Source organism: Centruroides vittatus, unplaced genomic scaffold, assembly GCF_030686945.1.
Source record: "Centruroides vittatus isolate TY-2023 unplaced genomic scaffold, ASM3068694v2 contig_487, whole genome shotgun sequence".
Lineage (NCBI taxonomy): Eukaryota > Metazoa > Arthropoda > Arachnida > Scorpiones > Buthidae > Centruroides > Centruroides vittatus.
The window spans coordinates 505,370-607,986 of NW_027122275.1; the positions used below are offsets into that span (position 1 = coordinate 505,370).

The 102,617-nt window shown below is 32.5% G+C and overlaps 3 protein-coding genes across 4 annotated transcripts; 2 read left to right on the forward strand and 1 right to left on the reverse strand.

Moving 5' to 3' along the window:
- The first annotated feature begins 1,730 nt into the window (after positions 1-1,730).
- On the forward strand, positions 1,731-56,222 carry LOC136978076 (histone-lysine N-methyltransferase, H3 lysine-79 specific-like). Its single transcript, XM_067273731.1, has 15 exons — positions 1,731-1,842; positions 2,815-2,961; positions 5,182-5,277; positions 5,528-5,778; positions 11,293-11,344; positions 11,432-11,507; positions 17,690-17,776; positions 21,330-21,416; positions 27,399-27,485; positions 35,953-36,200; positions 36,801-36,965; positions 43,151-43,229; positions 43,876-44,042; positions 45,997-46,142; positions 55,849-56,222. Exons 2-15 carry the CDS (start codon positions 2,825-2,827, stop codon positions 56,007-56,009), a joined length of 1,839 nt encoding a protein of 612 aa, XP_067129832.1. The 5' UTR covers positions 1,731-1,842; positions 2,815-2,824; the 3' UTR covers positions 56,010-56,222.
- An 11,593-nt stretch (positions 56,223-67,815) lies between these two features.
- On the forward strand, positions 67,816-78,608 carry LOC136978046 (coiled-coil domain-containing protein 169-like). 2 transcript variants are annotated; one of them, XM_067273690.1, is made up of 7 exons: positions 67,816-67,929; positions 68,773-68,858; positions 71,447-71,560; positions 71,634-71,680; positions 71,758-71,856; positions 71,946-72,097; positions 78,349-78,608. In XM_067273690.1, exons 1-7 carry the CDS (start codon positions 67,826-67,828, stop codon positions 78,509-78,511), a joined length of 765 nt encoding a protein of 254 aa, XP_067129791.1. In that variant the 5' UTR covers positions 67,816-67,825; the 3' UTR covers positions 78,512-78,608. The 2 variants fall into 2 exon arrangements, with proteins under 2 accessions (XP_067129791.1, XP_067129792.1); XM_067273691.1 differs by having other exon boundaries at positions 71,643-71,680.
- A 10,025-nt stretch (positions 78,609-88,633) lies between these two features.
- Positions 88,634-100,429, reverse strand: ND-B14.5B (NADH dehydrogenase (ubiquinone) B14.5 B subunit). Its single transcript, XM_067273692.1, has 3 exons — positions 100,221-100,429; positions 94,393-94,536; positions 88,634-88,830 (listed from the first exon to the last, which is right to left on the reverse strand). Exons 1-3 carry the CDS (start codon positions 100,336-100,338, stop codon positions 88,781-88,783), a joined length of 312 nt encoding a protein of 103 aa, XP_067129793.1. The 5' UTR covers positions 100,339-100,429; the 3' UTR covers positions 88,634-88,780.
- Positions 100,430-102,617: the final 2,188 nt, after the last annotated feature.

Sequence of the window (102,617 nt, forward strand, 5' to 3'; positions counted from 1 at the left end):
GCTATACGACGAGGCATACTATCCATGAAGCGAATAAAGGTTGCCTGAAGTATCCCCTGCCAAGCTGCGTCCATTGCGGCACGCATGTCGTCTACGATATGTGGCGGTATTCCTTGATGCATCTCACGTCGGACGAAGTCCCAGGGCCGGATTTATCAATCCAGGGGCCCTGGGCACAAATTCGGTGGGGGTCCCCCCTTTAAGAGTAGGCAAATTTGATAATTTAGAAAATTTACACAAAATACTGTACTTTCAATTAGATTTGAACTAGGAAGTTGTAAATTTCATTTAAAAATAAGGTTATTGTAAACATACATATATTTTATTGTGTAAAACTAATTATTTTAATTTAACTGAAAAATACCTATGTGAAATTTTTTCTCGAAATTTTCCGATGTTTCATAGGTTTTTTCCCGGGTTTGGTTTTCTCTGCCTGCTGCCCTCATGATTAGGCCACACTACGCTGTCGCGGTAATAGAAAAAAAATTATGTTTAAACAATTTTTTTCAGTTTTGTGGGGCCCCTATTTTGTGGGGGCCCTGGGCACAGGCTCCAAATGCCCTTATGTAAATCCGGCCCTGCGAAGTCCCACGGATGTTCGATGGAAGAGAGACCCAGAGAAGCTGCCAATCAGAAAAGGATTTGAATTCCGTTCAGACTGGTGAAAGTTCACCATGCGAGGTGCAGTCGGGCATTGTCTTGCTGGAATACCATGTCGGGTAGGGTTTCTCATTTCCCGGTCTTTTGCTTGTCCCGGAATTTCGGGGATAAAATGAACTGTTTTCCGGGATATAATTAATTATTTTTAAAATATAAAAAAATATTTTGAAATCGAATGATATAATTATTTTTTATTTTTAAAAATTAGGTTGAGTTTGGTCAACCTAACGATACAGTGATAGGCTCTTCTCAGTTGAGAATTCTTGGATACCTTCAGCCATAGCTTCTTCCACACTTCGTTCGTGCATTTATCAGTTAATTCTTGCCAAGAGAAACCGATATTTCCTATGGCATCCATGATGTTATATTTTTTCCAAAATTGCACTAAACAAACATACAGTAGATTTAAAGAAAGTACATCTTTTTGCCACCTTTTGCTGATTGGCTTATGTTCGCAACTAATCGTATTATATACGAATCAATGTGGTGCCGCGATAATTTAAATCAGCGTACATTTTGAGCTTTTTTTAGGCTTCGAGCAGACCGCGTTATATCGAATCAGCGTTAAGCGAGGCAGCGTTAAGCGGGGTATTACTGTATTTCAATCTGCTGCTTGTAGCCCAATCTTACAATCTCGAAACCTAGCCATATTTTATGAGAAGAGGGAAAAAAGGATAGTCCATGGGTAACACCCGAAAATGTGATACTGTAAAAGCAAAGCCATATTGACCATATTAGTTTTTCTCCGTCTTACGAACTAAGGGGATTTCGAATTAACGAGGATTTCCTGTATATGTAGTTTAGTAATAATATTATTGAAAATTATTATTCTTAATATTATTTTATTATCATTAATAAATAAAAATTTTATAATGAATATTCATATTCACAAATAAAATTTGAGGATGGAAACCATTATTAAATTCTTAGCTAAAAAAAATAAATAGCAACTTTTAATTATAATCGATATTACGTAATTTCCTTTAATTAATTACGTAATATTAATTATATAATATTGATGATATATTCTTATATCAGAAATATTTTTGATTGGCAGTGTGATAAATGTTCGCGGGAATTAATGATGGCGCTTAATATAAATGATGTTATTTGCGCACGGTAATAGCTTATACCCGTCTGTGATATTAGGAGAATTAGATATTTTTCAGAATTATCACTTATGTAAGTTATTATTGGAGTTAGGAGTCGTACAGAAGGTGGAATGATGTATTGTTTTGTATAATTTTGCTTTTCTTTAACTGTCGCAATGGTTCTGTTCCATAATGTAAACAAAAATACATATTCTTTTGTTGAATTTTACGTTTACTTACTTAAAAATACATATATCGTTGAATCTATACTGATATCCAAAATTTAAACTTATTACAATATTTGTGTTAATTAATACACACTTAAACTTTTAGGGCTTATCACACTGACTAAGTTGACGAGAGGAGTTTATTAATTATATACACCCATTTATATAAATACATTAACTTTATGTACAAAATTACCAGTCTAAAATGCATTATGGGATTTATAATGGCTTCTCTTCAATTAGACAATTTAATAATTTAAACATTAGGTGTACCAGTGGCGTAGCAAACATAACTGGTGCCCGGGGCACGACACTTTATTGGCGCCCCCTCCCCCTCCAGAAACACATATAGTTTGTCTTGGAGACCATTTGGGTGCCTCTCTGCAAGTGGCACGCGGTTCATGATACACCCCTGCACCCCCTCACTACACCACTGAGGTGTACAGTCTGTAACAAAAGTATAAACACATATGGGTTTTTTAACTCGGTGAGATGTGTTTTCTTCTGAAAAAGAAGACGAAAGAAGTGGAATACTGACATCTGCTATTAAAGATCTTTTGAAAAAGTGAAATGGTGTCAGAACAACGATCTTAGAATGACATCCAAACCAGGTTGAAGTTAATAGGCTTAACTGATCACACACTGTACCGGTAATATATATACATGTAGGTAAAACCACTTATATATATATGAGTGATTTTATCAATACAGTAGTAAAATAAATGCATGAGCTCATTGATTTTATCCAGTGTATGCCATTATCATTTTGTTTTTTAGTTAAAATAATAGTTAATGAAATTTTATATAAAATATTAATAAATTTTGAATATTTTTAGAGGCATCTAAATGGAACAAGAAATATTAAATATTATTGGTCCGTCTAAAGCAGCAATGAAATGTATAGAAGAATACGACAATGAGTGGAAAGCTAATTTCAGATGGCTCGAAGAACTTTTGGAAGAGGTTAAATCAACTCAAACTAAGTAATTAATTAATTTATAAAAATAGTTTATAAAAGGAATAATCTACATAAGTATCTTTGTGCAAAATTGATAAATTTAGATCATTTGTTTTTACATTGTAGATTCCAAGATTCTCTGCTCTTTCATATATTGATCTCAGAACAGTTTCCTCAATATGTCTTTGCTGTTCTTTTCTTGTTTGTATGTCTTCCATTTTATGATTTATCCTTTACATTTCTAATGATAAGGAGTGTCTTCTCTCATCATAAGTGTGTTTATTTTGGTAGAAAATCATAAATCAAATAAAAATATTTAAACTATCTGTCATATTTATTGGTCATTTACAAATAAATTAAAAAATTACAAACTATTTTATAAGTCTTTCCTATAAATTCTGATAAATATTTTTGAGATTACTGTATTCTCATCTTTGGATCAAAAACTGAATTGAAATCTTCAAATTTATTTGATAGCAATCAAACAAAACAATCAATACAATGAGATTTTTGAATGTTTTAGAATTCATGGCATTTTGTCAATTCTGTTAAATCTAATTTTTGAACTATATGAGTTATATTTCTGTTTCTTTATGTAATTAAATATATTTTACATTTGAGTGATCATATCCAAGGAACTAGCATAGCTTCCTACATCCTTATGTAAAATAGACAAGCGTTCACATGACCCAATATATTTGTTTGTAATGGACCCAAATGTTTATAATATAAAATTTTTTTTTTAAATCCTTGTAAACGAGTCACTGTATATTACATAACAAAATAAAATTATGCATTATCAATAAATTCTACCTGTGAAATATAACATTGAGTCATTTGTACAGTATTAAAAGTAGTTCGGGCCAGTTTTGATTTGTAAGAAATAACTTACTTCAATTTCAGTTTTTATTATTGAAATTTAACTATAAAAAATGTAAGATTGGCAATTGTAAATAAAACAGATTGTTTCAAAATTATTTGAGAGCCTGTTTTACTTCAAAAATATTTCATGTTTTTTTGTAAACTTAATGAACCTTTTCTTCAAATGTACTTTTCAGATTGTAAGATTTTGTCAATTTTATTTTGTATATACACACAAAAATAATAAATTTTTAAAAATGATTTATTATGCCAAAATTCATCCGTTATTTATTTTTTATAATTTATTGTTATGTATGATTTAAAAAAAACCTAAAAGTTTGGGTAAACAATGAAATATTTTCAAACCATTATAACTTAAATGGTTTTATGACTATGACCTTACACAAAATAACCTATTTTGATGTTCGAAATAGAAAAGAGAAATTAATTTCATATACACACATTCTATAATGTTAACTTTTATTACTAAATGACTAATAATTATAAGAAAAACAGTTAAAAAATTTTCAGTACTTAACAGATGCAGCTATTGTTTCTAGTTCTTAGAGAATACAGAATATTTTAGTAATACAAGTATTTCTGTGGAAGGTAGTATCATTTGCAATCCATTAAAATTTTAATGTGATCCATAGTTTGAGAAATGCCGAACTAGACTATTAGTCACTACGAGGAGAAGAGCTGGACATTCTAGGTGTGTCACTGATGTTTGTTTATAGTTTAGTTGTTACACAGGTCAAGATGAATGTTTTGTTGAATCCTCAATATTAATAAAGTATAAAATGAATGATTATTACAAATTTCTATCTGTGTTTGTTGAAAATGTCATCAGAAATAAATCAGATAAAGAATGAAATTAGGTAATTAAAGCATTAAATTGAAAGTTTTAAATATTTTAAAGTTATTTTAAGACATGGAAGCTTTTGCCTGCTGCAGAGATGAAAGGGAGAAAAAGTATTGGCAGTGAGGACCAGCTTATTAGAAACAAGACATCTTAAACTGAGAATACTTCTATACATTGTATTATATTGATCAAATGTTTGCATTAAGGATGAAAAGGTAGTTCAGTGGAAATTTAGAGTCATCAGTGTACCTAAAGAGCAGTAAACTTGATCAAAGCAACAGTTTATAAAGTTTATAAGAAACATTTGAATCTTATTTTTATAATTTTGTTTCAGAATAATACTCAGTATTATAATATCCTGATGATATTTTAAATTCCCTAATATTTTAGTTAACATTAATCATGTTTTTATTGAAATGATTTAATTAATAGTATTCATTTTTAATGTAATTTCTTAGTTTTTTAAACATTTTTTGATGCTTAAAAATATATGAATAATTATATACCGTATATTTTATGTAGTCCAAAACAATTGTTCACAACAACGAAAAAGAGAAAACGAAAAAATTCATCATTGTTAACAAGGAAAATAAAAAAGAATTCATCCTCAAGTTCAAGGTCGGAAATTTTTAGAATAACTTATGAATGAAATATATATTTTTTTCTTTATCTTAATTTATGAATGATCTCAAGAACCATAAGGTTTTAATTAATTTACAAATCTTATAGGCATTCTGAATATGTTAAATTAATTCAGTTGACATGATTGAATTAATTCAATTGTGTCAAATGAAATATTCCATCAAATATTTGAAATATTAAAAATTTCATTGTAAATTCAAAACTTAATTATTTTCTTAATTTTTAGTATTAAACACTCATTACCAAAATGTTCTAAAGGAAGTAAAACAGATGATGTTTCAGTAGTAAGGAAATCTAAAAGAATTGCATCAAAAACGGAAATTATTCAAACAGAAACTGAATGTGTTTGTCCAAGTAATGTGTTAAATAAGGAAAATCAAATTTTGGAAGAGAATGAAAATTATAATGAAAGTAATACGTCAATGAATATCTTAGAAAAAGATAAAGATTTAGATCATGAAGGTAACCAAACATCAAGTTAGTATCTATTTCTATCACCAGATATTTAAAACTTTATCAGTTGTAAAATTGATAGCTATAAATATCTGATGATAGAATCAAATAAATTCAACAAAGTGTAATTGAAAATAATAAATATTTAATTAAAAAAATTACAAATATTATTCTTATTAAATATTTATTATGTTTTGTTTTTAAAACAAAATGGAGATCGAAAAAAGCATGTGTCTTGTATGTTCAACCTGTGTTAAGCGTATATTTTGTCTGTGATGAGTGAGTAAAGATGATTGATTTTGATGAATTTTGTCTTACATTTTTGCTAAATATCCAATTAAAACTTTTTCAGTTAGAAATTAAATGGTTTGTTTGTTAACTTTAAATTGAAAACAACCAACTTATTTTTTGTTAAAAGTATTATTTGATTATGAAAATATATAATTTATTATTGAAATCTGTCTGACATCAATAACAAATTCTGTCTTCAATATTCTTACTTAGTTTTTTTTTTCCTCCTACTAGTTTACTATTGAGGGTTCTTCTTTTGATGTCTAATCAGTATTTCATAATTTTATTAACTAACCTTTCCCTGATTCCTACATATTCTATTTGTTGACTGTTTTTCGTATTAATAGTTCAACTTCTGTATACATTGTTTTCAGTTAAAATGGAATTTTTCTCCTTATAATCATGCAAAATTAGAAAATTGAAGAGGTTTCTTTTAAATAATTCAAGGATATTGTTACTGATAGGTAGAAGCAGAGTTGTGGCACTACGATGGTTGAGTTAGGTATTGGGATAATATTTTGATAGACTTACTGAAGTTGCTGTTTATGTTTTAACTCCAAAAAATTAAGAATTAAAAAAAGAACAAACACAAATGATATCTTTAAGTGAAATTATGAATCATGTTGCAGAAAGAAAATGATGTTAAGCAAAGGACAAAGAGAGTATGAATGGAAAGTGTTGGAGAAAATAATGGCAAGATAACTTTAGTACAGTAATACCTCGGTTTTCATTGACTTTGGTTAGCGTCGATTTTTCTCGTGAAAAATTTGTCTCGGTTTTCGTCAATTGCCTTGGATTTTGTCAGTGTGCTCAAAAGACCTTGCTGCTAATTTTGCGAAAACAAAGGCAACCCATGCATTTTCTGGCTCAGTGTGGCATTATTTCTTGTTGTGTGAACATTACCCTACAACAGCCCACCATTGGCCAACGGTTCTGTTCCCTGAATACTGGGAGTTTGGTCCTGTGTTTGTGTTTTGCCAGGACAGGCTGGCACATGAAGTTTTCCAGGTTTTCTCCACATCTGTAATGTCTGAATAGGGGCCAGTTACTCTTAAAGACATTATTTCCCACGATACGACCATCATAAATGCATACAACTACTATTACATAACAATTACATCACACCATGGGGCGATATAGGCTATGCGCTCATGTCCAACTAGCTTCTACAAGACAAGACATTACCCCGTGCGTCTAGCCAAACAATTCCATTGCTTTCCTTCAGATTAGTCTTTTATATTAATTTCTTATTGCTTTTAGTATTTAACACTATACTAATTATCTATAAAATGTGTTTTTGGTATGTATTTTGGAGTATCTAGAATGAATTAATTGGATTTACATTGATTCATATGGAAATAATTGCCTCAGTTTTCGTTGGTTTCGGATTTTGCCGATTGTTTTAGGATGGATTATCAATGAAAACCAAGATATCACTGTATCATTACTTTGTTTACAAATCAGCAATTTAACTTAGAACTGAGTTACAGATAATTAAATTTTTCTCAACCTCAAAACTGTTTGAATTAATGCTTTTATAAGATAAGGTTATTCATTAATCACAAGTTTAAGCTTAGTTGAAAGAATCTGCAATTTCAATAAATAAAAAATAAAATTTTCAAGAAATTTGATAATTGTAAAAAAAGTGAATCAAATCATCCACATACAAGAAAAGTAAAATTTAATAAGACTTTATTTTCTGCTTAAAGATTTATGAAATTTGTAGACCAATGTGCCATTGAAATTGAATCATGTATTTATGTAAAACCTGGAATAAATGCAAGGAGGAACACAACATAATCATACAAACAACTTAACACAATGATATTTCAGGAAAAACCATTTTTACAGAAAATTAATGTTAACAAATGACTATATACATAATGTAAATCTACTATCAGATATAATTGTACTATACAGTACATGAATAAATTTATACATTTAATGAACTATTAATGATCCTTGGCTATGGTAATCTTAATTTTTGCCAGTTATTGACTGCAACATGGATGCTTATACAAAGAAACTGCTATTTTTTTGCTTGCAGCACTAAAAGTGTCGTAGCAATTTTTAATTAGATGATACTTAACTTTAAACTGTAAATTCCCACTGTTGTCCATCTGTCTGTCTTTCCTTAATCTCGAGAACAGTGTTAGATAGATCAGTGATTCTCAAAGTGGGGGTCGTGACCCCCAAGGGGGTCGTGAAAAATATTTGGGGGGTCGCTGAAAAATTGATGCCAGATCAATTTTTTCAAATATTTTATAAATTTACTATGGATTCATGTTTAGAAATAATAGAAATAAAAAATATATAAAATAATTTTTACTTAAATAAATTGCACATATAAATAATAAAAATAATATAAATATTTAAATACGAGCCTAACCCCCTCCCTCCGGGATGTTTTTTGACACATACTTATTCTTCGGGGGTCCTTTGAAATTTTTAAGTGCAGAAGGGGGGTCGCGGTCCAAAAAGTTTGAGAAACACTGAGACAGATGAAAGTGAGACCAGATATGGAAAGCTTAGAGGCAGGAGGCCCAGATTAACTAGATACAAACTTTCAGTTTACATCAGAAGTTGTGTTATTTCAGTTAAAAATTTTTTCCTTGAAAGGAGTTAGATAAATGACTGTCACAGCTCTATTGCTAACAGGAAAAATATGATGTACAGGGGCAAGCCACTACTAATTTGAGGTGGAGAACATATATTTTAAATGAAATAAATTAAAAGTTGTAGTCTGGCATTGTAACGATGTCACAATAAAATAATTGCTCATTTATTTAGGATACGTTGCAAATTTAGCAGCCTTGAAAGACAGTATCACACTTCATGTAAGAAGAATCACAGTTCAATTATAGTTAGCCATTGAGCACACTGTTCATTTCATTCAGATTGGGAATCCTATTGAGCAGTATTCCTTGCATTACTAAGATTTCTATTGAATGAATGTTTTGTACAAATAAAATGTTTATTAGTTTTGCCAAAAGTTCCATGTGGTGAGTTTTGGTACTATTTTTTATTTTTTTTACAGAAATATCTTTCACTGATCTGAAATTTCACCATACTATATTTGGTTACATTTAGACTACTAAATATCTCTCTAAACAGTGTTGATTATGATTTCCTGGTATAATAAATACCTTATAGCCAAACAATTGCTGGATTATATTGTGCTATATTACTACTATTGTTAATAATTAAATACTAAGCAATTTGACACTAGAGGTAGGCATTAGATGCCATCTCTTGCTAAATTTAATAATTATAATTAAATTAATATTTTAATAATTAATTTAGAAGGTTCTGGAAGAAAAGAATTGGACCAAAGTGAGACTATTGGGTTTTAGTTGTTGATATTAAAAATACTTTATGTAATAGAAATATTAGTGATTGTTAAGTCATACATTCACATATACATAACATAACATACACACAATAAACACACAAATATAGTAATAAAAAACAAACTGCTAAAGTTCTGGATACCAAAAATATTTAATTAATCAGAAATGTTCTTGACCTTAGGTTAATCTCAGCTAATGGAATAGAATTGTTTCAAATTTAAAAATTATAAATTTGAATTCAGAAAAATAAAAATAAATACATATACAGTACAAGCAATTATTTATTGTGACATTGTCATAAATGTCAGACTGCAACTTTTACTTTTCCAGCTGTTATAACAGAGGGAAAGTATGGCAATTTGGCAAAAAATGATCTTGCAGATTTTTATATTTTTGGAACTTAGGACACCTTGAAACATCAAGAAATGCAAAAAAATTCAGGGGTACTTTCTATATGTATTGATGTTAGGGTGTGTGTGGGAGGGGCACAATTTTATTCACCCTGTTTGAAGCTTAATAATACCTGTACTTTTTGTTGAAAATTTATGAAATTTTGCAGGGTGATTTGTTTATTAGGGGGATTGATGCTACTGAATTTTGGTGGTTAAAGGAGGTGGGGAGATAATGGGGATCGTGTGTATCTCCAATAGGGTCAGACTTAATGACAATTTTACTCATTATTAGCATTGACAATTTTTTATAAAATTCGTCCCTACTCTGAAAATTAAGCTTTTTGCTGTTTTATAATAGTTAAAAATATAAAAAGTTTTTAAAATGAAATATCATAACAGATGACGCCACCAAAATTTTAAATGTTGCTGGGAAAATTGAGCAACTTGTTGCTGGTTTCTTTTATTTTTTTTATTTTTAACTCTTTCTGCCTGTGGGCACTAAGAGGGCCTCTTGTTTAGCAAGCCCATTATGGGTTTGGCCAGGCCCACAATGGGACAGCCGAGTGGTGAGGGACAGGGCCCAACATATCTAAACGGACTCCCCTTCCAAAAAATTCCTGAGATTTATTGACCCATCCAGATTCTCTTGTTGCTGGTTTATTAATCATATTTTAAATTTATTTAATTTAAATTATATGCTTTCCACCTCAAATTAAATACTTTTCCTGCTAGCAATAGAATCATGCCAATCATCTATCTAACTCCGTTTAGCAGAAAATTTTTTACTTGAAATAGCATGACTTCTGGTGCAAACTGAAAGTTCGTATGTAGTTAATTGAGGCTTCCTGCTCCTAAGATTTTCATATCTGGTCTCAACTTTCATCTGTCTGACTGTTCTTGGGATTAAGGAAGGACAGACAATAGACAAAAGCGGGAATTTATAGGTCTACAGTATTTTCAATTTGCAGCCCAATAAATAAAATAAATAAGCATTTAAATGTAACAATAATATATGAAAAAAATGTATACACACAAATATCTATAATAATGCTACATTAGATTGACTGACTGACTCATTCACTTACTTGTTGACATGAAATGTTTGAGTAGAACCAGACTTTTTACCTAAAAGCAAAGTCATATAGTTGAAAGATGATGTCAAGTATATTATCAGAAAAATCTGAAATCTCATGAAAGTAAAGTTATTTTAGATCCTATGAGATGTCAAAGTTCAATCCTCAACTCTTCAAAGAACAGCTTGGCATCCAAGTGGTTGATTAAGCACTATTTGCCCATTTTGGAAAATGTTTATCATAATTTTCTTTTGTGTAAACTACTGATGATTAAATATTCTTATTATTTATGGTAATTTAAATGATATATATATATATATATATATAATATAATATAATAATTGCATATATTTTATTTATTTCATTAATTCCCATATACTTTAAAAGTTTAAGCTTTTCAAGAAAGAGTAACGTAATCTTTATTTCTTGTAGATAATGATAATTCTGATGTAAAGAATAATGTTTGCTTGGAAAAAGATGAAAGGTAGCTGAAAATAATTTAAAATTTTATTGCATTTATATTCATTTGTGGTTTAAATATTATTAATAAAAATTTATTAAATGAAAATAGTGAATTTAGATTAAATATTACAAGTTCAGAGGCTACAAACAGTCTTGCAGAAGTAACACTTGAACAGAAAACTAAGGTAAAACAATTTTCTGTATAAAATAATTATTTATAGAATTTAATGTAATAACAAAGAAAATACTTTAGTATAGCTAGTAAATTAATAGAGCAAAAATAATTTAAAACGTAGTAATATAATATTTCATATTAATTTAGTTACTAAAGTAATAAAGAAGAATCCTTTCATTTTTTAATAATAATAAATTAAATATGTTGCATATTTCTGTGATATATGAAAATAATTAATTAATTATTAATATCTTTATTCACAAAAAGGGGATTATCCCTGTTGCAGGGGGTTGTACAAAATTGACTTATAAATTTTCGTATTATTATAACATTAATTAGGTTATTAATATTTAACCGTTTTTATACATTGGTTTTATATTGTTTCGTTATTAACATAAATAAAAACAGTTATTTTAACAAACACAGTAATATAATTATACAATAATGGTAAAGTTATACAATGTTGATATATTTAGACATACTGACATAGATTTACAACATTTTTGTAATCTTAATGAAATAATTATACAGAGAATAGAGATCGTTTTTATTTAGGTTATTTAGAGAATTTCTATAATCTTGGGATGAATCACTTTGGAGTATTCGAGGAATGTTGAAAGAGTTACGTACATTAGAGAGGTTTTGACATTTCTGAAGTAAGTGTTCAATTGAGAAGTTATCGAATTTGCACCATGGGCAATGATTGTTTGACAGGTCAATATAGATATTATTGATATAAAGGGAATATTTATTTAGACGTAATTGTGAAATTAGCCTTTTCACATTGAAGTTAGTTGATCTTATCATATAAGGTTGTACAGAAGGTATTTGTAAAATTTTTAAGTACCAGGGATGATAGGTATTGTGATTTAGACTATTTTGATCCATATTTATAGATTGAGCGATAGCTGATTCCATTAACATAGTATATCCAAATTTCCAGTCCTGAATATTATCTTTGAATAAAAGGTCTGATACTCCAAAAGAATTTAGTATTTTATTAAGTTTAGTTTGCCAGAGTTGTATTGTAGTTGATTTTTTACTGCCTTTGATTATTTTGTGGTGCAGAAAGGTAATATTACTGTCGGATTTGAATTTTAAACAATAGTAGAATTTAATGATACGTTTTAAGAATAATGGATAAGAGCAAATACCGTTAGTTTCGTGGTGAATTGCGTAGCCTGGGACTGTTCTTTCTAAGTGAAGAAGTTTGCAGAGAAAGTAGATGTGAAATTTTTCTAATTTATATATATAATCGAGACCCCATATTGGGGATGCATAATATATGATTGGGTTAATGATTGCGTTATACAATTTCATATGAATAGATAAATCAGAGGTTTTTAAGTTAGAATATAAGTTTAGCAGATTATCTATAGCAAGTTTTACTTTATTGTTCAAATACGAAATATGTGCTTTGAATGTATGATTCCAATCGAATATAACACCTAGGAAATTGACTTCATTTACCATTTGCAGAGGTTGTTTGTCTAGATATATCGTTGTTTCTTTTTTGGAGATTTTACTATTCTTACGGAATATAACGACTTTCGTTTTGGTAGGGTTGATTGTTAGTTGGATTGAGTTGAGGTAAGAATTTAGGTGATTAATTTTTCTTTGTAGTGATATTTTTGTCGGAGCGAAGATTGCAAGGTCATCAGCAAATAATACATAATGAAAGGTCCTGTCACCAAGTTCTATTCCATCTGAGCAATTCTGAAATATGTGATCAACTTCAAGTAAATAAAAATTGAATAGGTATGGCGAAAGAGGGTCACCTTGGAGTATTCCACGTGTTAATATTAGCGATGGTGAGACTGCTTTGCCCTGTTTAATTTTTGCGTTATAGGTTGAGAATAGCTTAGATATTGTGTTTGCAAATTGATTACCTGCTCCGTTAATTTTTAATTTATATACCAATAGCGGCACAAAAACAGAGTCGAATGCTTTTTGGATGTCAATGAATGCAACATATATTTTTCTTTGCTTTTTTCTCAGATGAAGTTGTATTATGGATGATAGTAAGAAAATAGCAGATTCTGTTCCTTTGTTTTTGAAGAAGGCGTATTGAAATTTTGCTTCGAGGTCAGTTATTTTAGTCCAGTATTGGAATTTTGTAGCTAATAAAGATGTAAAACATTTTCTTAATGTTGACAGTAATGCTATTGGTCTATAATTAGTTGGAGAAGTTTTATCACCTTTTTTATGTATCATTGATAAAATTACTGAATTCCAGGAGTCCGGGTAGTTAGTTGTTTTGTACATAGAATTGAAAAGTTGTAGCAGTTTCACTCTTGCTTGATTTGACAATGTTTTTAGGAACTTAGTTGGAATATGATCATTTCCTGGTGATGTATTAATGCGAGTTTTATTTATGATTTCATCAAGTTCCTTGAGTGTAAATTTAGAATTAAGACATTCGTTGTTGGAGTTGTAGTTAAACATTAAGTTAGGTATAATTTGGGTAACAGGAAGGCGTTGATAAAATTTTTTCCAGGCTTCAAAACTTATCATTGAGTTATTGTCACATAAGTCAAATTTAAATCGAAATTTTTGTATTATTGTCCAGAAAGTTTTGCTATCATTGCTACTTTTTAGTAGTGTTGTTTCAAGTTTAGAAAGATAATTTTTCTTTTTTGCTTTAATTAGGTTGTTATAGGTTTGCTTGAGCTTTCTGTAGTTATTGAAATTTAAAGTATTTGAGTTTTCACGGAATGTTTTTAAACTTGTTTGCTTCATTTTTTTCATCTTGTAGCAATCTTTGTCAAACCATGGTTTTTTAAATTTGTTCTGAATGATTCTTTTATCGTTTTTAATTTGAATATAATCGTTCATTATTTGAATTATTTGGTTATATATTATATCAGAATTCAAATTTGTTATTTCTGGAATATTGTTGAATCTATTTTCGATTTCATTGGAGTATTTCGACATTTTGTAGTAGATTCTCGTTTGTTTATTGCACTCCTTAGTTGATGAATTTTCTGAGGATAGTAGAAATTTTGATATGGTTGGAAAGTGGTCTGATGTGTCTTGCGTAGTTATGGCGAAATCTAGACAACAATCTAACATGTATTCAGAGCATATTGTTAGGTCTATGGTGGATTTGCCGTTATATTCAATACAAGTAAATTCGGCTGGATAATCAGGTTTGAGACGTCCATTTAAAATGTACAGTTTATGGTCTTTTATTATTTTTATTAAGTTTATTCCTAGTTTATTAGTAGTATTATCTTTGGATCGTCTGATATTTTGTATTTGATAATTAGGACCATTATAATATGAATCTGTCATTTCAGCGATTCTTGCATTAAAATCTCCCAGTAAAAGGATATATGGAGTTATATGTTGCCAATTTTCGATTATTTTAAATATTTCATTGAGTTTTGTCAGACAGTTGGGTGGAATATAGGTGATCATTACTATTATTTGTCGGTAATCTTTGTTGCCTAATATTGGTTTATTCATTGAAAGTAGGAGCAATATATAGTTGTCAGACTTTTTGATTTGTTGTATTTTACAGAGATGTTTTTTTAATAAGATACACAATCCACCACTTGGACGACCAGGGCCAGAAGGTTTACGTGCTGGGACTGTAATTGTTGTAAAGTTATTGAAAAAAGTAGAATTATAGAACAGATCCAGTATAATCCATGTTTCAGTTATACCAATTATATCAGGGTCATATTTTAATTGGAGAAGATTTAGTGATGTTGTTTTACTCTTTAAGCCTTTTTTATTAAATTTTTTATTAAAGAAAAGTATCCACATAAACAAGTTTTCCCGTATCGATATTAAAAGTTATTCTATCTCTGTTTATTTGTAGAATATCGTTACGTAGTTTGACTGAATGATTTTGTTTTCTTAATTCGAAATATATCGGTAATAAGTTTTTTCTTCTTTTACGTGAGTCCTTAGTAAGGTCTGATGCGATCTGGATGTTTCCCCAGTTTTCCAATAATTTTTGTTGTTTCTTTGATATGAAGGAATTAAAAATCTGATCACGGGTCTGTTTATTACTAAGTGATATTCTGATAACAGAATTCGTTGATTTGGTTAATTGAGTTATATCAAGAATATCTTCCTGGAGTACATTGTGCAGGTTTAATGAAGAGTTAATAAATTTAAGAATTTCTGATTTGGAGATACTATTTGACGTGGGATAATTATATACAGTCAAACCTGTTTTTATGCGGTGGATAGGGACCGCATAAAAAAAAACGCATTAAAAAAATCGCACAAAACTTCACGAGTGGCTATAAAAAATAGTTTTTGCAACAGAATTAAAAAAATATTTTTTTTTATGCGGTCAATAGGGACCACATAAAAAAAGTCTCACATAGAAAATAACTCAAAACCGTACGAAATAGAATTTATTGACAACAGATGTCAGCACTTGACTGCATCGTCTCGTCTATCGTCTGTTTTACATATTTTTGTCCAGGTGCTGTTTTTTTGACTTAAAAAATAAATTATTTCATTTTTCGCATATTCATGCAATAATATTACTATAATAAGTTCATTTGTGCTATAATAAGTTTATTTAGCTATAATAAGTCAATGTGAGACATGACGAATCACACGAGACTAGTCGCCAACTATACCGCACAAATAAAAAATCGCACAAAAAAAACCGCACAAATTAAAAATTTGCATTAAAAAAATCGCACAAAAAAGACCGCATAAAAACAGGTTTGACTGTATTATTATTATTATTATTATAGTGATGGTCGTTGATCAGGGTGTCCATTTTATACTGTATCAGTTCCTTTCCTGATTTTAGGTTGTCAATTTGTAGTTTTAGATTTTCAATTTGACTATCCATTCTTTGGAATTGTATTTTATTCTCCCGTATAGTTTCATGGATTAGATTCAAATCTTCTTTTATAGATTCCATTTGGGTAGATAGTTTATTATTAGAAGTATTAATAAGTTCCGAAATTTTGTACCATAGATCTGTTGTTAGAGTGTCATTCGAATTTGTCAAAGATGATGGATGAATTATATTGGACTCACCTGGTGAATTCTGTAATCTTTGTGAAGTAATATCCATATGTTGGTTGTTGATTTCTAAGGATAGCTCTTGTGATTCTTTATCCATTAATAGATTAAAATCTGTTATAAGTTTGGAGTTAGATGCACCTGGTTGAGACTTTCTACTTTTCGGTTTGGTTCTGTTAAGCGGAGGTCTACCTCGTTTAGCTGGTGAACGCTGCATATTAATTAATTATTAATATTTTTTCGAGAATGATGATTTCTATACAGTTTTAGTAATTTTGGGTTAATAAGATTAGAGAAAAGCAGTAGTTTCTTAACACTTGTTGAACCACGAAGCAAAAGTCACCAACAGCTCCCACTGTCGAGCCACGCCCCCCGATATATGAAAATAATTAAACTGTAGGAATTCGGTAAACTATCATAATGTTTTTAAAATACATGTTTATGATAATATGGAAGATTTGGCATGATGGAAACTCATGCTTTTCATCAAATCATAAATGTTTTTTTTTTTTTTATAAAATATTAGTATATTAAATTCTTCTAATCAAGGATGTGATAAAGAGCCAATTTTATAATTTTTTATTAAGCGATGTTAAATAACAAAGGAAACCTTATTAAGAAACTTTTGTGAGGTCTGAATTACATAATAGTAATTCAGTAATAGTTGATTGATTTAAAGAAATGCATTATTGAAGAGTAATTGTTTGTTTTATTTCAAAATAATAGTCCCAGAAAATTGGAATATTATAACCTAGAGCAATACATAGAGAAAGCAGTAACAAAAACTGCAATATATTTACATTCTAACTGGCATATTATGTAAATATGATGTTTCTTGTTGACTGAGAAAATTACAAAAATATTGTTGTTAACTATATTTTATAACTAATTAAAACTGAATTGTAATGCATGTTTTTAATTACATTTAGATTTTATTTAATTTTATTTTAAAATTATCATTCTTATTTTCTGTATCAATAAAATTTTTGGTTTCATACCAAATGGAGAAGAAATTTAAGAAGTATTTGATATAGAAGCTGATTTTGAGTCCTTTAATTATTTCATTTCTTTTCATTAAAATTTATATATACTTTATTGAATCCTTTATTGTGTAATTTCTTTTATATTTTTAAATTATTGTTATTTATTTATTGTATTTCAATGTAATTTAACAATTTTTTTAAATTTTAGGAATTATCAGAATCAAGCAATGTTACAAATTTATCAAATAAAATAAGTGTTACCCCAAAAAGTTTTACATCTATCTCTACAGAGAAAGTGAGTACTATAATGAAATAAAATAAAAATACATGAAATTTGGCATAACAAAACATTAAATTTTAAAGCTATACAACAACCAAAGCCAAATATTATCGGGCTAGAAATGGCTATAATACTAATAATTTAATAGACAATTTGGCATTAGAGTTAGGCGTTAGGCACCATCTCTTGATAAATTTAATAATTATAAATTAATTAAATAATTTAAATAATAATTTTAGAATTGCTGGAAGAAAAGAATCGGCCCAAAGTGGGACTCGAACCCGCAACTCCTGCTTACCATGCAGATGCATTGCCAACTACGCTACCTGGACCTTTGGTCCGATCTCCTCTTCCAGCATATATAAGCTAACGATATAACTATCGACAGTTATTACAATGCCAGCTGGGGATGCATTCAGCACCCATGACGTGCAACTCCCAAGGCACTCAACTGGCCATCGCAAACCCCTTGGCATATTAATATATGCCAAGGGGTTTGCGATGGCCGGTTGAGTGCCAGCGGTATTATAGCCATTTCTAGCCCGATAATATTCGGCTTTGGTTGTTGTATAGCTTTAAAATGTATTGGGTGTAGTAAGGATGTTTGTTTATATTAAATTTTTTTTAATACTTAGACTTAAATACACTGTATTTTATTATTTTAACTATATTGTTTGTATTGTGATATTCATGTTCTCATTTAAATAATGGCAGTTTTCATAACTCAAATTTTTATTAACTTTACAAGTTTTCTTTGTCCCTTCCACCTATCAAGAGTCTCTTGCATATTGAATACTCATAAATTGGGATTACACTATAACGAAGCTACATTGAATAATTTGAATTTTGCAAAGGCAATCTCAGGGATTCTTCTTGTGACCAGAGGGTCGGCACCTCTTTGATGCCACGTCAGGATGACATCACTGTGTCCCATTTGACACAGAAGCCGTGATGAGAATTGGTTTTGTTAGAAATTAGTCACATGTTTAAGTGATCAGATTCTGGATGGAGGACTGTGAGACAGCACAACAAAAGTAATGCACTCAAAGACTATTTTTAACAAACAGATAACTGTTTATTTAAAAAGAAAAAAGGTTACATGATATATACATCATAATATATCGAAATAACTGACTGACATACCGTAGGTGGTCGTGAGAGAGAGAGTTTACATGATATTGCACATAGATGTAAATACCTGAAGTTGATTGATCTGCTGGTAAACCAGAAGCAGGAGAGGGTTCGATCAATCTCTTTTGATGGTGAAACATGGGTGAAGGTTGGCACTTTAGAGGTGTTCAGGATGAGGTATTCGATGTGGTAATTTTCCTTGTCCTGGGAGTAGAGATGAAATATAGGATTTCCCAGTAGTCGGTGTCAAAGTTAATCCAATTATGTGCACTTAAGAAGTTCATTGGTGACGAAATTAATCCAGATAGACAACACCGCATGAACTCGATGGGTTAAGGAGCTGGCGATGACTGACCCATTGGGCCGTCAATTCTTATATTAAAATTGGTAGCATACAATCAGGAGGTTTTTAACCTCCTGGTTGTATGCTACCAATACTAATGATGGTTGTATCCTACTGATTGTGGGAAAGCATTGCTTTTGTAGTCAAGAATATGTAAAATGAGATGTTCTCAGATAGTAGTTGACAATTATCAAAATATATATGACAAAATCGTGTTATATTTTGGTTGAAGTCCGGGTTCTCACATTCTTAATTAATATTATTAATTAAATAAAATTGTATTTTAGTCTTGATTATATACAAATGATTATAAGTTTTTTATATACTTAATCTGTTACAAGTGATTGTCATTAATATGTCACTCTCAGTGATTCTATTTTATTTTTAAAAATAAAAGAAAAGGTTGGTGATTATTCATAAATTCAAAACCTAAGACTCAAACCAAATTGTACTATGAAAAACAAAATATATTCTTTATTTGAGCTGCTTCTACATGCAGCCTTACAACTAAAAACTTTGATCTTAACTGCTTACCTTCAAAACTAAAAGAAAAAAAAAATCATCTTTGTAGGAGCAAACTTAAATTTTGTGTGCTTCAATAAAGTTTATTTAATATAGGTTTAGAACTAAAATTCTTTAAACACAAGAACAAACATTTAACATTTAAAAATACAAATCTATTATATTGATTTTTTTTTTTTATCTAGAAAGTTTCTAAACTAACATTTTCTTTTTCTCATTTAAGATTCATATTTATGTAATTGACAAAATCTCATATTTTTTCTTATTAATTAAGTTGATAAAAATTATTTACTTAGAAATTTATTTATTCTGAAGTTTCTGAAGCCAGAGACATTAAAAACATCTTATCCTAGTCCAGATCTTATCACAACCCTATTTTATAAAATATTAAAACCAGTGGCTGCAGTATTTCTCTCAAGATTATTTACTATATTTGCTCCACATAGCTTTGTTTCAAAACAATGGTATTCCTATACTATAATAGTCATTCCAAAAAAACAATAAAAACTTTCCACTCTATCACTCTGTCACCTTCCATGCTAAAGAACTATTAAATTTATATTTACTGCAAGATTTATTACCCAATCACATCTAAACTCTTACCTATCCAGCACTGTAGTCTCTGTCACTATTCGACCTACCAACCTTCTTGGAATTCTATCTATAATTATTGACAACTTTGAAAAAAGCAATCCATTTATATTGTTTATATTGATATTAGGCAAGCTTTTGATTCTGTCCTTCCTAATATCCTTCTTTCTACACTCCTTGGCCATTTCTATTTAGACCCTGTTGTTTACTCTTGGTTAAATAATTACTTCTTATCCTGTACATACAAAATTAAATTAGGTGATTTATGAATTTTCCAATTTTGCTTCAACTTGCAATTTTGCAATGTTCGACAAGATTTGATTTTAACTGGAATTATTTTATTTCAGTATGTATTAATAATATTTTAGGTCAACTTAAATCAATGACAATTACTTATGCCAATGATATCAAATTAGTTAATTATGATCCTGATACACTTCAGTCTAATCTGCAACTTCTAACAACTTTTCTTGCTAAAGCCAATTTAAAAATCAATCCACACAGAAAACCATCATCATGAGTTACTTTTTATTATTTATTACCTCTCAATCTAAATTCACTATTAACACACGCAATATCGAATACATTTCTTCAGTCATAATTTGGGATAACACTCATGTTTAAAAGCTTGGTTTTTTTTTTGATTTGAAAGAAAGAATTAAATATTTCAACTGGCTTTTATACTTCAAATATTTTAATGTTTTTATACAATCTAATTGGTTCCGCTTAAGAGTATCACTAAGAAATTTACTGTAGTCCTTACATAACTTTTCCTATGTATTAATGATAAATAAATAAATAAATAATTAGTATAGAAATTTTTAAAATAAAATAATGTAAAATATAATTCTGTGTAATGTATACTTTCTTTCAAAATTGCATTTTGTATTCACTTATAGTATTTAACAAAATATATCATATACATTTTTTTGTAATAGTATACTGAATTTTAACTTTAATAATTAACATTTTAAATTCTAGGAATGCTCATCAGAATCATGTAATGCAGCTAGTGTATCAAGTGCAATATGTACTACACCTGTGATATCTACTACATCTACAGAAAATGTAAGTGGATAATGTAAATTCAAATTATTAATTTCAATTTGAATTTTGTTAACTGTATACTGATATAAATTTTTATTTTTTGAGAAATATTTAACATTTTTTTAAATGTAAGAGAAATATTTTTTTACTAATGAAATGCAATGTGAAATGCAGCTGAAATTAGAAACAAAATGAAAATATAATGACCGAATTTATGCAAGGGTTGTATTTCAGAATGCAGAAACACTAAAGAATATGATAATATGCTTTTGAGAGTTATCTCTACTGGAACATACCATTACACAATAAATAAAAATAAGCATAAAAGTAATAAATAAATAAATAAATATATATATATATATAAACTATAAACACATTTTAAAGTAATGCTTTTTATCCAGATAAATGATAAATGTACTAAAATGTAAAAAATAAATTTTCTTCAGCTTTCACAGTATTTTTGGTGATAGAATATTTCTAAACAGAACAGCTTTTATTTTTGGTTGCATAATATCAAAAATACTGTGAAAGCTGAAGAAAATACACTGGACGACAAAAAAAATAACGCACCATGAAGGACTCGTTGGATTTGAATAAAAATTGTATGTTGCATCATCATAGCTAGATATGTAAATGATTAGCTTTTGGGATCAGGTTCTTGTGTTGTATTGCCACCAGAGGGTAGAAAAGTGCTTCCTCTGTCTGGTATAAAGGTGCACGCTGTGACGACTTGTGCATATGTCCTGCGCTTGTGTTGATGGTTGTGACTTTGTTGAGTGACAGACATGCCTCTATGACACATTCGACGGCCTTACACTCAGTTGAGTGAGTTTGAGAGAGGTCACATCGTTGGATTGAGAGGAGGAGAATGGTCATATCGCCGGATTGGCTGCCATCTGAACCATTCTGATGGAACTGTTATGGATGTGTTATGAGCAGTGGGGATGTAGGGGAATGCATGAATGGCAAACAGGCTCCGGATGCTATCGACAGACCACCAGGCGGGAGGATCATTTCATTGTACGTCAAGCACGGATAGCGCCTACAGCTTCGTCGTCTACCATTCATGCAGCAGTGGCACCTGCGTTACAAAACCGTGTATCCAGCTGCACCATTTCCAGGCGCTTAGTAGAAGGCGGATTGGTCTCCCGACGGCCAGTATGTGTTCTACCATTAACAGCCGCCCACCAACGCCTCCATCTGCAGTGCTGTCTTGAACGACAATCATGGACAGCTACCGACTGGCAGCATATTGTCTTCAGCGACGAATCCCGCTTTTGTTTGGGGGCTCACGATGGCTGTGTGAGGGTATGGTGGCCCGCTGGTCAAGGCGTCAACCCAGCCTATACTGTGGAGCGGCACACGAGCCCAACCCCTGGTGTTATGGTGTGGGGAGCCATAACATACGACAGTAGGACACCTCTAGTTGTCATGCGTACTACCCTCACAGCCCAACGATATGTGCAATACAACCTCTGGCCACATGTGTTGCCCCTCATGGCAGGGCTTCCGACAGGCATATTCCAGCAGAATAATGCCCAGCCACACACTGCAGCGGTCTCCCAAGCATGCCTACATAACATTGCCACACTTCCTTGGCCTGCACGGTCTCCAGATTTATCATTAATCGAACATGTGTGGGACTACCTGGGACACCAGCTGTGACAGCCACGGGATCTGACGCATCTTGAGTCCCAGTTGCATCACGTGTGGACAGATATGCCACAGAACATTATATGGAACCTTTATGCCTCCATGCTGAGGCGTATCACAGCTTATATCCGCACTAGAGGCGGCCCAATGGGATATTAGTGCCTGCACTGTATTGAACATTACTGCACAATAAAGTATGTTTTTGCTTTATGGTTGCAATCATATACCTGTCTAGCTATGACAATGTCACATACCGATTTTTGTTCAAATCCAACAAGTCCTTCCTGGTGCATTATTTTTTTTGTCGTCCAGTGTATACTTTTTACTTTTTAGTACATTTATCTGAATAAAAAGCATTACTTTTAAAATGTTTTTATATATATTTTTTATTTTCTACTTTTTAGTTATACTATATGAGTACACTGAACTATCAAAATTCTTCTTAGTTTAGCATTTAATTTTACGTATATTCTCTGTCAGATTGGTTTTGATTAAAACAAGCTTTAAGTTGGTTAGATTAGGTTAGGTTACAAAATTTGACATAGTGAGTGATTAGTCCTTTCTATTACTTTGGTAATAGTATGCTACCTTTAACATGACAGCTTATTTGGCCTGCAAAATTGCTGATAAGGTGGTTAGTAAAAGTAGTAAAGACTGATATCTTTTATGTATATATTTTATATTTTCTTAAAGATTAAAGGTGTACTTTAGCTATTTGGCAGGATAACTATATTCTTTGTCTTCATATCTGTTCTCACGTATAGGACAGCAAATAATGGTCATGTGTTGTAGCACCATCTGTTATCAGATTTTATTTACAAATTTTAATTATTTGCTAATGTTTAGCTAATTGTTAAAAATGTTGCAACATTTGGCTATGTCTTTGACTACTCTAATATTATTTTTGTTGGTGTGCGTGTTTTAGCTGGCAGCACTGGCGCGACCATGAGAGGGTACTTAAGGACACGCCAGTATTTGAATGAAGCTTTTTTTCCCATCATGAGTGGCGAGTTTTGCTTGTTTTGTGTGGTGTTTTTCTGAGGACTGTGTTGTGCTGAATCGGAATGTTTTTGGTACTAGATTAACTTCTGAAATATAATTTTTTAAAAATATTTTTCAATATATTTATTTTGTTTGTGCAAAATAAAGAAATAATTTTTAATGAAACAATAGCCACAGTTATTATTATAAAAATTTTTGTTAGGCTTAACATCAATGAAAATTCAACGTGAAGCAACACGCAACAGAGAAAAATTTCAACGAGGGATAGGTTAATATATTTTTTCATACATGATCAGTTATCCAAACAACCCCAATCCTGAATTGTTTTGGATAATCGATGCTCTACTGCATGGATGCACAGACTTATGAAGACTAGGGGCCACTCGGGCAAATCATGAACTGATGGCGGGCCGGCCGCCAGAAGTATAGGTAATTAAAGACAATAAAGAATTGATAATAATTTATTAAAATTCAAAAAGAATTTATTAATTTGAAGCGTGGCACTGCATAGTGCTTACAATCTTTTTTATATTTGGCTCAAATTTACTTGTAGCAACACGTAAAACTGCTTCCAAACTTTCATTTGCAAGGCGGTTTCGATTTTTTGTTTTATTATTATTTAGTATTGAAAAAGTTTGTTCACATATATAGGTAGAACCAAATAAGCTGGCACATTTCAGAGCGTTTATGCGCAACTTTTCGTACATATTTTTATCAATGCAGCGGTAAAAGTTCAGCAAGTCTCCTTCGTTGAATTTGTTGCGTAAATCTTGATCGTTTTGAATGTCGATAATTTCTAACTGCATTGACTCTGGCGCATTTTCAACTGAAATCGTGAAAGGATTGCTGAATATGTCCAACAGAGGTTTCACTTTTTTAAAATCCGAAAATCTGTCTTGAAAAGATTGAATCAAAATATCTAGCTTTTCTACATAACTGAAATTAATCGCAGTTTTGTTGAATTTTTCAGCCATTTTCTTATAATTCGGAAAATGATTGTAATTTCCAGAATTCAATTGTGATCTGAAAAGTGTCAGCTTGCATTGAAAGGATGATACATGAGCGTAGAGCTGGGATATCAGTTGATTTTTGCCTTGAAGCCGTGTGTTCAAGACATTCAAATGATTTGTAATGTCAACTAAAAAAGCCAAATCACACAACCAATCAGGATTTTTAAGTTCCGGGACATCCCTTTGCTTTTCCGCCAGAAATATTCCAATTTCTTCTATTAAATTTAGAAATCGTTCCAGTGTCAATCCACGGCTTAGCCACCTTACTTCTGTATAATACAGTAAATCTCCGTATTCGCTTTCGATGTCATCAAGGAATTGTTTGAATTGTCTGTGATTGAGTCCTCGTGATTTTATGAAATTTACAGTCGAAACTACCACTTTCATGACTTTCATGACATTTTGAAATTCAATTTTTTTAGAACAGAGGGTTTCTTGGTGTATAATGCAGTGAAACTGCATGAGATCTTCAGCGTTTATGTTTTTTCCTTGCAGATGCTTTTTCAGCAAAGTAACTAGCCCGGAATTGACACCAATCATCGAAGGAGCACCGTCAGTCGCAACTCCCGATAATTTTGATAAGTCCAAATCAGTTTTTGAACACTCATCCAAAAGTACATTGAGTATATCAACTCCTTTGGTTTGACCTTTCAATGAACACATTCCGAATAACTCTTCTAAGACTTCAAAATCTTGAGTAACACCTCGTATGAATATGAGAAGTTGAGCTGTGGAACTAATATCAGTGGATTCGTCGAGTGCTAATGAAAAAAATTCAATGATCTTAGTTTTTTCAATTAATTGTTCCGCAATATTACCTGACAAAGACATAATTCGTCTTTGGATAGTCATACGATTCAGTTGAATTTTCTCAAACTTTTTTGCTGCTTCTGGACACATTTTCTTAGCGGCAATTTCTATGCATTCTTTTACAAAATCGCCATCATTGAAGGGGCGACTTCGCTTTGCTATCATTCGAGAAATTTCATAACTAACTTCTGTAGCTGTTTCTGAATCTTGAATGGGTTTTGTAAACATAGCTTGCTGACCAATAATCTCCCGTTTTAAAGACAACATTTTTTGCTTTCTTAATTCGCCTGTAAACTTGGTAAAAGAAGGATGCTGCGTTTCATAATGCCTTTTTACATTATATTCCTTTGCAATCGCAACAGAATTCTTGCAAATTAAACAAACGACTTTGTTATGCGACCATACAAAAAAGTATTTCTCAGTCCAAATTTCTTGAAACTGCCGATTTTCATCTTTAACCTTACGTTTTTTACTAGGTCCTGGCTTCTCCATGTTGCGTTCTAATCCTGGCTAGGATTAACACAGCACCTAAAAACAATTACAGTACCTACTTAAATTACCCATTCTTTTTTAAATTATCAAAAATAATTGATTAAATTCCTCAGAAATTTTAAGATTTTTATACAGATTTTATATCTGAAATAATGACGTAATTATTACAGTTAGAGAAATTCTGATAAAAATAGTAATTTCTTTGTTTTATTTTAATATTTGGCCAACATTAAAGCTAAATTTGATTAAAATTGATTAAATAGGTAGGGAAACACTTATTAATAACAGAGTTTTACTTACGATTTCACAACACAATTATACACGGCACTTGACGGGTTAACAGGAAATCTACGTTGAATGTGGATCAAAATATATGACACCGGCTAGTCGAGTTAAAATCTACACTAGAACTATTGCCTCCCCAAAACACTATTAAACTGCACTTATTCTCCTACGCTTCGTGTATCTACTCGTACCTACGCGAGCAATCGGGAATTCGGGACTATTGCTATCTCGCTTGCTCACACCGCGCTAGAAAATTCTTGATTTCTCTACTATTTTGAACTTTATATAAAGTTTTTAGATTTTTTTGGTTTTATTCTGGAATAGAATTAAATATTCTTCGAATGTACGAGAGTATTATTTTTGCTGTCGACGGGCCACCAGTATTCGACCGGCGGGCCGCGGTCTGTGCATCCATGCTCTACTGTAATGCCAAATGATATGCCATATTATCAAGCTATAATAAGACAAATTTAATAATTAGACGTAAATTAATTTGAGTAGAGATAGGTAGTTAAAAGAAAGCTAAATACAATTTTTTCAATCATTTATATTTTGTAATTCATATTTGTTTTAAATTAATATTTATTAATAGTGAAGTATGAAATATATTATTAATTATCAACTGGATTTTTCATAGTTTCAAGAGTTAGAGCTAAGTGATTTTAAATACAGGTTCACTTAATATATGTTTTGTTAATTAATAAAGAAAGTGTGAAATAAATGAATAAAATTACTGTTTTTTATATTTTAGAAAATTTCAACAGATTCAAATGATAAAAGTTTATCAATAGGAATAAATGCTACTCCAACTACTTCTGTTACAATTTGTGCAAAGAAAGTGAGTAATATAAAATTAATCCATGAATTATATTTAAAATTAACATATATAAGGAATTTTTTGAAGACCTTAATTATATTCTAGATTAGGGGTCGGCAGTGTGGCGTCTATTGTGCATTTCAGACGTGTTCTTCAGAACAATAGTCACACAAGTGCAAATATATATACTTATAATTTTACTTAATTTGATTTTGTGTTATGTTATGTATGTACTTTTAATTTTCATTTTTTTTAATTATTACATGATGCACGTAGAATCTTTAATCTTTATTTTATATTCATAAGTATATGTATGTATACATATTTCAAAACAATTATTTTGTTTATTTATCACAACATTGTGATTTATTTCAAAAATTAAATTATTCACCCTTGATGGTTTTTAAAATTTTTATTGCACCCTTTGCAATAAAAAGTTGCTGACTGCTGTTCTAGACTTAAATTTTTGTAATGTAACTGAGATCTTCATAAATTCCTTAAATTTGATATTGTAAAGGATTTGTATTCATTCTAATACTGTTAATTCCATTATTTAATATGAAACCAGATATGATTAGCAAGGAAAATCTTTTAGCCCATACACAATAAATGACATTTCAAAAATTACTGGATGTATTCATTTCCAAGAAAATGAAAATGAGATTCATTTTTGTGTCTGGCACATCCAAGTGTCAAAAATGGTCTCAAAATACACAACACCTATACAGATATAGGAGTACCTCACCCTACCTAATCAGCCTCCTCATTGGCGAAGTAGTAATAAGTGCATGTATTTTTAGTCTCTACCTCTGGTGGTTCAAATCTAATTAATAGATAAGTGTATATACCTATAAATTTTTTAAATATTCAATGACCTGTTTCTTGTGTGCATTGATGCATTTATAACCAATTGTGGCAGTTTTTGGTAGAAATTTTCTAACAGAAATGTTAGTCACTGAAACTATGGGATTCTCATTAATATTCAGTTTAATTTTATGTAATTGTTGCATTGACAGTTTGACTTTCATTAGTAAGTCAAGATGAAGTAGGTCTTATTATCATCGTTATGAAATTATTTTTAAAGATTATTATATCATTGTAATCATTATCAATATTTTGCAGTTTAGCAGATTCACATAAAACTAAAACTATACTAACTCTATTTATTTATTATTATATTATACAAGAACTTTCAAATAGATTAAATTTTAGTATAGTAAAAAATGTCCACCAAACACAAACTCCAGTTTTGAAAATGCAAATTTAATGAAAAACAAACGTTTTTGATTGTCTTAAGCAACCATCTTCAGGTTACAGAAATATTCTAAATAAGAACATAAATTTGGAACAGACAAATTTAAAAAATTGGGATGATGTCTAATTGGTTAAAATTAAAAAAGTTAAAAACTGACTTCAAATAATGAAGCCCATGCTTTTGGAAGTGTGTTATTAACCTTAAAATTGATTGATGATCTCTTCCTGTAAGCCTTGTAAATTTCTATTTTCTCCAAATGTTTGAGTTGGTTTAATTGGCCCATGCAATGTAAAAGTTTGGCTCTGTCAAGATCACTTGAACTTGTTGATCCATTGCAAATACGTCAAATGCTGCACTGTTGTGAGCTTTTTTCAATGATGCTAAATGCTGCTTTAAACACTGGTTGAGTGAGCAGGTTGTGGCTATAACATTCCTATTGCATTTAGACACAATCCAATAGTATACTTTATAGAAATATTATTGACTCTTGCTATTCCTTTGTAAGTTTGTTTTAGTTGTTTGATGTATCCTACTGACTTAAAAATACCATCAATCTTTACAATTTTGGAGGTCAACAAGAAGTATTTTTTGGTAAGTCCCTTGATAATAGATGAAGGATAGCTATGTTTTAAAACAACTTCTTTGTTGTAATTTAGTTTGACTATTCTGTCCTTACTGTTAGAGATATGTATATATAACTGTGGCATATCAGGTTGATTAGCTCTAAGATCGTGGCAGGTATTGTATTTGCCAGGGTTATTTAAGGTTTTGAACATGAAATTGGGTAGTTCATAGAAGCACAGTTCTATCTTAGTTGAAGGATACATGGATTGAAAATGGCAGATTGTGATGTATGTTGTTTGATATATAATGTTCCATTGTTTAGCTTTACTTGTTGTAACCAGTTGACCATATGTTCTGAATTTTTGACAACCCTATGATAGTTATCCACACTGTCATTGAGTATTTTTTTAATCCAGATAATGGGAGACATGGACTTATCCACAACTGGAGTTTGCTACTTTGTTTGTGCACCTTAGCAAAAGCAAAAATCCTAAGAACAATCAGAGCTGGCTTGTATGAATTAGTCATGTGTAAGTTGCTTCCGATGGAGTATTCATAAACATTATGACCCTGTTATGAAGTTTTGCAGACAGTCAGCCAGTACTTCTGTGCACTCCGTTACCTGGATGTATTCTAAAATCCCTTGTGTGTAAGTTGTTTTCTACATGATGACTAAGTTTTTAGTCTTATCAGCTCTTGTTACAACAATGTCGTCGTCAGCCAACCATCTCTTGATGTACTTGATGGCTTTCCAAAATGAGAGATGTTGTAGTGCATGATCAAGCTTGTTTTTCATTTAAAATAATCTTTGATGGTGTCATTCTTGCTTTGAATGAGATTTTCCATATCCAGTATGAAATGTTGAGGTTTGTAGAACTGCAGAGGGAATATTAAAGACTGTACTTCATAATCTGTTGTTGATGACTACATCAACAACTGAATATGAAAGGAGATTCTATCCCAATATACAACAATACTTTGCTGAGCTACTTTTGAGTGTTACTTTTTTGCATTTTGGTTAGCCATCTGATCTTTCTTGCATATTTTCTTTGAAGTCAGGAAAATATTGTGTCAGTGAGTTTTATTACACCTGTGTTAATATAGCTCAGTAATGCTGGACTTTGTTAATGGAGACCATCCTCCAGATGGATTAGATCATTTACGAGGAAGTACCTTTGTTTTCTGGCTAGTCAAATAAATGACTTTTAACATATTCTTTTAATTAGATTAGCTTCACACAGGGATTAGCTTCACACATTCATTGGGAATGCAAATTCCAAGAATCAGATATATCCCATTAGAATGGCACTGTAGTAATAAGTCCAATTTACTTAACATCTGACAAATTCAAATTACAAATTTTCTGTATTCTTTGACTAGTGTAGTCATGTAATTGAATAAAGAATACACCTAGAATATAGCTTGAAAAAATTACTGTGTATTTTTCTTCTGATATTGATATCTTAGAAAATATCTTTCAGTAGCTAAATTTGAAATTTTCACTTTTATTGATGATGATAAAAATATGATACAATTGATGATAACAGACTTCTTAGCAAAAAGAAAATTTTGTAATAACTAGCACATGAATAACTATTTTAAAATAAGGTTTTTTTTTCTTTATCTTTTTCGGCAAAGAAGTAGATAAAGGAAGGAAAAAATTTTGGTGTAATGTAATAAGATGCTATTTCTCAACTCATAGTCTACAGATCACAGGGGTTCACAAATGTATTGCTGAGATCCTTTCACCTTTTAGAAGAAAAAAGAAGCATAGTATATAGCATGGGTGGCAAATCTATGGCACGTGTGGCTAAAGTGGTACGTAAGGAGAAATCATCTGGCATGCAACATATCATATGATTTTGATTTGTTATCTGCCTTTTTCTTTTTCAATCATCCTTTCGGTTTATCATCCTGATCAACTTTTTTTCAGTCAACTTTTTTACATTAATTTAATTAACGCATATTCATTTAATTTATTTAAATATCTTTATTTGAAGTCTAAAACTTTGGCACACACAAACATCTTTAAAGCTAGTTTGCTTACTATATGGCACATGGGCTCAAAAAGTTTTTGCTATCCCTGGTATATAGTATGGAATAAAAAAATGCTTCTCATAATTACCTTTATTAAAACTCTCTTATTAAATTTAAAAATTTTAATTTAGTTTAAATTATTTAAAATTTTTAAAACACAAAGACATTGTTTTAAGAAACACGTAAAATATATATATATATATATATTTTTTTTTTTTTTTTTTTTTTTCATTGGGTAATCATCATTTCCCCTTTCGGGGATCAGTAACACCCTTGTACCGCTACTCGCACCACAAGGGAGACATTTTCTTAATTCGAACTTCAATTTAACACATAAAGCCATAAAACATACATAAAAAGAGTTATTTACATATAATACATAGGCATCCTGCCTCTACAAAATTGCAACTCTTGTCGCCAGGGGAGCAACTCGCTCCCTCATTCACGACAGTACTCTCCGCGTGAAGGTTCTCACCTCTTGGATCATGTCTTTGGTCCGGATTATCATGTATAAGTCCAAGTTAGTGGCATTAATGGTCTCTTTAGCAAGGAGCTGTAACTGTAGTCTTTCTCTCTCATACTTTGTACATTCTTGTATAACGTGCTCAAGGCTGTGGTCACCTTTACCGCATTCACAAGATATTTCTTGTTGCTTGCCGATCTTTCTCAAATATTCTTTTGTGTTACAGTGGTTTGATAATAGCTGTGTAATGGTATAATCCTGTGGAAGCCATCTTAATTCGTTTATTCTCTCTTCAATATTTGGGAGCAGCCAGAATGTATGCCGTCCCTTCTCGCTATAACTCCACTCCTCTTGCCATTCATCAATTGATTCCTGCCGTAGCAGTCTTTTAATATATGACATTGGGATTTTATCGTAGGAGACATCAGTAAGTAGAGTGGCTTCTTTGGCGAGAGCATCTGCTCTCTCATTCCCTTCAATTCCAATATGGGCTTTTACCCATCTCACTTTGATTTTAAGATCGTGTTCCTCTATGATACTCTTGACTTCCATGGCCATTATGTTTTTATCAGTGAATTGCCGCAGTGTGCAGATTGCAGCTTGACTATCTGTGTTTATTATCACTGGGCCAGAAACACTGGTGGAGAGAATCCATTTTATGGATTGGAAAAGGGCGAACAGTTCTGCTTGATACACAGAGCATCTATCGTTTAACCTATATTGAGCTTGATGAATTTCCTCTTTATCTTTTATTACAATGAACGATGCTCCCACAGTGTTCTCAACCTTAGACCCATCAGTGTAAATTTCTATTTCATCTCTATCCTCTTCTTCCGCAAGTTTAATAGCTTTGCGATTATAGAGTTTAGGTAACATGGCGGCCGTAGGCTGCCTCTCGTAATCCCTCTCATGATATATCTGGTCACTTATGCTTATTGGGTGTCCTCTTCTACACTTATAACTTTTAGCTTTTTCCCGAAGAACTAAGTCTATTGGTGTTGTCCCGGCAATCACCATCAAAGCTTCCGTGGAGGTAGTGCGGAATGCTTTAGTCATTCTTAATAGTGCAACCCTCTGTGCACTCCTTAGCTTTCTTTTGATGGTTCCTTTTTCAGCGGCTTCATACCAAGCACCCGCTGCATAAGTTATCTTTGGTATAAATGCCCCATTATAGATTGTTGCAATAGCTTCACTCTTTAGTCCCCATTTCACTTTGGCCACTCTTGCTAGAGCGTTAAATAGGCTTGTACAGATTGTCCGTACGTAAGTAGCATGTGGCAACCATGTTAAACGGTGATCCAACACCACTCCCAAGTATTTCATTTCTTTTTCCACTTTTATGTTATGTCCTTCCATCTTTATTATTGGTGGTCTCTTATATAGGTCGGGAGTTCTTCCTCTTGTGAATATGATCGCTCTTGTCTTTTGGGGGTTAAAGTAGAGCTTGAGTTCTTTACCCCTCTTTGTTATTAGATTTAGAACTTTGTCACCAGTGTTTTCTATTTCTCTTCTTGAGTTTGAGCCGTATATTATTATTGTATCATCAGCGTACGCTAACTCAGTAATGCCTTCTCCTTTGTTCGTTTTCAAGTAACTGTCGTACACTATATTCCAGAATAGAGGTCCCGAGTTAGACCCCTGAGGGCAGCCTCTGCTGAGTATCTTATGTATATTTGAGCCATTAGCATTATAGATGACTTTTCTATCGCTTAAGTAGTCATTGACTACTTCATAGATGTTCATGGGACAGCTTGCTTTTCTCAGCGTCTTTAGGATAAGGGGCCACCACGCATGGTCAAAGGCCCCTTGTATGTCCAAACTTATACTGCAACAATACTTATTCTTGTCTAATGTACTTTTTATAGCATTGATGGCCTTGCAGATGACGTCCTCCGTTGACCTATTCGGAAGGAAACCGTGCTGCTTTGGACTGAGGAAATTTATGTCCTCGAGATGTTGAGTTATCCTCTGGCTGATGAGGAAGTCCAAGACTTTTCCCATCACTGGTAGCAGGCTAAGGGGCCTGTAACTTTTGACCAGGCTCTTTTCTGCTTGGTCGCTCTTTGGTATGATGACCAACTTGGCTATCTTCCAGATTTTAGGAAAGATTCCAAACTTGAGGCATAAGTTGTATATTTTGCTGAGGTAACTGGGGTTGATATTCCAAATTTTGTGCATTATTTCTGCCACCACACCATCATGTCCAGGTGCACGTAAAATATATATAAAAAATATTAATTAATTTAACTTTTGGAAGATCCTCTAAAGCAGGGGTCCCCAACTCTATGCCCGTGGGCACCATAGCACCCGCCGATCGTTTTACGTGTGCCCACCGCTGTGCAACCATGATAAAAATAAAAATATTTCAGTTTTCAATAAAATGCTATGTAAAAGTTTTTTCGTTTTTAATGATTAACCACTCAAAAGTAGAAATGGCATCCAACACAGATAAAAGCACAAAGCGAAATGTGACCAATCTCTTTTTCCCCTCGCACCAAATTTTCACCAACCAAATTTCCCATACCTGAAATGAAATAAACTGGTCCGTTCTGAATATCATAAAATCAAAGTACAGATCATGACTTACAGATGAACACCTTGACAATTGCTTACGAGCAGGAATATCATCATACTCTCCTAATTACAAAGCAATAGCCAATGAAATGCAATGCCAAAAATCACATTTACTTTCAAATTTATATTTTTTATAAAGAATTTTTATACTTTGTAGATTTTGTATGCATTGGTTAGTAATTACTTGTTTTGTAAAAATTATTGTTAATAGTCTTGTGTATGTTTTATTACATTTTTAGAATTAAATGTTTTCTGTACATTATGTGTATGTATTATTAACTATGTCCAAATATAAATTCACCTTGAAAAAATAAATGGTGCCCGCCGTCTGGCCGGTATTCTAGAATGTGCTCTTAGGTACAAAAAGGTTGGGGACCCCTGCTCTAAATTATTCTTTCATTGAGAGGGTCAACTGGAAGATGAAGTATGAGAAATGCTGAAATAAGTTGTATGAACCCAAACAGTTGGTTATACCAGAACCTAATCAATATTGATAATCATGTCTATCTTTCAAATCATATAACATTTTTTACTTCCTTTTTTTTTCGTCTTTTCATATATCTTTCTAACACTATACTTACTATTCCATTTCTTCTCAAAGTATGTCCCATTCATATTTTTTTTCTTCTTTGTCTTTTCCTATTAGTAATCTTCACTTTCTTTTTTGACCTTACTCAACATTTGCTTATTGATAATTTTTTCACTCCATATCATTTTTTATATCCTTTATCATATTCATCTATAACAGTGGTTCTTAACTAGGAGTCCATGGACTCCCCAGAGGATCTGTAGAAAATTTTCAGGTGTCCGTGGGCTTGGAAGCATAAAAATCAACTTATTATCTTAATTTTGTGTTATTGTGTGAAATTGTTAACTATTGTGTTACAAAAGAAGCATATATATTGCTATATCATATACTTTTTATTTTAATAAATGTATTTCTATGTAACTGGTTTATTTTGTAATTTTATTTTATGCATTTAAAAACATTATTGAAATGTCTTTTCAGCTGTCTTGCATGCTGGTTCTAAGCTTATTTATTTTCATGTAGTTAAAACTATTTTGAAACAAGCAAAGGCTGTTTAAATATTGAATGTAAAGTTGGTCATTTATATAGCTGAAAGCCTTTGTCTGTTCAAATTTAATTTTAAAAACATTATTTCAAGAAAGGGTCCGTGACGTCCACCCGAGTGGAAAAGGTGTCCATGGAACAAAAATGGTTAAAACCTCTGATCTATATATAAGATGCCTCAGTCTTACTTTTCTCTCTCTCTCAAAGTATATCTACAATCCATATTAAGAATACTCTTCAAACATAGTATTTTACTATCCTTTTTTTCAGATCTAAGTAAATTTGGATCTATTATTATTATTATTATACAAATAAGAAACATTGAATAAAACTTTTTATTTTATAATGTATTTATATAAATAAATTTTTCTTAAGCATTTGTTATTGATTCATTTTATAAATTTTGAACAATTCTTCATTTATAGATCCTTATTTTAAACTTTGATGAATGAAAATTTATTTATTTAAATAAAAATTTCTATATTTAATTTTTATCATACTAAACTTTCAAATCTTTTTTTAGAAGCGTAGTAATCATTTTGGTTATTTATCTAAACACTCAAGTGGTTATTTAAAAAGGACACCTCAGCCAGGTTTATTGTGTGCAAGTCAGAAAAGTTTGATTGCTCGAGTTAAAAGTATAAAACAAATGACTCCCAAAATTAGAGACAGAAGTGCTGAAGAAGAACACAAAAAAAGACAAAAGCGAGAAGAGGAAGTCATTCAAAAAAAATATAATTTACTCAATATGAAAAGTGAAGAGCAAAAAAGGTTCATATATTTATTAATGAATAATAATGGGTGATCAAACAAAAAGTTACTTGCAAGGAGTAGACGTAGAAATGCTAGGAGTTGATGATGCTTTACCTGACTCATTGATTTGGTCATAGTAATGGTAAATTAATAGTAAATATTTTGATTTATTTACTTACTTAGAGTTTTCAAATGTTGTCCTTTAAGTAATATTCCTCCCAAGTTTTCAAGTATCCTTCAAACTGTAGTAAATAATTTAAGTATTTTTGGGATGCATAGCAGCTCACAGCCAGCTTTTGGTATCACCAAGTCTATTTCTCTCAAGTAAATTTTACATTTGGCCACCCTGTATAATGTGAAATTTAATTAAAAGAGCAAGCTTTTAGAGCATATAATTACATATTTATTTGAAGTTAGATATAATTAATGTTGTTCTCTTAATATCATTCTAAAATTTTTATATAGTTTTTAAAACAAAGAATATTTGAATTATTTTAGTGTTTTCATTACTATTTAAATAGATTTTTGGTTTATTTATGTAAGAGTTGACATTTTGTTTAAAATTTATTGTTAAATCTTTATAAATAACATTTATTTTTTTAAAATGTAAATATTTAGGAAGAGAGAAGAAAGAATGCGCAGAGCTATTGAAATGCGCCAAAAATTAGAACAAGAAAAAGAATTAAAACGTACTTTAGAAATGACAAAAGAAGAAAGATCTGCCAAGAACGAAACTGAACTCAAACAAAGACAAAGAGAGATTATTAAAAGGAAACAATTGGTGTAAGTATATATATATATATAAAATAGTACCATCTGTGTAAAAGCATCTGCAACTTCCATTTTGCACTGGATGAGATTGGTCTCTCTATCTCTCTACTTTGAACCTAACCTCCATGTATACTGTTTACTAACCCCTATGTCTGTTCATTACTATTTTTAATGCACACTTATTTCCTGAGTGTACTTTATCTTATTTTTCTATTTTATATTATTTTGTTTTATTGTGTTTATTTATTATCTTGTCATTTGTTTACAATGTTTTTATTATAAAATAAACAACCATTCAAAACTTCAGCAAAAATTCTTTAATCTTAAGAACGTTTTCAAACGCATTAAGCGTCCATCTTCAGTTACTTCTTTAAATCAAATATGAAATTCGAACAAATATTACGAAAATTAACGATACGATTACAATAAATAAAATAAAATAAAATAAAATAAACAGGATTATCGTAATTTACAAAATTATGCCAATATTTCATAAACAAAAAATAAAATAAAATAAAAATAAAATGAAAAACAAAAAATAAAAAAAATAAATAAATAAAAAAATAACAAAAAACGACATGAGGTTTAAATCAATTGCGGATTATCGCAGTATTTTACGATTACTCTCATCTGTCATTAAAGACTTCTATGGGCTAGAAAGTCCAACAACATAAAACAAGACCAACATCAGCTCTAGGATTATTGTACAGTAGAGCGTCGTTAATTGGAACGTTGGTAATTGAAATGGCCGGAAATTGGAACGATTTTCAGTCGGACTGTGTCGTGCTGAATCGAACGTTTTTGATACTAGATTTACTTCTAAAGTATAATTTTCATGTTTTTTATATTCTTCAATATATTTATTTTGTTTGTACAAAATAAAGAAATAATTTTTAACGATACGATAGTCTCGATTATTATTATAAAATTTTCGTTAGGCTTAAAATCGACGAAAATTCAACGCGAAGCGACACGCAACGGAGAAAATTCAACTGGAAGCGACACGCAACGGAGAAAAATTTGAACATCGGACAGGTTAATATATTTTTTCGTACAAAGTCGGAAATTGGAACAAATGACTAATTGGAACAACCCCAGTCCCCAATTGACGCCAATTTTCGATGCTCTACTGTACTTCTATAATTAGTCCAAATCATCGCACAAAGATTTCCAAGCCGTGGAAAGCCCATCAGCGTCCCTATAATTAATGCATTCTGTACTTCTCTGCGCTCTGTGGATTTCCAATTTTTCAAAAAACTTTATTGCGTGTTTTGGTCTTGTAGACCTGATGATAGAGGCTTGGTCCCAAAAGACCGTGATGCCCTGCTGCTTAGCATAATTGGCGAGGACCGTACTATCAACCGATTTTTCCACCGACCGCTTGTGTTCATTAATCCTCTTTTTTAAATTCCTCAATGTTGCCCTATGTAGAGAAGCGCTGGGGGTGGTGCAATACGCCTTGGTAATTTGAAGAAGAGCTCTACGTTGGGCAGTGATAAATTTCCTTTTTATATGGGATTTGGTGATGTCATGCCCCCAGCTTCCACATGCATATGTAGTGATCGGCAGGAAAATCTGATTATATATTGCGTCAAGGGCTTCGGCTGCCAGGCCCCAACACTTCCTTGCCATGCCTGCCAGAGCATTGAAGATCTTCCCGGTGCGATCTGTAATATACTGGGTATGGGTATTCCATAATAAGCGAAAGTCCAAGACAACTCCCAAGTACTTAATAGTTTTCTTTATGCGAACAGAATGATCGCCCATCTTGACAGTTGGCACTCTTCGGTACAGATTGGGCTGCCTTGGTTTATTAAATACGATGCCACAGGTCTTGGCAGCATTAAATGTTAGTTTATTCTTAGTTCCCCAATCGAGGACTTGTTCCAATATGTGGTTTCCATTGCGCTCTAGTTCTGCCCGAGAACGTCCACCCAGCAGCACCAGGACATCATCCGCGTAGGCCACCATGTCATGTTGCCCAAAATTTTGGTTGAGGAAATCATCAAATACAACGTTCCATAGCAAAGGGCCACACACAGAGCCCTGCGGGCAGCCACGGACCACGCTCCGGCATACGTTATGTCCTCCATAGTTAAGAATGGCGGAGCGGTTAGTGAGGTAGTCAGTAATAATTCGGTAAAGATTAGCAGGGCAATCCTTGGCTCTAAGGCGGTAAAGAATAGAGGGCCACCAGGCACTGTCGAAAGCCTTTGCAATGTCCAGGCTGATGGCCATCACATACTTGTAGCTACTTAGGAGGTTGTTAATGCTGCTGATGACGCCTTCAATAGCATCTGCGGTCGAGCGCTGTGGCCTAAAACCAAACTGGTTACTGTGCAGAAAGTTGCTACGGGCCATTTCAAGCTTGGGGAGCACTGTTCCGTCTTCCAGGCAGAGCTTCTTGCCATTAGAAAAGCCATCGACTGGTCAAATGATAACTACACTACTAAGGAAATCACTATTATTACAGACAGCGTTTCTGCAGTGGCACTCCTTCAGGCCAAGACTTATCATCCCATTGCCACTGGCATTCACGAAACTGTTATCCACTCTCCCAACCATTTTCACATCAGCTGGACCAGAGCTCACCAGGGCACCCACGGTAATGAGAGGGCGGATGCCATTGCTAAACAAGCTTCCACTGACCACTCCCTGCCCTTCTCTTACAATAAAATTAACATCAGGGCCATCAAGGGCATCCTTTGGCAGGATCTCCTTGCCTCCTGGCAGGACGAATGGAATCATAACGACTCCATCACCTTTAACTTTATTCCAAAAATAAAGGAATTCCTGACTCTTAAGTGGTACACTCCCAACCACTATCTTTCTCAGTTTCTGACCAACCATGGTAGGTTCTTTACCTACCTGGCTAGGTTTAAAGGAACAACTAACCCTTCTTGCACCATCTGTGGAACCTCTGATGGCAGCACCCACTACACCCTGCAGTGCCCGCTTCTGGAGTTGGAACGACTCCACCTCAAGACGACCATCGAGACCCACAACGACAACTGGCCCCCTCAACATCTGGACAGTCTTCTTAAATATAAAGACACCTATAGTGCCTTTTTCCACCTTATTTCTGTGTATTTTAAAAGAACATCGGTACGTGCCTACTGAATTATTGGCAACGGTTAGCGGCGACTCTCATTCTACTCCTCAGCATGTTCTTCTGGCCTCTGCTTGTGTATTGCACAATTCATTGTAGATTTTGTAAATATTTGTAAATATTGCAGTTTATTTCTCTTTATTATTATTATTTTTTTTCATATGTATCTGTATTGTTTTTTTTAATTGTATTTTATTCCATTTTTTTATTATTATTATGTTGGGTTAAGTGAGATATACTCGGTTAACACCGGTGGCTGTGTACTATGCCGGACCAAAGTCAAGGCATAGTAACCAAAACAGAAATTAAAGAAGTGTATCAGTGTGTGTGTCTGTATTCAGGAATTTTCTCACAATATGACATGTATTCAATATAGTGGCCTTCTGTAGTGTGATGTATATGTTTCTATTCAATTGTAATGTGCCCAGGCTTTTGTGTAGTGTGTGTGGTATGACACCTGTAGAGGAGAGAACAACAGGTACAATAAGCACCCTATCCATCCTCCACAGATGCCTTATTTCCTGGGCGAGTTCTGTGTACTTGCTAATTTTTTCAGTGCATACGTTTTGTATATTGTGAGTGTTTGGAATGAATATGTCTATAATGTATGTGATTTTATTGTGTTTGTCAATGAGTGTGATGTCTGGTCTGTTGTGGTAAATTGTTTTATCTGTGATTATGGCTCTGTTGTAGTACATTTTGTGCGTGTTGTTTTCCAATACTGTCTGTGGAATGTATTTTTAGTATGGTTTGTGGATGTCTACTAATTTGTGTTTCTTTGCAAGCTCTTGGTGTATTATATTTGCTACTTGATTATGTCTGTGTAAATAATGTGTCTGTGCCAAGAGCTTGCAACCAGAAGTGATGTGTTGTATAGTTTCTGGCATGATGTGACATTTTCTGCATGTTATTATTATTATTATTATATAGTAATTATAATATCTAATAATTTTAATAAAATTTCAATTTATAATGAACTTTATTTAAACAATTGCAATAATAAAAAAATAAATAAAAACTGTTTATATTAATTATAAGTTTAAAATCTTATTATTTTATTACAAAATTTCCTGCCAGCTATAAAATTTTTTGCAGACTGGCAAGAAATTTCCGTGTACCCGAGGTTGAAGAACACTGATCCAGACAGCCCGCTCCTTCCCCTGACTTTATCCTTTTGCTACTTTGAGATAAAAATAACAATGGCGGGCTAAAATAACAAAACTCTTTATATGGTTTTTATTTTAATGTATGTCTTTATTACTTTTTGCCTGAGCATAAGTGGGCATATCTGCCAGTTATTACTAATTTTTAATCAGTTGAATATGTTAATTTTCAAATTGACACATTCTAAAAAGAATTCTACTAGACTAATATAATGTTTATATGATATCTTTTATATAACCTTTTAATTTTTTATATATTAATCTTTCTCTCTTGAATTTCTAAATTATTTTATGAAGGAATAGTTAAATAAGTTATAAGTAGTTATTATTAATAAATAGTTCTGTATTTGTGACTTGCAATATTTTTGAAACTTAAAAAGTTAATCATAAACACTATCTTCAGAGGAAAAAATTCAAATATTTATCCATGATAATTAATTATAAATAAGAAAATTTTTGACTTCTACTCTATGCTGAAGATTTTACTAGTAACTCTAACACTATCTAAATAGAATTTATCAAAAACAAAATCATATATTTTGAATACAGGTTCAACTTTTTTACTGCTAAACATTTTCAGAAATTTGCTTTTTCTGTCTTCAGAAAACATTTATTTTCCAATTAAAAGATCAACATTAATATTTAAATTGTTGCTAATGCAATTTAAACATTTGCATCTCTGAGTTTTTGAGTTGTTTGTTATATATTATTAGTGATTAATTCTGATATTTGATAGTATTTTAATTAAGAATTAAAAATATAATTGTCTTTTGATATTAGTATATTTCCAATCATTTAAAATACACAAGATTTAAAATTATATTTACAAGTACTTACAACAATAATATAAAATAATATTTCTCAGGCAAAGAAGAAATGAAAGAAGAAAATATGAATTTGTATTTTCTTAATGTAAATACTTACAAATTGAATTAATTTAAAAAATATAATTATATCACTCGGAGACAGTTATAGTTTTAACTATTAGTTATGACAGTATGTTATTTTTATGTTATGTTTAGCAATACGTATAAAAATAAAATGCTGTCAAACATTATCTTCAAAATGAACAAAGTTAAATCTATACTGATCCAGATTATAACACTAATAATGTATACCAAAATCATAGAAAACTCATTAAAATTCATATGGAAATGACATTTAAATCAACATCTATGGTAATAACTAGTGTTGCCACCTTTACAAAATTGCTGACCCGGACGACAGGTCAAGTTTGTTCAAACAGAAGTTCCTGACGCATGCGCAATGTTATTTTACAATGCAAAGAATAACGTGCATGCTGGTTTTAAATCAGTTACAGTTAGGGACTAGGGACTTGCGTAGGAGTAACATACAAGCGAAAAAAAAAAAGTTGAGAGGCAGGTTGCATGTCACACATCAGCATAAACAGAGTAACATGGTGGAATGGCAGATGAGTTTCAGTGAGTGTGAGATCTTTCGTTGTTCAAATGGTGTAAATTTATAACAATATTTGCAAGAACTTTGTTTCATCATAATTTCACAATTTCTATGAAATTCCCGGACAAAATTAATAGTTCACCCGGACAGTGGGTCAATTCTCAGACTCTCCGGGTGAAAACCGGACGGGTGGTAACACTAGTAATAACAAATGTTAAGATGTTCCAACTGTAGAAGTCATCTGAAGATGAAGAAAATTAAATGTCTGAACATTTTTATAAACTAAAAAGATACAATTTTATTTCTGTTTAAACTAAAAAGTCAAATTAATGAAATTATTTTGAATCAAATATGTAATTTTTTTTAATAATTGATAATTAAATGTAGTTTTTTACCATTGTGAATAAGCTTAAAAATTGTGGTAAATAGCCGACTAAAATATAATCTCATTTATAACCTAATATGTTGGATTTTTATAAATTATATTTTCAAATTTGTTTTGCTAGCCAAAAACAAAGAAGAGCTGAAGTAGAGAAGAGACGTAAAGAAGAAGAAAAAAACAGATTACTGAAACTTAGAGATCAGGTAGTTTTTAATTTTTGAATGAAAAGTATAAAAGTTTTGATCTTTATCTTAATAAAAACATATTTATTTAATTATATTACTGAATTACAGGCAGTCTTCAACTTTTGGACAACTCACTCTTTTATACATAATACTTTTACATCTCTAAAAGACATTTTGTATGCTAAAATTGGACTTTCATACATTTTCAGCTAACAAACAAACAAATAATTATAATATTATCATGTGGTAGGGCTTTCTGCCAATTTTGGTTTTGGTATTTGCAAAAATGAATTGTTGTTATCTGTTTTTCATTCAATCTACAGTTTTAACATTTAAAAATAATATTTTATGCATTGTAACATAAAAGATAAAATTTAAAAGATTTGTAAAAGATAAAATTTTCCAAACATAATAAACAGATTTTATAATTTTGTTTTAATCTCTCTGAGAATGGAATTTGCTATAGTAAATTGCATTTTCAGAGAGATAACATGCAACTGTAATTTTTCAACTTTTATACATATTTTTAGATACTCATTATGTTCATATGTTGGGGACTGCCTATATCTGTATTGGCTATTCATTTTTTATAGTTAAAATTTCAGTTAATTATTATTCTTTAATAGAATTTGCAAATATCCTGTTTTTTATTTATATTTAATAGACACCTTGTAAACCTAAATTTCATCAAAAATTAATACCTAATGAATGTGCATCAAAAGAAATAGAAATGAAAAATGACAAAGAAGTATCAAATGAAGAAATGGCTGCTGCTTTAGATGCAACATACATTAAAAATGAAAATGAAAATGAAAATGAAAATATAAAAAGGTTAATTTTTAATTAATATATAAATATATTATATTTTTAACAAATATAAGAAGGACCATAATTTTGTCACTGATTTAAATTATTTATAAAAGCACTATAAATTAATTAATTTAAAACTAAGATTTAAAAAAACTGAACTTTTGCATTTTTCAAATTTCAATGTAATTTGATACACTGCTCCATTGTATTTTTTGATTATCTTCTAACACAAATTAATAACAAAAAGTAACAAAACATTAAAAGAGAGATGAGATGATTTCTGCAAAAAGTTTTACACGTTTTGATTTTTTCCTATAAAGAAAATGGTATATGGATAACACTAGTGCTTAAATGGGAAATAAGCTTTAGTACAATTTATATAGTAATAGTACTTTAAATTTTTGTAATTGATTTGCTATATATTTTTTTGAGGCTGAATTAAATCATGTTCATATCTATAGATTGGATGGCAGTAGCAATTTGTCGTCATAACTTTGGCAGATTTTGTGGCATAGGTGGCATATATACAGCATCCTTCACATACCTCTATAGAAAAAAAATCAGATAGAGTAAGATCAGGTGACTTGGGTGGCCAATTGCAAAATGTTTGGTCATTGGCAGTAGCAGAGCCAATCCAGCAGTGAGGCAGATGTTTATTTAAGAAAAGTCAGACTTCATTGTGATAATGGAGAGTGCACCATCTTGCCAAAACAGGAAATCATTGGAGTCATCCTCTAATTGTGGGATTAAGAACTGCTGTAGCATGTCAAGATAGGTTATCCTAGTTACAGTGCATTCAGCAAAGAAAAAATGGGCCTTAGATTCTCTTGATATGGCACAAAAGACATTGACCTTTGATGAATTCTGCACATGCTCATTGGTGTCACAAGGGTTCTCTGTACTCCATATTTGCACATTATGGCAATTGACATTCCCATTTAAATAGAATATAACTTTATCGGAGAAAACTAGATGACCAACGTAATATTCATCCTCCTCCATATCCATTTGCATTTCCACACACAACTTATGATGTATGATTTTATCATTTGGCAAAAGGCTTGTATCAACTGCAATTTGTAGGGTTTCATGGACAGCTATTTACAAAAACTTTCCACATGGTTGTCTGAGGCAGCTGCAGCTCATGACTGGCTCAGTGCATAGACTTCATGTGAAGGCTTCTCTGATTCTGTCAACATTCATATCTGATACATGTGGTCATCCATATCTGATCCTGTAGTCATCCTTTCTTTTAATCACAAAACCAGTCTCTTTAAACTGACGGTCATAGTAGATGTTGTTACTGTAGATGTTGATGTTGGTGGGTCTTTATTGAAATGTGTGTGGAAATGCCATTATACTACGTAATGGAATTTGTCTTTCTTAGCTCCAACACAGCATATGGTGCTTCTGGATGCTTGCCATTTTGCAATTGCAATGTTTCCTTAGTGTGACAAGAATGCATGAGCATGCACAACTGGTACAAATGTAAACTTAGAGAGTTTTCCTATCCATTGATGGCTTGCGTGTTTTTTTATAATAATTAGTTTTTTGTATGAATTACACAAAGTTGTTCCACTCATTTAGAATCATCTTGCATTTTAAAATTATTTTATTTTATGATAATTGCAAAGTAAATATTAAATTTTGATTCTAATGATTTCAAAGTTTTTTGTTAATCTTATTCCTATACTAAATATTCAGAGATTATGAAATTAAAAGTTCCGATCTCTCAATGACACACTTATTAATTTCTGATCCTCAGCCATTCTAAAGTTGGCCACTACTGTGTCTTCTGCTTCCATGATAGATTGCATCTTTTAAATTAAACAAAACTTAATGTAGCTAACTACTACTTTTTTAAGTTTTTGTATGATATTATAAAAACTTATTTAATATACATGACTACAACATTTTTTGTATGCTATTACAATATTATTTAATTCAGTATTAATTTCAAATTATTTTTATATAGTAATGTTGAAGAGAAAGTTTGTTCGTCATCTAGCTCTTCAGATGATTCAGATATTTATGATGATTATGATATTAATGATTTAAAATCTGATGATGATACTGATAATGAAAGTGCTCCAAGAAAGAAGATACCATCTTGGGCTCAAGGTAATTATTTATCTTTTATAATTAATAAATAAGTAAGTGTTCTCTTTATATTCTGAGTTTAAGTAAAACTGGATTCAAACATATACAAGTTACATGAGATGATTTCTAAGGTTTAATTTTTATATTGCTTCAAAATGCATTAAGTAATTTTAAGAAACATTTTCTTTTAATGGTAAATAATGATATTTGATCAAATTTACAGACTTGAATGAAAATATAAGGTCTCATCCACAATGCCTAGTTGCAAGTTATTCTTATAGCAACTTGAGCATGGTAAACATGTCATGTGGTACAAACTTTATTAGTGAATTGTCTCAACATGTTCATGTTGCAGCAGCACAAATAATTCAAGCCCTAAGCATCTGTTTGAACAAACTATTGCCAGTTGCAAAGTTCAAATGCTTAAAATAGACAACAGATATATGTAGTGAGCAATAAAATTCTCTAAAATTGCACTTTAATATACTGAATTATACACTCCTTAAAAGTGAAATCATAACACCACAAAGGAATGCATGTAGCCACATGCACATTACAGAACTGGTATAGGTGACAGAGATATGCAAATGATTAAGTTTGCATATGCATTGGATCATGTGGTATTCAGTTTTGGGCTATAAAGACTAGCAGTTAGCTCTTGCCGTAAATGCTATCAGCGACAGTTTATGGCAGCTGAACTTTTGAAGAAGCATAGAAAATGCCTTGTAGACAAAAGCAAGCTGAATATTACCAATTACTGGCTGGGGAATGAGACTGTATCCTGGAGCTGTGCAGCCTCTGTTTGTTGATGCACACAGTTGCCACATGTGTTGGGCACAATGTGAATACCATCTAGCAATGTGTGACATGATGGACACGGGAACATCTGTGAACATTCTGAAGAGTGAGTGGATTGCACTGGTGCACAACAGAGTGAGAACAGACTAGCAGATTTGCCAAATGGCCCATTAGGACCTGTTTGCCACCCACATGACAGCCAAGGATGGGTGTGGCAGTATCCTGGGAAATGCTATGTGCCAGCCCTTTTTGTCAAGTGTCACACTGGCCCCATACATGTTCAATCAGCAGACATTACTGGTGCACATTTCCAGCACTCTTGACAGCAGACCAGTGTTTTAAGTGGTTTACTTGATGTTTATATGCCCTTTGTGATGCATTTGGAACCCCCACAAGACAGGAATACAGACACTTACTTTTTTTTTCTTTTTGTTTTGAAATAACTAAAACACCAAACTTAAAACTTAAGTACATACATATTTACAAATTAAGCCGAACAAGAGCTTTAATGATTCTTCCTGATCTAGTTCTTTGTGTTGGAGTTTGAAATTCCTTTTCTTTTGAGATTCCTACTTTTTCCTTTTCCTCAGTTTGTTCCTTTTCATTTTCTTGTTTCTCTTCATCTTTCTCTTGAGGTGCTTTTCTGGGGCTGTGCTTCGGTTTCAGATGCACTCTGTTTCTTTGGTACTGTTGTCCATATGGTTCTATCCCGAAGAAGGTCGTTAAATACGACCGAAAACGTTAGTTAGTTTCTAATAAACACGGCTGCTTATATATAAAGTGTTATGAGTTTTTGTCTTGATAAGTCACGCAGTCTATGATGAGCTATAATATGGGTCTTCTATTAGGTATGATCTGGGTTCATTTAGAGGTTTACGACAGTTGCCAGAGACCATTCTTTTCCTGTATGCACTAAAACTCACGTTGACAGTCTCAAGGATTGAGGGGAACACTACCTCTGTCATAATACATTGACATCCTGTGCTGGTTCTGCTCCAGTTGCTGTTGGATATCCTCTCTAGAAAATAAGCATTGGCGATAATGGGATGATTTGTATAGAAGTGTTGACTTTATGTTCCTTCCAATGCATAGCTGAGCTGGAGATGGTAATGAGTTCCTAGGAGTGTTTCTCCAATGTTGCAAAGCTAAATACTGATCTTGACCTGCTTCTGCTGTCTTTTTAAGTATGTTTTTTATCGTTTGCACATGCTGTTCTGTGTGGCCATTACTTTGGGGTTATCAAAGACTAGATGTACAGTACTGCCTGATACTCCATTTGTCACAGAAGCAATTAAAAGCTACTGACGAGAATGGGGGACCATTATCAGTCATCAATACCTCCGGACTTCCAAATTCGCAGGAAAACTTTTTATGTACTGGCCATCCTCTGATATGTATTTCTTTAGAGTCTGCAGACTTTGATCTTGTCTTGTGTTTTCAGCTAATTCTATGAGTTTGGTATCTGTAATTTTCATACCAACTGTTCTTATTAATACTTGTTTGTCTAGATTTGGTGTTGCAAAATTGGGTGTAGAATGCCTTACATCCCCTGAAAGAACACCTGTAATGAGATTATCTCTTCCTGGCATGTAGTATAGATTGAAGTCATAAGCCAATAACTTTAGCATTAATCTCTGCAGTCTAGGAGACAATGCACTTAATGGTTTTTTAATCAGCGTGATTAAAGGTTGGTGGTCAGTATATGCTACAAACGATCTTCCAAGTAGCAGAGTGATCAAATTTTTTACATCCATAATATAAAGTGAGTAATTCCTTTTCAATTTGGGAATAGTTTTGTTGTGATGATGATTCATTCAAAGATGATGATGAAAAAGCTAAGGGTTTTCCTTCTTGTGAGATTGCTGTTCCTAGACCATGTTGACTGGCATCTGTATGTAGGGTTATAATTTTGTTTGTATCAAATTGTGCTAACATTTGAGGATGTGTTAAAATTTTCTTTATATAATTAAAATTTCTTCTTGCCTTTCTATCCATGTCCATTTAATATTTTTCCTGAGAAGTTGCCTAAGATTGTGTGTGCAAGATTTGATAAGTTAGGTATGAACTTGCCTAAATAATTCACTAATCCTAAGAATCTTTGTAGTGCTTTTTGATTTTCTGGATCTTTTAATTGTTGAATGGCCATAAGTTTTGATTCTTCTGGTTTTATACCATCTGGTCGTTATGTGCCCTGCAAAGGTGACTTGCTTTTGTGCCAGTTGGATCTTGCTTTTTTCAAATTTAAGGCCATGAGTTTCTGCTCTTTGTAAGACTTTTATCAGTTTTTGATTATGCTCTCTTAATGTATCGCCATAGATTAGAACATCGTCCATATATGTGTAAATGCCTTTAATATCTGAAAGTATTGTCGATAGTTCTTTGAAATGCTCTGATGCTGTTGTGGTTCCAAACGGCAATCTTGTAAATTTATATTTTCCAAAAAGTGTATTCATTATTAACAGTTTTTGTGATTGTTTTTCTACCAGTAGTTAAAAGAAGGCTAATTTAGCATCCATAACTGTATAGTATCTGGCTTTTGGAATGCTTGATAATAGTTCTGTTGGCAATGGTATCTGATAATTATCTCTAATAATGTATTTATTTAACTCATGCAGATCCATATGCAGGCATAATTTTCCTTGTTTCTTTTTAACAATGACCATTCAGTGGAGCCAACTAGTAGTTTTTTCTGTCTTTTTTAAGATTCCTTTTATAATCAGATCTTCTAATTCTTGTTTAACTTCTGTTTTTAAAGCTTCTGGGATCCTTCTAGGAGGGACAAGTTTTAGAATTGCATTTTGATTTAGTTTGATTATAACTTCATGTTTGAGTTTGCCACTTCCCTCAAATACACTGAAATAAGATTTCAAAATATCATCTGGGTTAAGTTCAGGTGTAATAGAATTTATCCTTTTAATAAGGTTTAGTTTTTTGCATGTATCTCCACTCTAGAGGTAGTCCACGCATCCTGACAACAAGGAATTTGCTCGTGGTTTCATGGCTTCTAGGCTTAAGTCGGAAGTGACATTCACCAACAATAGGTATTCTTTCACGTGTGAAGGTATAGGCTTTGATCTTAGTCTGTTTTATCTTTGGAGAATTGGTCCACTGCTTCAAATATGTCCAAGAGATAACATTAGTGTCCGCTCCAGTATCTAATTTGATTTTAGTGGGATTCCCATTTATATCAATGACTTCTTCCCAGTGTTCATGCATGACTTCATTCAGCACAACAATTCTATCCAATAGATAATCTTCTTCATCTGAGATGACGGTGGAATTAGGATTATCAATTTCATTTATTTTCTTTGCCTTACATGCTGAAGAAAAATGGGTTTTTCGTTTTGCATTTAAAACAAAATTTTCCAAAAGCTGGACAGTTTCCATACTCATGTATAGTTAGGCATTTGTGGCATTTTTTATTCTTGGCACCATTTTTATTCATCATACACGTATTTGATTTTTTTGGTTTATCTTTTTGTCTTGGAAACTGACTTTTCACCTTGCTCACTATTATTTATGTTGCCCTGATTTTAGATAATTTGTGCTCAGATAATTCAGATGCTCTTGCCATGTCTATTGCTTTGGCCAATGTTAATGTTGGATCTTGCAGCATTTTTTGTCTGATGCTGTCATCTTGTGTGCCTAAGACAATTCTGTCTCTTATGAGAGATTCTGTTAGAGTGCCAAAATCACATCCTTGAGCTTTTGTATGTAGTTACAAATTTGTTTACTGTTTGTCCTGGCTTCTGTACAAGTGAGAAAAATACATATCTACTACAGATAGTGTTCTTATACAGCTGGAAATGGTCCACGAATTTAGCTAAGATTTCATCCACTGTCGGATTTGTGGCATTTTCCTATAAATGGAAATTATTGTATATTTCTAAGCCTTTCTTTCTGATAATATGGAGCAGGACAGCTCTCTGCTGCAGAATACTTTTTGCAGGTAAATCATAGCTGTTGCATAAATATCAAATCGTTGCTTCCATAAACTCCAATTTTCTGGATTTGATGTATCTATGGAAAAAGGTTCCAGAGGAGTTAAATTATTCATCTCGCTTTTTAATTAAATTATATATATATTTCTTCTAGTTTAAAGTAATCGTTATATTAATATACTGAGGAGATTTTCTGTCTGCCACAGCATCAACCTTTGAACGAAGTGTCTAATTACTTCTTTAAGCTAGCACGTGTTCGTTAAGCCTCGCTTCCTTCACTGGCTTAATTATCCACTGCCACCATGTTTTAAGTGGTTTACTTGGTGTTTATACGCCCTTTGTGATGCACTTGGAACCCCCCATGAGACAGGAATACAGACACTTACTCTGAATACTTTATTCAAGGTCCTCCCTGGACCGGGTGATCTCCACCCTTATACATTAGTCAGGGCCATATGTCTTGCATGCTCTCTGGTGGTGCCAGCTCCATAACAACCAGTATATCACATGAATTGTGGAGGCTTGTGGTTTGGCCAGGAAGACAATGCTCAATCACAATGTCGCATGGCAAACTCTCACCAGAATGGAATTCACATCCTTTCCTGCTGGCAACCTTACTGGATCTCTCCCATCAAACATCTGTGGGACCTTGTCTGATGTGAAGTGCATCAGGGATTATCTGCTTGTCTGATGTGAAGTGCATTTGTAAATAAAATGTACAAAGTACATACTCCCAATACTGCATAGCACAAGTGGGGTTGGTTGGTTGGTTGGTTGTAGTTTTTTGGCACAAGGGCCACAAAGGCCAAGCTGCACCATACCAAATGGTTAATTTGCAGAACTCTATACGTATATATTATATAAATTATATAACAACAAAAAACAACAGCGAGTATATACATAACAAGAACGAACAAACAAACAACAACCCACAAAAATATGAAAGATAAATAAATAGTTAAATTTCTTTATACAAATTAGTGACCTTTAAAAAGTCCAATACATTATAAAGATTGGGTCTCTGACCCAGAATCTCTGTCAAACACCCTGTCCCAAAATACTCTCTGCACCTGGTTTCAAAGGCAGAGCAATCGAGCAATATGTGTTAGGTTGGTGAAGGAGTACAGGACAATGGAAATTGGTTCAGAGCTTGTAAATGCATATAAATATAATATAAAATAAAATAAGAAAGTTAAAAAAAAAATGCATACAGGGCAAGTACAGAGAAACAAAGTGATGGGTTAAGCAGGAGACCACAAACAGTGTAGACAGAAGCGGAGTGAAACCACGAACAGGTGTGATCCTCTGGTATGTGTTTATCAGCTTGATGTAAAGTTTGTTAAGTTCTTTGCTGTTGAGGAGAGTATGATGATTGCAGGGCCAGGTGACATTAGTTGGAAGGCTTGTAATAATGAAAATCCTTTTCCTGAGGAGCATAGGACAGTCAACAACATAGTGGTCACTCCTGTCACAGACACCACAGTAGACACACAGATGGTTGTCCTGGAAGCCAAAGCAATGGAGTTAGCTGTTGAAGTGGCCATGGTTGGTCAGGAATTGGGTAAGGTTATGACTGGGATTTAGCCATGTTAAGTCATTCCTATGTTTGATGTTGGGAAGGTAGGCATGGATGGTAATATTATGATCACTGTCCCATACAGTTTTCAGTTGATTTGCAGTTTTTCCTAGAAGGTTTTGCCAATGTGTGAGAAGGGAATAGCTTTGTACTGTATAGGAAGACTGTTCTCAGCGGTGGTTTCCTTAGCCAATATGTCAGCCCGTTCGTTTCCTATGGGGCTTTGGTGTGCCCTAGTCCAGCTCAGATAATAGTTATTACTTGAATGCAGGAGGATTTTCTTGATTTTGTTGGCAGTTGGGTGGGTGGTGTTGTTCTTAATGATCTGAATGGCAGCAGTGCTGTCTAATAATGTGGATGTCTATGTTGTTGTGGAGCTCTGAGCTCCAAGTAAAAGTCTCAAGGATTGCAAGAAGTTTGACTTGAGTAATGCTGCAATGGTTTGCCAGCCTGGTAAGGAATCTTACAAATTTTTTGTGGTAAGATTTCACACTGTTTGTGTATACAACAAAGCTGCAGCCTACCCTATTGTCAGTCTTATATCTGTCAGTATAGATAGTAATAGCTGAGTGAGGAATGTCATCGTTCAGGTTAATTATTTGGCTAGTATCAATAGTCTTAGAGTATGGGATTGTGCTCAATGTCCATGGGGTTTACACACTTGGAGTTGATGATGATTTCTTCTTTGTGCTTAATTTTCCATTTCTTAGTACAAAGAGTAATATCGATGGGTGGTTTTCTTGTGATGGGGATGCTTGTGGGGGCTGTAGAGTAGGCTTTTGCAATAATGAAAATCCTTTCCCTGAGGAGCATAGGACAGTCAAAAACATAGTGGTCACGCCCTAGAGAAATACCCGCCACTGAGCAGATAAAAGTCTGCACTTTTTATGAGAATGGTGGATAGCGTGGCCCAGACACTGCTGGCATAGGTTATGATAGGTATAAAAATCATATCTTATACCAAGTTCGTAGCAGTGGAGTTAAACTCCCAGTTGAACTTAGCAATCTTGCTGAAAGATTGAAAAATAAGTTCAGTATCTTTAGTTATATGCTGGATATGGGGGCCCAGAATAGTTTGTGGTCCAGAAGAACTCCCAGGTATTTGATTGTTTTTGTAATCTTAATGCTGTTACCATCCATCTTGATAGTCGGGACTTGCTTGTAAAGATGTGGCTTACCAGGCCTGCTGAAGACAATGCCATTAGTCTTGTCTGAGTTGAAATGTAGTTTATAGTCCTTGCCCCAATGGACAACTTTATTTAACATGATGATTTTGATATTCTTGTTGATACAGGCATGAGCATCTGTTGAGTTGTGGACATCAAGAGAAACAGAGTAATTGGATATGTAGTTGCCAAAAATGTTCCAGTTGGCCCTGGAGATCTGAAACCTGAGAGGATCAGACAGGCAATTAAAGGAATTGTAGTTGATTTGGAAGTTTATGTGTGTGTGGTCGCTGAGGGAATCTTCTTCTTGAATAGTCCAGTTGTTTATCAGGTTGCAGCAGTTTTTGGTTTTGGTGCTGGTGATAATATCTATCCAGAAGTAACCCTGTGCAGAGGTGAAGGTTGGAGGGCTGGTTGGATCATTATGAAGGTGCAATTCACAATTTGCCATGAAGTCCTCAAAGAGTGTGCCACGAGAATCAAGGACCTTACCCCCCCCAGGCAGGGGACTGTGAGTTAATATCACCACAGATGATCTTGTGCCTGTTTTGAAGCAAACGGAGAATGTGCCTCAGTTTATGTAGAATGTCCTGTAAGTCCATATTTTTGAGGCACTAGATGTTGTTGATGACTCATAGGAGGTTGGTATTAACCTCCAAGCAAATAATGTAATCATCTCTGAGGTCAGTGTGATGTAAAACTTGAAAGATGGCTGTTGAGGATGATGACAAAGCTCCATGGATAATTGGTGGTATCTTTTAAAGTAATGCAGTCTGTTGGAGGGCAAGCTGGCCTATTGCCCACACAATAGGACTCCTGCACAAGAATAACGTCATGGGAGGAAAGCTTAGTGCTGAGAATGGAGGTGGCATCTTTACGTCTGTCAAGATTAATCTGCAGAATACTGAGGTTGTCCTTATTATTCAGTTCCATATTCAGTTCTATCAATGAAATTTTGTTTAACTTTTAGAAATACTGAGTATTTTGGATCTTGAGCATTATGGTGGTGGTTTGTAAGTCCCTCCTGTTTGCAGTTATTGCAGGTTGGTTGCTTGTTTATATTAGGGCAGTCCTGATAGATATGATTGCCAGTGCATTGGCTGCAGGTGGATTCTTCTTGCTTGCAGATTTTGGCACTATGCCCATACTTGCAGCATTTATAGCATATGTTAATTGGATGAAAGTCCTGTGCATCTGGACCAGTCAATATTCAGTTTGCCAGCTTTTAGAATAAGTTTTCTGAGGGTGGGTGAAGCTTCTAAGACCCAATTAGTGAAATCTTTATTTTTTTCTCCCAGTCCGGAATTTAAAGTGCAGTTCTTCTGTAAATTTTTCCTTATTGTAGACAGTATTTATAGATTCATTTTTATATATTAGTTCTTTAAGTTCTTTAGGCTTGTAATTATTTGGAACGGAAACTAGGATGAGGGTGGGAAGGCACTTTTTTGGTGTGTGGGTGACTAGCCCAGGTATAGATTTTTGAATAGCTGTGGTGAGAGTATTAATATCTTCTTTCTTAGTAAGCTCAATAGCAATACCCCCATTATTCACCTTCCTGATTCTGTTGACACCTCTATTGGTCCTGCAATGTGTATATGGCTATGTGCATTCCTTCATGGTGTTGCTGTTTCACTTTTGAGGAGTGTAGTATAAAGTAACTTTTCCAAATCTAAATTCTACAGTGTTATCATTAATTGTTAGTCAGAAGAAACCATTACAATTTCACTAATTAATATTACTAATAAGCTGTATTTTTAGCTCAATTTCTACTGATATTCAAGCAGTCAGTTTTAGATATAAAATTCAAATGCTAAAAATAATTTTTTTCTTTCCTTTTTTTATGTAATTATCAATCTAAATGGATGGTACAAAATTATGTTCAGATATTGTTAGCTAGATTTAACTTGCATCAAAAGATGTAGAAATTCAGTCATAACAAAATAATATTGGTTATTAGTCACTTATATAATTATTACAAATAAACTGCTGAAAAGTGAAACAAACAAAAATAAAAAAACTGAATAATAGATATAATTAATTTAAAGACATTTCATTTTAATTACTATTAATCTAGTTTTGTTTTAATTAGAGTAATCATAATTAGATCATATATCATAATAAATTCTAATTTTATTTAAATATAATAATTTAATTTTATGCAGAATGAGAATATTATTGCTTGGCATTAACAACAAATGATAATTTAAGAAAACTTTATCTGTTATTTGACGACTATTTCATTTCAGGTCCCCAGCTTCGTGCTGCATTGCTACAACAATATCATAATCCACCTGATATTCATGCTATATTTGGCAGAATCGAATTTCCTGACCTAACAGAAATATTCCCAAAGCAAAAAATACCTTTCCAGAAAAGAACAAGTTCTGCAGAATGGTTCTATTACTAGTCATTTTTCCAAAAATTATTCTTGGTTTAAATTTTATTGTTAATTAATTCCAATTTTTTATTATATTTATTATTTTTTTATTGTATATATCTTTTATTTATAACAATTGTATAGTTTGTACTAAGACAGTAAAAATATATTTTGTAATTAAAATTACATACTGTGATGAATAAGTGATGAGATTCAAACATGATATGTCAGTATTATCAACTTTACAATTATTTTTTTTTTGAAAGATAGTATATAAAATAGAAATTTATTGAACACACAAACTGTTTTTTATAATAAACTTTTTGTTTAAAATAACGGTTAGGTGAATCTGAATCATTCTAGAAAATTATTTATCTTTTAAATTAGTGTGTTGAAGAGATATACAAAATATTGTTTAATGATAATTTATGTGAATTTATTTTACCAGTAATTTGAAATTGACCTACTCACCAACATGTCGCACATTGAATTGATCTGAACAAACAACATTTGTTTTTAAACAAATACCGAGATTCATTTTTTCTACAGCAAACTTCCTTCACTTCCCAGTAAATTATGTAGTCCAAAGATATTTAGTTGTATAGTCTCAAGTAATAACACAAATTTGTAAGGATGTTACGAGATACAAACTTGTTCAGTGAACCCATTTCTTCACTAAATAGGTTTGTACATGTTTTGTTATCTACATATTTGTGTTGCTGTTCACAAAACTCAAGACTAAGCAGCCAGGAAGGTAATCAATAAGAGAAGGTTGCATTAAAGATACATGAAGCACTAGCATATTAAGGATTCTAAGGCTAGCTTCAATTATGTCTATTATGGACATGCCTGATTTGCAATGGATGAATAATAAAGAATGATAATCCTGACTTGCAATATCTATGATAGATTGTAGGTTCTAGATTGGGTTTGAATCCCATTCCTCATTTTAAGGCTGACACTAAGAGTGAAAACTATGGTTAAGAGATGGGAAATTATTCTCCAGTTTAAATTACCATAAAAATAATTATAATCAGAATTGGAGCCTTTAAAGATCTATTTTATTTTCTTTAGCAATGACATTTGTTTAAAAAAAAATTAGATAATTTGAATAAATAATATATTTATAATAATAATTTTTTTCGTTAAACAAATACTCTAAATTAGTTGTTTTCAATCTTTATGAGCTGATGATCACAATTTTTGGTGGCATACTGATGAGCCAATTTTACATCACAGATGCCCTTATATTAAACACAGCAATGTTGAAGTAATGCAGTCTTTTATATAATATTTAAAAGTAGACAATAATTTATTCAGATTTTATAATTTTTTTAAACAGTTCTTAATGGAAGTAGTTAAAACAGGTTCATCCAAATATCCATCATCAAGAATTGTGTAATAATGAAATAAATCACTCCAACAATAACAATTAAGATTAAATTTCTGCTAAAATTTACAGAATAGAAGAAATTTATTCACAAATGCTAATTTTTTAAACTAATATAACAAAGATTACATATATTTTAATCTCCTATTACAGTATATAATAAATTATGTTCAATAGATATAGAAAGGAAAAACTTTATATATGAGTTACTCATTTGCCAAATTGATTAACTCCACAAAACAAAATGTAGAGAAATTGTTAATATATACTATTTTTAAAAATTTCTTTAAACTATAAATTTAAACAAACAATGTAGAATTTTTATGTTATTAAATTAAAGCTATGTTTAATGTAACAAGATATGAAACAATGCTATGTGAAAAACGTAAAAATAATAACAATTGTTCCAAGGATATATTAATGGAGTTAATCCATTCGGCTTGTGAATAGTTCATGTAAAGTTTGTTGATATTTTAAAAAATGAATTTAAGTTTAGGGTTGATAACTAACCTAAGTGAATAATTATTATTCATATTACATTTTCATTATTTTAAATGGAAAGAAAAATAATTGTCTTTTGAATAAATTAATAAAGTCACAATATTTTGTGAATACTCAAGATATATTATCTTCGTAATTGAAGTATTAGACTATTTAGAAAAAATATAATATCCATGTTAACTGTTACTTCTGTGGTGATGTACAAGGATTAAGATAGACTCAAAAATATTATATTTTTTGTAAATAGTCTAAAACTTCAATTACGAAATTAATAAAGATTTTGAATAAACTATATACAGGGCATTCTTCACTTTACCACAAATTTTTGTTACAAATTTAGAGTAATTCTTTCCTAAAAATGTGTGGAGAACCTAGTTATACGAGGGCTGTTCGGAAAGTTCGCGGCCTCAAATAGAACAATAAACAAAATAATGTTAAAACTCTTTTTATTTTTCAAGGTAGTCTCTTTTGTTAGCAATGCACTTATTCCAGCGATGTTATAGCTTTTTTATGCCATCACAATAGATCGATTTGTCAAGGTGTGCAAAATACTCGCTCACTTCAGAGACTCATTTGAGTGGAATCTTTCCAGCCAAGAATTTTTTTAGGTTTGGAAAAACGAAGTCACTGGGGGCCAAATCAGGTGAGTACGGTGGATGTGGAACTAATTGGAAGCGAAGATCATTTATCTTTTGTTCGGTGATTCTGGCAGAATGTGCGAGGTGCATTATCGTGGTGGAATAGAACCTTTTTATTCTTCAAGTGTGGCCTCTTTTCTTCGATTTCTTTCTTCAGTTTTTCCAAAAGTTCACAGTAATAGACAGCATTGATGGTCTTTCCTCTTTTTAGGTTGTCAATAAAGATGATGCCTTTAGCATCCCAAAAAACCGAGGCCATCATTTTCCCCGCCGATGGAACTGTCTTTGCCTTCTTTGGTGGTAGTGAACTGTGGTGTTTCCATTGCTTCGACTGTTCTTTTGTTTCAGGAGTGCAGTAGTGGATCCACGTTTCGTCAGTAGTCACAAACAGACGCAAGAAATCCTGTGGGTTTTTCTGGTAGAAGTCCTTTGACATCAAAGTGTGAACACGTTTTTGCTCGGTGGTCAGCAGACGCGGCACCCACCTTGCTGAGACTTTCGTCATACCCAAATTTTCGGTTAGGACGTGGTGCACTCGGTTGACAGAGATGCCTGTTGTCTCAGCTATCTCACACGTTTTCAAACAGCGATCTGCTAACACCAAATCGTGAACTTTGTCGATATTTTCTTCAGTGACAGCAGTTGACGGCCGTCCGCTGCGAGGGTCATCTTCTACACTCTCTCTGCCAGATTTAAAAAGGGCTGTCCATTTTTTCACAATGGTGTACGAAGGAGCAGATTCTCCCAAAACTTCATCCATGTCAGCTTTGATTTGAGATGGGGTCAATTCTTTTTTCGTCAGGTATTTTGTCACTGCACGAGTCCCTGTCTTCTCCATTTTTCACAAAGCACGTGCACCAGTGGCGTGCCGTGACATTTGATGATAGGGAAGCTGTGTTTCTGTAAGAAGCTGACTTACAGGGGCAATCAATTAATTGCACGTCAGGGCTCGTTCGTATTCGTTTGTTCGATAAACCAGTAAAAACCGTATACTTCTTTAAATGTATTTTTAATAGATTATCTGACATACTTAATAAAGTTCAATATAATTACCTCCGTTATTAGATTCAATAAATTCCCTATGCCCTCTAAATGCCAATTCTTGCCTTGACAAAAAACATATAACATCTATTAATTTAGATATATCTATTAATCGTAATTATCTTGTTATAATTTTCAATATTTATTTTATATTGTCTACCAATGTTAAATTCTATTCTATTTTGATTTCTAAATTGCTTCAATTTTACGAAAGAATCGTCATTCGTCATAAATTTTATCGTCAAAATGTCGAAATTTTTTTGTCGACGTATTTATATTTAATTTAGGCATTGGTCTTTTTCTTTTAATAATGTTTTCTTTTTCATTATATGGTCTTGAACCAAAACTTTTTTAAAATAAATCTTTGAATCACTAGCCACGATATAAGGGCTAAAATTAAAATTATAAATAAAAACTTACTTGGTAAAACAAAATGTGTGACGAATATACATGCCTAGTATAAAAAATTTTTCAATTGTACGAATATACTTTTAAAGAAACTTATAATTAAATATAACTTTGTGAAGAAACGTACATAAAAATAACAAAATATTCTTTACTTTTTAAATCTTAAAACAATCCACTTACAAGTTAGTGAAATAGCTCTCTACGAGTGGCTAATGAATGGAATCAGAGACGGTCCAGGTAGGTGTGTGTATGCCAAATCGCGAGGGTGCCGATATCGGTCAACGTCAAATGCCTCTTTTGTCGCATCACTAGTATATATCAAAGGACGCGACAGGGTTGTTGTAGATTTTAAACGTTTCTCACCATAGCTGTAAAAATCTAAATATGTTAAACTTAACAGATTGTCCGTTGTTCGTTTTCTAACTAATTCGTTTTAGGACTGAGAGTTCACGGAAATTTCCAAAATTTACAACTTTTCGGTCACTCTCGTTGAACTGGAAAAATTTCTGTCTTTATTACATCTAATATTATGAAGAGATCAGACCCCACTGTACTCGGAAAGAGATTGGTTCAGTTAAGCTTCTGTTTAAGTAAAATTTCGGCTCTTTCATCGGGGTTTTATTTATGTTTCTAATTCCCTAATCGCTTAATTATTTAACTACTACTTAAGTAGAAATAAGTTGAAATCGGTTATTTTGTACCTGAATATCTGTAGTTTTGGGAAAGAAGTGGAAAGAAATTTTTATGACAACCGATACATAAATCGTAAATTTAAAGAAAATAAATTCTAGAGCTTTTTTTGTACCATTGTATCATTTATTAAATTTGGTTGTAAATGATGATGCCAAAGTAACAGTTAATTTTTTAACACTAGAATTGTACACGTTTTTTCTGCATCCCCTTACAGATGGGACATACTAAATCGTAATATCACCGGTTTAACATTGAAATCCGTAAGTAATATAAGATGGGAGAGCAGAATAAACGCAGAATAAATATATCAAATATTTTAATGGATTTTTTTAAACTCCTGTCAACTATACAGAACTATCATAAAAACATGCCAGTAAATTCCTATCGGTTGGGTTAAGTTATAAATCTAGTCTATCTAGAATAAATTTTACTTTATTTCCGCGGGCCGTAGTAGTTAATTGACGCCTTCTTGTGACTTGTAATTTTTTTAGTCTGCAAATATGAAATAAATAAATACAGTAGAGCGTCGAAAAGTGGAACCAATTGGGGACTGGGGTCCTTCCAGTTAATGATTTGTTCCAGTTTCCGACTTTGTACGAAAAAATACATTAACCTGTCCGATGTTCAAATTTTTCTCCGTTGCGTGTCGCTTCGTGTTGAATTCTCGTCGATTTTAAGCCTAACGAAAATTTTTATAATAATCATCGAGGCTATCGTATCGTTAAAAATTATTTCTGCATTTTGTACAAACAAAATAAATATATTAAAGAATATAAAAAAACATGAAAATTATACTTTAGAAGTAAATTTAGTATCAAAAACATTCGATTCAGCACGACACAGTCCGACTGAAAGTCGTTCCACTTTCCGGCCATTCCACGTACCGACGTTCCACTTATCGACGCTCTACTGTAAAAAGTTAATTACTACATTTATTTCTCTTATCGTTTTTCGAAAATTATAAAGAATTGGAAAAATAACTATTAATTAGTTATTTTTCCAATTTAATAAACTATTAAAGATCTCGCGGGCCGGATAGAAACTTTTCGCGAACTGTAGCTGGCCCACGGGCCGGGGTTGCCCGCCGTTGATCTAGTCTACTCGTGATTCACACAATCGGACGAGGGCGGCCGAACATCTAGCAGGCAGGCGGCTAACAGCCCACAACCGGTCCGGGATATAAAATTAGATGCTTTATGCGTGTGTTGCTTCTACCAGCTAAACCGGATGATGTTGGTGCTCTGTAAACCGCATGTGCCAATGCCTATATAATCTGGCTGATTGGAAACTGACCCGGTTTCGACATTCCTTCCGCCACCGAATTATTCGAATATACAATAGCAATCTTATCGCTTTTTTCACATGTAGTATAGAAATTTGTAAAAGATACATAATGCAGTTATAATAAAAAATTAATTTTAATTAATGCTGTACGTTAAAATATGAAAATTTATATTTTATAAAATACAAGGGAAGGTCATTGGAAGGTGGAATCGGCGCTTCCATCGCTTCCAATGACGGCACGCCACTGACGTGCACACTGACTATCTAGCAGATAGCTGTCGTGGCAAAACTTTACGACAAATCAAGCGGAAATTGGTATCGTATCTTTAGCAAAGATGGCTGAATTATTCCCGCCAAAAATTAAATTGATCGCAGCGCCGCATATAAGCAAGGCCGCGAACTTAAACTACAATACGGTTTCACAAGAATCAATGACGTAGAATTTGCGTAAAAAATTGTGAACTGTCTGAACGGAACTCTAAATGTATTTTCAAATGAAGGATTTATAAGTATGAAAATAGAAAATTCATGAACTAATTTTTAACAGAAAATCGTTATTTTTAATCTGATAATGTAGAAAAAGTTGCAATCAATCGCCAAAATATATGAAGCTATCATTATATTGTCATCAAAAAATTCAATAGATGTAGTCACTTAACTACAGAATTTTTTTTTTTTTTACCAAATGCATCGATTGTGCCGTCCCGTTCGTTGCTACTTGGATAGAAAATTCAAGATTTAGTTTAGTAGACCGCATTTCGAGTGATGAAATTTTAGCCCTGTTAATTATTATATATAGATTCCGTGGTTAGGCTACGAAGATAAAAATAGAAACGGAGTTCAGACAAAATTTTGCGTGCAATAAAAGCTTAAACTTTTTAAAATTTTATTTTACTTGTATAAGTCACGCTACTTGGACACCAAATTTATAATTTACAGAATAAGGGAAGTCGATAAATTACAGAAATATTTTGCAACTTAAAATTTGAAATGAAGCTATCCAAAAGTAATATAAAGTTTCTTAACTCAAACATTGGCAACGAACGTGCAGATGCAACTTTTAAAAACTATAGGGGACCAACAAGTAGGTAAAAATCTAGAGAAAACATACGTATACAAGCACAGTATTAAGAATTCGTGCATAAACCATAGGGATGCAATGCCGCTTGCTTATCAGAAGCTCGGCAGTATCTTCTAAACACAGTGGATGATGATACCAAAGGCTAAAATAAATATTTCGTTTTATTTACTTATTTATTTTATTCTGTATAGTTTCATCATTGTTGTACACTTTTACTTGTGCCCTCAATTTATAATGTTTTCGCTTTGTTTCTTCCCTTTTAATTTATATATTTTAAATAATTCTTGTTTGGAACATTATATTTAAACTTTAAAAAATTCTATTTAAAGTGTTCGATCCTGAGGATGAATACAAAGATAGCCGAAGACGTTAGATAAATTAAAAATAGTTGCTGGAATAGGGTATTTCTCTATGTATTTTACAATAATCCAGTTCAAGATTAATAGAGCCTATATGAGATTCTGAAGATTTTAAAAGATTTTTTAAAATCTTTAAAAACAACAGCAATTAATGTACAGTTCTCATTCGTAATAACGACCGCTAAAAGAAAAAATATATAATCTGATATTTAAAGTCTCAAGTGTTTTTACTACATCGGCTTCGACGTCACGCCGAAACGCAAGAATGTGGGCAACAATACTTTTCACTTTCTTTGTTGCGAAAGTGGGCGAATTTCGGATGCGAGAGACATTTTGGAGATTTTCGGAGTTATTTCTCGAGTTTAACTACGTTGGACATAAAGGTGAGTAATATTTTGACAGACTACATAATATTCTGTACAAATATCTTTATAAAAATAGAGTTACAGATCTCGAAATTGTCGTTAGGTAATCACAAGGTACTTAATCTTAATTAAGAGCAAAGAACTAGAATAAGAAATTAATTTCGAGATAAATTTCCATATCTTAAACTGATTTGGAATAGAATTTATTTTATCACGGTGCAAACATGGACGAGGTTAATTAATAATAATGAACGTAAATCTTTACGAAAAATATACACTTGATTAATTTGATTTTATATCGCGTGATATCACACCCATCATCGGCGAGGCCGACCCTCGACGGAACCGATCATCGACGATGAGAGATGGCGATGATCGGATACATAGGACACAAATAATTGACGGGTTGTGTTTTTCAGATTTCGATATGGAGAGATTTGTGGATGGAAAGCTGGATTATGAGGATGATTTCTTCAGTTTTGACTTGGAAAATTACCAAGAAACTAATTATTGGGAAATTGTTCTCGATCTTTCCGAGGATTGTTTCGGCTATGGCGATTCTAATTCGCAACAAGTTGATGTTTGCTTTCGTTGCGACGAATGCGAGAATCCTCGGGTATCGTGTGATCGAAAAGTTGAGCCGGAAGCTGTTGGCGATTGTCTCGACAGGTAAGAGTCTTGTATTTATTTAATACGTATTTAATAGGTAGTAGGTAATATTTTTATCTTATTTTCTGTATTGTTTATAGAAAGCCAGAGTTGTCGAGTGAGGAACAGTTTGATCCTGATAATGATGATCGGGATGATTTCTTTGATTGTGACTTGGAAAGTTACCAAGAAACAAACTATTCGGATATTGTTCTCGATCTCTCCGAGGATTGTTTTGGCTATGGCGATTCTCATTGGCAACGATTGGATGAAAGCGAATGCGAGAATCATTGTCAGAAAGTCGAGCTGGAAGCGGTTAGCCATTGTCTCGACAGGTAAGATTTTTATGTTTATTTAATACGTATTTTTATATCATTTTCTGTGTTGTTTCTATATTATAGAATAAAATACTTTTAATAGTATATTACAGAAAAACAAAGATTATTACTTATTATTAAAATTAATATTTTAATAGTTTTCGATTAATTTGAATTTTTCACTTTGATACAACAGGGTATCCGAGGATATGACATCCGATGTGCATGCCAGTCAATCGAAGGAACATGCACCAAAGAGGGAAAAATTCCCTAGATTGAAGAAACTTTTCAGATTCTTCTTTTGGTATGTATCTTTAGCTTATTTATTGTAATGTATCTTTACCAATTAGTCCGAAATTAATTAATTGTTGCAATTCCATGATAGAACTCCGTCCCCGTGGAGAAGTTCGAATTTGCAGACTCGATCTGCTGTACATAGTTCATTGTAAATATCATCATCATCGTTTTCATCTGTACATATTCATCGTCATCGTTGTTGTTTTCTGTTTGTGTTTGTTGTTTATCGTTTTCATTCGTTTTTTTTTTTTAAATTTATTCGTGATTATTTCAAAATTTATAAAATTCTATATTTCGGCAATCATCATTTAAAAAAATCCAACTTATGACGCTTCTGACACCGATTGTGACTTATATCTACTGGACTGACATTATGATACCGGCCATACTAAATGTATTTTCACCAATTTGAGTGATACCTGTGAATTGACTAACGTATTATGACATAACGATTATGGACATACCAATTGTCACTAAGGGATAAAGACGCAACGATTGTGGACACACTCGAGTAACAGATGACGACATACCGATTTATGACATATTAACTGTATGCAATGTCAAGATTCCTCATTAACTATAAACTCAATAAATTTACTTTTCATTGTTTCCATTATGAAAGTAATTGACTGTATAGTAAACAAAAGTAAAATGAAATAAAGATAAAATTTTTATAATATTTACATTGTCTCTTCATTGTTTAAAAGCTATTTTATTTGACAATATTATTCAATTATTGCACACAACACTTACAATGTAAACAGGTGAATTGATTTATAAATGAAATATTGCAAACAAGTAATTATTAGGTAAAAATATATTTCCATTCTTAATTACTCTTTTAGAAGCGACTCCATTTCGTGGATCCAGAAAATAATGGTGCCTCGTTAAGACAAGTTATTTAGTTTAATAATAAACCGGCAACGAGTTGCTCATCCTTCCCGGCAACATTTAAAATTTTTGTGGCGCCATCTGTTATATTTTATTTAAAAACTTTTTATATTCTTAACTATTATAACACGGCAAAAAGCTTAATTTTGAGGATAGGGACGAGTTATATAATTGTAAATGCTAATAACGAATAAAATCCACATTAAGTCCGACCCTGATGGAGAAACACACGACCCCCATTATCTCCCTACTCCCGCGACCTTTATCCAAAAATTTAATAGCATCAATCTCCTAATAAACAAATCTCCCTGCAAAATTTCAGAAATTTTCAACAAAAAGCACAGAAATTATTAAACTTCAAACAGGTGAACAAAATCGTGCCACTCACGATTATATCCATACATACATAAATTACCTCCGAATTCTTTTGCATTTCTCGGCATTTCAAACTAACCTAAGTCCAAAAATTTAAACATCTTGAAATGGCCATTTTTTGCCGGATTCTTTACTTTCCCTCTGTTATAACAGCCAGGAAAGTAATAAGATATATGAATAAAACCAATATAATAAGTTCACCAATTAAAAAAATTTAATTTAATACCACTTTCATATCAACTTTTTATATAAACGACTTAATTTGGGTATCTCCTGTGTCCGGGGTCAAGGCTGAATGGTTATCCTGCTATCCTTCTCTATCTGAGTCTGCCAATGATAATTGTGAACTCTCGTGGATTTCATATGGTCTAACTAGTGATTCCCAAACTTTTTCGATTCCCCCTCCCTTTGTTCCATAAAGTTATACCCAACTCTCCCCAACCGTGCCCTAGGCTTGGAAGTATTCTTAAGAAAACTTTCTATGAACCTCACACTTTATATCCTTACCGTGCATTGTTCTCCACATCTGGAAACCATTAACCGCAATGTTTCTTCTGAACTATTTAACAGAAGAAAGGGAAATGTTATCAGTGACCCCAACCTGCTTTTAGTACCCTGCCTCCATCGCTCGCTGCCGCCCACTTGCTTCTTTTCGCCCCCTTAGATTTACTAACCGCTTACAGGGGGCATAGCCCCCACTTTGGGAACCACTGATCTAAACTGATGAAAACTAAAAAAATTTTAAAGAAAATATGGCGATAAAATAGAAAATTACAAACAAATAGGCCTATATTTTAAAGTTCCTTCAATTTACTTTTCGTTTTTATCATTTTGTTAAACATGCCAATCGGTTCAGTTTTTATCTCTTTGTTTATGATAAGTTCTTATAGATTTAAAGAAGATTCTCTACAAGTAAATTTTCATTTTTTCCCCTTTAAATTCAAGTGTATTTTTCCTTAATATTTAGTCACGTTCTAAATCACAAATTTAATACGTTTGGACACATTTGATGAGGTTCAAAACAAGAGACTTATAATTTCATATCTTATTAAACTTAAAATTTTTAATTATAAATGCTTGATGCTTGCGCTATAAATGGGTTTAACCGAAAGGAATCGAAATAACAAACATCGCAATCCTGCATAAATCCTGATTTTTCCAAACACGATTGCTTCGGGGTCACTGGATATACAGTGATCAAGAACAGGCGAAAAGAGCATCACCTCACCTGTCTAGCTACCAAGACCCTGTTCATTCCAGAAAAAACAGCATCTCTTCTACAATTACTCAGACCCACTTACCCCTGTATATCACTCACTCTTTATATATAGTAACTATTGCTCCATTTTCAATGTTACATCAATTTCATTTACACGAGTCTTTAAATAGTCTACAGATTAAGAACTCGTTCTTAATATCTTTAAATACCGATATATCTTATGAAGAAGTTTAAAAATATACACAATTGGAACGATAGCTAGTATTTTAATTCGTTTACTCACCGCTAGTCGATGCCAATAAAAAGGAAGAGAGTAACAACCCCCGTTTCATAGCAACCATGTACTCCAGAAGGCAAGGAAACCGAAACAGAATGCTTTACAAAGAAGCCGAAAAGGACCTGGCAGATTTGAGAGCCGAAGTCGAAACGGAGGAACAGATGAAGTGAGTTGTATTTTCAATAATTCCCTCACGAATTACGAGTACAGTCATCAAAAATTGTTTTTATAATATTATTTATAATCGTTACAATGTAAACAATACTTAAGTTGGTCTTCATCCGATAGAAGTTTCGCTTGCAGTAGCCATTACATGGCAAATGTTATATAAAATGCAAAGTTTATGCGATGCTTACATTCGTATTATGTAACTTAGGCAGTTTGTATACATTCAATACGCTGCATACGTTATAAAAACCATTTTAATTTATTGACACTGTCGAAAATATTTTGAAATTCTCTGTAAGATCACGATGGTAACAAGCTTTGCAAGGCCATCATTAAATCTTTTTTTTACATTGCTTAACTACACTTGGTTATTTTTCTAATCCGTTTGGACCAAATCCAATTTACTAACGAGTTTCTGAACCTTGTAATCAATCTAATTTACAGAAAACGCATTCCGAACTCATCGACCCGACCCTGGAAACGTGATATAACAGTTTTTATGGTTTAGACTCTAGAAACACGATAAAGGTATGACACAACCTAAATCGTGATCTTTCATCTCACGGACACTAGAGTCAAAGGTGCTAGAGATTTTGTATAATCATATATACAGTCTCACGTTCATTCCATTGGAATTATAAACTTTAATTCTGTTAACCCACGTGAAGTATGATCGATTGTTGAACCTATTCTTGCATTGAGGGTTCCATAGTTTCCAATTATTACTATTGATTAACTAGAAAATAAAGGAATCGATATAATGTAGTAAGGTTAATGTCCTCTTTAACCGTTTGATTTTCTTTAATGATGTTTTTTTTTTTTTTTTTTCTATTTGATATAGAGAGATGTTGGATATATCTATAGCGGAATTGCAAGAGACTTTACTGACACTGGAACAAGATCTTGAAAATGCAGATATTGGAGAAGGTAAGCTTCAGGTTTTGTAAAAATATTCTACTTTACATCCGTATTTTATGTTGATTTTATAACGAATTTTCGTTATTTTTATCTATAAAATACACGAAATGGAATTTAAAAGTGCGATTGTGCCGTTGAAACCTGGACACCTCACTCTTCTCCAACTTTATTCCCTTGACACTTTGTGATAAACATTAACAATAGTAAACTAAATAACCTAACATTTAATATAGCTTTCATTTTAACGTTTTTCCTTATAACATTTTTCCCAGACAGTACCAGACATATCTGCTTATATATATATTTCATTTTGATGAAATAAATTGGAATTTCAGAGAATCTAGACAATACCACAATTTTCTTCAACAATCTATCCATATACTGGCACAACTCCTGACTATTTCCTATAATTTTAGAGTCTGAACAAGTCTAAATCTAGTCCTCTAAGGCCCTAAACTATAACATTTAAATGGCATCCTCCACTAATAGTATTAAGTTTGTATCGTGGTAGAATAGGCCTTAAGCTGTAGCTTGTTTATTTTATGTGTAAAACAGGCTTTGACTAAGGTTCCTTGTACCAGAATTTGCAATACTACATAGAATATAAGATGCTCTAGTTAAAATACAAGATAATATACAAGATTTAAGAATAAAAACTCCTGTTTTATAAATTATATAGGTATATGATATATTTTAAATATAAATTCAATTCACAAAATAGACAGCAGTCGTTTTTAACATTTATTTTTGAAAAATTAAAAGGAAAAATGAACATTTTTAGATATTCAAGACACAAATATACATATTATAGATCCATAACAGTTGTTTGATTCTCATTGCACACTTAAAATAAAATAAATGAATAGAATATACACCGACACGAATTATGACAATCGATAACTTTTCAAAAATCTATCGTGACAAAATTCACAAAACCGCGAATTTATCACTGTCAAAATTTAATTATATATATATATATATTCTTCATCCATCACGGAATATTGGATTTCGAGCTAAAGTTATCATTTTCTAGATAAAATTTTTATAACCGTGAACCGAGGGTGGCAATTGCTATCGGTGTCAAACGTAGGAATAACCATGGTAACACCAGGACAACACCGGAAAAAAAATCACTTGATAGAATAATTGATGTCGACTTTATACACGGATGTAACACACGCCACTATCCCCCATATGTTGAATATTCAATGTTAATATATATTATACTTTATCGTGTAGTGTATGAGGGTTATTTTAAGATTGCGAACTGTTGCGTTTTTATTGAAATATTTGATATATCTATCGATTTATGTAATGGGAAAGTGCGTGGCATTCTACGCTTCGAAATTCGAAATAAAATACTGGGTGGCCCAAAAGGCTATTGTAAAGGCTAAATTTCTGTCGTATTTTAAAAAAATTTTGATTTTAAACTTTACAAAAGTGCTCGAAACGAGACTATCCTTGTTCTGTAGACGTACTGTACGTAATTTACAATGCTCTGATATAATTTCAGTGCTCGTAAACAACACGGTTAACTTGACTTTTAGGCCGTCTCGTGTGTCATAAGTGGGATAGGATCGGGACTAATCGGACATAAACTCTTTTTAATGGCTTTCGTGTCCTGTTTGCGCATAAAATACTAAATTTTGGAGGCCCCTGTGTGATTGGAGCCCGAATCAAATTATCCTGTTGCCCCTGTATGGAATGGCAAACGTTATATACAAATGATAACTGATAACAGTTATGATAAACTCCTATGTTATCAGTTTCTGAAGGACTTTTTTCTGTACAAAGGTAATTTGACGAGTACTAAATATAATCAGTGACTAATGAATTTTACTTTCAGTATCTGTAGAAGTGATTTGATTCGGTATCAAGAATTTTGTATAATCCATAAACTGTATAAAACAAAATTCAATTAATTAAACAATTAATTAATTCTTCTACTCCTTTAAATATTAATTTATTAATATTAGTCTATTGTGACTATAATCTGTTAATAGGACTTAACATACTGATTTTCCGATGAAATTAGAGAGATTGAATCAGATTATTCGATTGATTTACTTCATCGAAATGTCTTCAAATCGTCGAATTGTGCTCCTTACATCACAATATTGAAATCTTTTAAATGACAAGGTCCTGTTTTTAAATTTTTTTTTCTGTTTTAATTAAAATATAATGATAAAAATCGACTTCTTTGAATGTTTGTGAATATTTTAATACGGTATTTAAGACTAAACAGATTTTTTTTACGTTAAAAAAGCATTATTCTCTCTCATTTGTATCTATTAATTTCCGAAATCGGAAATGGAAATAATATTTGTCACCCGTTTATTGCCTTTGTTTAATCTTAGTTTGTATTGTAATGCAATTGCCGTATATAGCAGTAGAATGGATGATCATCACCATGCTGTTTTTTACAGGATGATTACTTAGATTTGTTGTCTTCTTATCGCATAACTGTGCCTTTCTTATTTGAATTAGGCTTTCCTTATAAAAGTACATCTTCTGATTTTATATTCCATAGACTACCGTATATTTTAGTTTTCTATAAAACCTATCAAACACGTATTTATTTTAATATTTCCGATTAGAAGACGAATGGAAAGTGCGATATTATACACAAATGGAAGTGAATAATCAATTGCAGCAACAGAAAGATTGGTTGAAAAGCAAAGTGGAGACGTCGAGAAACCAAAGCCACGAAGGTAAAGTGAATTTAAGTATTACGTAGATAAAGTAGTATCTTTTACTCCTATCTTTGCCATTTAAATCTAATAGGTGTTACAGCTCTTTTAGCCGATCTCGATTTGGATAGTTTAAGTGAAGTAAAGCGTTAATTAACACATTTTAAATTAAAAAAAATCAAGAGGCTTGTTAATTTGTAATTAATGTTTATTCGTAGAACCAACTCCTACGTTATCTCCGACAATTGGAGAAAGATCGTAACTCTTTATACAACGAATTACGTGATACAGAATGGAAACTGGATAAGGAATCAAAGGTATGAAGGAGACATTCTTTCTTCCTCCGCATATACATACGTAAAAATACTGAAGGCCAGAATATTTAAGGATTATTTTATTCTCGTAGACGTTTCATAAGTATAACGATACGCGTAACGCTTACATGACCGAGATTACGGAGGTTATGATGAATCTGGAAGCCATGCGGAACAGACTTAAGAGTGTCGAATCTGCCGAAACTGGTTCGCTTCAAAAATGCCCGAGACATTTAAAATATCTGTAAGTTTTGGTATTGCCGAATTTTTAATTTACCCTTTTATATACAGTATAAATAACTATTAAATATACTGGGTTTACCAGAAAGGTCGTTTCAGGCTTGTATATCTGGTTCTAATAATGTAATACATACATATATATATACTGTATTTTACGGACTATAAGACGCACTTTTTTCTTCAAAATATTGCCTCCAAAATTCAGGTGCGTCTTATAGTCCGTAAAATACGATATATATATATATATAGGATTATAACGTATTTATTGATATTTGCCGGTTTTTGTTTAAAAAAATGAAATATTTTTACAATATAACGTGTTATGATATTATATATTCCCCGTTATTTTCGATCACGTTTCGAATCATCTCTTGAAAACAATCATTTTCATGTTCTGAGCAGATAAACGCCTCCACTTCATCTGTGGCGAATTTTTTCCCCTGAAGAAAATTTTTTAGAGAACAAAATAGGTGATAGTCTGAGGGAGCAATGTCTGGACTATAAGGCGAGTAACCAACTATTTTCCATCCGAGACCATGAATGATTTTATTACGCGTGGTACTTGAAACATCAAAACATCAAAACGTGGTACTTGATGTGCGTCATCCTGTCGGAACACTTTTCCATTGTGGTTCCATTCCTTGTATATACTGGTCGAACAGAAGCGTTTGTACTGTCCAAGTGACAACAGACTTCGTTATTTATGTTGCTACCAAGAGAAAGAAGCTGTCGATAAACTACACCTCTCATTGACCAGAAGACAGAACGTCCGTTTCATGCCGTAACTGTCTAATTTCGGTGTTGGATCTGCCATCTCATTCACCTTCAGCCACTGGACTCATCGTACTGGATTTGTAGATGATTTGGCTATGAAATCGTCCTTTTCGATGGCAACGGAGTTGTTGTTGACAAACATTGACAAGATGTTGGTTCATTACGGTGTCAAATCATGTGAAACAGCGTCTTTGTTTTAGTTTTCTCCAAGTTTTTTTTCAGCCAGCGCCAGGATATCAATCTTGAGTAGACATCCTGTTGTCATACAATCTTTTATCAGCCTGGGTCATTGAGCCGGGATTCTCTTGCCAACTATCAGAGGTCTACCAGTTTTCTTTTTGTGAACGCAAGAATTGAGACCCTCACGAAATTGCTTAAACAAATTTCGAGCTGACGACCTTTCATAGTTGCATAACCAAGCAATTTGTTAATTTTTCGTGCCACTACCGCTGCTTTGCATCTATTCTTAAACTGGATGTATAAAAGATTTCTTATCTTTTCACGATTAAAGTTCCATTTCGAGTTCTTTTTTAAATAAACAAACAGTCGACATGGAAACAGTAATGACGAAACATTGAGTTTATGAGACACTCTTCTTAATGAAATAAAACAGTTGAATTTTATATGGAAAAAACGAAAAAGGAGGCCCCAATTAACTACATACGAACTTCCAATGCAAACCGGAAGTCACGTTATTTCAATTCAAAAATTTCCCCTGAAAGGAGCTAGATAGACGACTGGCACGACTCCATTGCTAACGGAAAAGTATGATGTACAGGGGCAAGCCACTACAGTACTAATTTGAGGTGGAGAGCATATATTTTAAAATAAATTAAAAACATGATTAATTAAAAATTGCAACCCAGCATTGTGACGATATCACAATAAATAATTGCTCGTAACATTTACCAGGTATATTACATTTTCATGGAGTTATTTCTCTGAATACGACTTATATTTTAATGATGAGGTCCTTTTATATGTCGATTACTACTGAAGATTATTTATATTCGTAGAAAAATCTTAATTTAATTTAGTATCTTCTATTTGTTGAAGTAGCGACGTTTAGTTAGGTTTTTATCCTGTTTTAAACATAAAGACCTACGAGTATGTGCTTCTTCGTTATAATGAATGCTTAATAAGAATTCGTAATTATTATATTGTAATTTGCTAAAGAATCTTATCATGTTTAATCTGTTATTTGCATAATTACAATTTCATATTAAATAAAGAAATTCTACGAAGTCCATTTTGGAAATTGGATAGCGTATATCTAAGCAAATACTTTCTACACGTGTCCACCAATGGCCGATTGGATAGCATTACCGAACGTTGGTAGTTGTCGTAGTTTCACACTTGTCAACAGACTGACCGTATGTTTTCTGGGCTTTGTTTACATGCGAACACCTAAATAGAACCAATTTCCCATAGAAGTCTTCCTGGGCAGATTGTCCGTGTATTGTGCTGCCTTATCCATCAATCCAATGTAATCCAACCTTCTATACATTTTATATAAAATGTCGATAGACAATCCTTAGATTCTTTTTCCGCCGCGAAAACTAATAAAATGTTTCAAAATATTTTATTCGCGAATTTAAATATACTGTGCCAGTAACCATATTGTTTACAATTACTTCAGTAATTGCAAATAATTCTACTACAAGCAATTGTAAATAATAAAGTATTCGAATAAGACAATTTTGGTCTTTATAATGGTTATAATGGCTTTGGACCATCTTGCATTTTCTAAAATTTGATTTTTACTGATTCTAAATGAAAAATTAGCGCTCGAATTGCGTGACAAATTATTCTACTTTCTGTTTCTGTACACTCTGGAAGCGTGAGTGTTGCTTCCGACATTCGTTTAACCACTGAATAAATTAAAATATTTATTAATTTTTACACCATATTAAATCATGACAAACTTCATCAAAACCTTCCAATAAATACCACGAAATTCTACTAACTTGAGTAAAAAATAATAATAATAATAATTTTGTATAATATTGAAAAACACAGGACCAGATTTACACGACCAGATTTTAGGTCCACGACAGATCAGCCTTGTTCAGTCTTGAAGCCATATTATTAAGGAATTTCAATAAAAAAAAGTTTCTTAAAATGTATTTTATTATAAAAATTCTTATCTAATTTAAAATTTAAAATGGATTTTTCAAATACAAATCATTCATAATTTTATGTAATTCTATTAATCAAAACGTGTTTGTGGATTCTGTGCCATTACTAACACTGGGTGTAACTTCTGAGAAAGGATTAGAGATAGGAAATAACTTCTACATGATTTAATTCTTTATAGAATAATAATTTTAGTGAATTAATTTATGAGATTTTTAATGATTAAAAATTTCTTGACTAAACGCTTTTATGGCATATTGTTGGTTAACTTTTGTCGGTGTCACGAATGAACAGACAAAAAGAACGTACTTGAATAATTAAACGCGTAAGGTCGTTCGCCTCGTAAACTTGATAATTTCTCTAATTGCATGCATTTAAATTGATTTATAAGTTATAATTTCATTTTTCCCATTAGAATGATAGTGTGAATGGATCTTATGTAAGCTGTTATGACCGAGATATTTAAAATAGTAATATCTAGATTAACTTACTTTGGACCACCTTGTATACACGAAACAATTTTTGCGGTGCATAAGTTCTAACATTTTTAATTTAATAAGTTTAAAACTATTATTTATGATAATACAGTCAACATCGCTTATTATGGTGATGACTGTGATAGAACGGAATCACTAGAGGGGCCTTCCTAGGTGGCAAATATGGTTTATCGGACAATTGTCAATACAATTGTCGTGCACCTGTTAATAAACGGTACTTATTCAAATATTTTTAATTTTTGAGTTAGATTCTCTTCTTTGGATACTTCTGGATTCACTGTTTTCATTGTAAGTAGATATAATATACTGCTAGGGAGATATCGAATTACAGCTTATCTTAATTTAACTATTAAATTCTGAAAGAAAAGTATGCCCATATTATAATTATGTGACTCTTCCTAATTTCCCAGAAATCCTAATAAAACAAAGTTTTTCCATTTTGTTTAAAACAAATAACATTATTAAAATTCTAAATTTCATTCTACGAGGTGTGATCCTTGTCAGACCTCCGTTCTTGTGAAACATGATTCTAATCTATGTCGGACTCTCGGAAATTTTCGTGGGTGATTTGGCCCTGATATGCCTTGCCGCCCGGTCTAAACACCCCAATAATTATCTTGAGTGGCAAGACATCATTTCCCGTTTTTCATCAGTACTGATCAATTTGGCCACTCGTAATGAAAGTGCGTAACTGTGGCCAGCCAGAAGCATGGCATGCTGATGCCTAGCTTTAATTTAATCAATCAATCATGTCAGTCCTCATCTTCCCGGGCGTACTGTGGCCCTGGCCAAACTCATGATAGGTATACAAAAGAACTCTCGGTGTCCTCATGCGAAATGTAAAAACTTCTCTAGGAGACATTCTCTTATTTATGAATCATAACATTTAATACAGTCTATTTTACTAATCAGCTGACATGTGATAGAATCAACCATAATAGGAAGTGAAAACTTAACTATTGAAGAAGCCAACCCTCGAAGATCCGAAGTGGATAGGATCTTGGATTCTTCACGATTGTACTATACAGAAGCATTTACTGTTAATCGAAAGTATTATTTTATTTCTGTTTTTTTCTCTTTAATAAAATAGAATACTTTTATTAGTTTGAAAAAATTGGAGAAAATTTTTTAAAATGTTTATAAATTTCAAAGTTAAAATCGCCTAACCATTGCCTTTATTTAAAAATAAATTAAAAATTCGTGTCATTCTATCTATCGCTACATTTTGAATAAATTAGGAGCTATTAAAATTCAATTAATAGCTTTTTTAAATGTTATTAATACCTGATTTTAAACTAATTTATTCATAAATTTTAGTTTAAAGAAATAGATTGAATTATTCACAAATAAGGAAATACATTTTAATTATTAATACAGCGAAGAAAATCAATATTTCTGTAAAAAATTTAATATTCAATAACGTGAATGAAAAATGAATATGAAAAAAATTCATATTTATATTTTCAAGACTGATTTTTTCAACTTTTTACCGTGTTATTATTGTATGAATTTGGATTATGAAAATGAAAACCCATAAAAGTACGTAAATAATTTATTTAAAAACACTGTATAAATTAATATTTCTCATTAAGAAAACTTGTTGTTAATGTACACGTATATATATATACAGTTATATATTTAATACTCCACGTACTGTACATATAAATGTGTGCAGTTTTTTATATGTATATATACAGTTAAATCTCTCTTTCTCGAATCTCATATAGAAATAAACATTCGAGATAATCAGGTTTCAAGATACACAGTTAATAGTAATAGGTTTGATTGGAGGTACGGTATTTTACTAATACAATAGCAAGTACAGTAGAAACCCGTATTAGGTACAAATAAAACATTTTTGACCTACCTTACAGAAATAGAGTTTGTCAATAGTTTGTCGTGGCCAATCAGAGAAAAAACGGAGTTAATTTCAACTGTGTATTGTATAGCAAGAGATATTTCTCAACTACAGTTTATACTATCAAAATGTAGTTGCTAATCAATTTTAGTCGCCTTATTTCCTAGGCGAGTTTTGTGTACTTGCTAATTTTTTAGTGCGTGTGTTGTGTACATTGTGAGTGTTTGGAATGGATATGTCTATAATGTATGTGATTTTATTGTGTTTGTCAATGAGTGTGATGTCTGGTCTGTTGTGGTAAATTGTTTTATCTATGATTATGGCTCTGTCGTAGTATATTTTTTCCAATACTGTCTGTGGAATGTATTTGTAGTATGGTTCGTGAATGTCTACTAATTTGTGTTTCTTCGCAAGCTCTTGGTGTATTATATTTGCTACTTGATTATGTCTATGTAAATAATCTGTCTGTGCCAAGAGCTTGCAACCGGAAGTGATGTGTTGTATAGTTTCTGGCACGATGTGACATTTTCTGCATGTGTCATTTGTGAGTGTTGCATCTTTGAGTATGTGTTTTCTGTAGTTTTTAGTGTTTATGACCCGATCCTGTATGGCAATCATAAAGCGTTTCGTCTCCCCAAAGAGTCATCCCGAGCTAACCAGCTGTTTGACGCAGTTTTGTCAACAAAATTCTAGACCAGGTCATACGGATGTTTGCCATGAAGTGTCTTTCAAACATAAAAATTGGAACTCTGTGGCAGGCATTATTATTATTATTATTATTATTATTATTATATAGATAGATATGTACAGATTGATTTCGTTTCTTTTATTCACTTTTTTCATATGCTTTTTTCCTTATTTAAAAATAATCATCGCAAATTTAGTCCAGTTTTGATCTAAGCAAACTACCGTACTACCATGCTCATTTGAATACAAAGCATTACAATAGAATTTCTATAGCGAAACTTATTTACTTATCGATTATTATAGGAATATATTACCTGATCAACGAGTAATCGACCCGAAGAAGGGGCCAATTAAAAAAATAGCAACCGTAAGAAGTTTGCCAAAATTGGACTCTACTCCAGACGAAGATTTCGCAGAAGCAGCAGAAGAAGTTGGAGAAGAAGAAAATAACGAACCAGAAGCATAGTAGCAATAAAAATGCATTATATTCAATTATGATTTAAACTACGCAATAACATGTAAAAAGAATTTTTAAATTAAGAAATAAATTTTCTTCAAACAGTTTTGATTCTTTTTTTAATCTTTGTGTGCTTCGACACGAAATCAACATACTAAGCATTAAAAAGTAAGTACTTCCTTTTAATGTTTGTTTACTGTAAAGGTACAGTATATTTAAGTTAAAAATAGAATATAAAATAAGTCTTGCATCTGAATAAACTATCAATATATTTTCTTATCATGGAGTGCAGGGACTATTACAGAAGTCAATGGGTCCTCTTGATCTCAGAGTCCTTGTGCAAATGTATTCACTATTATTGTATGCGGAGAATTGTATCACTATGACATTTTAAATTTAAAAATAAAAAGCCTTTCACGCGATTATAATCGAATTTTACTTATTTTAAAATTCTAATGGAGTTCGCGTGTATAATGTTTTCTTTTTTTAAATTTATATGCGGGTAATTCAGAAAGAACTTTACAACTTTGAAAACATACAGAATTTTAATCATAAGACTTGCAAAATTATTCGAGGCATTAATTTATATTAAAACACACAAAGTTTGCCTCAAACAGTTATCTTGGTTTGATATGGGCACTATTAGCGATACCGCAGACAACTCGCTCGAATTCAATTTCTTGCCAAACTCGAAGCACATCTCTTGTTAATTCAGTAACTGTGACGATTCGAGGTTTGAGGTCAGCGAGATTTTGTAGGCAAGGGTGAATTAAACACTAGATTTTTAATGAAACTCCAGGAAAAAAAGTCCGTGATGTGTCAAATCTAGGGAACGAAGTGACATGTTCAACGATGCTCGAACGATCCACCGACACGGGAGACGTTATTGAAGAAATCCCATATATAAGTACGATAGTGCATCGTTTTACTGAAATTGCATGCCTCCTCCGTTGTCTAACTGTGAAATGAGAAAATTTTCCAACATATACATGATATCGTCGATGGTTCTCTCATGAAGAAGGTTAGTGAGTATTATAGTATCTGTTTTGTAAAAAATGGTTTAACAATATCATCAATAAATATGATATTTAATTAAAATCCAACAACTCGTTGCTTAACTTTTCCGGCTGTTAAAAAAATAACTTTTGCAATATACCTTTAATTGTAATAAATAAAATCGTGCATAGCGCCGTCTGTTATGAGATTTTGTCATAAAAACGTTTTATATTTTTAATTATTATAAAATGGCAAAAGGCATAATTTTGAGGATAGTAATGAGTTTCAAAAAAATTATAAATGTTAATGACGAGTAAAATCTTCATTAAGTCCGATTCCTTTCGAGGTATGACACATCGCACGCCTTTATCTCCTCACCCTCTCGACCTTTAACCACTAACATTTAATAGCATCAATGCCCCTTATACACAAGTTATCGTGTCATATTTCGTTTCTTCATCATTACCCTATCATGAGATATTAAACGAAATAGATGCCAACGCACGCACTCACGTACACACACGGAATTTTTTTTCATCTGTTTTGACTTCTTTGGATTCAGGTCTCAAAACGTGGAGATTTGGCAAAAATAAGTTCATAGTTACACGACTAATTATATTATAAATGACTAAAATATTAATAAATTTAATAAATAAGACTAAGAGATGTGATCTAGGGAACTGTCGCTTATTCTTGTGATCTATCACGTATTGCTGTTTTATAAAGATATTGGGGCAGGGACGCACCCAGAAATCAATTTAGGGAGTGTCGTTAGACATTATGTTAAAATCAGTGTGTTACATTCTTTAACCACTCCCTTCCCGTTTATATTAAGCGCTGTTAGGAAATGTTACAATAAATTACTAAGCAATAATTATTTTATAGGATTCGTATTCGTCTTACACGATTTAATTTAGTTCACGTTATATATCATGCAAACATTTAAAATAAGTAGTTAAGGAATAATAGAATATCTATGGTTAATGCTAGTAGTTAATTTAAAAGAATTGAATTTCAGTTTTTGATTAATTGATTAATAATTAACGCAAAGCACCAACACTCTGTTAGGTCATCCGATCAATCACAGCTACGCCCATTACGAATGGGCCTGATTTACAATGGCGTGAGAAAGAAGGAACGAGACCCCAGCTCGTATTACCCATGGTAAATTAGAGGTCTGGATCGGATTCGAGCTCGGATCGATCCTGATGGCAGACGGACATCGACCGACGGATAGCGGATGTTGTAAAGGCATGCTACACTAGGGAGGAGTAGGAATCAAATTCAGGCAGAGAACCCCAGGAATTCTTTATATCCCGGAATGTCAGGTCTTGTTTTTCACCGTCCGGCCGCCCCTATTATGGGGTCTTTTAATTATAACTCCATCCATAATGGGTATGATTGAAAGGCTCACTTATTGCCTACAGGACACAGTTTAAAATGAACTGTATCAGCTATGGAATAAAACATTTTTATTTAAATTTTTTAATCTTTTCTCATATGTTTCATTGGGACCAATTTTTAAAATGTCTTAACAAAAATATACCATTGGCTGTCGGTTTAGAAAACGTCATTTGTTTATCCCAGACAACACAGGAACAAAAAGTTAACTTGAGGGAAGAATTACAGTACGAATTGTCTAAATATAAAATTAATAGAAATAGGAAAAATAAAATAATCCAGTATAGGCACAAAATAGAGAATTTAAAAAGGTTTTTAACTGATAATAAATTAATAATAGCCAAAGCAGAAAAAACAAAACAAGTAATAATCGTGAATAATGACTGACCTTCTTAACAAAAAATTAAAAAAGGCAATTGTTAAACTTGAAAAACAAAACCTTATTAACCAAACAGAAAAACATTTCCATTCTAAATAGTGAAAACGGAACACCGAAGTTTTCTTATAGAGTTAAAACACATAAAGATCCAGTCTCGTATAGACTTCTGGTAGATATAAAAGGATATACGAATTTTAGAAACACTGAAAACCCAAAACTGTGAGCAATAGAGTACAGATATGGTATCTCTTGCATTGGAAAATAATTATTTTGTTAGCCAAAAAGATTCTACAGACAATATGATGGTATCCCCATGGACTCAATAATAGGCCCAATCCTTGTAGAATTAAGTATGACCGATATAGACCCCAAGGTTGTTAACATTAGGGGAATAATAGAACTGTACCGTTACGTTGATGATTGTTTTGTCGTATATGATGACAACATTATATAAGCTGACCAAATCCTGGAACATGTAAATCAAATAGATACTGACATTAAATTTGATCTAGAACCTGAAAGCAACAGTCAGTTACCATTCTTAGACATTTCAAGTTATGAGACTCAAAGACGAAAATATTTTTTTTTAAATATAAAAAACCCTTTGCTATTGACAGCGGCATACACTTTACATCTGAAGTACCCACTTATATAAGAAAGAATACTTTTTACGTGTACAGTGGTGCCTCATATAACATACTTAATCCGTTCCAGGTGCACGTCCGTTAAGTGAAACGTCCGTTATACGAAACGCATTTTTCCATAGAAATACATGTTAAAACATCTAATTCGTTCCGCAGCATAAAATAACCGTACTGTATCATTAAAAAAATGAACATGGGGTGCGTTCTTTTATTCCTCCGCGTAACTCTGCGCGAGCGACATCCGTTTAAAAATTCCTGCAGAACGTGTTCCTAAATTCCGGTTGGAGTGCGCACCGTCGAACGGCAAAAACGGCCGCTTGTAGCAGTAGTTTACGGTGGAAAGCAACATGGCGTCCTCCGTGGCTCAGATAGTTTCGTTTCCGGGTCCATTATGTAGTTTTATGAATGAAAATTTAGAAATTGTGAAAGCGCGAGTTAGCGCATGCGGTGATGTGTCTTTACGAATTTTTTTCGAATGGTAGCCGGCATTCAAATTTTTTTCGTGGCTATTTTGAATGTTCTTTCAACAAATAATCCATTTTATGGTTAAATTTTACAATTGGGACCCTTCTTTTGCCTTTAAAAGCTCATATTTTAGAATTATAGATTCCTCCATCACGATACTATCGATAGTGCTGTCGCCGCCATCTTTCTTTCTTTCACCGTCGTTCCTAAATGCCTACAAACAGCAGCGCACTCCCGTAGTAGCAGAGACGCAGAGCGACCGCTATTAAAGAACGCACCCATGGAGCAGTCACCAATTATGCCGAAAAGTCCGTTGCTCGAGTCACGTAACGGCCAAACAGAAAGTCCGTTGTTCGCAGCCGGTCCGTTGCTCGAGTCACGTAACGGTCAAACAGAAAGTCCGTTGTTCGCAGCGTCCGTTATTCGAGGCGTACGTTATACGAGGCACCACTGTACTTGGATAAAATTACGGCAACGTACCACATATGATACCGATAAATCCAATGAAATCGAAGACATCATAAAAATGTACTTTACTTAATGAACGGTTACAGGAAGCGCATGATCAGTAACTGGATTAATAATAAAAAAGTTAATACACACAAGCAACCAATTGACAACACAGCTTATAAATTTTTTTAAAATCCCTTACGTAATGAATATCTTTGAAAGAATTAAAAATAAATTAAATGATTATGGTATTATTTTGGTACCCGAACATCACAACAGCTTACATAAGAAAATAAACGTACTGTACGCAGTGCCGTGACTAGGGCGGTGCCAGCAGTGTCCAGGCACAGGCGTAGACCTGGGAGCGCAGAAATGACCTGGACCAAGTTTTGGTTCATAGTTTTGGGTCGTAGTTACAGATGCTCGCACCGGGCGCATAAAAGGCTAGTTACGGCGCTGACTGTACGTAACAGTGAGACTAACATATGGGACCAAAAAAAGTTATTTATAAATTAGAATGCGACTGTACTGCACTCAAATTTTACATTGGGGAATCTAGCAGGGAATTAAAGGTTCGTTTTAAAGAACATATCTGCCATAGAGTACAATAATAATAACTCGACTGTAGCCATCCACTGTAATAAAGAAGGCTGTCAAATTGTAAAGGATACTTTCAAAATTTTAAATAGGAATCAAATACTTATAGAAGAAGATGGCATGAACACTTAGAAATAATAAAAAACTAACAGAAAATCATGAATAATGATTTCGGCCAAAAAATTACACGAATCTGGTACACATATTTGACCAGAGGGAGCGTGGGGGAGAGAAGTGTGAAAATGGATAGGGGAGAGGGTGACGGCTATTGTGGGATGTACTGTACTTCGAATCATCTTGCTACTTTATTCGTTTTACTGTGAATCTGCTTATTATTTTGTTTTAACAATGTATATTTTTACTACTTTACTGTTTTACCAGTACCTTAGTTTATTATTCTGTGTATCAGCACCCCGTTTTTTTATGTATAATTTTTTTGTTTTATGGCGTGTTTAATCTTTTAATGTTCTGAACATCGAATCGACATGTTAAATGTAAGTCTACAGCCTTGTCAATTACGGTACTTTAAAATTATTAACCTCCTTTTAATTTTGTAGCAAAAAAGCTGGAGGACTCCAGGTCCTAAATGCATTCTGAAAGTAAAATAGTTTTTCTCAATATCAAATTTGTGTATAGTCGTGTATTTTTTCTCTTATAAATCTCTAAGCTAGATCCAAATGTTTTTATACTGATGAATGGACACAAGTAAATTTCTTAATTGTTTAAGGTGTATTTAAAATTAAGCTGAAGTATACATAAGGAAATGAAATAACCAGAGCTGGATTAGCCTAATCAGGGATGTAGAATCTGCAGCCTTTTGGCCAACAAGTGTGGCCTTCTGCGGCCTGTGATGTAAACGTTGATATATTTTTTTAAGACCTTTATTTTTTTTATAGTTATTATACATAAATTTACAATACACACACGCATATATAGACTGTCTTTCTTTTATTACATAACTTTCAAATTACTTAGCGGCCTAAGCCTATGGATAAAATGACAAAAAAAATTTCAATGCGGCCTCTATAGGGGACGATGAATTGTAATGTGGCCTTCATGAACAAAAAGGTTCCCCACCCCTGGCCTAATCGTTACGTAAAGTACACAACTGTAGAATCAGAAGTGGACAGACGCCATAACTGACCAATTTTTTTTTTTCTTCATTCAGCATAACTATAATCCGTTTCGAATAAATTAGCACCTAACGTAAAGAAAAGTACGTCATTTTGCCTTCTGATTGCCCTAATTTAAATATCAGCCGAAAATAAAGCGAAATGCGATAGTAGCAATCAGGCAACTGGGAACTCAAAACTAGGTTACATTTTAGGCCCAACTTAGGGCTGTTTCACACTACGACGGACTGGTCTGACCGGTCCGACTCCAAGACGTGTTGCCATGGCAACAGCAGTCGGCCGACCGACTTGTCGTTCCAGTCGGACAGATTTAAAAAGTTAAATACAGTAGAGCATCGATTATCCGACCCCCGATTAACCGACCGCGTTCTAGTCGGCGAATTCAAATGTCTGCTAGTGATGTGGCGCTACAATATTTGGTTATGTCTTGGCTACTTTAATATTATTTTTGTTAAATTTTTGCATGTTTTAGCTGGCAGCACTGGCTCGACCATGAAGAGAGGCTAGTATTTAAATCAGGCCTAATACACTATACTAATAATGTATTTTTTCATACTTTTCGGTTATCCGACTTTTCAGTTATCCGACCAACCCCAGTCCCCAATTAAGTCGGATAATCGATGCTCTACTGTATTCGGCTTTTAGTGAAACTGAAATGTAAAACTAGAAATTAAAAATTATAATCTTTTCTTCCATATATTTTGAACGTAACTGTAAAAAGCATCAAAAGGGTAGCTTCTGAACAAGCGTGTCGAGTGGACATGCTTGATAGATTATATGGTCGACGGTGTCTATGTTTTCTGTAGAGCAAGAGGCAGTTTCTGCCAGGTAACTTCTAAAATTACCATGCTCAGTAAGAAGTTGAGCAGTAGCAAACGTTAAATGTTTAAATGGCAATGAGAACCTGCATTCAACACTAGGAAAATGAAGTCTTGTTACTCTTACCAGTTTTACTTCTCAACCATTGTTGATTCCGCTTTTGCATAGCGTTGTCATGAATATAATTTTTAAGGCTGCTACATGAGAGTGAGAGGGATGCGAGTGTAGTTCAAGTCAGTGTCCTTTTCAGCTGACAGCCTCAAAGTCAACTTTTTCATTTCCTAGTATGCCAGTATGGCCAGGAACAAACATAAAAGTTATCTTATTTACAAGATTTTTAATATCATGCTGGATATATGTGATTTTATTGCTATTGCAATTGGGATTTAATAGAGCTTTTAGGACAGACTGAGAATCACTGTAAATGTTGATAGACAGTTTTGTTTGGTAGTGAAGTGGCCCACTGAACAGCTTGGTAGAGAGCATCTTCAGCTTGATATGTGGGGGTATCTATACCTACTAACATATTTTGGGCAAAATATGTCAGTTTGGAGGAAGATACAGATACGTGAGGCTACATAAAGGGGACTTTTGGACCATCTGTGTAGATATTAATGTCTGCATGGTTATCCATGGAGGAAGGAGATGACACCAAATGTACCCTGGGGATAACCTTGTTTACCCCAGGGTGATGATCAGAGATAGTAGGGTAATTGCAATGTGGTAGCACATGAACAGCTGTAGATAGGAGTAGAGACCATTGTTGAGCCTTGATATTTGTAGTTCTGATGTAGTAGTTTAGAACCTTTTCTACAATACATAGTGGCAAAGGAAGGAGCTCTGCTAGTATCAGAGAGGCATTAGTAGAAACAGTTCTTCAGCACTTTGAAATTCTGATGGCAAACTATCTTTGAAAAGAGAGTAATTTACTTACTACTGAATTTTTACTAGTTACATGATCCCAGCTAGAGGCTGCGAAAAGTAGCATTAGTTGTATTGGCCCATTATATAATTTTACAAGCTTTATGATTTAGTCTCCAGGTGCACCTAGCACATTTTAGCAGCATGTAGTTTTTCTTGGCCTTAGCCAAGATGTAATCAACATGGTAACGGAATGTGGTTTCTCTCTATTCTCTCGTTTCATTTTGTATGATGTTTCTGTTTACATGTGCACTAGCTAGTCGATCTGTCAAAGTATTTTGCATTGTTTTGTGAAAATTAAAATTAATATAAAAATGAATATTATGACATTGATTAATGATGATAATAAAAAGATTGTTAATAATTAAAAAATAAAGTTCTTAAAATAAATTGTTCATTTGAATTCATCAAATTTTTATATTTTTAAATTTGTTCACAGTCTTTTATAAATAATAGCACATATTAACCAATTAAGAATTATATATTTTGCATTCTAAGGTTTTTAGGGCTTCATAAAAAATTTTTTTTTGTTAAAATCTTTATAAAATCATGCCTAAATATTACTTAAGATAGGGTAGGGGAGGGGTCAAAGAAAATATTACGGTTTCTTACACAGGGTGGGTGGAGGTCTAGAATGGCCAAAATCATCCTTACGTAATTTATGGACGGCCCCAAGACAAACCTCCCTGCAAAATTTCAGAAAAAAACCCAAATTTTTTTTGCATTTTTCTACATTTTAAGATTCTGAGTCCAAGATTTATACTTTCCTCTGTTATATATAACAGCAGGGAAAGTAAAAACTAACTCTGAAAAGAATGTATGAATAAAATATTGCTATCATTTAGATATTAATTAAAATTCTGTCATATGAAATTTAATCTAATGAAGAAAATCTTTTACCTTAAATTAGGAATTAGTAAAATTTGATAATTTACAAAATTTTATTATTAGAAAGTAAAACAAAAAATTATTTTGGGTGTTACCTGTATTTTATTGTTGAGAGTAATCTAATTATTTCATATCATTATTGAAAACAATGTTATCATTCAATTAAAATACTTGAAAAATAAATTTAATTTTAATTATATATGAAAATACTCATAAGTAAAACTTTTTGTTTTTAAATAATTAGAAAATTATGCATCAATCATAAAAATATACACAATATTTTTAGAAATAAAAGCAAAAAATTTCATTTGTCTAACTGCTTTGCAAGTTTATTGTCTGATATGATTAAGAGTCTAAAGTTTGTGTATTTATAAATCAGTTAAATCATAATTTGCCAAATTTGGTAGTATTGTTGTTGAAACAATTTGATATCAGTGATGCCAGAATAGCATAAACCACATTGGGTGAATGTCAAAGTTCTGAAGTCTATTATATTATTATTATTAAAGGATCAACAAAAACTTTTCAAAATGGTCAGTCAGATATTTTACTATTGCAATGTAATTGTTAGATGAATTAAGGCCAATGCAAACAAGTGGCAAAATTAAGGCAACTGTTAATATCAATGATCTGTTCTATCAATCATCTTTTTCAAACTTGACAATCAAGAGAGATAACTGGTCAAACTATTGATAACAAAAATGCTTATTGTCATCTTAATTTTGTTGCTTGTGTACATGGCTTTTAGACATAAGATATTCTGCTCTCTCAAGATTTTATTGCTCTTTATGACCTATAAGAACAATAAATTCTTAAAATTTATAGTGGTTAATGTGTTATTGACACAATAGCTGCCAATAACAATAAATTTTTTCATTTGATAAAGAAGTTTAAATAAAGTTTTTTAAAAATTAACAATATGTTTATACTGTTTGCAATATTTAGCATTCATTTCAATAAATGTAAGTTGCAGCAATTTAAAACTTTAAATCTATTAAAAATAAGGATAAGAGCAATATATATATATATTTTTTTTTACCAAAGTTGAGTTTTTTATTATTAAAAATATATAAAATTTGATAAAACTTTGATAAAATCTTAGCTATCTCTCTTGCTTTCCCAACTCTTCATATTAGGTGAAATGTTAAAAACAATAAACTGGTATTAAAAAAAAATACTTTTTAACATTTAACCTCAAAAATAACAAACAGTAATGGTTTTAAAGTATTTTTTAATATCAGTATATTGTTTTTAGCATTTCACCTAAGATGAAGGGTCAGGAATGGAAAAGAGAGATAAAATTTGATAAAATCTTAGCTATTTTTTAATATAATTTTAATAATTAAAAATTTAAATCTGTTTTACAATTAGCTGATTTGAATTTATGCATTGAATTTATTTAGTTGTTATTGTATATTTTCATGCAAAACAAAATAAAGAATTTTTTGAAATTTTATTTCATCATTTAACTATTTACATAATTATATTTTGCATCAATTTAATATACACTACTTTTCTTCCGTCTACCATTCTTATAGCATTTCTTTTTTCTAATCTGAACAAATATGAACATAATTTCAAAATCTCAACGAATTGGTGTCCATGGTTGCAAAACATCCTTATAAAATATCTTTTCTGTAAAGAAAAAAAAATTAAGATAAATCTTTGAATATAGTGCAGTAATGATTTACAAACTTTTATTTTTGGCAATTTTTCAAATGGCATGATTTCATAATAAAAATAATAATAAAATAAAGCTCATGTATAACAGTATACTACCATAACTGTTAATTAATCAAAGTGCAAAATATGGTTTAGAAAGGTAAGAGGTTATTCCACAATTTATGCTAAAATTAATGATTAGAAATAAATTTTTTAAAATTTAATTAAAAAGAAAAATCATTTCTGATCACTAATCAGACACTATCCCTCACTACCCAGCTGTCTCACTGTGAGCTTGACCAAACCCATGATGGCATAGAAAAAAAGACCTCAGTGTCACAAGATGGGAAGAGTTGAAAATTAAAAACCCCATGGATTATCTGTACAAAATTACAATAATTCAAATTCTAAAGTTGATTAGTCATAATATTTACATAGTAAATAAGTTTGAATTAGTAACAGGAAATATCACATTTCATAATCACTTCACATTCCAGGTTGAATAGACATTGATAAGAAAATGATGTGTTTCAAAAGGTTAAAAAATTGCAACTGTAGTGACAAGTGAACAATTACAAAGTAACTTGCTACAGTAAGCATAGAGACATACCTATAGAAAAGCTGTCTATCTCTAGCAAGAATTATTTGCTATATCAGTTTGTTTATAATTAAACTGAAGATACACTTAATGTTTGAATCTAATTATTCAAACTTCATGTGGTACCTGTTGTTTAGGAGATACAAAGAACTGAAACGATAACTTCTCGATTATTACACTGGATACAATCAATGATATGACCCATTTTTACCTATTGGCTCATTAAGTGTGAGAATACGAGGGCACAGGGTCAGTACCCTGATCGCCACTTACATGTCGAGTTGGTAAAACTCACCCACTTTGTCTTTTGGATGAGTTTAAATTGAATGGCGAGGGGGTTAAGCAAGTCGGCAGATGTCCATGCTTCTGGAGTGACAGGAGACAGGTTTAACAAATAAAACAAGCAGTTATTGAATAACTAAGTCTAGATTACAGGAGGCTATATAAGTTCTAAGGTTAAATGCAATTATGAGCTATATTACTTACACAAAATTAGCGAGTAATCTCTAAGCTGTTGCGAGCCTAATCTGTGTATCGGAGAGATTGTTTACAAAGTTTATCCCTGAAATACCTCTAAGGATGAATATGGAGAGCAGTATGCAACAATCGCGCATGCATGGAAGCTGTAGGATTCCTCGATGTCTTCTAGAACTGGATTGGGTCCGTTATATGGAGGTCTGGGAGTCAAGATGGCACTATCATAAAATATAACTTCCAGTTCGATCATCTGAGCTTCTGGTAGCTTTCGCTTTTATATCATTGTCGTGGGAAAGGGGTCACATGATTGTCTGTTGTGGACAATGATGGTGCATTCTTGACAGCTAAGTGTCAACTTTCCCACTGACGTGTTGATATAACCAGTGACCTCTGATCTGATTCTCCATTTTTTTCCTATTGGGGACATTTACATTTTGAAAAAACGATTAATGTTAATTTTTACAATCCCCTTAAAATTTGTGGGCTCACAGAAGTAAGTCTGATGAAAAGTGCTTTTTTTAATTATTCAAAGTTGAACAAGACAGCATTCAAAACAAGAATTATATCAGTGTATATATTTGATTATTTTATGGAATTATATAAAAAAACTAAATGTTTCCTCTACTAATTTTCCAGTTTTTTTTCCTTTTGGTAGTTAATCATGAGTTATTAATTCATTTTAAAATATAAAAAGTAAGTATTTTAATGTATTTATAATTATATAATTACATATGTTAGTTTTTACAATTTTAGTTATAACTAATCATATTTAAACACTGAAAAAAACAATGTTGTTAATTTTGAAGAAAAAGCTTCAAAGTACAATTTCCTTTTTCTCGCCTTAGTGCGAAACTTGACACTGATGAGTCATTGTTTACACAGCTGGATGACCTTGAGAACAGCTGGTGTCGTGTTTCGCGGGACATTCTCATGAAACTCTCGGGAGGAGAAGGGTAAAAAGTAGGGTGAATACTAGATGGCAGTATATTTCTAAATATTTTTTTAAAATTACGATTTTAATTGAAATTTTCGATTCCCCCGACTTAATTAAACGTATATATAATAAAATCTATTAATTAAAAAAATTAAAAACTATTGGATGTTGTTTTTGACAACAGAAAATAGCTTTAAATAACTTTACCGAAGTAAAATCGGCGCTCTAGAACTTTAGAAGGATGAATGAAGTTTTATAAAAAAATTTCATATTTAAACAATTGAGCGTTAATCGTGCGTCATTAAAGGTTAATTAAAATCGCAATAAAATTTTTTCGCGCGGGTAAAAATTTTTCAAAAAATTTGGAGACTTAGAAAACATTCCAAAGATGCAAAAAAAAAAAAAAATTTTTCCGGGCCAAAAGTACCGTTTTGTTTGTAACGCTATGAAACTGAGATTAATTCATTTTAAAATATAAAAAGTAAGTATTTTAATGTATTTATAATTATATAATTACATATGTTAGTTTTTACAATTTTAGTTATCTATTCTATTGTAACCACCTAGTTTAACTATTTGTGTACTTTTAATTTATTTATATGTTTGTATTTTTATTACATTTTTCTTTTTAATTTGGGTTATGGTTTGTGCTGTCATGCTGGGAAACCAGTTTCTCCTGTGAGGTTCCAGACAGAATTTGAACCTCTTGTTAAATGCATTATAAATATATTTTATCATCAAAAGGAAATATGACACGAAACAATGCAAACATAAAAACAATGTAAGCCCCAAGTACAACTCAAACATGCATGCTAGTATCTAAATCAATGTCAGACCAGAGAGTTTAAACTTTGACTCAGATGCTCATATAAATTAAAAAAAAAAAAAAACTTTATGTTTTGTTTATTTTAAAGGTTAGAATTTAATCATAGTGTTTTATTTTCTCTATTTAAATTTTATATTATATTTGTTTAAATTTAGAACCTCAGAGTTTGTAAATTTGTATTTTGTTCAATTTTAATCTCAAAATGCTATTTTTATTTTCAATTCATTAGTCCTAACTGAATAGGTCAAAAACATTTTTATTCATAAAGACATAGCCAAAAACATTAGAGAAATTAAAAACAGTTGCAGGACTAGACTATCTATGTAGCCATCCTCAGGATTGAACACTTTTAAATAGAATTCATTGAAGTTTAAATATAATGTTCCAAATAATTACTTAATAACATTTTTATTATATTAAATTACTGGTAGAAATCAAAAGGCACGTTTCCTTATCTAATTGTATTACCCCCAGTTTACCCTGAAAATATTTTGACTGTGAAACAAAAGAAAAACATCACATGTTGTAGTTAAAATTTCTAGATGTCAGAATGGGAACCATAACAATCTAAAATATGAGCACAGGTTTCAAAGTACCATCAACATCTCTCAATCAGAGTCAACATACAATGTCAAGCTGAATACCAAACATCAACCTTTCTCGTGACCAGATCAGACCTGGAAACAGATGAAGTAAACAATCAGAAAGCAACAAGAAGAAATCAGGACCAACTGAAGCATGACAATTGGGGAGAAAGTCATCCTTTAAAAACCATGTATTTCAAGGACAAGTAGCAGATTTCCTTCTCCCAAGTTCCTGCGTGACACTATGCATCCCTTTTCTGTGCTTGTATCTTGTTATCATTGTCACCATCACTGAAGCGCTATTGTATCTTTCCTTGCAGAATTGCAGGCATCTTCAGACTAGGGTTTCTAAAACAGGATCTCTGCTGTTCTTTTAACTCGGAAATATCCCGGGAAATTCTTCTCATCCTGGGAAATCCTGCAAATTTCTTAAAGTTCACTTTTTTCTCTTTTTGTGTTAAGGTTGAGGAAATTTTGCAAATAGAAAGTATAATTAACTCAAACTGTCAGAATACATTTGTATTTATTAATTTTAAGCCTGCTTATTAGTTTTTTAAATTTTTGCTTGTTATGACATCTCACAGATTGTCATAATCAATATATATTTGTGGCAGGACTCTGAAAGTTCTTTACTTGCTGTAATATCTTGAATAATTGTGCCGATGCTGTCTTAATTTTAACCATGCCCAGTAGTTTCAATAACTGCAGGTTGTGCAATTATTGAAGAAATATCACAGTTACATAAAGCAGTAACTCTAGCAGACTCAAATAACACACCATTAAATTTACACTCACAACATATGGACATGACACCACATATAAAAAGCATAGACACCATTAAACAATCGTGGGCTCAAAAGGCACTCCATGGCAGGCATCCTGATGACCTGGCCCAGGATTTTGTTGACAAAACTGCGTCAAACAGCTGGTTAGCTCGGGGATGACTCTTTGGGGAGACAGAAGGATTCACGATTGCCATACAGTATCAGGTCGTAAATACTAAAAACTACAGAAAACACATACTCAAAGATGCAACACTCACAAATGACACATGCAGAAAATGTCACGTCATGCCAGAAACTATACAACACATCACCTCTGGTTGCAAGCTCTTGGCACAGACAGATTATTTACATAGACATAATCAAGTAGCAAATATAATACATCAAGAGCTTGCAAAGAAACACAAATTAGTAGACATCCACGAACCATACTACAAATACATTCCACAGACAGTATTGGAAAACAACACGCACAAAATGTACTATGACAGAGCCATAATCACAGATAAAACAATTTACCACAACCGACCAGACATCACACTCGTTGACAAACACAATAAAATCACATACATTATAGACATATCCATTCCAAACACTCACAATGTACAAAACACATGAACTAAAAAGTCTGCAAGTACACAGAACTTGCCAAAGGTATCTGTGGAGGATGGATAAGGTACTTATTGTTCTCTCCTCTACAGGTGTCATACCACACACACTACACAAAAGCCTGGGCACATTACAATTGAATAGAAACACATACATCACACTACAGAAGGCCACTATATTGAATACATGCCACATTGTTAGGAAATTCCTGAATACAGACGCTGACACACTTATTTTATTTTAGTTTTGTTTTGGTTGCTATGCCTTGACTCTAGTCTGGCATAGTACACAGCCACCGGTGTCAACAGAGTATAACCCACTAAACCCCAACATAATAATAATAGGTTAATGGCATTACATAATTCGATTAATAGTATCACATTGTACATATTTTAGGATAACATTTTGGTGTGCCATGTTGAGTCATGGGTGTGCCGCAAGTAGAAAAAGGTTGCGAAACACTGCTCTAGATCATAGTTTGAATAGAACATCCTTTGTATGAAATTGTAAGTTATCAGTTTATTTTCAAATAAACAGGTTTCATTTGTAAAGGTGCTTTGCTTCAGTGTGTCCACCAACACCCAAATACCATCCCTTAGCCCTTGTTCATCTTGACTTCAGTCTAACACCCTTCCCCCAATCGGCAACTCATACTCCCAGCTTGCTACTTTGTGAATAATTTTTGAATAAAAAAATAAAGTGTTTTATATAAAATATATTAATACCTTCTGGTTGAAAATCTTCTGGATGAAGTTCCATATAATGTATTAAAACTGTATCTCTTCTAGATGCCTTAAAATCTAAATAGTGATTCAATCCTTCACCAAAACCTGCTCCTAAAATTCCACCAATTATGTGTCTATGTATACCTGAAAGAGAAAAAAAACCTTTTCTATTTAAAAAAAATTGAATCTAAGCATTTATAAATTAATAATCTTTTAAAAATAAAGATCAGAAAGAATAAGAAAATTACTGTAAACAGTATTTTCTATTATAAAAATAAGACAAAAAAAATTCATATTTCTTTTTTTGCTAAATTCATATTAATAATGAAAAATATGTAATAATTAAATAAAACAACATAACTAAGTACCATAATACTAATAATATTGAAATTACCCATCAATATCAAATAATAAGAAGAAATATTTTCAATTTAACACAAATACCATTATCATAAAAGACTTTATTTATGATCTATGGCTTTGATATTTTTTCATTTATAAAATTAATTTGAAAAATTAAAACAACTGATGATCAATGTTAAAATGTGTTTATACTGACAATATAGAATTATAAATGAAATATCTGAATATATAAATGGTACACTTGACTACATAATGAAATAGGATATACAAGGTGTTCAAAAAGTATCGGACCTTTTGAACACCTATTTTTCCTATGTAAATCAATGACGTGCGGGAGGGCCTCCTTCGGTGGAGATGTGGAGGGGACAGTCATTTGCAGTCCTGAATTTTTTCCCGCTCGCAGGAAGCGTCAGTCACTAGCAGTCTGCCTATACAGGAATTGCATATTTATTTCGTTGTATTTTTTAGAAACATTCACAAGTTAAGAAATATTTCAAGAGGTAATAATTATATTTCTTAAAAACATTAAAAACAGATAAGAATTAATAAGACTTTTTAAGTAAGTTCAAAATATCCATGCATCATTAAGTTTTATATTAAAAGTGATAATGTAAATTACCAGTATTTGATTGAGAAAATAATAATTAAATGGTAACATTGCTGCTTAGCCAGTTTTAGCCAATTGCATATTATTATTTAAATCACATATTCTTAATAATTAAATTATTGAGGTGGAACATTAGTGAAGTATCTTCTAAGTGGCTAACAATATTGCATTCAATCTCAAGATTTGATCAATCAATTTTGATGAAACTTTAATAATGCCATTTTCCATTAATTGTGATGAGGAATCCAAAAATATAATGAGAGTCCATTTAAATGCAAAAAATAGGAATCCATGACTTCATTTTTGATATACAGTGGAATGAAAATGACAATGTTTGTGCTCCCTGATGTGATTGAGCATACCTAATGTAATTTAGGAAAGAAAAATAAAAAACAGCATTGTGTGCACCAAACAGAAAATAAAACAAATGACAAATGTTTACTGGAACAGAAATCAAATGTACAACACCTTTAACATATCCAGTACGAAGTCTTTAATAGCTTAATAACGTTTTTGGCTGCGTTAATCAGCCTTCGTCAGTTAAACGAATAACAACAGCGAACCAAATTCGAATCTACAAAAAACAGTGTTCGAATTTACAAAAAACCACGACTGCGCATAGATGGGACTATGCTACAAACAGAATAAAAGAAGAAATTAATAAACGGCAATAAATACTTTTATTCGTTTAACTGACGAAGGCTGATTAATGCAGCCGAAAACATTATTAAGCTATTAAAGACTTTGTACTGGATATGTTAAAGGTGTTGTATGTTTGAAACAGAAAATAGGCACGAAAAAGCAAACAAAACACAAGAACAAAGCAATCAATGGCAATTGTTTTGTTCTTGGATCGCTTCTCTGTGTCAGCAAGTTCAAGGACAATCTCTCCGTACCTGGCCATTGTAAGGATTGTCTCTCCCATGGCTGGAAGGTACAAGCAGGGTTGTGGAAAGGCTGGGACAGAAAAGGAAGGCATCCAAAGTGCCATGATGATGAAGCATCAAAATTCCAAAATTGTTACATGGGCAAACTAATAAATTTATAGAAAACTGTCACAGAGTATGAAAAATTTTGTTATGAAATGTAATGTTCATTATATTAATAAAATGTGATTTTATAATTTTAAAATTTATAATAGACTAATGAAAGGCTTATCCAAAAGATGCCAGATTTAAGTTTGCCTCTGATACAAATGCTCCAGCCATATATATATATATATATATAGGTATATAAGTATAACAATAGCCTCTTTTGTGATGGCAAGCGTGGAGTTCACCTGTCCTCGTCTATCAGGTACGTACGCAAATTATCTCTTTCTTTCCAGCTCTGACTCATTTCTATTGCAATACAACAAAGTTACATGATGTCCTAGTTTTAATAATTTGCTATTTCCAAAATAGAAATAACTGAATCAAAGTTAACTATGTAGTAATGTTTTTGATAGCAGCTTAGTCTGTAAGCAGTGATGTCACTGACTTGTTTGCTAAACTGCATTTTTGATTGTTTGAAAAAAGTTGTAAGATAATTTACAACTTGTGATGGAACAAGTTTGTAAGAAAGTATATAAATAAAAAAAAATATAAATTTCTTGAACAAAAGTTGAGAGATAAAAAGATGAAATTCAACAACACTGAAAATCTGAACGTCTCTAAATTGTCTCATATGGATGCAACAGTACGGCAGCATCACAAATAAACAAAATTTCTCATTTATTTATAGATTATTTTATTCGTGAATATCATGTTTACTACTACCAAAGTCTAGTTTGACAGAATAGTACCTTTCATATGAAACAAAATTATATTCTTTTTCATACAGAAAGAAATAAAAAATTTAAATTATGTAAATATAATACAATTTTCTTATAATTACATTTTCTCACAATATTTTATAATATTTATAACTTTAAACAGTTTCATACACTTTGACAATTTTTCAGTGTATCTTTTAATCTACACAATTGTACAAAATGAATTAAAACATTATACTGTAGGCACTTGAATGGATCCATTGTGGATCTATTTTTAAAATGCATTTGGGGTGTGGGTTTATTCAAACCTGCGAGTTTATTTTTAAATTAGTTTCTCTATGTGTTGCTACTGCTATCCTTAGCTTTTTACAAAATAGTCAATGTTTAACAAGTGATCATAGACATCATTAATAAATAAATAAATCACCAACTGCTGCCATAACACTTTCTTGAATGAGTTTCATTATATCATATTCACAAAGTCTACCAGAAGAGCTGACAAACAAAACTAGCACTAGTATTAGAATGGCAATTGTGAAATAAAGAAATATGCTGTACATAAATAACAATATACCCATATACAGTGGTAATATACTGTCGATTCTTTTCAAAATGTTTTCACCTAATAATGTCATCATTTTACTTCGTTGAAAGTGTAAGTGACAGCAATGCCATAGATCAATCATCAATAATTCAAATAGATATCAACTTTAAGTATAATTGTATTCCAACAATACAATTATTATATAAAGTTAGTTTTCTTCATATTAAAATGCTACAAAAAGACACCATCTTTTCAAACAAACAGATTTTGTCCAAGTAGCCGAGCCGACAAAAAATCCAAGCCGTAACTTGGCCCGGTTCGGTTCATTCAACAGAACCATAAATCTTACATAAGCCATTGGCTGCATTCAGCAAACTCAATAGTTCCAGAGCTGTCGAGTATTTTTCTGCCAAACACCTTCTACAGTAGTGCTCTTTCGGGAACACATTTGGTGTTTTAACGGGTTTACGAGTTCAGTAGCATCTTTCATTTACGCTACCTATCGGGTAACATCTTTCATTTAGGATGCGTAAATGAAAGATGCTACCCAAAACTGACCAATGAGGCTTTTTGTTCCAATGCAACATCACTTGTCGTTCAGCAGATCCAGATTGCTACGTAACACCTACCAATTTGCTGTTACAACTGTTGAGTTCTGCCAAATGCAGCCATTGCTAAACCGTAGTAACAAAGCATGTTTCAGTTTAATCATCTTCAAGTAATAAGCTAGATATCAGTAACATGTTACCTATATAAGCTGAAGACAAAGTATACTAAACTATATTTATTCAGAGAACATTAAGAATTAAGTATACAGTACATAGCATATCTGTGCCATCTGTTGTTGCCTCTCGTCATAAACGTTCTTCGGTTAATGTTACCCTAGGTATCGAGATGGCGGCTTGTCTCTGATCCCAGCAATCAGAAGAAAGAAAACAGTGGGGATGCACGTTCTAACCTAACCTATTCTAATAATTATGGTAATTTATTAGAATAGATTAGGTTAGGTTAGAACGTGCGTCCCCACTGTTTCCTTGCTTCTGTTTTTCCTGGAATCAGAGACGAGCCGCCATCTCGATACCTAGGGTAACACTAACTCGTTCTTCAACTTCATAATGCCGGTTAAAATGCACCTAGGTAGTCCAACATGGCGGCTCGTCGGTTAATGTTACCTGTAGTAGTAGAAAAGTCGGCGACAGGGGAAATTCTAGACTGCAATGGGGAAATTCTTTTTCCCTACATTCTACACAGCGATGGAGAAATTTTTTCTACCCTACGTTCGACGTGGGTGCTTGTTCCCTGTAACCTCGAAACGAAATCGCGAGATTATTGGAGGTGATTCGAACTCCTCCTATGATAATCTCAAACGAGGATTTCATTATCGAGTAATGAAATCAGTAGAGGGCGCTTTGACGTAATTGATCAGCAATTATGCAAATTTTGTTTTTTCCCGAAAGTGGAATATGCATGTTGTATTGTGTGAAAAGATATTATTTCAATGTTTGGATACTTTTGGAATTATTTTTCTATTATAAGGTAATTAATAATAAAATATTAATAATTTTCCTTGTGAATTTAAGCAATTGGAATTTATTTATTGAAAAAAAATTGGCTGAGTGATTTTTGCAATTTTTGGATAGATATGTTTCACAAGTTAGTCATGTCGAATTGCATGAGTTATCACAGTGACCCAAAATCATGCATGATGCGTTGCCGAAAATGCTGGCGGAATAGTTTGGCTTTCAAAGGAACGTTCAAAGGGAAATGTGGTGACAGTATGTCACAGGCGAATCTTTTGACATTCATATGGCACTATATTGGTTTAGAGTGCACGACAAGCAATTCGGCAATTTCCTTGGGTATTTTTCTAAAAAGGCAGGCATAGACTGGTCAAATACATCCCGGTCACGGAATAATACCTAGTTGGAAAGAACCTGGAGACTATTTTCCGGTTGCTTCTGCACCTGTTGTCAGCAAGAAAGAAAAAAAAATGCAAAAGAAAACACAAGACAAAGGTGGAAAAAAAAAAGAGAGAAAATTGTTAAAACAAAAGGGAAAAGATGAGCAGCCTGCCTCGTCACATACCGGAGAGTCAAGTTCAGTTGACGGGAAACGTGGAAAAGCTCGGTAACAAAGTAAGTTATCCTATTTTTTGTTATTTGTACTTTTTAGTATTCTTATTATAGAACGCAGGGTAAAAAAATGTCCCCTGTTGCCGTCTAAATGTACGGTAGAAAGAAAAATTCCCCGTCGCCGTCTATAATGTAGGGTAAATTCCCGTCGCCGTCTATAATGTAGGGTAGAAAAAAAATTCCCCGTCGCCGTCTAGAATGTAGGGTAGAAAAAATTTCCCCGTCGCCATCCGCCATCTTGGACTACCTAGGTGCATTTTAACCATAATGCCTATTATTTGAAACAACTTGAGAGTTACAGCAAAATAAAAAATACTTATTTTTCATGAGTATTCGCTTATAATAGCCAAATATGGACTATGAGCTGTCACTATTTTTGAAATATATCTCATAAATATTTTTTTATTTTGAATCTTTTTAAAATATTACCTGAATAAAGAGGTCTTTTGGATAGAAAATTGTAAAGTACCATCGTTCCAAAACCTAAGCCTCCTACAACAACTGGATAAGCCCATCGGGCTATTGGACTCTTGTCAAAGGTAGTCATTATACATTCAATACAAATATATTTATTTTAAATTATATTTGATTTTATCACTAGCCGCACGTACACACACTACTTCCATAACACTATCGCTAATAACATTAACTTACGAAAGGACGGAAGTAAATCGCACAAAAGTAGCCAAAATATATTTATTTTTTTATTACATAAAGCTAGAAATTTTATTTTTATTATCAATTTTTTAAAATAAAAAATTAATATTGAATAGTATTAATTTCTAATAGCTGATATAAGAAATTTGTAAAAAAAAAGTAGCCGTCGCCAACAGAAATTTTATTTCACATGTTTTAAATCATGGTGTAAGCACAGATTAACATATTCTACTATAAACTGGAAACCTGTCCAACGCGGAAACGGGAGAGGTTTTTTGGATACGAAGAAACAATCTAGATAAAGCGAAAAAATAAGATTCCACTTGTAAGCAAAATAAGTAAACTCGTCTTTGGGTGTAATGCGACCAATACCGAGCATGACACACTGTCTTTGTCTTTGTATGATGTTGGTTCATATGGAGATTATAGCCCTATATATATAGCTTTTTTCTCCGATGAGTGTCGTGATGATCGCTATGCGACCGAAGAGCCGGCCGTTTATCTCACGGCCATAACGTATCGCGCGGGAAACCGTGCCTTCCGGGAGGACTTTTATGGGGAACTGGCCTCCTATTCAGTCGTTATTGGCTAGGAGAAAATCCCGGAAAACTCCTAGCAGCCAGCCTGTCCGAGTCGCGGCTCGAACCCCCGACCGAACTTCCCATTGTTTAGGGTCCGGTCACCACTGCTATGTGCGGCAACGGAGACCACTCGCCCACGCATGACAAACTGTATTACGAGAACGATTTAAAACCTTTCCAGCTCAGAGTGACTTTGGACGGCCGGATGACTGAGCGGTCAAAGTGGCAGCCTACCGCTCTGGGGGACCCGGGATCGAATCCGGACTAGTCAAATAGTCCCTAGAAATTTTTTGGGGGTCCGTCCAGATATGTCGGGCTCCGTCCCTCACCACCGGCCGCCCCATTGTAGGCTTAGCCAAACCTATAATGGGCTTGCAAATAGAGGTCTTCTTAGTGCCCGCAGGGCGGGAAAGAGTTAATCGCTACAAAATATTTAATGCGATCCAACCTATATAATACATGGTCAGGTTATTTGGATTTATGTGACATAAATGTTTCTTCTATTAAACAACCTCTAAGATGAACCCTGCATATCTATTTCGACTTTTTAGGCCAAACAGGTGGAGGAAAAATCTCTCCATACCGCAATACCGTATCTGTTTGGGAAAGTGAACAATGAGAGTGGCCGGGTAACGAAGGACGGGGATCCGACTTATTCTGAGTCAATCCATAGTCCCATAATGTATACAAAAATCTTAAAGATTTTTCGAATTCGAATACTTCTCAGTGCAGAGGGCTTTTTTATACTCTTTCAGTTTTGTGAACACTAAGAGGACCTTTTTATCAAGCTGGGTGGGAAGGGATATCGCTCGACACATCAGGGACGGACCACCAGCAGAAGATTTCCTGGCGTTTTTCGATCCATCCGGATTTATTCCCGGGGTTTCCGCAACAATAGGCCGACACCTTAACCCAGTGGTTTCCAACCTGTGGGGCGCGCCCCCCTAGGGGGGCCCGAGACTGTTGCAAGGGGGGCATGCAGCTGTTTCCAAAATATCATTTTCGAATACAAACCAAAAAAGTCGAATAGGTGTCAAAAAAATAAATCAGCAAAATAGGTATACGTAATCCACAATCCTCGCCGCGAATTTTTCGGGTACAAATGCTAAAACATCCATCCATACTCTTGCTGGAACGAGAACATCTCGCTTTCGCGTTTGGAGCCGAGCGCGCTTTGAGTATTTATGAAATTAGATTGTTAGAAAAATTAAGGGGGCGCAAGAATTTTTTTTTTTAAAGGGGGGCTCAGGTACAAAAAGGTTGGAAACCACTGCCTTAACCACTGAACCATCTGACCGTGCCTACGGGAAGTTGGTACTTGTCTTGATCATCTGGCGCCATTATGTCAGAATTACTCATCGTCGAAATAAATAAACAACCTAATCGGAAAGCGATGAAATTATCAAACATGTTTAACCTAGAAGTAATAAATTAAGTCCAGTTAATATAGTCATTCTTCTTCATCTTAATCATGTTTTACTTTTATCATGTTTGACGTATTAGCATGCCGATTACCTGGCCGTGTTTAATTTTCGCATATTTTTTTAACCAAATAAGTTTGTAATGCGTTCGGTAGCATAAGAAAAAC

What these genes read in the sequence shown, in the direction of transcription:
- ND-B14.5B (XM_067273692.1), bottom strand. Translation starts at nt 100,338, where the DNA reads ATGACTACCTTTGACAAGAGTCCAATAGCCCGATGGGCTTATCCAGTT. An exon ending in CAAAAGACCTCTTTATTCAG is followed by an intron (nt 94,537 to 100,220) that starts GTAATATTTTAA and finishes TTTCTCTTTCAG; the next exon opens with GTATACATAGACACATAATT. An exon ending in AGAAGATTTTCAACCAGAAG is followed by an intron (nt 88,831 to 94,392) that starts GTATTAATATAT and finishes TTTTCTTTACAG; the next exon opens with AAAAGATATTTTATAAGGAT.
- LOC136978046 (XM_067273690.1), top strand. Translation starts at nt 67,826, where the DNA reads ATGTACTCCAGAAGGCAAGGAAACCGAAACAGAATGCTTTACAAAGAA. An exon ending in GAAACGGAGGAACAGATGAA is followed by an intron (nt 67,930 to 68,772) that starts GTGAGTTGTATT and finishes TATTTGATATAG; the next exon opens with AGAGATGTTGGATATATCTA. An exon ending in AAATGCAGATATTGGAGAAG is followed by an intron (nt 68,859 to 71,446) that starts GTAAGCTTCAGG and finishes ATTTCCGATTAG; the next exon opens with AAGACGAATGGAAAGTGCGA.
- LOC136978076 (XM_067273731.1), top strand. Translation starts at nt 2,825, where the DNA reads ATGGAACAAGAAATATTAAATATTATTGGTCCGTCTAAAGCAGCAATG. An exon ending in GTTAAATCAACTCAAACTAA is followed by an intron (nt 2,962 to 5,181) that starts GTAATTAATTAA and finishes TATTTTATGTAG; the next exon opens with TCCAAAACAATTGTTCACAA. An exon ending in TGCTTGGAAAAAGATGAAAG is followed by an intron (nt 11,345 to 11,431) that starts GTAGCTGAAAAT and finishes AAATGAAAATAG; the next exon opens with TGAATTTAGATTAAATATTA.